Here is a 144,179-nt window from a genome sequence, read left to right on the forward strand (position 1 = left end):
AATGAGCCAATAAGAGCTCGGCGTTCTGACGTTATCGCAGCCCCTGTGTAAGAAGCAGACGAATTTGCGCTCCGCATAGCTATGAAAGCAGACCTATTTCAAACCACAAGTGACCAAATTGGTACGTGTTGTTCTTTCTTTACAGAGAACCAGACATTCCAGAGATGAAAGCCCGCTTCCAAGGTGGCAGTCTGTAGAGAACATCCACCGGCCTGGACATGTGGCTTGTTGTTCGGAGCATGCTTATGGTCCTCCCGCTCGTCGTGGCTCAAGATGACTGCGACAACGCGTTTACTAATGCCATCCCGCGCGAAAACCATCCCAGTCTAGCCCACCTCACGGACGACGTCTTCGAAGCCGTGATGCAATGTCCGTCCGACATCGAATGCTGTAGCGACGGATCATTCTCGTGCTTCGACTGGGCGTACCTGACGTGCTCCTGCAGCGACAACTGCGAGGACTATGGAGACTGCTGCTGGAACTGCACCAACAAGGTCATCGACTTGGGATCTGCTCCGGCCAAGTCCCCCTGGCAATGCATAAGTTTATCCCTAGCAGGGGGTGTGACCAAAAGCGTCCAACTCGTGTCCGGCTGCAGCGATACTTGGCCATCCGACGACGAGGTCCGCTCCAAGTGCGAGCGTGTTGACGCCAGCATGAGCACCATATACTTTGGCATCCCCGTGACGAGCAACAGCTCTCGAGTCACTTACCGTAACGGATTCTGCGCGCTCTGCAACTACGACGTCGGCAGCGTAACTTTCTGGGACGTCATCGAGATCGCCAATAACAGCAAGCTGCGGCTTCAGCCCCCGGACTATCTAACGGTGGATATTCAGAAGCATCTGCGCCGCTGCAGCAAGTTTGCTCCCTTGGACACCTGTCCCGTTGGTACGTCGGCGACGGTCTCTGAGATGTGCCGCATGTACTTCGCTCCCATCGTAGAGTGGAGAGGACTGAATGACGAAACGTACTATAAGAATGCCTACTGCGCGTACTGCAATGGCGCCAACTTTGACCTGTTGTCTTGCCTCCCACCCGAAAAGATTCAAAACTTCACGACAAAAGATCCCAAGATTTCGATTGACATAAACACGCTGGACCTCTCATCCATCTTCAGAACAGTCGGCAGCAACGAAACCTGCTTTTCCGGCTACAACGGAACGTGTTACATTCAAGATGTAACTTACCGCTACATAAATGGAACCGAGCTTGAGGCGACTACCAGCAGCCTCATCCGCGCTTATCTGACCATGGTCTGCATATCGGTGTCCCTAGTTTGCTTGATGCTCAAGCTCATCGTCTACATATTTCACAAGCAGTGTAGGACATTTTCGTCTCAATGCACTCTCTGCTTATCAATGACGCTTTTCTTCACTCAGCTGTGTTTCCTCATCTTCAACGTTCTTGACTTTGGCCAGGGTGTTTGTGTGGGGGCTGCTATCGCGCTTCACTACGGCTTCTTGTCAACGTCATTTTGGACAACCGTGCTTTCGTACAACATCTGGAAGACCCTCATACTCGTCCGCAGACCTTCCGGTAGCTGCAAGTCGTTCCCTCTCTACAGCGCTTGCGGCTGGGGCTCACCGCTGTTATTTATTGCCGTCGCCTCGGCCCTAAATTGGGCCGCAAGCAGTTCATACCTATCTCCTTCCTATGGCATTCCCCGGTGCTTCATAAACCGCAAGTGGGCGCACCTGGCTTTCTTTCTCCTACCGATGATATCCCTGCTTCTGGTCGACGTCGGCTTCTACCTTCACACCATCTTCACGATTAAGAAGACCGAATCGCAGTCGCATAAATTTGAGTTCAAAACCAGCGAGTCGCCGTCGCGGATTCTCTTGTTCGTGAAGCTCGCCTTCATAATGGGTGCCTCTTGGCTCCTGGGTCTTCTGAGTGCCGTAGCCGACTCGTTGCTCATCGACTGCGCCAGCATCCTGCTCGTGGGGCTGCAAGGTGTATATTTGTTCCTAGGGTTCAGGGACCACAAACATCTCTTCAGACTGCTGTCATCAAGCCCGACGATCAGCGGACTCTTCACGTCTTCGAGGTCAAGATCGTCCACGTTAGGGACCACAGACGGTGCCCATGCAAGCCAGAATCGCCTTGATGCGATCGGGAGCCATCTCAGGTCCGAAGGTTCCAGCGGTGCAGTGACCAAACATTAGACATGTCCTATTAAGGGAAATGTTGTCCTCTAGACTCGTCAAACACAAACTTGGAGCAAAACGTTTACTGAGCGCCCCAATTGGACTTAGGCGATAAAAGCGCGGCGTCATTGTCACTAGAGTTCAGTCGGCGTGCTCCGCAAACTTCAGCCCGTACTTTAAATTTGATGAGCCTAAGGCTCCTCGTGGAGATAACTTGTTTTTTTCAGTCATCCATCGAGGTGACCGCGATGTGCACAGGAGGGTGAGTAGTAAACATTCGTCCTTTTGGTGCTAGCCCCCTGCAGTCAGTTTTCTTTCGTGCTTCTCGTTATTTAATCAGATTCGCCAACTCCCTTTTGTGTTCCTATTGCAATAAAGATAATCAGTGAAAGTGTGAATAAAGTGCCATCAAATGCTATGCGTGCGTTGTCTTTTGTATGTTGAAATTTAAATTGGAAGTTTTCGAGTGAAACTACAAATAAGGAAAGTTTGAGGCAAAACTTTTATCTGCGCCGGAGTAAAAACATTTTGTGTGGCGACTACAACAAACACCTGCTTCTCATTAAATATTTATACAAACATATCTGATACGATGTATACAAACATATCTGATACTTGCGACCTTAGCCCTCGAACAGTACTGGGTTTTGCTTAACCTCTTGTAATCTATTTATTCAACATCAACGAGCAACTTGCTACGGATATCGGGGGAACTCGTGTATGAGGAGTGTGAACCATGTTAATTTACATTTTATGTATTTTTTACAGCGTGTACCAGTCAGCTAAAGGTCGGTAGCAATGTACCCTTTCTCCACATGCTCCCCCTAAGCCGAATGAACGTGCACCACTTGTGCGGCAGTCTTTCCGCGCTCTGCCGAAACCACTTTTTGGAAGCGCATCGCACTCACGCCTGGACGGGTACTTTGAGCGCAGAATATATGTCTTTTTCACGACCTCGAACAGGTAACAGCGGCCGATGAGCATAGCCAGCCGGCAATGGAGAGGCGGCGCCAGCAGGGTGAGAGCGCACCGTTATACCCTGTCTCGTTGTAACTTGGCAAAGGGTGAACTATAAGTAGGGTTCCGCGTTTTCGGTTTTTATTTTTTCAAAAGTCGGCATACTTTTTTCGGTGTTTATTTTAAAAGTCAATTTTCGGCTTTTTTCGGTGTATATTTATTCCCAAAAAAGTTTACCGTTTTTTTCGGTGAATATGAAAGAAACACCATCGAACACCGGATCAGATGATTCTTGTAGCTGTGATATTTGTGATCACTCAAAGAATAACGGCACACATCCATACATGGTCTTCGCTACAACTTCCGTCAGGACACAAATCAAAATCGCGGAAGTCGCGGGCATAATCTTCAGCGCGCTTCTTTTTCCTTCCCATTCTAACGACGTGACCGTCCGAAGTGATGACCGTACAAGCCCCCCCCCCCCCCCCCCCCAAAAAAAAAAAAAAAAGGAAACATTGTCTTTATGATTTCAGCCACAGGGAAGTTTAAGGGAGGGTGTTAAGAAAGGTATTAGCGGCTATCCTCGATGTCCTCTGAGGTGCATGAAGCGAAAAAACTTATACTAGCCCACATCCGAAATTTTTTTTAGGACCGGGAACTTGACACATTCAGCCCAGCCATAGAAAGGACACAGATGTCCCGCGAAGGCCAATACAAGACCTCTTTTGTTGTATGTTGAACCTTGGAAGAGGGCAATCCCGAAGACGTCACACAATGTCGAACCTTGCAACGCCCTCTCTCCCTTCCCCCTCCTCCCGCCCATCTCAACGCGACCCTAAAAAAGGGACCATTTTCGGTTAAAATCAAATTTTAGAAAACGGCTAAGGTGAAATTTTATCGGTTTTTATCGATTTTAAACCGAAAACACGGAACCTACAAACTGACCTTTTTCGGTTAAAATCGAATTTCCGAAAATGGATTCGGCGTACGTTTATCGGTTTTTATCGGTTTAAATCGAAAACTCCGAACCCTAACTATAAGCCCCACATTGCGTGGCAAAGGCATCGAAATGTGCGACGTATACGAGCGCAACACACAGATATCGGAGCATGACGCAGCGAAAAGCCTGATACTTCTTCGAAGTTGAGGCGCGCTCCGGTGATACGCGGGCACGTTCCGATTGGCCCGCCATTAGGGCGTAGCTTCCGCTCTACTGGCACGTTACGCGATCACGGCTTCCTGGCATACCCAGTATTTCTTGCTTCAGACACTAGGCTAAGCGGCGCCACCAGAATAGAAGCTCACGTTTGAACAATGCAGCCCCCACTCCCAGGGGTACCCAATATTTCTTGCTTCAGTCACTAGATGGCGCCAAACCAAACAGCATTGCAGGTTGCCTATAGTCCGTTGTAACTCAAGAATGTAGGGCGGGGGTAGGTCGGGCTGGGGAGGAAGAAGCAGACGGAACGCTAAAGAAAAGAGGGGGAAGCCTCCTTCTCTCTTTAGCGTTCCGTCTGCTTCTTCCTCCTCGGCCTTCCTTTCCCTCGTCCTACCTTCTTGAGTTGCAACGGACTATAGATCAGAACGCCCCGATACGTTGCCTCACGCGTCAGAATATGACGGAACCCGACAAGCTACCCAACGATCACGGCCTCACGTAAATCATAAATGCACGCGACGCCATTGTAGATCAGTCTCTGGTCTGCTTCTGCTCTGCACCTTCTTACCTGTCCTTCTTTGTTTGTGCATACATATTTCTTGAGCATCATGCACAGACCATACTCTGCGTCACTAGTTGCGTGCAGCACATGTGAAGGCAACGCCAGGCAAAGCGAGAAAGCACCAGGAAGGCTGGGGAGGAGGAGAGAAATCTTCTCTCCTCTCTAAAGTTCCTAGTACTCTCCCTTTGTCCCCTCACCCTCCAAAGCCCTCCTCTCCTGTCCCACCTTCCTAGTGCTCGCCCTTTCTTGTTTCGCCTGGAGTTGCCTTCGCCTGCACTGCACACAAGTAGTGACACGTAGTATAGACGAACGACACGTATGTTAAACTATATATATATATATATATATAACCTTCAGCCTGCTCCTTCCTCTTGCGAGGCATTGTGAAGACTGTGGCACCATACAGGCTTTGTTCCAAATCTTACTCGAAAGGGTCATGCCACGTAGCAACACAAATAGAGCAACGCTAGACGCGGGTAGGTTTTAGAACGCTAAGGTAAAGAAAGTTTACCCTAGTGCGAGAACGAGTAAATTTGGGAACACGGCCACGGTGTACCTCGCTCTTCTGCGCATGCGAATTCATTTCGATGTAACGACCGGAAAGTTTAAGGAAAAGGGAGGCTTAAAAATATAAAAACTAAAACAAAACAGGCTTGTATAAAAAAACAAAAACGCTTTCCTGCGGCTGTACGTACACCTCCGACCCCAACACAGCGCTACATGGCAGCGCCTGTCGGTCCATCACCCGCGACGTCATGGGAGTTACGCTGGGAACCTCTCCAGCCCCAAGATTGCTTTGGCCAGGTCAGAACACCCCTCTTTTAGCACACTCTACTTATTCTCCCGGCGCATGACAAACGAGATAACGAGATCTTGTGCTAACTCGAGACGACTGCATTGCACCCCCCTCCCCCTCCCCCTCCTAAATCGTGCACGCTCTAGATGCCAGTATATTTGGCAACAAGTCCGGAGATTCCACCTGCCGATGATGACTCATCGATTGGGATTGCGCCCGCGGACTTCCACGGCCAACGTAGCAATCATCGCTTCTCCCTGGCTACTCCCGGTCGCGGAGGGCTTTATGCTTCTCCTCCGATCCGTGAAATCAGATCATATCGGCCCGTTCCGGGTCACGGTAAGCGGCAGAGGGACCCAGCAAAGGGTCATTGGAATCCCTCGCACCGCTCCGACGGGCCGCTAGCCCCCTCCGCTTGATGGCGCTTGTGTGTCACGGAAGACATTTACGGATCGGTCGACTCGTCGGTCGGTTATCGTGAAGCAACGCGGCCGGGATGTTTTCGAGGAATGTGACCGCGCGCGAACGTGGACAATGCCCGCGGTGCCCTGACGGTGAACTGCTCTATAGAGGATGACTTGGTAGGGACGTGCAGAGTGCCACAACCTTTAAGCGTCAGCCCAAAGGATGACTTGTGTGGAGCCTGTTGAATGTGGCGTTTTGGTGAATGCAGCATTCCAGTGCTTATTACTATGGCGAAAAGTGACGAGTCACTGGGCTTTCTCCGCGCGTGGGGCACCAGGTATTCGGCAGAGGTGGGACAGATTTTTTGACGCCAGATATATTGTGTTGGTGAAAGGCTGAGCCGCACTTAATTTCATCGCAACTGGAAGAACAATTAAAGTCTGGGAGGATTCTGGCAGCGAAGGCGCTTCCGAAACATGGGATTCTGGCAGCGAAGGGAAGGCAGCGACTCGAAACATCATTTGTGTTTAATATCCGACGTCTAAATCGGGGTTTATCCAGGACTGTCAATCGGCGGGATGTAATAGGAAATTCTGAGGGCAGTCTGTTAGGGTAGTGTTGGGACAATGTGTACAAATCACTGGTCTGAACGCTTCGGCTTCTCCAGATGAGTCTGCGCAAGAGAAGCGCTAGACGGCCCATATTGAAAACAGCTTTTAAGCAACGCCACATGTTTCCGCTAATCACAGTGGCACCGCTCGACAACAATGGACGGCAAGTAATCATCGAGGTTGGCGCGCAAGGCTTCCACTGAACGTCAAAGCGAGATCTCTGATGGCAAAGGAACAGTCTGCTCGTGAGCATTTGCAAGTGTGAGAAACTTCCTCTTGGTTACCACCAGAGCCGTAAAATAATTAAGTTACTGTAATGAGTTGTATTTTAATTGCCTAAACACTGCCCGAGTCATTACATTAAAATTTCAGTAAATGTAACTAACGCATAGTATCTTTAGAGCAACCCGTAACTTGCATCAGCTACGCTTGGTTTCTAAAGTTATATCGACAAAAAATCCTTTTTGTTTAGCATCGACGTTAGTGCTACATGTGTCACCATCGCAAGATTTGTCTCAAGTTTAGGGGTTATTTAAAAAATAAAAAAAAAACTGATCGATATTAGCTTTTTCACGCTGAAATCTAAACAGTTCTAAACCCTCCAAGTCATGGAGTATTTGGGAAGTAAATGAAACATAATTATAGATGGTGGGAAGGTAAGAATTTAGTAGTTTTATTGAGATATGGGATAGCGTGACAGAAAGAGGAAACGTAAAGAGGGAGACAGGACAGAAGCTCGGTAGAAGCTTGGCCTCCAACACGCCCTTGGTGCCTTTCTCCGGGTTTTTTCCGGCCATGCGACGAAGTGTTATCAAATGCAGAAAGCTCGAGTTGGAGGAGCATTTCCTTAAGTCTTAAGTTGTCACAAATCATAAGTTACCTTTTGCGAGTGACTGTAGCTGGAACTATGCACATTTGAAAGAATGTAGCTATGTTTAAAACTTGATCTAATTTCGGCTCCGTAACTGGGTTGCTTTTTTTTTAGTCATGTGCACAGTTTTGGTCCCCATTTCCAAACATTTGGGGGGCCGTTCGGCACTCATTTTCTAATCTGTCAGTCTTTCCCACAATCTGGTTGAAGAAGGTCTCGTTGTGTGGAGTAATTTTTTTTTTTTTTCACTTTTTGTTGGCAATATGGTGCTGTGAGGAGAGAGTGGCACATGCTGCGTATAAACGACTCTCCAATACATTGCCTTCCGTGTCTGAGGACTTCTGTGTATCTGTTTGTGTGTGTATCTACTTACACTTTTCTCCTTCTTCTCCAGTCACAAAGACAGTTGAAGCTGACAGAAAGAAGCTAAAAGAAGAACCTCCTCGACTATAACAATACTTATAAAACAAGCTAGCTGGTGGTGATTCATGGTAATAAAATCCGAGACTTAGGAACCTTCTGTGTTCCTGAGTCTTGGGTTTTATTACCATGAACCTCCTGGAAGAAACCTTTAATAGTATTTTAGCTAAACAATGTCTGACACTCTGAGGCATTCGCGTGACCACTATTCATCCTGGTAACTCCGCGAATTATAAGAGATCACGGTGGAGTAACAAAAGGCATTCAGTTTTTTTATTCACGGCAACATCCCTACACTCAAATGGTTCGAAGACACAGCAACCAAAATTGTTACAACCGAGACCAGAGCACCGCGTTTCTCTAAAGGGCCACTGACATTCTCACGGTCTTAGAGTTTCAAATTTGTCTAGCAGAGGGACGTCTTAATAGGAGCATCAGGTGCGAGGACAGAAGAATGACGTCACTGCTTTTTGTGCCCACAATATGAGTGATCTGTTCGCTCCTCTTGCTGACTGACCCTTCTATTTTCTAAACCACAAGGCCTGCAGAACATATGCGAGGTTCTAGGGAAGTTAAACGCGTTGAATGTGATTTGTGTAAAAACGCTTTCATAAAAGAAAACAATGTCTAATACGTGATCAGATTCTGCGTTTCGTTTGTGACTTGTCTCAATAAAGTTGCAAACACCAAACAATGTTCGCAGATATGTAAAATACACATGGATTTGCTTCTTTAACGGTGACGCGCAACCATTGTTTTACAACAAGAATAGGTTTGCCAACATCTCTACCGCGGAAAATCACTCGGGTTATCAGAAGGCTCATCTTCCCTCCTTGTTGCGCTAGGATTTCGTGGCTCTTTAGGCCTAGTCTCACAAGCCCCACGAACACCGCTTTTTGTCGGCCGACAACACTAAATCAGCCTCTTAACGCTACGAGCAAAGTACCTCAGCCCGGCTTGTTCACGGATGTTTTCATTTAGTGATGCTTCAGCGTAAAACAAGGTCATCAACCAGGTGAACCAGACGTATCAGCGAACAGGGTTTGCCGTTTGTCGCTACAAGGGGACGGGACCCTTACCATGGCTAAAACTGGCCACAAGACTGCCGAATTGGCCATGTTAGAGGGAAGGGGAAAACTTTTTTCGATATTTTCGTTTGTTATTTTTTAAACAGTCAATTGATGGGCCTACACGATATATCTAAACTAGAGTCATTAACAGCGTGAGAAAGGCAGGAGGTCACAGACATCTTATTATCGCTCCCCAACCAATGAGATTGCTGCATTAGCCGAAAGAACGCCGAAGAACCAATGAGAAGGCAAGAAGCGTGAATGCGCTATGCCGCATCCTGCCTTTTTTAGGCAGTCAGTGACTATAGAGCAATAACAATCGTGGTACGGGACTTTTTAGGAATATTCAGTTACGCCACCGGGAAAGATTGCATAAAGTGGGAACATCTCGGGACAACCTACATTAAGCAAAGTCCCCCGACTTTCCCCAATGTGCAGCTTGTCTTTTACGAGGTGCGACGATCCACAAGCATGACGAAGTGCATCATTCAGAAAGAACACGGCATTTGCCAGTTAATCCTACCGCTGTACTCAATTTTAGCATGAGTACAGCGGTAGTTGCAACCCCGACGGCCCAATAAGATCGCAGCAGTCAAGCACGCCACAAAACACAGTTCGACACCCCTATAAAGTACAGTCACGTGACCGACTCCGGTGCTCTTATTGGCTGACAATGGCTGTAGCTTTCGTCGTTAGTCAATTCATTCCGAGACGGAGTTCAACACGCCGCAGACTTTTTTCTAAAAGATGCATCATAGCGCCAGTTGGGGACGCGAAGAATTTTATAGTTACTGAGAACTTAAGAAACACGGGTGTGGCGACCTCCGAACCTTTCATCATCTCTCCGCAGCCTTACATAATCTTAATAGACCTCAACCCCCTTTTCTTAAGTTGTCAAGGGCTACAGAAACTTGAATATTGTGAGGTGGCCGCAGATGTACTTTATGGGTTCCAGAGCTCACGACCACACGAAAGCGAAAAGAGGCAGAGTATAAGACGCAAAGGCAGAGTCAGTGTCCCTTTAGGAAAACGCCGGCAATCCAGAACGCCTTTTAACATGCTAATAACAACGTAGCACGGACAGAAAGGAAAACTAAAAAAAAGCAGTATCAATAAAACGGAGCCCGATAATATGTTCGTTAGAAAAATCAAAATCTGGAAGAATAGAAAGCGCAGTCAAAGAGATCCCCAGGTCAAGTAGGATTTTCGAAAAAAATAAAGGGACGATCACCGTAAAGGTTCTCATTTGCAAACACTATTCGCCGAAGATTAAAAATAAAAATAAAGGCAACCTCGGCTTTGCGCTTGCGCATCTGATGAGCGAAAATATATTACAAAGACTACATACGACTCTCCTAGTAGATATAAATAGGACTTTGAGTTTTATGCACATCGGACACATAAGTTTCATGTTACACATCTTATACCAAAAAAAAATATTTCGTTCTCTTAGATATATATTTATATATGTATATGTAAAAAAAATCATAGAATAAAGTTTGCTCACACCGGGAATTGACTCTTGGTCCCATGGAGGCGAAAAAAAGTCAAACGCTGTTCTCAGCGGGATCCGAGTGCGATAACAAATCGAGTCAAAAAGTTCCTCGCGCCTTTTTATCGGAGCTCACTTGGCACCGAAACCGGAAGCACCCTGTTAAGTTTCGAAAACGTTCGCCCGAGTTCGATTTAGGTGGCTATTGAGCGAGGCAGCACCACGAACTGTGCTTGTGTAGCACTTTGCCTTCTTAAGTTTAAGCTTACACAAACGGCTGTCGACCACGTCAAAGCGCACCCCCCACTAAACAACGAGCTTGAAGGCACACGTCATAAAACTCTACTCTAACATGCGAACGTTGCTGTAGCATATATATTAACTATTTTACAGATGGGACATCTCGCCATAAGGCGGAGTTGACCTGCGTCGTAATAAGAAACGGGTCTAAATCTCACGGCCCAAGGCAAGGACAGATCGTTTCGGCTAATTGTAGCTAGGATAACGGGAGCGCAGAGCCCCGTTAATAGAGGCAGCGAATTCGAGGTCCACTCAAAAAGAAATGGCGCCACTTGCAGAAGGCGACGAAGGCACAATCCAGAAAGATACTGCACGTGGCCACCTTCGGTGGTACTCACTGGGCGCCACAGCTGAGTTCGTTGTGCAGAAGAGTTTGTTCAGAGTCAGCTTCCCCTTGTCACCTGCCAGAAAACGAACAGTCATGGCGGTGCAACCTGTACGTTGCGGTTGCGTCGGAGAAGCGTGTCGTCTGTGTGTGCACAGCACCAACGAACCCAGCTGTGGAGGCTAGCAGAGCTTTTTTCAATAGTGTACTTCTGAGCGACCAAAATATTCGAAGGAGAATGAAACAGAAGAGTAAAGGGCGATTCAAATACTTGCGTTGAGTCTGACCAAGTGCGAGGGTTGCTATGACAACAGCTGTGTCGGCTCCAACAAAACGGGGTAAAAACCGGTTTTGTTGGAGCCGGCGCATCAACCCATAGCAACCCTCGCACTAGGTCGGACGCAACGGGAGTGTGTGAATCCCCCTTAACACCTCTGACGCAGTAAGCAACCACCAGAGAGAATTCTTCAGAAGGTATCGACTTTCGTCCGCCATTCACCCTGGGTTCTTATTCAACCTTCTCTAGCACTCGCGAACACTTTAATGACCTACCGTAGCGGTGACCGCAATAGCGGGTAGTTAACTGAACGCAACTATTTCCCTTCCTTGTTTCCCCGCACTCGTCAGCGCTCAACATTTCAGCTCAAAAGGGCCACGTTCGTAAGTACTCTATCGTCAGCAAATTGTTCAGTGAAGAAGGAAACGATCAAAATCTATCCTGTAGGGGTGTTCCTCGAAGACGGTTTGATTCCAAAGATCACCAACACTGAGCCCTAAGATAAATGCATCACCATGAGCTTCGGCAAAGCATCAATCCTACAGGCAGTCTAAAGATAAATGCAAGGTTTGCTCGTTTAAAGGGTATACATATTGGCAACTGCAGAAGTCCGTTTGACATAAAAAATAAGGCAATGGCTTAGGTTCAGTAAGTCTGTAAGTCACAACACCAGCTACCACTGAACTGGTCGAACGGCGAAGAGTGCTCGCCTCTGGGCTCACACACTCCTCGCCCAGGGCATTCTGGGGAGCAACTGATCAGGTATGGGAGAGAAGCGTTTGTACACGTGGACAAGAAGGCACATCTTGGATGCTTGGATGTCCCTAGGAAGCCCGTCCGCTGACGACCAGTGTGAGTGGACCGTCGGGCAGCTTCTTCAAGAAGTTCCAGGCTTCGGTTCTGGTCATCGAGGACACAACTTGGCTGTTGATGGAGATCAGCTCACTGCCCACCTGAAGACGTCCGTCCCTCTCGGCAGCTCCTCCTGCAAGGTGACGATGATCAGTGGTTAGTACATGAATTCATCTTCATCTGGGAGCAGAGGCGGTACCAGGAAAACAAGGGTCGATCTTGAACTCTTCCACTGTGGGAAGACAACTGCGGTGTATAAAGAACGTCATAGAACGTCACAGACCTCGAAGTAATAGGCAATTAGCAAGATCAAAACAAAACGCAAATACAGTCTCAGCTGGGTATGGTTGAGCGTGTTGGCGTCTAAATTACGAAAACGAGAGAGGGACATAGAAGTCCAGCCCTGTGTCGCCTGTATCGTCTTCCATGTCCCCGTTTTGTTTTCGTAATTTGGTAGATGCAGGTGGACACGAACTTGCCAACAGGAACCTCCTAGAAACCTCCAAGGGGCAGTCGACGTTCTGTTAAGAGGTGCAGCTTCTTCAAGCGCCACCCTGAAGTTTCTAACAAAGTCGTTATAATGTTTTCACTATGAGAGTTAATTTATGCTTTATCTTTGACTTTTGAAGGCGAAGGAAGAAAAACCGCAACAGATGACAGCGAACACCCGCATGTCTAGTAGCGGGAAACGTACACCCATGCTCACAGTTCAGAGCTTCTCTCCAGAAGTGACCTGCTCTCCTTTCAAAATATCAATCTCAATTCGACAAATTTCAAAACCTTAAAGGAGATGTCAATAAAAAAAGGCCCTCAATATACGCATGTGTCTCCAAATTTTTCAACGACGTAACTTAAACCAAAAATAAAGTCAGAAATAGCACAAGATACTTTGAGACTTGTGCAGTTAAGTCCTTATTGCATGACTGCATTTGACGTGCATATTTATCGCACACCTTATAGCAGACACAAATTTTCAACGTTTGTTGTCGTCTTTCAAAACAAGGAAAGCCATATCAGACAAACTTTAAACAAACTTTAGTTATATGAGCGGGATCGAATACCCCCGACAATTGGGAAGCCGCATTGGAATTGACACAATCAATCTTGCTGGCATAGATTGAATATAATAATCTAGATGGAAAGGTCCTATGTATTTTATTTTGGGCCGCTTCGGAACGGTCGGGTATAGACGCGGGCATCGGTGATCTCAGTTGGTCGTCCCAATGGGCCCATATCGCTGACGACGTCTTAAAGGGGCGGTGCAACGATATTCATTCAATTGGAATGTTTTCACACGAGCTTACTGGCGCTATACTTCGTCTCACCCTACGATGGACTAAAGGCAAAAGCTACGAACCGCCAGATCCAATCACGAGCCACTTAGAAATTGTGCGTTATTTCGTTTGGATGCACGTATCGGGGCCCGCGTCTCTGCTCACTGATGAGGGGATGGGTGGACAGTGGTTCGAATGGAAGTGCACTGAGTGACTCAACAATTTTACATCGGAAAGAAAGCTACGACATATAGGCTCTTTGCAGCGTCGAAGCTACAGAAATGGTGCGGCGTTTTTGAATTCGGAGCATCATTCGTCCACCCCTAATCAATGTTAAGCGTGTCATAGTATAGCGTGGAACGTGATTGGACCTGGCGGCCTGTGGCTTTGGCCTTTAGTCCATTGTAGGATGAGACAAGGTATAGTGGGACTCAAGGATACTTGCACGCAACGCCACTGGCCAAGGAACTCCTTTGTTACGGTGTAAATTCAAGGACAAAAGCGAGCGTTTTCATTCAATCCCTCCTTCGCGAAACTTGATGACGTAACTGGGGGATCACAGCAAAACCAGTGACGATGTTTGAATGCGGCTCATAGATTGGACCCGAGCACTGCGTGCCGACTCGATTTCGGCTCGGGATAATCGATAGCCCGAGAAGCATTCGGGTAGTGGCCCGTGTCCAATCGCTGCAATGGCGACCCTAGCCGAACCATAACAATGTCTGGAACTCAGTGCGTGTCCTGTGCTTTGCCATAGCCTCCTCTATACTCACAAAGCCTGGCAGTTCAATTACGGAGCCTTAGGGTTCCCGGTCGTAGATTTGAAGCGCGAGGATCAGGTAGCACACAGCATTTCTCGGGGAGCCTGTAGTCAGCGCACAGCTTTTGCAGCGGCGAGGACCCGAAACGTGGATTTCAAACCCGACGAGAAAAGAAGCGGTAGAGCGAGGAACGCGAGAAGCACGAACGGACATTCCATCGCTCGAGACAAGCGTGTTTCGGCGTCTCGCCGCAGCGGGGCGCCCGTTACATGCCTCTTGTCTGCCGCTCTACCTTTTCACTTAAGGCGGCCGCGTCTCGTGGCGATCTGCCAGGCTTTGTCAGTTTAGAGGAGGCTATGGCTTCGCCAACCCCAGCGCGAGGCTATGATCAACATTGGCGGCTCATAATCGGCTCTCCATCACTTGGCCGCTTGTTCTGGCTGCGAGTTGACAAAATGAACGCTGCTCGTTTTTCTTATATTTTTTCCTGCGACTTCTATTGCGTGGGGCGAAATACAAACGCGCGTTTCATAGGTCATTGACGCTAGGGATCCGTTCTAAGCGGTATTTGCGCAAAGTACAAAAATCGTTGCATCGCCCCTTCAATATACAGGATGAAACAAGGAGACGCCAGGCTCTTTAAATCGACCGGAAAATTCGATTTCTTAACCTATCGCGCTACGACTTTGTGCAGCGTTGCCCACAGATGGTGCATTTTTTTTTGTAAAATTTGCGAAGAGCGAGCTTACCTGAGGAAAAAGTAAAGAAAGAAAAAGGCTTAGCTTCTATGAAAACGCAGCGACGCCGCCGGTCTGCAAACAACACGGCGCCGTTTCGCACGGGAGACAAGAGATGGCGCAAGCGGTCGCGACGCCAACTGCCGCCAACGAACGAGCAGACGACGCAGAGAGCCGGCCCTTTTGCAGACAAGGAACTGCAGGTCCTTGCTGTTACCGGGCCTGTCTTTTTTGTTTCTGAAACTGTCGCTGCCTGCGGAACGCGCGCCGCTTTTGAGTCGAAAAGATCGTCTACTAAAAAGGCCTGCTCTCGGCGCCGTATGCTCGTTCGTTGGCGGCGTTTGTTGCGCCATCTCTTGTCTCCCGTGCGAAACGGCGCCGTGTTGTTTGCAGACCGGTGGCGTCGCTGCGTTTCCATAGGAGCTAAGTCTTTTTCTTTTTTTTACTTTTTCCTCAGGTAAGTTCGCCGTTCGCAAATTTTTCAAAAAACAATGCACCATCTGTGGGCAACGCTGCACAAAGTCGTAGCGTGATAGGTTAAGAAACCGAACTTTCCAGTCGATTTAAAGAGCCTGGCGTCTCCTTGTTTTACCCTTTACATAAAGAAGCAGCGTAACATAATGTGTTCTTTCTAGTTGTTTTCTTGCTTACTTCCAATGAAAACACTGTCCATCGCGCATTCTATAAAAATAAACAAAGTTGACAAGTAATCGATCAAATTCAGCCTCCTCGAGGCAAAACAAACACTCCTAACCTTTCGTCAGTCTCTTCTTTCTACTCTTTTATCGCTCTCCTTCTTCTAGTTTCTCTCGGGACCCCCGATGTCAGCGCCCAGGGTTTGCCGCACTCTGCTCCCGTCTTTACACCCGTGGCAGTTGGCAAGATTCTATCGATTGCACTGTGGCTTCTCTTATGTTGCCTTGGCTCGTGTTTATTTTATGGGTTTTGATAGTTTTTTTCTTCTCTACCACAGAAAACAAGCGTAATATCTTGTCGCGTGATCATATTATTAATCACGTGACTCCGTGTTTTTTTTCGTTTGTTGCTTCACCTGGGAGCAGAAGGTCAGCCTAATACCCTCCCAGTGCTGCCTACCAGTGGAATTATTTTCGGGGGGGTGGGGGGGGGGGAGGGGAGCTGAGGGTGATTGGGATGTACATGACTTAGGGTGCGGAGAGGGGGAGGGGGGGGGCTCGAAATGCATGTGTTTATTATAGGGTCGGCTGGATCTGGGGGGGGGGGGTGGCTGGAGCCCTCCCTCTGACTACACCCCTGTTGCCTGCTGTAAGCATAGTTGTCGGCAGTTAAGCGCCGTCGGCCTAACTACGGTTAAAACGGCACGTGTAACTATGTGCACAAGTATCATTACCCTCCACCCCCAGGCGCAGTGACATCTATTGACAATACTCGAGAAATATGAAGCGCCTACTTTCCCACAAAACGCTTGGGTGAACCAATCGCTGCAATCTATGGAGGGAGCTCGATGAATGACGAGGCTGAAATGATGCTTACACATGAGAAACCGTGGGGTGGACTGTGACACTAACTATGACGTTCTACCATGCTCAGAGCCACGGCGAAGAATCCTTAAGTCGTCTGCTTCTTGGTCAGGAGTCGTGGTGACGCCATAACGACGCTGAGCTCTTATTGGCTGATTGAAAAGATAGTGGGTAGACCTCAATGCTAGATGCCTTGAGGTCTACCGAGTATTTTATTTAATCAGCCAATAAGAGCTCGGCGTCGTTCTGACGTCACCACGTTTCCTGCACAAGAAGCAGACGACTTGCTGTCCGTATAGGTCTAAACTTAATTTCAGCCTCGTCACTCGTCGAGGTTCCTCCGTAGAAAATTCAGCAATTGGCTCAGCCAGCTGCTTTGCGGAAACGAGGATGTTCCAGATTTCTCAGAGTGTACATTTCAGACCGTCTCAAATTCTGCAGTTCATCCAAAGATACTTCATGAAGAGACTGAGTCCCGTTTTCTGGTTCGCTCTATAGTGGATGCTGGAAATCACATTGCCTAAATACTGAGTCAGGGTGATCTTTTTGGCAATCATCTTCTACCTCTTGAAGAATAAATTAAAGCCCTTCCTTAGAAAGAATGGTGCTAATGATTTTTGGGATTACCTGATGTCACGTGAAGGCGGCTCCGCTTGATGGGAAGTACGTCAAAGTCCATAATGACCGTTCGCGTTCATTTCTGGTGTCAATATTGAAAATACCCACTGGCTTCAAGTCACACATGTTTGGAAGTGCTAAAGGTTGCAGACATTCTTCCCGACCCCATACCGATCTACCCATCGTCTTTCTCTCTCTATCTTTATTCTCTAACGTTAGTCACGAAACGCTTCAGGAAGCGTTGCATTCACCTTAGCTCCTCTGTTGTTTCGTAAAGTTTCTGGAGGAAACTGAAAACAGAAATACTGTGGCGCCCTCTCCCTAACTCACAGAGAAAGACACACACACCTCCTCTTCCTACAAGCCGTATCAGAAAGGTTTACTTTCATGGCTGGTTCACACACTTCCCTTTGAGTGTGATCGATTGAGTATCAACCGCGTGTAACCGCATACATAAAAAAAAAAAATAAAACAAACAAACAGAGGCATTATTTCTTAGGGAGCCCTGAAATACTTCCGATCTGCTTATAGCTAAACAGAGCGTTTTGCTTTGTATGCGACATCAGATCTACGTGTGATATGTGAGAAATGGTCGCTTATAAGTCGTAAGAATTATTTCGAGCGCAAGGCGAAAAAATGATTCGAATCTAGTTGGGGAGCGTGGCATGGCTACCCTATGGTTTGAACCAGTGTGTTTGTGGCAAGTGGTCGCAATGCAGTCGATCACATTCGAACGGAAATAAGTGAGCCGGCCTTTATTATTTCCAAAGCTCAAAGAAGTCAGGCTCACCTCTGAAAATCCTTTTGATGACTAGCGGCTTGTCACCCAGTGGAGAATCCTTGCCACCTTCGAGCGTGAACCCTAAGCCGAGACCATCTTTCACCAGGACAATTTTCTCTGAAACGGGATAAATACCGCCTCGTTAGTCGAAGTGCACTTTGCGATTTGAGGGAAAGATTAAGCCTCACACATCCATCGTCCCTAGGTTTATTGTTCGTGAGCTGCCATTTGACGAGTCACGGTAGACAAGTAAGTCATAGTGCCACACGACAGATGCGTTTTTGTGATGTGAGAATACCACTCGAACGTAATGAGAAAAAAGGAGACAAGTGACAAGCGAAAGTGACAATTCAATGTTGCCAAACCCCCTTAAAAATGGTAAAATAACGAGTGATTTCTACGTAATAAACTCGTAGCATGTGGCATTTAAGCTTTTGACGTGGTTAATGGAACATGTCTCTATAAACAGACTACGCTGTAAGAAATCTGGAGTGTCCCGCAAAGCACTTGGTAGAGCACATCGCTCAGCGAATAACGAAGCTGACAATATGTCTAGATCTTTAAATAAAGAGCCTGCGCTGTCGTATTTAGTGCCACAGCGGATACGGTTATTTCGGGTGTAAAATGTTTAACCTGCGTTTCTACTGTCGGAGATTATACGGTGAGAAAGTTGGTCTGATCCTCGCTCACCTCGTGCATTTGATCACCCACAAATGCGCCCACTTGCTTTGGTCTCCCACCGACCAGACTCTGATTGGACTAAACAAGAAGCTGACGAAACGGTTCACGAAACGTGAACCGTTTCGGGTGGTATTTTGAGGGAAAAGTTATTGTAAGGGAAGAGCCAAACGCCCGTGCGATAAGGATTGCTTCTGAAGATGATATAAACAAGACAGCGTAAATGCCCTCTTGTCTTTGTTAACTCTTTTGTAACTAGCAACAACCATTTCTTATTACTTTTCGCATGAATCTTTTAATGACTCGTTGAAAAGAAACAATAATGGCTCTCGTCAAGTTTTTGCTTTTTATCACCTAAATGTCCAAAGCCTTAGAAATAAATGTGAAGAAATCAAGGTTGATCTCTAGCAGCTTTCACGTCGCTTTGATATTATAGTGTTTACAGAAACCTGGTACGCCAGTGGTACCGATGCCACACAGAGACATCTGAGTACGCAACTAAGTCTGTATTTCGAGAAAAGAAACGTGGAAGTGGAGTATCCTATACTTAAAAAAAAAATTTTTCTTCGGTATTTTGTGCGAATACACTGTTCTACGAAATGACCTTGAAGCAATTAGTATAGTCCATCATGATGCTGCTGTACTTCTACCGTACCGTCCTTGCCACAGTAATACGGACATGTTAAAAAAAAGCTGAGTCATTTCTAAATAAATGGCACAGTGTTGCAAAAAACTCCATCCGAATAAAGGTACTTGAACTAATGCTCTTATACGGATGTGAAAACGTTTTTGACCTACCGACACGATCGGTCAACGTTCAAAAACGTTAAATGATGTATGCTTTAAAAATTTGCCTAAGGAGAAGAGTATGCCGGGAGTCTCTCGTTTGCAGTAAGTGATCACTTGCTTTAATTTTCGTAATATAAAAAAGACAACTGGAAACGATTAGGTTTACGCGACGTATAACTAATTCTAACAGCATCTCTCAGTTTTGTACATTGATGGCCGAAGCAAACTGGGACGAAATATATAATGAGCCTTACCCGTCAACATCGTCCTAAAAAAAAAAAAAACACTTAAAAATAGAACATCGCATTTCCACGTGTTCTTGTTGAAAAGTACAGAAAGGGCAAAGAAAGAATGGATTACATCAGCATTATTTAAACGTATTAAACGGAAAAAGTGTCGGTTTTACCGATTCTTAGAAACAAGAGACCAGGCTCGGCTAGTCGAATGAAAAACTATCAAAGCAAATTAAACATGGTTCACAAAAAGGTAAAATCTGCATAGTATAAAAATAAATTTTCCCCAATTATTCATAACCCAAAACTTCTCTGGGCAGCTGTCAATAATATGATAAAAGACAAAAAAAAAAAAAAACGCGACTGTTTTTTGCATTGCACATAAGTGAACTGTTTTCTCTGGCGTGTCACTTATGAATTATGTTAACGAGCGTTTCTTGGAAGAGGTGCTACTTACTATGATTCTTTGCTTCTAACGCCTAGGACAGGACAAGAAAATACATCCATCGTAAAAGCATTAAAAATACGTGCTCGCCCGGCGACGACGATATCAGCGCTCGATTATGATTGCTATCGCTTTTATCACATCGCCACTTGTTTGCATTTGTAACCGAATGCTAATCTCCTGGCATCTTTCTCAAGAAAATTACATTTGCGCCTGTTTCGATAAATTATAAAGGTGGAAACAAGAATGACCTCGGCCACTATAGGCCAATCTTTGTGCTCTTGTTTTTTTACTAAAAATGCGGAGTGTATTATATACAAAAGAATGTACGATTTTTTAGAGGCTCAAAAAGAAAAGTAGTTAGTAAACAGCAATATGGATTTCAAACAGGTAAATCGACTGAAACCGTAATATTAGACCTTAAAGAACTTATACTTGATAACATTGAACAAAAACTCTTTACTGTCGGGACTTTTCTCGACTTCTGTAAAGCATTCGACTCTATTAAGCACGAAATTTTTATAAAAAATAGGCATGATGGCATTCGTGCAGCAGCAACTTGAAATTCAATCCGAGATAAGTGTAGTAAAATATTTCGTATCACAGGGGTCCATTCTGGGCCCCGTTACTTTTTATCCTGTACATAAATGATAGTGTTAACAGCCCCTCAACTCCTGATATAATTTTATACGCTGATGATACCAACATGTTTTTTTTTCTTTTCAGGTACAGATCTTGTTTTTCTCGAACGGTGTTGAAATGTATGGCTCAGTCAGCTACCAATTTGGCTTAGCATAAACAAAATTGACTTAAATGTATAAAAAACAAAATTAATAATTTTTCATCCAAACAATAAGCCTTTGCATTATGACAGCGTTGTTCATCGACACTTGTAAAATTACACAGAAAACGCCGGTAAATTTTTAGGGGTGTCCTTTAAAACTGATTTAAATTGGACTGATCCAATTAACAACGTACGAATAAAAACGGCCATATCTATTAGATTTGTATACCGGTTAAAATACCTGCTATCACTGAGCGTAAAAAAAACAATTATACTTCTCCTTAGTTCACTCGCACCTTGCGCATTGTCATCTTGTCTGGGGTGCGTGCGATAAGACTGATTCGTATCGACTTCTTTCGCTTCAAAAAAAAAAAAAAAGCCCTACAAACAAAGTTTATTCGTAAAACTCTTGAAAACAGATGAATATATAAGAAACTTGTCATATTACCATTTTCTGAGAAGCCCTAGAAACAATGTTTGTTCGTAAAACTGTTGATAACAGATGCATATATAAGACACTTGTCATATTATCATTTTCTGAGCTTTATAGTCTCTGCCTAGCTACTTTAATATATTACAAAGTTAAGCACAACTTCACTTATTTTGCCCAAAAAATATCTATCAAACAATATGGCATAGAACCTACGCATCATATCCTTGGTGGGGTCCAGGCTCTTACAAACTATGGTATCCAAACTGTTGATAATCAAAGTAGAGCCTAATGCAATATGCACCCTTCGCTAATTGAATGTGCTCGAGAAAGTAGAGCCATCTATCAATTAAAAAAAAACTATAGCATTCTTTCTTTTGTCTACTCTTAGTTATAACTAATAAAATCGATTTGAATATTTCAACAGTAACTCGACAATGACCATCTCTTTTCTGTGCGTAATGTCTTTATCGTGTGTGTTTTGATTTCCTTCTTATTGCTTATCAATTGAGCTGTTGGCGCCCCTCGCAATGCGCTTGTGCTAGGTAAACCTAGAAATGTACTGTATACTTTTTTTTATGAGCACGTTTTGCTGTCTGATGTGCAAACCCGAGGTGATGGCCTCGTCAGGAGACACTTTGGTCTCCTTTATCCGAAACTCAAGGACATTTGTACTTTAGATATATGTCCAAGTAAACATTGATTGATTTTTTTTTGTCATCGCGTGTTTTCTACGCGCTCTTTGTGTTGCTTTCGATTGGCGTGCCCTTTCTTTGCGTTCCGGCGCGCGGATTTTAAAACGCTTGCTCGCCGTATGAGGAGAGCAAATTGCCTGCTTCTCGCGCTTTTATAGTCGCTAAAGATGCGGGCGAGCGGAGATTCCGAAAACTAATTTTTTTAACGTCACGCTCCGGGAAGGAGGGCCTTCAGCGGTTTTAAGAAGGGCGAAAGAAAGACGTCACGACTGGTGCGAGTGCGGAGAACGAAGTGGCAGGTCCTCCCACCCCTTTCCACTTCAGCGTAGCGAACGGTGGAGAGGACGTCGCCTCCACTCCAGCGTTCGCTCCGCTGAAGTGAAAAGAGGTGGGAGGTGCTTCTACTTCGTTCTTGACCTGTCACCGACTATAGCAAGCTTGCAATTGCACCTCCGGTCCTCGAGCGACACGCGCCTGGCCGCCGAAAGATCCAATCATGACGTCACGACTGGTCGGAGGATTTTCGTGTTTTCCCGCGTTTAGTTACATCTTCGGGGAAAACGAACCTGATGTTCAGATTCACGGGGTAAAACTATGCCTCTACCTCATTTTTTTTTAATGAAGTGTTTCAGCTTCCCTATAAGAGAGCGTACCCAAGCAGCACAGGGTTGGCCAAGCATTGGCCAATGGCTGGCAATGGTCCTTTGGCCAGTGGTTAGAGAGTGGCCAGAGATTGGCCTTCCTCTGGCCAGTGGCCAATGGCCACTGGCCATTAGCCATTGGCCAAGCATTGGCCAATGAATAGCCACTCTTTGGCCACTGGCCACAGGACCATTACCAGCCGTTGGCCATTGCTTGGCCAAAATACGTGCTGCTTGGGTAGCTAGTTCCGGCCGTCTTAGCACCCTTCAGCCATTGAGACATATTCCAAGACGGATTTGAGCACAGGGCAGAGCTTTGTTGTTTCTTAAAGTAACTGGACCGTGGGAAAGTAGCGCCAAGCTCCCCATCTGGTTGCCATCTTGGTTCGTGAAATGAGCAATTTCTCCTTGACCTCTCCGTTCTTTGTGAGCCGATCTAAATTCCCTGTTGACGGGTAGCTTTATAGAGACGTTTCTTGTATACCAAGATTTCGCGCTATCCACATACCGGCGAAAAAAGCGTACATCTTCGTACCACCAGCACATGCTGTGTCGGTGCTTGGAGGCACTGGAAAATAATTTTGCTGTTTTGAAATACGCAAGAACAATATATACAATTGTAAGGTATCCGTGGAGGTGGGAACCATTGATAAGTAGATTGCATACACAGTGCCGAAGACGCTTATAGTGGCACGGAATTAACGTACGCTTCCAGTACGATGATGCTCCATGGTGATCTTGGCGCGGCTGGTTTAGAACGACCTTCTGGAAGCTTCCAAGATTTGAATGGAGCGAGATGGCGATTTTCATGGCGACGTAAACAGATTAGCCAATCGGCTCGCGAGGTTTTGGTCGTCTGTAGGTTTGTATCCGTTTGTGTCCGGCTAGCAGGTAGGGAAGGCGATGGCGCTACTTTCCCAGGACTTTACTGTTTCTGAGAATCTGCTATCGTTCATGGGTTGAAACAGCCGAAGTTTCTTAGTTTGTCAGAAACTGCATAATATCTGACAGTTCAGAAAACGCAGGCCGTCTCTTACTGGGCTCATACCTCTTCTTGATTTGTTCTTGACTAAGGAAGGATCATAAAGTCTTTGGGGCTCGCAACGGCGTGTGTCTCGTAAGCTGTCAGTGAGACGAGCAGCAACGAATTTGTTCCGAGTGTCGAATAGGCGTCCGGGTGACCCCAGGTTACACGCACCCTGCTTCGTCGGTGCCGGCGCTTGTTGAGCTTCAGCGGCGGTGGTGGGGGCCACCTCCGGCTCGTCGACGACGTCTAGGACCGAGGAGAGGCTGGAGGCCCTGCTGATGTTGGGCGTCGTTCGGACCGACTGTCGGCCCTCCCTGGACAGGACCAGCACCACCTCCTGCCTCGGAGATTTGAGGATGTCGATGGCATCCTTGTGGGTCACGTTCTTCATCGTCTTCCCGTTGATGGACAGGATCCGATCCGACTTTCGAATGCGACCGTCCCGGTCGGCGAGCCCGCCTGCGATCACCTTGTGCACCTGCGAGTGAAGGTACGTCAGCGAAAGAGCGAAATGTGCAAATTTAGAGTCAAAGGTACGGGTGTGTGAATAGCGGTTGGAATAGCAGAGTGTTTCTCGTGGCTTCCAGAGTACAAAAATATGTGTTAAACGCATGATTATTTACTCCGAATAATTCAAATATTATTTAATATAAATGAATAAAATATTCAGGCGTGCAAAATGTTACGCGCATTACTAGAAATATTGCTTCCCAGTGACCAACGTAGAGCCTAGAGGAAAATGAACAAAAAACAAAGAGGTTAACCTGGATATTGTCCCAGATGGCTACCTTGTGATGGAGGAGAAGGGTGAGAATATGAAAAGATACTTAAACACTTTCACTATGACTTTAGTGAGTACTACTTGAAAAGAGCGAAACAATGCTTCAGTTAGTTGTTTTTGTTGAAACTGCCTCAGGACGTTTGTTGATACGTAGTGCACAACAAGAAAAAGCTTAAGGAATTCTTTGGTACTCTTAAGATTTGTAAGAACTGGGTACACGCAGCACCTAAGTTCTTAGATTTGCTGATTGCTGATGAAGAGGCAGAGTGTCGAACCGAAATTTTTATAGGTTCGATTTGGGTTCAGATTCACGACTTTCGGTTCAGTTTCGGGAAGCAAAAATAACAGTTCGAACCGGTTTGAACCGCTAAATTGAGAATATATTTTCCGCGTTTTCTTGGCAATAGGCACTATTTGAACGGCTAAATGAGTAACTATATAGATTTTCATCATTCGTAAAATCCACGTTTATTTTCAGGTACCAAAAATAGAAAATCGCGCTATTTCATTTCGTCAAAGCTGAAAACGATCTAGATAATCATACAAAACGTTCTGTTTATGCGACTGAACCTCAGTCGCATATATGTTACCTGAATCGAAAGGTTATCCCTAGGTCTGGAAGCTCGCCTAAAATACCCGCGATTGGTGCGACTTTACGTCGCAGTATTAAAAGTTGAACCCTAGTTGTGTTCTTGAACTTGGGAATTAATTGCAATGCATAAAACCATAAGATGGGCACCTCTTCGCCATATATATCGTGAAATCTTGGTTGCGAAATATGTTTCACAATATATATGATGATGGCGCAGCTGAGCTAAAAGAATTATATTTAAAAAAAAAATGTAACGAAAGTTTTAGGGCAAGCCCTTTCGTCTACCATTTATAGAAACACTGAGCGGCAATCACAACTCTTGTTTTTCTGACCAACATTGTTTACATTCAGCACCGTGATCCAGACGAATAATCATGCAGTAAAGACTAAAAAGTAATCAAACATGTTCTTCATAATATTTTCGCATTTTCGTATTCAGATAAAATTTGTCCAAATACAGCGCGTACCCAAGTGAACATATTAGGCCTAGCTTGGCAGTTGGGGTTTATTCTTGACAAGATACCAGTCAATTCGATACTAAAATAAGCGTCACCTTTGCTAATTGGCGATTTTTTGTTCAATAGAAGAAAGTAGTATTTCATGCTCTACTCGACATAGCAAATACTTAATTGGTCGTTTTCTAGCGGTCTGTGCGTGCAATCGTCATAGTTCCTCCGTGCGCACCTGGGTTCTCTGTTTTTGTCCAGCCCACACACGTATAAGATTGTTGTCCATCCCCTAAATGAGGCAATAGCAGACGTCGGTATGTTTGAGAAGGTAAATATATACGTGACTATCGAGGATAAAAACGCCGGAAAAGATTTGCAGACTATATTTGAGATAATTTGGGGGTGCATTTACTTATGAAGTATATCTTTAAGGTGATCGGCCCTTTATTTACTTTCTCAAATCTTCGGTAAGTGATTGAATATATTTTTATTATCATCAATAGATTTGACCGTACGAAGTTCACATAACTGCTTGAGACCGACACGGGAGGACGATACTCGAAAATACGCCAGCTGTTGAGTTGTTTTATTGTTCGTCATTTGGCACTGTAAAACACCGAGTCGTGGGGTATGCCGAAAAGGACTGTGTGCTCACATAATACATCTGAAGGAAAATACACAAAATGTGCAGAAAGAGAGATAATAAATTGTATTCTTCTCAATAATCCCATACGCAACGTCTTACTGCAAAAAATATTACATAGAGATGAATGTAAAAAAATATTCCTAAATATACATAAATAGCGCGAAGGACAGGCAATATATTTCAAATATAAATCACAATTGGGCATTGGCTTGCACGAGCTCGAAACTTCGCAAAAAGCTGTCTCGGGAGGCTAATGTTATGTTACGTGCACTTGTTTTGGGCACTAACTTTGTAACTCTGCTTTATCAGTCATGCGCTCTTTAACATTTCAGTAGGCTGCCGCACACCATCGCAGGACTGCTATACACTCTAAAACATGTGTGTGCGTCTACTTTCATGCACAACACTCGGAGAGCCAATCACCGCAACTTACGGTGGCAGCTCAGCGAATGACGGTGCCGAAACATGTTTACACCAAAAAATGCAGTCTGAGTTGTGACATTAAGCAACGCAAAACGTCACGCTTGCATTGCTTAATGTCACAACTCAGTCTGCCCTTTTTGGTCTAAACATATGTTTCGGCATCATCATTCGCTGAGCTGCCTCCGTAAGTTCGTAAGTTGCGGTGATTGGCTCTCCGAGTGTTGAGCGTGAAAGTAGACGCACAGACTCTTTTAGAGTGTATTTACTGCGCAACTTTATTATTTGGACACCAACTTTTGCTAGCTGCTGAGAAAATCAAATCCTGTGCTGCAATATGCATGCTGCAGAAAGTTCGCGCTCAGTGCAAGCCATTTATTCGAGAAACAAAATTATTCTTGCTTAGTGCAGCGTCGTGAGGAACGGCGCGAGGCGTTTGGCACAACGATAACGCTTACGCTTTCTGGCAGTGCTTTCGCAAGCTTAGTTTCCGGGACCGAGCTTTCTGGTTTGTGCCGAAGATGCGGAGCAGAAGAAGTTTTACAACACAATAGAGAGTTTTCAAATAAGGGGCCCCAACATTTGGGTTCCCCTCAGAAATTCGGGGGGCACTAACGCTGCAAGGTTGGTGTCGACAGCTATAACACGTTTGAAAGTCCGGTCTCAGGGCGCCGCCATCTTGCCCAATGGGGTGCGCTTGGGCACGGCCATGATCCGATTATGACGCCTTAGCAAGGCTTCGTAATTGGATTAGGGCGTGTCCGAGAGCACCCCAGTCGAGCAAGATGGCAGCGCCCTGAAGTCTGACTTGCGAACGCGTATAGACCAACACGCGGCCCTGACGTCACTCATCTGCGGTGGCGCTGTCGACGGCAGTGCGCATGCGCAGACCCTTCAGTTCACGGGAATTCGGTTTCTGCGCACGCGCAGTGCCCACACCTGGTGTGGACAAACGCCGGCTTGTTTGTAAACAGCGTGTTGGTCTATAGACCTTTTTCGCTTACTCTCGTCCCCAGCCACCTGGTAGGCCGATCCGGCATATGACACCGCCAATGGCTATCTAGGACCCGTTTCGCTTAGCCAATGGGTGAGTGGGCATTTCTTTCGCATTCTTTTGCGATTGCAGACACTGCCGGCTCCACTCCATGAGACAGTTAATGCTTTCGAATAAAAAAAAACAATTTTTTATACATATGACAATGTGATCACTACATAATCATACATATGTCAATTTATATTTCTCAAACACTCATTTTGTAAAATAAAAAAAAAATTAAAAAAATTACCGCGAGCGTTTTGAAGCGCCTTACCGTTCTATTTTTTTCCGGTTAAATTCCGGCTCAGTTCCAAGATGGCGGCAAAGATTTCGGTTCGGTTCAGTTCCGGTTCGGCTAAAATAACGGGTCGGTTCGGTTCCGGTTCGACACTCTGGTTAGAGAGCAAGAGTAGGTGAATATCTGCCAATCAAGATCCGTTTAAATAAATCCCAAGTTTACAGTAACGTTAGCATCGTTACAAAATGCAAAGCTAGAAAACAAGATCTCGACGAGTGTCGTGCGTAATTTACCGTAATTTCCTTCGTCTCGTAGTCCGAGCCGCCAGCAAGAGTGACACCCAGCCCGCTCGTTGGAGAGTCCTTATGGAGGATGACCACGTGAATATCGTGCCCAGAGGCTCCAGCTTCGTCCAACGACTGGTTCGCCTCGTCGATGAGCTGCTGCAGCTCTTGCGGCGAAATCAGACTGCTCGTCGAGGCGAGAGACGTCATCGAGGAATACTGCTCCCTGGAGGCCGTGCTGTTACCGGAGTCGTTGGAGTCGATGGACGAGAACCGACGGTGCTCCGGAAGCGGCAACTGCTGCTCCGATCTCATGACCCTCAGCGAAGCGAGCGTACGAGGAGGGACTTTGGCGACCTCCGATTCGAATGCCTTCTTGATGTCGTTCACGCTGAGGTACGACGAGCAGTTCTTCGTGCTTCGGTAGGCTACGCTGACCGGTCGTTCCGCGGGTTTGCTTCGCAGGTACGAAGAGGATGGGGCTTCCGTCCATTCTGGGCTCAGCCTTGGCTTGTCTCTTTCTTCGTACATGGAGGATGGTCTCGAAATTGGGGACCTCGGGGAGCGCAGCTGCACAGAGGTGGCATCTGGAGAGTTTGAACCTGTCGCTCTTCCGTTGGTGGACGTATGGTGTCGCTGAGCCGTGGGCGAGACCGAAACTGGCGCTTTTCCGTTGACGACGGTCGTTGTGTCCTTCTTGATCGGGTGAATGTAATTTACCTGGGCATCTTGGGACCTTTGTTCCCACTTCTGGGCAAGGGCTTTGAAACTCTTTGCGCTGTCGGCGCTGTCAATTGTCTTCTTAAGTACCGTCTTCTGCTGGCCCAACTGACTGGCTCGGACGCTCTTCTGCCATGCTTCGCTGGGACTTTCTTTAGAGTCGAAGGACTTTGCCTTCTGATCGATGTTCAAGCTCGAACTGCTGCTCACCCTTACAGAGTAAGCAGGTTGCTCGTACGAGTGCCGCCTGAACTGAGAGTTCCAGCTACGGTCGTCCATAGAGCGGAACTTTTTCTTGGAATCCTTAAGAGACGTAACCTCCCACGTTTTTGAGGATTTCACGCTTTCGTCACATTTCGTCTCGGTGTTAGGGGACCGTGTTTGTTTCGGAGGGCTACTACAGCTGCTCACTGTAGTTGTCGCTTTTGTCAGAGATTCCGTTGATCCGACAGAGCTAAGGCGCTTCATTTCGGCAGAGTTTTTGCGTTGCCGACCGTATTTAGAACTTGGCACATCACCGTTTGTGAAAGATTTTTTTTCAGCTCGAGAATCAGAGGAAGAGGTGCTCTTCACGCTGCATTGCCTCGTAACTCTCGCATCCGCGGTTTTGTTATCATAGCTGGAGCTAGAGAGGTACCTTTCCAGAAGTGGCGACTGCGTGTAGGATGTGCCATTCGCCACAGACTCGACAGCCGTAATCACTGGTTGGTTCTGATCAACCTCCGTCACGCCGAAGGAATCCAGCCTGCTCTTCCTCGTTGTCTCCAGGGAACATCCGCTGCTTGACGGGTTTGAAAACGTCGATGAGCTGCTGTTGGACCTGGACCTGGTCCCGGAAGATGTGTAACTTAGGGGAGGTGGCGACATAACGGGAGTCTCAGGCAGGACAGGAGTCACCGGCTTGCTGTGCGTCAGCGAGAACTGGAACCCGTTTTGAGCACCAGTACGCAGCGACGGCCCCTCCAGAGACTTGGACACCTGGAGGGAACGCCGCTTGAAGGCGGGTGAGTATTTTGGCACGTCAGAGGTTTCCTTGGCCTTCCATGGAGGGTCCGCCAGGAGGGTGGTATGCTTCGGTGGCGGCGACAACTCTCTCCTGGGCTTGGCGTCTTCCAGAAGAACCACCGAAGACGGGATAGGATTGCTGACAATCACCGGCATCGTCTTGGTGACAGTGGATGAGGACTTCGGCTTATCCGGAATGACGAGCCCCTTCAGCTTGGTTCCGAACTTGGTCGTCTCGAGCATAGACGCCAACATCCCGGAGTACCTCTTCTGCGTGGCCTCGGCCGAAGCCCGTCGGTCCGGCATCAGCGGGGAACAGTACTGCGGCAGCGGCACAGGTAAAGGCATCGACGCGAACGTGGTCGGCTGTGTCCCGTCTTCTTTGGCCGGTTCGATACTCTCCCCGACGGGAGGCGTCCCAGCGGGAGACTCAGTCTCCCTGTCGTCGGAGCTCGTTCCGTCCGTCTGGCCCACGTCCGCGACGGCCCGCCCGTCGCCCTGCCGACTCTCCTTGTTCGACTTGGTCACCGCGACCTTCGTCTTTTCTTCTCCTTCTGAAGCGGAAAGCGAGGACAACGGGTCGTCCGAGAAGATGCCGGAGTCTTCGTAGACGTGCACCGGTTTCTTCAGCGGGACGTCATCAGACGGCGGGTCCTTGAGGACCAGGGATGGCTCGCTGTACGCATTCGGGAACTCGTGCCCGTCGGGGGGCAGCCGCCGCAGCAGCAGGGACGGGAAGCTGCCCTCGTCAGAGCTCATCAGGTCTTCGGAGTCCGGTGTCCGGGATTTCTCGCGCCGATCTTCCGAGGGACTGGCCGCTTCTGGGGAGAGAAAGAAAATAAAGAGACAACGATTAGTCGATTTACTTGGGATCGCACTTACGACATGCGCCGTTGCCGTGAGGAATGCGATGCGTGGTTACAAAATAGATATTTTGAAGCTGGCCCTGCCTGTCAAACCCCTTTGTTATAGGAAAACACATATAGTTTAGATTGGCGCTCGGTTCGGAGTATTGTAGCGTACCTCCAAAGATAAATAAAGCAAAAAAAAAAAAAAAGAAATAACAGGAGTGCGAGCACTGGACCGCGGAGCTCGGTCTACGCGCTTCTACGCGAGATCACAATAGAACCAGTAAATGATTTATTTTTTTATCTTGCCGGTTAATCACTCAGTTATTCTGTGTCCACGATTTGGTAACCCGGACCATAGCCTCCTCTATACTCAAAAAGCCTGACAGTTCGACGACGGAGCGATAGAGTGCCCGATCACACATTTGGAGCACGAGGATCTGGTAGCAGAGAGTATCAAAGAGCCATTCCTCGGGGAACCTGGATGTCAGCGCACAGCTTTTGCAGCGGCGAGGGCTCGAAACAAACTTGTTCGTTCGGGAGTAGTATGTTTCGGCGTCTCGCCACAGCAAGGCGCCAGTCACGTGGCTCTCCTCTCATCTGTTGTCTGCCGCTCCGCCTTTTCTATTTCGGCGGCCGCTTCTCGTGGCGATCTGCCAGGCTTTGTCAGTATTTAGGAGGCTATGCCCGGACGTGATAAACCTTTGTGGCTTGACTGGTAATCCGAGCGGTGATAAACTGTGATTCAAGTAGGGCGAACCATACTTGGCAGTGGAAGTGTCAGGGCTATTACTCTCGTTGTAGCGATGTAGTCCAAAGCCATGGTGATGAATCTTGCGAATGATTATTTCGGTTTACCAGTGGGATGACGTCTAGCTCAGTATCATTCGGCGTTAATTACTACGTCCTCCACAACTGAAGCTGTTTTCCAAGTCGCACAGTTGCACACTTAATCAAACAGCGACGACTAAGAAAACTATTTTCGTTCAGATAAAAAAAAAATAATAGCCATAAGAAGATGACTCCCACTCTCTGACACTTTCAAAACACATTCCCGCTTTTGTGATAAGAAATCCACTTGTCCTTACTATCACGAGTAGAATTCGTCTGGAGCCTGGATGTTGTAAGAGCGAAAGCAAATTTATGTATGCCGTTCTCTATCTTCCCGTATCTGTTTTTGTAGGAACCGTATACATTAGTCACGCGTTGTGACAGCTTATATCTTGCGCCTGTTGTCTTATTTGTTTGCGTTCAGAAAACCAACTTCTTCTTCCCCTCGTATCAGGTTTCTTGTTTCGGAAGAATATTCGCTCTTAATTAGAGCTACCAAAGAAACGGGTTTGGTATCCCTTATCCTTAAGATAATACACCATTTCTTCAAGAACTCGCATCACAACACTTAAAATGCGCCTTCAGTTACCCAGTAAAGCATACATATATCTTCAACACACATACTTATACTGCTTCACACAAAGGGAACCGTGTATTCCCTGCGAGACAATTCAGATGGACGTCCACAGCTGTCTATTATCACCATTTGCCCGACGAGCAAAGAAACACTCGTCGCACAATCCATCTCCTTTTTCTCGCGGTGACGCGCAAACTCCCGACGTGCCCGATGAAGTGCAGATGTCTTTAGGGTAGGAGACGATCTTTCGTGAGCGATCGAGCAGAAAAAGCCTGACAGCCGGACTGTGCGACGCGTTCGGGTCCTGTCTCCTCGGCTGGTTCCCATCGGCTCTCCACGATGGCGGAGACAAGCGCGCCAAACGTGATCCCCACCAGACCGTGGCTCGAAGGCCAAGCTGGGCCCCCCGCGATTCATCATGGGTGCCATTGACCCAGAGGCTGTCGCTGTGTGCCAGAAACGTTACCCTCGCACTTGGTCGCGTCACATGTGGAGGCAGCGCGCGCTCTGATCTTGGTCATTGTTTTCGTATCTGAGACAGTGTATAGGCCAAGACAGTTTACAAACAAGCTCACGTTCGCCCACACAAATTGGGGGGGGGGGGGGGGGGCACTGCGCGGAAACCAGATTAGCGTCAAGTGAAGCATTTGCGCGTGCCCGGTGCAAAGAGCAGGGCTGAAGCAATGGCATGACGGCAGAGGATGTCACCGGCATAGATGGTGAAACGACCATGCGTTTTTGTCAGTTTCTTAATGCGTTCCATTAAGTCGGAGTAAATGTTGGAATCTCAAGTTCAACCGGTTTTTGGATTAAGGGCCGCCGAGGCAGTATAGTGTTTTAATAGATCTGATCACTGCCGCCTAAACAGTATCACTTCGCGATGTCCTGCCGCTTCATAAGGAGATGCGCAAGCTGCTATTCGCCCGAGTTTCCTGAGCTCGTCGCTGGAGGCGCGGCATGATTTCGATATTGGCACGTCACGTGACTTACACGTGACGCACTTACGCTCACCGCATTGAAGCCAGCGATCCGCCGAACGGTAATTCATTGGAAGCTACACGGTCAACCGCCAACGAGCGTCCCGGTGTTGTAGAACTGGTGCAGCGGTAGCTAGGCTATCAAGCATCCAGACCACCGATATGCCGCGATTGCTGAAATCATTTCCTGGGTTATACAAGATACCCCCTAGTTTTCTCGATATCATAATTTCCGTTCTTTTAGGCTACTTTCGAATAAAGTTGAGCTAAACACAGTGGCACGGCCCTATCCCTTCGTGACCTACATACAGGTCACCACAGCTGCGGCCTTCAACTTCGGCTACGATAAATCTAATCAATTAAATGCGGCACGGTGTCTTCCCGGAATGTCATTGAAGGTGAGTATCCACTCTCCTGAATGATGCGAACATTTATCTACTCCCTTTGATAAATGAACAACCCAACTCTTGAATCTCGATAAATCGCTCTGAAGGTCCATTTTTGTCGGTGCTCCCTTTCAAAGGCTACGTCTGCAGATAGATGCAAATATATACATTAACAAAAACTTGATCCATCGGTATATAAGAAAACAAAAACATATAAAAAGATGAATTCATCGCTTGACTAATTGAGGCAGTGATTGATCAAGGAATTGATTTATTCAAGTATTAATACCGAGTGGACCAGTCTGGCGTAACGCTCGGGCCATTTCCTCCGTCTTACTTCTACCACGTTCAAAACCCCTTCTCGACACCGTACGGGTTCGATCGAGGTTTTTTCCACAATTTCGACACGTTCTTTATGTCATCGTTAGAAGATCGTGAGCAGAACGGCGTTGCGCGGATGTATATAGAGAAGCATTAATGTACCCGATCATCAAGACCCGCTAACGACGAAGTACAGGAACCGCATTGTCCGGCAGAAAATCTTCTTTCCACGCGGCAAAGCGCGTTGCGACAACTCATCCTTGCTGTCTGACTGTGTAACACCCAAACGGTATGACAAGGTCCACGGACCAACGGTCAATGTCACAACGGGGAATAACGAGCAGCAGAACAATCATTACGCCTCGTCACACCACCCCGATCGCAATTCGCACGAGCCAGCGCCGTTTAGCCAGCTCAACGTATAGGAAAGCTCACTAATCGCAAGTGCGTAACACTTGTCACGGTAATTCTCATGTTTGGAAAGAAGTATCATATATTTATTATAATATACTATGGTGTAATCTAATATATTTTAGTACACGGTATGTTTCAGCCCCTGACAGCTCTGGCACGATCGGGGCCTCTGGCTATCAATCCGCAGCCAATGGTAATACGGCACTAGAGCCTAAAAGAACGACGGAGAACTAATCACGAGGTAAGAAGCCCAATATCATAAGACACGCCTTACGTTTCTTAAGTTTTCTATGTGTTTGTAGTACAATATTACACTATAATTAATATACTATAAGAATGTAAAATTGTAATTTCTTGCCTCTGAATTGTAACGAAGTTCAGTAGCGTTTCCAAGGTGTGCAGTTGGGCGAGTTGGTGAATGACCGGAACAAATAATACAGCTTAAGAAGATTAAAAAAAAAAAAAAAGACACACGGACAAGTAGAGGAAAGCGGTGTCTGTTTTTCTTATTTTCTTTTTATGTCTTCTACTGGCCTTTCAATTCTTTTTTTTAGCTATTTTATTTTTGCTGTTTAGTAACAACACGTCGGCAAAAGTCGCAGACTTGCGTAGTAGTCTCGGCAGGTGGCGAAGCGAAAACATATATTGCAAGTTACATTTTCTTTATATAAAGTGTTTGCATGCAAAGTTGTGAAGTCGCAGCATGAAACTGCTAATGAATCACGAATAGATAAAAAAAAAAAAGTAGATTTAAGTACGCGGACGGATTAGAGCAAACGTTGATATCGCATCTTAGCAGAAGGTAAATTTTCTTACCGCTGGCTCAGTACGTTAATGCGATGCTTGTACATCGTGATCAGACTCCTTGTTTGTCTTTCTGTTTGTTCGTTTGTTGATCCACACCTAAAAAAAAATGCACGCCTTAATAATATTTGGGTGATTTGTTTTGAAAACGACAGTTCGGAGGACGTGGATGTTTTCCTCAAAAACAGGATCCTGTTTTTACTTCGGGAGTACATCAACCAACAAACAAACAGAAACACAACCAGGGAGTCTGATCACGATTTACCGTTCTACTTCCTACCCTACCGTCGGAGGCTTCGAACGCCTCCCACGGGAAACGGTCCACATCTGGTCGCGGCATGCCGCCACCACAACTGGAATATTATTTTCAGCGTGGGGCTCGCTACATATTCCACATACCAGCCTTATCACTCGTGGCCTGAATACCCAAGATCCCCGGCGCGAAGAAATTTTTTGAGCGCTCGGCCGGTGTATCAATGCTCTCCCACCTCACAAGGTCTTCGTGAAGCTGTATTTTACTTTATTACGTTTTTACTTTTAGCTTCCCGCTCCCTTCGGCATCATACAGTAAAGACACTTGGAATTCGAGATTAATATCTTCGAACACGACTTGGGTCATTATCTCCTCCTGATCTGTCTCGGAATGTATACCAACCCCTCAGTCGTCCTAAGGCGCTTTAATCGCCGCAAAAAAATGACGATCAAAAAGCAATAAACGTAGGAAAGGTCTAATAAAAAAATGAAAAGAAAAAACAAGTACGCGCGTTTAAATGTACCATGCCACATTTCCGGCGGCGGTTCTCGTACGGTTTTTTTTATCTTAAGCGGTGGTGTTCTACTTTCCTTCGCATCGAAAACGGACTTTTCATGTCATCGCAATCCGACTGAAGACTTGCGTAGCCTCGGGGGCAGCTTTTATTCCTTCGAAGAGTTCCCCTAACGGCTGCACCGTTTTTGTTTCTTTTCTTATTTTTCGAAATACTCTCGGAGCCAGACCTCAATTGGTAGATGTCCGCGGCGTGCATCGACGATTTCTGCCCTTCTCCCTCTCTCTTCATTCCGAGTTTTGCCGAACACGATCCGAACAACAAAGCGGCGCACGAGAACGGGGGCCACGGCAGACCGCCCGGAAAAAGATGAGCCACTGAGGCTCAAACTTCCGGTAGCACTGGCAAGGAAGCAATTTGACGGCCGTTGCGTCGTTCCACTGTCGGTTCGACGAACCCCCCCCCCCCCCCCATGTGTAGTACATCGTTCGAAAGACAAGACACCTGAAGCAGCATGATCGTGTTTTTCTTCATACACGCTACGTCTGAAGAGTTTTTTCATTCAACAATGTTTCTTCTGCGATGTACCGACAGTGTGAGAGCGGCTTAAGGCTGGTTCACACATTCGCGTTTGAGTGCGCTCTTTGGTTTTCTTCGTCAACGCCTCTCCGTTTGCACTTGGGATGAGAGCGACGACCCGATGTAGCGGATCAAGCAGCGCCAAAGGCTACGTGGCTAAGTATCACCGGCTAAAGCAGAATGACGTAGAGAGAAAGGAACGCAGTCACTATCCGTGCCTGGTTTAGTCGGTGAGCCCAGAAAGACAACGAGCGCCTTTTGGCGTATCTCGATCGGCTACATCGGACCGCCGCGGCCGCGCTCGGACTCGAAGTGGCACGGAGTAAAAACAATGCCTCACTGGAACAATATGTCAAGTAGCGCTGGAGAGAGAGAGAGATAGAGAGAAGTGTTGAAAAGAAGGGAAGCCTGTCAAGTAGCGCTGGAACTGACTAGATTGGAGTCTTTTTGGACTATTGGCGAGATCACGCTATGTTACGGCCAATGGTCGCTTTAAACATCGACAAATTTATTTGGAGTCGATCCTGAAAGAACGATGCGTATTAGAGTAGAAACATATCGTTATTGCGAAGAAGACGCAGATGCACCGATCGAAATGTTTAAACCTGATAACACGCGAGTGCGTTAAGCTAGGTCCGCTTGCCACTACCTTAAAAGCTGTTACGAGGGAACGCGAGGCACTCGAGCGATTTCTAAGGCAAATCTGCGACTGAGCCTTTCGTAGGAACATCGACATAAATATCGGGATCGCGGTCGATGACGCGTACGAATGAACGAGCGACTCCGACGTGCGGTGGCGCTGCAGCCGGCACATGCGCGGACGATTTATCTGGCGCGAATTCGGTTTGTGCGCACGTGCACTGCGCACAACCGGTGTGGACTGTAGCGTGGAGTGTCCTGTTACCGGCTACTCTGCGCCCGGGAGAATGTAGCGTCCCTGATAGCTTAGAATATCTCAGGGCGAGGCGCGGCTATCACATCGCAGCCAATCAGGTTACGGGATTACCCAATAAGAAAAGCCCAAGAACGAATTATAAAACAAGAAGCGTGAACAGAAGGCACGCCCTGCTTTTTTGAAGCTGTCAGTGACTGTAGTGAATGCGAGAAGAGAGAACCGTTAGAACGACTGCGTCCCGACCCATAGAAATGACATTGGCGGCGCGAATACGAAGGCGTTAACCGGTATGAAGTAATAAATGCGGCGTCTAATGTACCGTACGTTATAGAACGATCCGCACACAACGTAGTCTTAGCCGCCCGCGCCAGCCCAAGAAGCACGGCGGAAGGCAGTGCGAACCGAGGATCGTTTGATATCCAGTGGTATTGCTCCGCTCGGTCGGTAGCGAACACAATGGTTCCGTCCGTGAGAAAGTATAGTCGTGGGCGGTTCCCCCCCGCCGTGGGTTGCGTCGGTCTACCCCCGTTCGCAAAACGGGCCCATTGTCCTTCTGGGCCACGTCTGCCGCATGCATCGAGGGCCAAATGTTCTCCGAACGAGGAAGACACATCGGCCCGTTAGCTGTCGGCCGGCGCAGCATGGGAAAGTTTCGGGGGGCTGAGTGGACTTGGCCGGACCGCGAGCGAGACAGGAAGCGGTGTTTACTTGTGGTTAGACGGAGAGAGTGTTCGGTTGTAGATAAACGTGGCAATGTAAGAATACTTCGGTCTCTGAAACATTTTTTTAAGGGCTATTAAAATTAGGAAGTTTTAAGAAGAGACCTCTCAGAGGATTTAAAGTGAGAGCCGGCGCTAAGTTTGGCGTTGCGCGACAATGTCACTAAAGAATTGCAGAGTGCGGTAAGTCCGACGCCTTATTGCCCTGTAGCCACTGAGTCTGGCATTGTTCAATAGGAGCGCAAAGAAACGAATCATTAAGCAATGATTATAATGCAATTAATGCGAAGGTGCAAACGAGCTGGATAAGAAGGACAATAATAATCAGTGTAGAAGGGGAACAAGAGGGACAGAGGACAAACACAAATCTCTAAACCGAGCTAGGTGACTGGTGCTGGTGGTGCACGACCAAAAAAAAATTCGCCTGGTACCGGTATCGAACGGGGAACCTCTCCGTTTCCAGTGGAGCGCTCTACCAACTGAGCTAACCAGGGGTTAGACGTCAGTAGAGCAAACAGGTTTTATGAGCTGGCACCAGTCGACACTAACAAGGATGGACGGCCTGCATTTTAAACTTATGTCCCCTTTGTCCCCATTCTCCAGGGATTATTACTGTCGTAAAGCAACACGCCGAATGTATTAGGCCACGCGTTTTTTAAGACCTCGGTGAGCACAAAAACATCGTCTGCGCTTTTTTTGCGGGGCGATAATAAAATGGACGGGACTCTCCGCGCCCGGCATTTCTTAAACTGTCGGCAACTGTTTTGGTGGTACCTTCTGAACTGCGGCTTCGATACCGTTACTTTCATTAGGCAGTACTGGCGACCGGCAAGAGATGGCGGGGGTCGAGCTTCTTTTCGGCCGTCAACGTGATATTACGCGAATCAGCATCGACTGACCAATTACAAGGGAGCGGTTCGTTACCTGGCTCGATGGGACTCAAGACTTGAGGATCATGGCCGGCGGAAACGGCGTCCGCGCTCTTGCGGGTGGTCGGCTGGACGGCAGCGTCGGCCTTGCAGTCGTCCTCTGCAAGAATGAACCGAGGAACTTCTTTAAGCCGGTGCATCGTAGGGAACCGAACGAGCGTGAAATATGAACACGATTCAAAACCGCCAGTGCGGTATATAGGTGACGATCCTGTCAATCTGACCTAGACCTGCTAGTTTGCGAGGCCGTTGCGTCAGGTTTTTGACGTCACCTGACCAACTCGCCTTATTTACAACGTATTGTGGTTTTGGTCCTTAATACAGTCATTAAATTGTTTTTTTTTTTTTTAATATTCGTACGCATTTTTCACTTGCTACACCATAAAAATACAGAGTTTATGCTGTTGTGAAAAACCAGTGTGTCATTTATAGTTAGTAGTTTTCTGTGTAAGACTCAGTCGTCTGCAAAATATCACTAATATAATATGGTTTGACCAGTCTATGACGCGCAAGCTTAAGAAATAAAAGAATTCTACAAGATAAAAAACCTCGGTGACTTTTTGTAGCAGGTTCTGTAGCAGACACAATATTGAACTGGAGCACCACCATTCGGTTTTCGAGTAGATGCCGACATCTGTCAACACATCACTCGAAAATAATATATAAAGAAGGAAAGGCATCGCTAAATGAGTTCATCTTCGATAATGACTGAGAGTTTCTCTTTAATGCTGCAGATATTATTATTACTAATTGTTAGAAGAACAAATAGGGCGCAAAAGGGACACATAGCCCCCTCTTCACAAATACGGCTCTAGTCAGAATGGGTTGTATTTAAAATGGGTATTAAAAAAAGATATATGAAAAACGAATCATAGCACAACGCTTAAGTTGGAAGCGGAGTCATAACCGAAACCACGCCCACCGAACCCAGTTGTTTTGACCCTTTGACGATTTAATTTTCAAAGTCTGAGAGGTCGTCGGGCACCATAAAAAGAGAACTTTGTCCGATTCCCCGACTCGCCGATCATCCTCGGTGCTACACGCGTCGAGCGCCCCCATGTTTTCCGAGGGAGAATAAAAAAACCAGGAGCCGACATTACTCCAAACCGGCATTTCAAAAAGAAGGACCGTAGTGCGTTCGCAATCGCGTTAAAAATTACGAGTGCCGTTATTAAATATTATAGAAATGTCGCTTACAAAGATTCTAAATTAAGTTGGTCCGCTCATTTTGTGAATATTATAGCGAATGCTTCCCCTTAACTGCGGCCTTCACAAAGGAATATTTGTCATTGTACTGGAGAAACAGAGCTCATGGCTTACACTTCTTTGATTCGTTCACTACTAGAATATGCAGGTATATTATGGAACCAGCATTTTCAGAGATCCACTGACCGATTGGAAGATGTTGAGAAAAAGGCACTTCGCTTCATTTATAACGGTTACGTCAGGGAAACGCCCATGACATTCTTGTGTGCATCATCCGCATTGTCATGTCAAAGGAAAGTCAAGCGCTTGAAGTTTTTCTATCACCTAATACACAATGAGATTGGGTTGCACGTCACCGACTATCCGAAATACAACGACAGCCAAACACAAGGCGGAAGCACGGAATTTTGCTTCGTGAGCTTCCAAGTAAAAATGCATTTTTAAATATTTTTGTTTTCCCTCAAACTGTACGTGATTGGAATAACTAGCCTTACTTAAACGCGGGTCCTCGGCACAAAAAGTGTGACAAGTCTCCTTACATATGATTGTTTCCCTAGAGCTTTAGTCGATACTGTATATAAGTAAATATCCCGCGAAATAATCGTTATTTTTGTATAATTTAATATATTAAATTTTGTATGGCATATTTTTACAATGTCTGCCCCGCAACGGAACATACAAACATGCCTTGGCCCACAAGAGTGGGCCGGTAGTATTCCCGAAATAATAAATAGATAACCCAGGCACTCCCCCGTACAGCTGCTGCTCCTAGCGCTTCGGTGCAAAGCGGTGAAGCTCGCCGCAGGCGCGCTGGTGAGGGGCGGCAGGGAGACGTGCGGCAGATGCAAATATCGAGCAAACTCGTCGGGAGTATGAGGCCCTCCTTCGTCCTATCATAGTAGCCGCCATCCTATTTTGCGATGTTTTTAAGTGACTTTTTATCCCCTGACATCACCTGGAATTATAGATGATGTCGGCGATCGCGACCCGCCGGCGCATCAACGGTCCAGCGCGGTTGACGAGCAATCTGAATATCTTATCTTCGCCCTAGTTGAAAGCGCAGCCGAGACAATGGAACTAACAAAACGTCATCGAATTTCTACATCACGACCTTCGTCCGCCTTTCTGCTCGTGTTCTTTGATAAGAAATCAAGTGAATGGCGTATCTCCTGTGAGTCGCGCTTTTAATATGTGTGTTCGTGGTTTGCATGTGTTTCGAGTCTTCGACTGTGCTCTGCCTAAGATGAAACGGACGATACAGTGACTATAGAAACGTTTTGAAATAAATATTTGTATTATTTTTCTTTCCTCCTACTTCACCCGATTATTAAGATCGACAAATAATATAGCTTTTTTTTTTTTTTTTTTTTTTGCTTTGCTTATTTTGGCGCTTGTATGGCGCACTTCTAAGCAAAACTGGCACTTTGGCGCAAAATGTAACGGAGTTCCGTTCATGGCGCAATTTGGCGCAAACTGCGTGGAACTTTCATCACAGAAATTGAGAGTGCCTGCTTTCTCGCAAATCACTGTTTACCGTTGAATAATTTTAAGAAAATTATTTTGTAATGCAATTTAAATGCAACATAAAAGCAATTTGCTATATCTGCGGAGTAAACCTTACGTACCCTCGTCGGCTAATCAGGATCAAGAGCGGTCGTGTGTGTGTGTTTGTGTGTGCGCGTGTGTCGCTCAAGCGTTTCTTTTTTTTTATTTATTAATTTAAATACCTCTAAAGGTCCCGGAGGGGCATTACGTAGAGGGGGGCGTAATATGCCGTCAGTAGGATGAGCGTTACAAATAACAAAACAGGAGACAATAAAAAAAAAAAAAAAAAAACACGCACAGGGTCACGCGAAACAGAACAAACGATTATAAGATTGTCATATATGAAGTCACACGTGTACAGATGTTTCAGAACTCGAGGCATGCAAACAAAATATAACATGAACTGCTAAAAAAATATATGCACGACACAATTTGTGAATTATCACAGTAAGTCTCGTAATAGTGCTATGAAGGTGTCATGAATTGTCGTTAAAGCGATTTCGCCTGCCAAATCATTCCAATCGGCCATAGCCTGTACCAATTTGAATCAGTTAGTTTTAGCGAATGGAATTAGCACTTAGCAAACGTGATCTTGACGGGGCCAGACGCGAGCAGGTGGAAGGATGTTACACGAAACTCGGATGAACCGTGCAAGAATTTTGAGGAAATAGGATAGCCTAGCAAAATACCTTCTCTGCTGGAGCGTTAATCAAACAATTTAATATTTTAGAGGTGTGACGCTCACAAGTGTGTACGTTTTCAGTATAAACCGAATGGCCTTGTTTTGAAGGGATTCGAGACAGCCAATTAGGTACTTTCAATGAGGGTTCCAAATTATGGATGCATACCCGAAGTTTGGCCTGATCAGGGTAGGGAAGGCAAGTTGTTTTGTTTCTGTTGTGGGCATATGCAAATGCCTTCTCATGAATCCCAATGATTGATGCGCGGTCTTAAGAATGTAGTCTATATGAGTATTCGAGGAAACGTTAGAGTTTAGGTGGACTTCCATATAGTATTTGAGGAAAAGCTAGAAGTTAGGTCGATTTCTAAATATTTATGTGCTAACATTATCTAAATTAGAATGTAAAATTTCGTAGTCATATTGACGCGCGTTATTTCGGGCAGTCAATGTAATTGTTTTTATTTTTCTGCATTCATTCGCATTTGCCGAGTGTCACACCATAACATCAGGCTATCCGAGTCTCTTTTGCAGAGAAATAGTCGGTTGGATCTGAAATTTGACGGTATATCACATGGTCGTCAGCAAATAGGCGATTTTTTTTTTTAATTTTATATAAGGCAAGTGCATGGAAAGATAATTTATATAGACTTAAAACAAAAGTAGGCCCTAAACAGATCCTTTGGGTACTCGAGATTTGTTATTTATGGGGGGGCGACTTCGCATCACGTCTAATTACCGATTGCTTTCTGCTACTCAGAAAATCATGAACCCATGAAATTACATTTTCATTCACTTTGATGCATTTTAATTTTTGACGGGGGGCGACTGTGTGGTACATGATCACAGCTGATCGACATGGAGTGAGTTCGATACATTCATTTTCTTTCGGTGGCAATACAAAACAGTGAGCATGCACTATACAATTCAAAAGCAAGCGGGGAAAAAAGCAAACAAAAAAACGGCCCCAATACGGCCGCAGAAGTAATGCGCGCAACAAAAACTGAAGGGAGCCCACAAATGCAAATCAAGCACCACACACACTCACCGCCGACATATGCCTATGGTCTCCGAACTCATCAACTGAATCTGCAACTCAAATGAGATAGGGCTGACTCCCCTCCGATCGATGCAAACGCCGACACACACTTATCGTATGAGAGTGAAGACCTCCCCCCCCCCCCCCCCCCCCCACCCTTTCTTTTCCCCTTCCCCTGCATCTTTAAATTTCACATCCTGTAAAATTCAGCGGCCAGTAAATATTCAGCGCACGATGATTTTAGCTGAGATAAAAAGTCACACAGGCGACCATGCCACCATGGCTGCGGCGCACTTGCTTTAGGCACGCCGCCGAACGGCCTTGGAGACACCAGCGCGCCTGGCGACGGCGGTCGGGTAATAACGGGGGGGCTGTTTTTTAACGGCCCGATCAGGTCAATTCCCGGCGTGACACCTTTCAGCCGCAAATAAAAACGAAACAAAACAAAGTCAGGCCGTCGGACGTTACGAGAAAAGCGATGAAAAACGACCGACTTTATAGGACGGACATCGGCAGCGAGGTCGCGTCGGTGATAATAAAAAAAAAAAAAAATGTAGCTTCTCCCGTATGGCAAGCTGTTAAATGTATACCACTGGGCTAAGCGCTTCATTTTGTCCTTTTCCGGGGATTAGGTGGCGACGCTGGCTAATCCCCCGCTTAAAAGGGGGGGGGGGGCTATTACAAAGGGATTATGCGTTTTTAGGGTCCGTTTTGCGCGCTCGCTTCTTCTTTGCCAGCTTGCGTGATTTGAATGGCGCTAATTTGGGAGGCAGATGTGGAAGTTGGCTTCCTTACCGGCAGAACTAGCGGCAGATAGGAGAGTGGAAGGTCAGCTGGAGGTGGACTGGTCGATTACGACGGATAGCAAGTCGGTAATAGTGCAATGTCCTTGTGGTTTAGTCCTTCAAAGGCCGTATAAGAGTTAATATCCGTATCATCAAGCCGAGGACGCCGGAAAAATAAAAATAAATCATCCTCTCGATTTTTTCCCCCTATTAAGTCCTCCACTTGTCGCTTTTACGGATGATGCCAAGAACTTCGCCCATCTGCAAGTACAGACGCGTGTTTTTTTGTTTTACGTTTGTCTGCCAACGAAACAAAAGGAGCCTTCTGCCGCCCCGAACGATCTCCACAGTAACGCCTATTCACAAACAAACATGCATTTGTCGCGATCAGCTGGTAAGTTTGAGTTGTGGGCATGTTTAAGACAGAGGATCGACCTCAATGGACGATCTGCGAGCGGAATATGCGCGCTCCAAATGGAGCGCTTTTGGAGCGCTCGAGATCTGCGAGCGGAATTCACCATCAGCCAGTGCTGTACCTGGGGTTTTTGTTACGTGCATCACGCGCGTCAATGCGATGCTCATCCGAATCCATACGAGGTGAGGATTGAGCCCAGGATTCCTGGGTTCTGCAGTGAGAGCTTTCGCGTCACGTACTGTGAGCTACGCACCGCTAACACACCCAACCACCAATCTCTCTCTCCCCCCCCCCCCCCCCCCGTCGTAGTGACGTGCTCCAGCGTTCAAGAAGGACGCTTTCAAGGTGAATTTGTCGTGTTTGTATGCAGTTCTTGTCATTAGTTTGCCTGTAGTCTGTTGCAACTTAAGAAGTTTAGCAAAAACTCCTTCCTCGAACTCCAAGAAACCAAAACTATGGCGTCGCTAAGCTACCCAATAGAAACGCGCTATTTCTCTGACGTCACTGAAAGGAAGGAGTATCCGTTCGTGCTTTATCGCTAATATCTTTCTACCCAATAAAAAAAAGAAGTTCTACCCAAAGCCCAATGTGCCTCAGCGCTATAAATACTCCGCCGAAGTTTTTCTGTTTGTTTGCGGAGATTTGTTTGTAACTTTTACATTACATCCGACTATAGACGAACACGCTGTTAGCAAACCAGCCACCGTTTAATTACACCAAGTAAGTATACGGATGCTAAGAAATTAAACTCGCGTGAAGTATGCGCCGTGCCAACAGCAGCGCCACCATAGTCATGAAACGTCAAAGCCCCCGCGTTAGTCTATAACGGGACGGGGCTCTAAGGCCACTAGCATGCGTCTTGCGATTCACGCGACGTAGCAGACAAGTCTCGACGCGAAACAGCACCAATCGTAATTCCCCGGCGTGAAGCATGAGATCACGACTGCCAAGGTCAAATTGTGCGACTCTTTGCTTTATAAACACGCGCATTTGCCCACAGCAGGAGCCGTGGGCAGTGCCGCGCATGCGCAGGAACCCGTTTGTGGAAGAGCGCAGTATCCAAGCGTGGTCCGTACCGCACCGAGCGCCACCGCCAACGCCTCGACGTCGCAAACAGGTCTACGTCGGAATCGGAAGGGGGTAGTACTAAGCATTGTTCTACACACTGCCTATAGGTGGCGCAAGCTGCCGCCCGATTACGAGGGTTCAGCATTATGCACCCACCCACCCATCCCCCGGGCGTACACTCCCACCACACGGTAAAACGGTTACGAGGGCAGCGAGAGCTACAACTCGCAACGCGGGAAAGCAACTCGTTAAGACCGGCGGGCGGAAAGCGACATAAACCTACTTTCACGAATCGATCTTTACGGGCGCCCACGAAGTTCAAGAGATCGCTTAGGACAAGACACGCACGTAGGGTGTTCAAAGCAACACGGTACTGCTCCGTTAAGAAAAATAACCGAAAACGAAGTTACGACTTTGCTACGTTTGGCGCGTTACAATTGACGTCGTGCAATAAACCGTTACTTGCAACTCGTTCCATTTGTAAACAAAAAATTTTCTCGGTTATGAAGATAATGTAATTAACATTAATGTGCAAGGGAGCTGGACAAGAATAACGATAATAATCTCTGGAGAAGGGGGACAAAGGACAAACAAATTTGCAAACACAACTAGGTGACTGGTGCGCGACTGAAAAAATCCTCCTGGTCCTGGTATCGAACCAGGGACACCTCCATTTCCAGTGGAAAGGCCCCTGGGTCGCTCTACTAACTGAGCTAACCAGGAGTTACGCGTCAGTATACAGCAGACGGGTTTTAACAGCTGCCACCAGTCTAAGACTAACAAGGGTGAACGGCCCGCATTTTACGTTTATGATGATAATGCAATTAATGCCAATGTGAAACAAACTTAACTAAATTTCCCCTGGTTGGCCCTCCAGCCATTTCTGTTTTTATCTTTTTTCCTCGCCTGACTTTCTCCAACGTCCCGTCAACCACCAGTTACTCTACATAATACCGATGCGTTAGTTAGTATTAGGATTAAAGGGACTACGTTCAAACTACGACTATTTCGGCTACGCGGATTATCTTTCGCCAAGAGATAACATTGCCCGGTTCGATTGCCCGTGAAAAATGGGTGACAAAGAAAAATGATATGGACCTGATGAATGCACTGAAAAAAAAAAAGAATGAAAAAAAAGGAAGAACTATTTTTTGCAGAACAACAACAAACAAAAGAAACAGCTGCCTGAAACAAGTTTTATGAGCGTCTCATACTTAATCTGATAGCTATATAGTTAACCATCGCGGCGAAAGAACGGTTCTATGTTGGGTACCGCTTTTCTTTTTTGGGGAATCACTAGCAAAACAATTCAAAATGATTGCGAGTATTTTTACCGCAGGGAGCTCGCAGAGCCAATCACCGCGGTCCACGAAGAGAGTTCTGTGGCCAGCAATATCAAAAACATAGACACAAGCCTGAAGTCTGCAATGCGCCACTGGGCAGGAAGTTTTACGTGGTTACGCAACGCTCATTCTTACGTACAAATGTGACAAAGTTTGACTTTTGCAACAACAACAGAAGGACAACACAGAAAGTAGTGGACAGAACACGGCGTTTGCCCTCCCTTCTTTGTCCGCAGTAGCACGAACTCACATGAACCACTAACTAGCCGAACTTGTCATCCTGCTGCGGGACTGAGATATATCTAGAAAGCTTTTCGCGCAGAGTTATCATAATAATAATAATAATAACGCTATAATTACAGCTACCGCGTCACTGTATCGGTTAAGTACAGCGTAAAAAACCTCTTTGAAAACAGTCACCTTAGAGCGCCAATTTCCCTTCCAGCAGCGCTGTAGACACTGACGGTCGACGAACACTAATTATAATATGCTAACATTATAGTACAACGTTATATTGTTTAAAATGAAAATCTTCCTTCTTTTTTTTGGGGGGGGGGGGAGGGGGCGGGGAATGGGGGGGGGGTGGTGGTTACGGACGGAGCATACGTATATTTCCTGCTAAATTTAGCGGCGCAAGAATATTTCTGGAGTCTCATTCCATCCCAAAACGAAATTGAGACATCTTCCCCCTAGACGGTAGTTTGGAGGGAGCCAAAACACTCTTTTTGGTAACACGCTCACGTCCGCGTAGAAAGTGCAGGGACGCAGCTTGAGGCCGAGCGGCTAATTCGGCGCCTGACGCATCCTTATTACGAGCGCGAGGAGCGACTCGGTGGGACGATCGCGTTCCGTACACGAGCGAGGAAGCTGCCGCAAGCATATACATCCACCTACCTACTCCTCCGCCCGCGCCGACTTGGCCGTCGCTGGCCCCGCCGCCAGACACGTCATCTTGATGCGCTTCCGGCACTTGCATATCCAACGCGTACACACCTCGCTCGCGCGTCCGGCGCGTGATTCTCACAGCACTGCTTGTCTCACTTCCTGCCTCCTTTTGTCCGCCGCCGCCGACGGCATATCGTGCAGAAGAGACGACGGGATTCCTCCGAAGGTTCTCTTACGCCTCGCACGAAGGCTCGTGATGTCTTGAGGGAGTTCCGAGGCTTAGGAAGTTTCTTGTGGTTGTGGTCCTTGGGCTGTGAGAGTCAACCAAGGTTTTACGGCGTTCAGCCTGAACGGTACACTCCTCTTCCAGTCCATGCACTGTTTGAAGATTGCGAGTTTATCCAGTTGATGGAGGACCAAGAAGAAGAGGAAGAAAGAAAGCGGCAGTCTTAAGATTCTTGATGTCAAGGAGGCACTGTTGTGGAGATGGATGGCTTGAGCGCGCTAATATTGTTTCGCCGGCTCGCTCGGTGCCGACGACTTGGAACGCGTTTTGCAACAATGAAACGAAGCTCGGCTTAAGTGGTCGCAAGGCTCGGCAGAGTCTTGACGAACACAAAGTCCAGGTGTTGCCGGGAGTCTCGAGTTCCGTCGGAGAGTAAAATCCAGCTGCAGAACGCGCCGCGCGTGACCGAGAGTTGCGGTTGCCGCTGCTGCGTGGTGTAGCAGCGGACAGCGTTGCCGAAGTCCAGGAGCCGTACAACTGCGACGCGGAAGCTTTCCTCGGCGAACGGCGTACTGACAGAGATGTAGGCCAAGATTCGGAGCGAGGCAAGGCTGCCTCTCTTTCCACCCACCGGGTTTGTGGGGAAAGAGAAAGTGAACTCCTTTTGATCAGATGCTGCTTGCTGCCTGCGAAGCTCCGCAGGCTCCTCCAAAGCACAAAGTTTCTTCTTTGTGGGTTTTCTTTTTGTCCTAGGGGAGGATGGGTTTTCGGAAGAGAACGAAACCGACCTGGAGAACGCGTCGTTGTCTCCCCAGAGTATACGACACACAGCCCAAAATGGAAGACGTATGGAAAGGGGGGAGGGAAAGGGGAGGACCATCGGGACAGGCGGAAGCGCGGGGATTGGGTCGGAGGTGTAGGAACAACGAAGGAGGCTCCATGTGGCTTCCACCAGTTTATCGCTGTCATGTCCTTATTTTAGTTTTTTTTTATTGTTTTTTTTTCTCTTCTCGTTACTCACGCAGCCGGAACGACGGAAGTTTTATAACGGCGTGTCGCGTTCGTTTGGTTCTCCAGACACTGCGATCGGTTTCTTGTTTGTCCTCAATATCGGAAGTAGTGCCGTCATCCGGGGTGGGTGCGCTAGCGGCTGCATGCCGCACCTACGACGGAACACGATCTTTAGGGTGCGGGAGTTTGTTTATTATTTTTTTTTATTTGTTCGCTAGGAACTTGTAGACGCGTGCCCTTTTCGTAGACTGAGCTCCACAACGCTAAAGGGTGCAAAAAAAGAAAACAAATCCATGTATATATAGCGTATCTTCAACGTAGCATAAATGGGTGGTTATACGTAAATAATAAGAATAAAAAAAATATTTCATCATTTCTGGCGTTGTTCGACTGTAAAGCTATTGGCTCGTCAGAAAGCTAGACAAGACAGCATGATTTGATCGAACGTTAGCTCAGCCTATAAAACGGCGAGAAACAAGTATACGTAGCTTGGGAATCATCATCAGTATGAACTACAGATTCTAAAAAAATACGAACAGTGCAGCAAAATTAATAAGCAGGGGGAGAACTCTTAGGCACATGCCTATACATATATGCAATGACGGAACGACTTCAAAAATTTAATTCCGTATATATTAACCAATTTAATCCCACAAAATCAAAACGTACAAATCGCATGTTCCTATTAAAACAAAAGTATATGAAAGTGTTCAATGAACACAGGAGTGGGCAGATCACGCTACCCAGGGTAGCGTGATTGGCCCTCTCTTATTCTTTATATATATATATATATATATATATATATATATATATATATATATATATATATATATATATATATATATATATATATATATATATATATATATATATATATATATATATATATATATAAATGACCTGCCATCCACCTTAATATAACAGAAAGATAAGGTTGTTTGCGGATGGCTGCCTCTTATATTGGAAAAAATTACTAACCTCGATGATAGTCACTCCTTACAGACCGAAATCGAGAAAATTAGCACCTGGTGCTTAAAATGGCAGCTCAATATTCATATCAGTAAATGCCTTCAAACGAGAGGAAGTAAAATTCAGACGTGTTAACACCCTAATACAGCCTCTTTTCTCTCGATCTTGACATTGCCACGTCATATAAATACCCATAGGCATCCACAATACGCATAACTTGACTTGGAACGGGCACATCAATCACACCATACAAACGCTTCAAAGCAACTTTTTTTTTCCGGCGCCCCAGGGTACGCGTCTGCTGGCCTCTAAAACTCTCATTGATCCACAACTCGAATACGCAAATATAATCTGGAACCCACATGAAAATTATACCTGGTCAAAAGTCTCAAAGCAGTACAAAACAAAGCCGCTCGATTCATCTGTGGAGAACCATTCTTATAAAACAACTATCGCGTGTTGAAAACAAAATATGGGTTTTTCTTCTCTCAAGACACGAAGAAAGATATTGCGCATCTGTTGTTTTCATCGCATTTATTCCAGTGACTCGGCTTTGAGGCAATCACTCCCCAGATCCCTGCATGCAGTACATATTTCAGCAAGAATCGGTAACTCGCACAAAGTGGAACCATTTCCATCTCGTTCCAATCTATATTCTTCATCTCCGTCAGTGCTGTGTATTTCTGAGCGGGGGACGCTCTACCGGAATCTATGGCAACAGAACCGAATGAGCTGGCATTCCTAAAGAAGTGTGATGACATGTTTTTAAACTCACAGTTTGACTTAGAATTGTGACAATGCTTTGGTGTACTGTATTCAAGACCATGTACGCGTCCAGTTTAAATAAAATAACTTTTTTTAATGATGCTATTTATTTTCTAATGTAAGTTTTGGTCTTCCCCTGTACAAATTAAAAAAAAAAAGAATGAGTCCTACTGTATAGCTTTTGACCGAAGGTAAGGTGGAATTCAGCGCAATCTAGAATTTGGACCGTTCTTGTGAGTAGCTGGGATGTGCTATATACCTAAGTTGTAACTGGTCAATGTGAATTTTAGATACCGTATTTACTCGAGTAATAGCAGCACTATTTATGAGCAAGGCCCTTGCGTCTACTTTCCCGCAAAACACATATACAGCAAATCATCGCGTTGCGCATAAAAACATTGCGAATAACTAGACTCAGAACACGAGTTCTCCATACAAATGCGATCTCCACAGATGGTTTCTTCGCGCGAAAACGTTATCTCTGTCCTGTAAATTGCTGGAATCATGCTGTCGACCGCGGTGATTGGCAGACCGCGTTCTCCACGGAAAAGCGAACCCACAGGTTTTCATCATAAACAGTGCGGCAACAACTCGAGTAAAAACGGTATTGTAGCAGTCATTCTGCAATGTTCTTTTGCGTTCATTTTGAAAATCCTCGCTCATGTAATGCATCCGAAACGACGTCCTCGAGTCTCAATGATTGAAACAAAATAAAATAAGATCCTTTAAGAGAATATATACAAAATGTACATGTTTATTAGCCACGTCACGTATGAATCGTTATTTTCTAGGGTTATTGATCACTAATATATGAATCTAGCATATACGGCCACACGCCAGACACAACACCCACGACTCCTTCGTGCTAATGTGTCTTCAGGGATAAAATATAATGACAATAATAAAAATTTGCTAAACGCCCGACGGCCTGGTAGCGTTTAATCCAAACGCTCGGATAATGTCCGCTCGGAGAGCAGCGCATCATGACGCAATCGCCCAAGAGGCGAGCGAGAAGACGTTTTTACGACGCTGGTTGGCTACACGACTTGGCGAGGAATGTTTCCTGCTCGACCTGTGTCGATGCCGCGTGAGATCGGTGCTAATTTCACCCGACGCGATAAAAGACAACAAAATGAGGGCGTTTAGCGAGCCTCGCCAGACCGAGGTTCTCCCTGCAATCAAACGCGCTGTGACATAAAACACGACGAAAGTCTTCCTTTGCCCTGAAGGTAATGACAACAAAGCTGCCGGGTCGGCCCTGCTGCATGCATACCCGTGCGACAAACTTTCCGAGAGGGAAAATGCCTTCTTTGTTCTAGCTCGCCGTTCTTTCCTTTGTTCTCGCCTCCGGTCACAGCCACTCGGACTCTGATCTGCGAGATCTTCCGGAGTCCCGTTTTTTTTTTTTTTTTTTTTTTTTACTTTCCGCGAAAGGCTTTCGGCTCAGCGTCATAGTGTGTGGATTGTTATGAACTCCGTCACACCGCAGCGACAAGCGACAAACATGACTCTAACTTGTTCGGAGCGTCTGGAGCGAAAGCTTGGTCTGCAGAACACATCTCCACTGGATTCAACCGCAGTACTTTTTTTCTTTTTTTTTAATCTGAATAAGCATTGTGTTGATGCACGAGCTATCAACTGTGCAAACACTTGAAAAGTATAGACGCTTTCAGGCAGCTGTGCATGGGCGCCGCCATAACCGACCTTCAGTTTGTGTTTCCTCTTATTCCGTTCGCTTCACTTCATCATTGCCACAGGAGGACAGGTTATTGCCATTTTAAGCGTTACTGTGTCCTTCTCCCCAGCATAGGCCTTTGGGGAGACTCGTCAACGCCCGCTTCAGTGGCTCGGCATCTCGGTAAGACAAAAGAAGGTCGGCCATGGCGGCTCAATCTGGCGCGCGCTGAAAGCGTCTATTCCGTTACTTTTCAAATAACTTCGTAATTGCCACGCTGCTTTGTTACGGCAATAATTTGTAATGTAATTTCGTTGAAAATATTTGTAACAGATTACTTTAATTTCTAATTAAGTTTTTGTTTTATATTATAATACAGGAACTAGAGCAATATGAGCGGGCGATTCGGCATCATAAAGATAGCAAGTTCAACAAGCTAGAAAACATCGTAAAGAGGAGAATAACCAAAAAGAAAACACAATTTTTTTTTGTATGACCGATCACTAGACCCACTAGAAAAAAAGTTTAAAAAACCTGCAATGCGTATACAAATACGCGAAAAAGAAAGATCAAGACAAGGCCTACTCGGCGATGTCTTCTTGATCTCTTCGTGGCGGTAGACTCTTTTGCTGAGCATGCGCACCGCTAGCCTTGTCCGCTCAATTCCAGGGATCATATCTGGCCTTACTTCTTAGCGGCCCCCTCTCCTAAGCTGCGAGGGGAGCCAAGTTGGGGCAGAGTAGGAAGTGCAGAGGATGCAGGAAAGGAGGGGGAGGGCAAAAGTGGAAAGAGGGAAATGCACGTCGGCCTTTAAAGGCCGACGTACGCTTTGCGCTTTCCACTTTTGCCCGCCCCCTTCTTTCCTACATCCTCTCCGCTTTTTACCTTGCCCCAACTTGGCTCCCCTCGCAGCTTAGGAGAGGGGGGCACTAAGAGGATTATCTTCCTTGCAGAAAACCGATGTTGTACGTCGGCCATTAAGCTAGCGGGATGGCGGGTGTGGTTGCAGCTATCGCTGCCTCGTCAGCTTACAGCCGAATGGAGTGAACCAACATTCTTTCTCTTAAATACAATATTTAATTGTTACCATGGCTACCATAATTCGGGGGTACGAGAGATGGAAAGTAGTGTTGCCGTACATTTTCGAAAACATAGAAAAGGTTTCTATTGTTTTCTTGATAAGTTTAGTCGACACGTTAGGCAAAACTAATGGAGTCGTCATTGTGGGCAGTCTCGTGTGTACTTGAAATATAGTTATTAAGACATTCCGACAAGCACGTACCCGACATAACCTGACCATCTATAGTTAATTCAGCTATACCAGAAAAAAAAGAAAAACCTCATTGCGATTTAAAACTTCCGTAATATTTTTCTAAACAACATCTGGACGTTGTTTAGCGACATCTTTTAATATTTGTTTATAGAGAGATTCTGATGATGGATGAACGGATGGGTGAATAGCATCCACCCATCCATCCCATTTGCCGGAAGTGACGTCACTCTGAAGTGAAGCTTATTTAGTGGCCCTTTGACGGACGTTCAATGTTTACACCGCAACAAGAACCACTGGAATAGTCGTTGTTCACACTATCCAAGCGTTTGGGGGGTACAAGCAAGGCGTCTGCTTCGCCCGTGAAGGAGCAACGCATCGCGCGGCGAAGAACGGAATTTTTAAACCCCACCGCTATAAAATCCGCCGATTCCTTCTAGGCCGTAATCGAGGCTGAAAGGGTATGTCTCTCCAACGGCGAGGGCGCCGGCATTCGAAAGCAACGCCGCCGAGTATCAGCGTCGATAAGAAACTCGGATTGATAGTGCACCGCACGCGGTCTTGTTGCTCAAGCGAGCGGAGCGTTATGCGACTTAAGTCGGTCAATGCGGCTTACCTGATCGGAAGTCTGAAAACGAAAAAAAAAAAAAGCACCTTCTGTATGCGGAGATGTCGGGGGACGATCGCGCGCAAAAAAAATCTGGAGGCCGCTTTCTAGGACGCCTCGCAGCGTGACTCCCTTGACAAAATATCGTGTGGAATGGCGTGAAAGCTGCTGCCGAGAGACGATGTTAATCTTCGCACTCCCCCCCTCGCTCATCCTTCGTTTCGCCGAAGTCAGCAAACCGTAATCGAACGCACACTCCGACGCACGCGCACACGCACTCAGGACGATTTAAAACTGCCCAATCGAAAGGCGGAAAGAATGACAGACGCTGCGATAACGTATCCCACAATAAACGGTAAACGGAACGTGACGCGATCCAGGGTTCGGATTTTACGCACTGCATATCATAGTGGGACAAGAGAGATCTAGTGCACGGCGGTTAAGAAATCGGAAAATGAGATTCCCACTGTGAAATTTCTGTTTTTCGGAAAGCCTTTTTCATCTTATCGTGACCAGCCCGAATCCAAAGGCATAGCCTCCTCTATGCACACAAAGCCTGACAGTTCGACGACGGAACCATAGAGTGCCCGGTCGCAGATTTGGAGCGCGAGGATCTGGTAGCACAGAGCGTCAAAGAGCTATTTCTCGGGGAACCTGGACGTCAGCGCACTGCTTTTGCAGCGGCGAGGGCCCGAAACACACTTGTTCGCTCGGGAGAATTATATTTCGGCGTTGCACCGCAGCGGGGCGCCAGTCACGTGGCTTTCCTCTCATCCGTTGTCTGCCGCTCACTGCGTCGCCAGTCGGCTCGTGTACGGTAGCGATCCTAAAGATCAATTCTTAGGCGAATATTCGGGTTTGGGCTCGAGGACGATCGGTGTGTTCGCGAAAATTGCCGAAGTCTAACGACATTCAGTTTAACCCACATGCTACGAGCACAACCAACCTAGGCGTATGATTCTGCTAAACACTGGCTGCACGAACGGGCAAAAAACTTTCAACCTTGTAATATGGACTTCCAGTTGAGGAGGTTAACGACGGTCGACTTTATTTTTCTGGTTTGTTTCGCAGCAGTTACCTCGTGCTACTAAAAGAAAACGTATGCCATATATCTGAGATTAATACGAAATAGAGTGTACAAACAGTGTATGGCAAAACTGAGGAAAACGTGTTGTGCTCATTTTATTCTTTGATAGAAATTTTTCGCAATACAGAGGCAAAATCCGAAGATCATTAACGAAGAAGAAATGTTAAAATCTCAGGTTGCATGCGTGTAGATACGAGACCCGAGGTTCCTGATGGCAGGACACGTCTAATTGTGGCCCAATAAAAGCGTGGAACGCAGAAATATTGCAGAATAGTTACACACGCACAAAGAAACGCCGATTTAGGCTGAAAATGGTTTCAACCAGAAATGCTAGTTTAATATAATGTACTCAACACATTCTCAGAACAGTGCTTGGGCGGATGCTTTCCTATATAGCACTGGTAGAGCCAATCACTGCCATATGAGAATAGGTATCGGCCAATTAGGATGTCGAAACATTGTTGACCACTAATGCGATTTTCGGCCCTGGGACATAACGTAGATATGGCCCTTCCCATTGGCTGAACGGATTAAAGCAATATCTCCGGGTGCTCTGCGGGGAAGCAGACGTACAGTTGCTCAGAAAAGGAAAGACCCATTCGACGGGGCAGTTTATGCTGCGGTGCAAAACACGCTTCGACTAGGGGCGCTTTGTTTTAAGAGAGAGAATAGAACGAAAATTATTTCGTTTCCTCAAAGCCAGCAATGTGGGCCTGAAAAAAAAAAAAAAAAAAGCAAATACACAAAGGCCGTCTAAAAGTAATCTCGTCAAATATGACTTCCATGTTAATAAAAACTGTGCGGATTTTTTTGTTGTTGTTTTTGTAGGACGGAGTGTGGGTATTAGAAGACGACTGTGAACTGTAAGAGCCCATTCCAGGGACCTGGTCAAACTTTTATTATGCACCCACCGACTACTTAAGAGACGTTGGGTGTGCCCTTTTATGTTCCCACTTCTTCCCTCGTGATCGTTCGATCGGCTAATGCCGCAATGTTATTGGCTGCCGATTGATTATGATAAGGTCGGAACGTGCGTCGCCCCTTGTTTCTACAGCTGTCAGTGGCTATAAGTGTATTGCCACCGCGACGACGGCAGCGTCAACTGCCCCGATAATCATCAGCGAACCATAGCGAAGATTCCCGGTCTTCGTGGGGAAACAACGAGTGTTCACCGGAGCGAACTCACTTTCCGAAGACCGGCCACCCGTGGCCTTTCAAGGGCGTCTTGCCGCTTAGCTCATACCGATGACTTCCAGTTAAAATTCCAAAACAAACAAAGGGTAAGCTTGAAAACTAGAGAGAATATGACTATAGCCTCCTCTATACTCACAAAGCCTGGCTGTTCGACGACGGAGCCATAGAGTGCCCGGTCGCAGATTTGGAGCGCGAGGATCAGGTAGCACAGAGCATCAAAGAGCCATTTCACTCGGGGAACGTGGACGTCAGCGCACAGCTTTTGCAGCGGCGAGGACCCGGAACACACTTGTTCGCTCGGGAGAAGCGTGTTTCGGCGTCTCGCCGCAGCGGGGCGCCAGTCACGTGGCTCTCCTCTCATCCGTTGTCTGCCGCACCACCTTTTCCGTTTTGGCGGCCGCTTCTCGTGGCGATCTGCCAGGCTTTGTCAGTATATAGGAGACTATGATAAGACACCAACCCCGTTGGACAATTTCCAACAGACAGCAAAACAAAAACAAAAAAGAGTAAAAAAAAAAACCAGCTTGACAAACGTGTTTTTTTCGACACCGAAAAGAAAATAGAAAGACAAACAGTTCGTACTAATAAAAACGATGCTCGGTCGCGAATTGTGGACGCTCGTTGATGTCTGCATTCCTCTATCCTCGTCTGCACTGCGTTCTAACAGTCAGTTGCCGGATGGGCGTCACGTGCTCGCGTCGGGAGAACGTAAAGGCAAGAGGAACCCGCAATCACGCGATAACTTCGCCGTGCCTGATTTGTCGGGATGTCACCTAGCGTCCATTACGGCTCATTGTAAGGCAAGGTACGTAGTCAGCAGCGGCGTCCGACACCGCCAGCACGTACACTGTGGAGACGGGCCGCGGATTAGTGAATTCCTTTCTCTCGCTACGTCTGCTGCGTCTTGATGTGTGTTTTGGCTCTCGGAATGGAAAACCGACGGAGTCACGCTCACTGACCGTATACCCGCATTGCAAGAGTACGGCGCCAGCGCAAGTTGCTTCCCCCGGCAAACTCCAACGCGGGGCTCGTTTCCTTATGGTGTTTTTTTTTTCTTCTCTCCCTTTTCTTTCCGCTCTGGCAGAAGATTCTCGCGTGTTAGAAAAAATAGCCCGACATTACTGCGGCAGACGCTGTCGTTTTCCTGCCTTGCTTTCTTTCTTCGTTCTTTTCCGCGTCGTTTATTTCGTTTCTTTTTTTATCTCGACAAAGGTAGAGCGAAAAAGACAAACAAAAAACGAGTAAGGTTCCAGCCAAGGCCACATTCCGACAACGAGATGTGCTTAAGTGGCGCGCTGCAAGAATTCCGGTCGTTTCGAGTTGGGTTTCTGACCGAAGTACTTTTACAATATCGCGTAGGCACGTGAAAAAAACAAAAAAAAAACAAATTATTCCGCAAAATTATATTTGGTGCTTTCAGGAATCTTTCTTCGGTAATTATGACGGATACGGTTTTCGTTTTCATATTTAGGGACGTTCAACCGTTTCGCAGGTATGAAAACGAGCAAAAAGCTTTGATTTTACATAAAAGGTAACTTAAGTAAAGGTGGTTTAACATATTACGCGTAGGAGACGCTTAGAAATTATTTTATTTTAAACCGTTATTCGTTAAATTAAGTCGCCCCGATAACGCTTTTTTGTTTGGTAGGCCTCTTCGTGCATTTAATGGATGTTCTTCTTTGTTTACGGAGCTTTCTTTTAATAACAGAACAGTTGCCACGCCACCGGCGCTTCAACACGGCAACTCTTCAACCTGTTGCACGTTCACAGCAACACGGCCAGGTAACATGTTGCTCGCCACATGCTACCAACAACTTTAGCCGCCTGTTACTTGGCACACATGCTGCGAATGTTTCGAACTGTTCAGTAGAAACAACGCGCTTGCAAACTCCTAAGAGTAGGCCAGTAACATTATTCCAAAAAGCAGAAACAACTTTGTCGACAGCATCTTGCGACCAATTTGTTTTAGATTCTTTCGCAATAGCTGCTTCTAGCATGTCGCAACGACTCTACCGATAAGATGTTGCAACACGTTTGCTTAATAACATTTCGCGACATTTGTGTGGACATCGCGTTGCAACCACTTTGTCGGTATTACGCTGCAACAAGCTTATGGATAACATATCGAGACAATTATGCTCGTAGCGTGTTACATCAAGTTTATTGATAGCACGTTAAGACCGGTAAGCTACGCACAATTACTGACCGGGTGAGGACGGCCCGGAGGTTCTCCAGTACTCTTCACGGCGAGCTTCCTACCATAGCCTCCTTTATACTCACAAAACCTGGCAGTTTGACGATGGAGCCATACACTGCCCGGTCGCAGATTTGGAGCGTGAGGATCTGATAGCACGGAGCATCAAAGAGCCATTTCTCCGGGAACCTGAACGTCAGCGCACAGCTTTTGCAGCGGCGAGGACCCGAAACACTGTCGTTCGCTCGGGAGAAGTGTGCTTCAGCGTCTCGCCGCAGCGGGGCGCCAGTCACGTGGCTCTACGCTCATACCTCGTCTGCCGCTCCACCTTTTCTGCTTCGGCGGCCACTTCTCGTGGCGATTTGCCAGGCTTTGTCGGCGTATAAACCTTCTCTGCAAGTGCGCCGCCATCTTTGAATTGACGTCACTTCCAGTATGGGCGAAAACATTGTTTTGCCTTTGCCACGCCAATGGAAGGCATTAAGGATATAAGCGTAGCTGTCACACTTTCTCGTTTTGCCTCCCCATTTTTTTTTTACTATTTGCAGGTTGAAACGTCGGATTATTTTTTTGCCGCCCATACCGGATCCGCCTATTAGGTGGCTGAGGACGAGAGTACACAGAAAAGGTCTATAGGAGGCTATAGGGAGTATTCACTGGCGGCCATAGCTGTGTGCGCAAATGCTGAGCGCGTGCTGATGGCGAGCTTCCACAGTTCTTTTGCAACGTGCATTCCGCACCCTCAAGATTGCCGGTCTCAGCAGCCTATTAATGTGGGCTCTTTCTGAGCATGCGCTCTAGACAGCACCCACAAATATGGCGTCCAGTGAATATTCCCTATATGTTCCTACCTTCCACAAGGCGTCTCGCGCCTCTCCTGCAGCGTGAGCGCGCGCAGCCGAGCCGACGCTCGCCTGAGGGCAACGATCGAGAGCCTGCTGAAGGCCGAGCGTTCCAAAGAGACGCCCTGTCCTTCTCATCTTGTCAGTTACTCGAGAAAATTTGTCTTTGCATCGTACAGATCGCTCTCTGATCGCAGACCCAAAATTCGTACCCGAGGCGTATTGTACCCGAGGCATAATACGCCTCATGGTCGCGGCACTCGCGATCGCCCCGCGCCGCCACTTTGCCATTTCGTTTCTGCGGGGCATTTTTTTTTCTCCCTTTCGCACGTGACCGACTCTCTAAGTACCCTAATCCGCCGCATGCCCAGCAAGTCACCTTAATCCGTTGGCGGCTTCCAGCGCACGCGCGAGCGCAGGCGGCCTCTTTCCGAGGTTCCGCTGCGCCCGCGGCGGTGCCTCAAGCCGACCGTCGTAACAGTCTTTAAGAAGCAAAATATATAAACAAAATAAAACGACGGCACAAAGAAGCCGTTCCTTTCGATGTCGGGTAGCTTGAGGCGTAAAACGAGCGCACAAAGAAAACACAAAATAACAATACTTAAAGCCGCGGCTACACTGGTATGACATCACACGGTCTGCAGACACAGAGGCGTCTTTCTTTCTTGTATAACGATCAGATTGGTCATAGAAAACCTGTCTGCATGAAGCGTACATGAAGCGAACGTACGTGCCTCTCCCGTAGAGTGTCCCTTCTGCCATAGTGTCCGCGGTGAACATCGCGTCTTCCGTAGAGCGTTTACACCTTTTCTACAAGGGCGCAGACATCTTGAATGTCGTCACTTCCGGTATGCGGTAAAACATCGTTTTTATCTCTCCACCGCTGGAAGGTGTTTACGAAAACTTTCAGCCTTTCCACTCTGGTGAAGAAGGAAGACCAGCGGAGCTGTACAATATGGAAAGTAACGGCCGGACGCAAGTCGGCAAGCCAGAGTAGAAAGGCTGTCGCCATCTATGAGCGACGGAGGCAACCAGATACGTGGTTTGCCGCCATCGCTCATAGATGGCGGTGGGTGCTCAGAGTCCGGTGTCTTCATTTGTTTTGCGGGGGACACGATGCTGGGGAAACTAGCCCTTAACAGCTCCACTGTAAAAATGTATGATTGTCACACATTCTTGTTTTGCCTCATCTATAGTGTCTCGCATATTCCAGGTGGAAATGTTTTATTATTTTTTCGTCCCGTTAACCAGACACGGAACCCACGTGACTGAGAATGACAGGACACAGAAAACGTCTATATGAGCGGTGGAAATGCGGCTTTGGGTTCACCGCGAGCTCCAACTAGATTGTGGATGGGGGCAACAGAACTTAATCGAACCAACTAAAACAAAAGACGCGAAAAAAGAGAAAAGGCTGTCCAAAATGGTTTCGGATAAACTTCTTGAATATCTGGTGCTTCTCCGAACGCTGGTAACAGTGTCGGGGGACATCACGTCGAGTCGAAACCGGTGGAAACATTTGGGTCGTCTTTTGGACTAGAAGGAGCGAAAGAGAAGGCACTCATGGTGCCGGTAATACTTTCACACATAAAACGAATAGCGAGCGCGAGAGTCGTTCGCCAAGTCGAGCGTGAGGACTTTGTCGAGGCAGAGCGACCGACAACCTGGACATGCGGGTGGGCGTCTTAGCGTGACAATGTGACACAGACACAGAGAACCACCGGAAGTTTGATTTCATGCGTGAAGTTTCAAAAATGAAAGCGGATTATGTTTTCGTGTACCACACCAAGCTTTATGTTTCTCTTTTCTTTTATAAACTTATCTCGATGAATATGTGGTTCCTAAGGTAGCCCCACCTGGTCCCAAAGTTTGACGGCAGAACCAAGCTCACGCGGTTTGACACGAGCAGTGCGTTAACGCTCGTCTTGCGCTCGGATATACCTCGGCAGATATTCGGTTTCCCGATCCTAACTAACATTCGCTGCAAAAAAAAAAAAAAAAGTAAAAAGAAAACGGGATTTGGGAAAGGTGCGTAACACGTATTTAGGTCTCAGCGTCACCATCCCCCGGGCGTGGCCGAAACGAGCGAATACATAAATGGGAACTAGCCAATAATCTCCGTCAGATGAAACAAGACACCCACCCAAAACGTTGGCTTACCCGTCTATTTTGTTTTAGGCATTTAACGTTTTTCTTCGCGTATTCCTTGGTAGTGCAATCGGAGGTTACCTTCCGCTGTGACTCGGATGAACTCTGATATGAGGAACCGGGAAAAGAGCACGGCTTGTTCTGGCCCCGAGTTGCAGAGGTGAGGGCTGTTCGGTTCCCTGAAATGTTTTCTCAAGTACATCAGACAAAAGACAGGACGACTCAATTGTCTCACGCATCTTCGAAGCGATGTTTTGTTTTTTATACCCGCGGGCTTAGAACACGTCTGCAGGCAGAGCCACTCGACATGGTACGAGGAATGCCTCAGACAGCAGACACTCTTCATGCAGTGTGACCACGACACACCAGACGAAGACGTGTGCTCCAGGCACAGTCGAGGGGCTATTCACTGGACGCCATATTTCAGGGCGATGTTTTAGGGCGGATGCTCAAAACGAGCTCACATTAATAGCCTGCTAGGACCGACAATCTTGATGTTGCGGAACGCACGTTGAAAAAGAACTGCGGAAGCTCGCCGTCAGCACGCGCTCAGCAACCGCGGACACAGATATGGCCGCCAGTGAATACTCCCTAAACTCGCTACGGCTATATAAAAAAAAAAAAAAGAAAAGCATGTGCTGTTCGAGAAACGAGTTCACGCGCGTTAACAGTGCTTACAGCATTGCCGACACCACACTTAATTCGGCGACATTCTTTCACGTAAGCGAGACAACCGCAGCGCCTCACATTTCCTTTATTTCCTCATCGGTAAACAAAGAAAAATAGAAAACGACGATGCAGCAACAGCGGACGGAGATAAAAAGGCGAAAATAGGAGCTCGGTGCACCCAATTAGCCAGGAAGTTGATCGCGAAAACCAAACAAACGAGAGTTCCGTGTCGCCAGGTGACAGCGTGTAGACACCGCGCGGAACTTCTCTCTGTCCTGGACATGTTTCCGACTGGAAATAAATACGTTTCTCGCCTTCCTATATCTAGGCTACCGGGGGATCCGGAAAAAGACGCGGTTATCTCCGAACTGGCCGAGCCGACGCCACCGCTTCCAAAGACAGCGGAGCTTCGCCTCTTCGCCACCCGGTCGGCCGCCGTAGAGAGATTTCTAGAGCGTCGCAATTTGCGGACTAATTGAGGCGACGAACGGCACTTCCCGTGGCGCGGCTGCCTGCCCGCCGACTCGGCATTCCTGGCGCTCGGACGACGAGGACGACGAGCAATTAGACTAACAGCCCGGCCGGGTTATGTGCCTCGCATAATCGTTGTCGCCTTCGTGCGCGCGGTCGCGAGCAACGACCGCGCGTGGACGATTGAAACGCCGACATAGAGCCCACTCGCGGCCAGGACGGCACGCTGATCATGCGCGATGCGTGCTGACTAAGTGAGCGGTTACTATCGGGGAGGAGATCAAACCGTCACGCCTCTGGAGGTATATATATATACGCCTCGGCTTGGGGGGGGGGGGGGGGGGGGGGGGGGGGGGGGGGAGACAAGCTGTATTTTTTTGTTTGTTTTTGGTACGAGAAATCGAAGATGGCGCTTCGAAGGCTAAGGCTGCTCCTCGTGCGACCAAAGCACTGGTTAGAGCGAAGCACTCGTACCCAGACTGTGCTAGTCGAGGGACAATTTCTCTCTTATGCTACGTGTGTTGGTAAACACAGGGTTGCTATGTTGCGCTTTTTGCACTCCCAGGAGACTTGGAAGAGGGAAGTGACGTCAACGACTAGAGCAAACGCAGATTGGATGTTGACAGAAGAATACAAAATCAACATCCAATCTGCATTTGCTGCGTTGTTGACGTCACTTCCTTCTCCCTAGTCTCCCGGGAGTGCAAAAAGCGCAACATAGCCCCCCAGGGCTGTGGGGACAACAGGCTCGATAAACGCCCCCCCCCCCCCCCCCCCCCATATAGTTCAATCTCCTGCCCAATACAAACTGAGAGCTCTAAGAAACGCGACGCCTGGCCGGTTGCGATCGCCCCTTTGGCTTCATAATTCGTTCGTGGCAGCCATTCGAAGTGGTTCGCGCCTGACTTTCCCGGGGCCCTCTGATTGGGCACGTAACCTCCGTGCCACCCTTTTGCGTGACGTTTAGAATAGGAGCGTCGGTACACTCTAAAAAAACGCCTGCACGTCTCCTTGCTTGCAAAGCATTCAAAGAGCCAATCATTGCGATCTAGGAAATCAGCTCAGCGAATGATGAGGCGGAACATAGGTTTTGACCCGAAAATAAAGCCTGCGCTGTGGCACTGCGCAATGCAAAGCGTCATGCTTGCATCGTGTAATGCCACAGCGCAGGATTAATTCTGAGGTCTAAACGGATGTTCCGCCTCATCATTCGCTGAGCTGATTTCCTAGATCGCAATGATTGGCTCTTTGGGTGTTTTGCGGGTAAGTAAACGCGCGGGCGTTTCTTGGAGTGTGGAGGGAAGTCATTGAATTATTTTCGGAGGACAACACGGTGCCGCGGATCATTTACGATTATTATTTTTTTTTCAAAACTATAATAACTGAGTCAGCAAAACATTATAAAGAGCGGCGTTTGCAAACGAAACGTTGGTTCATAACCAAAACCGAGTGTCCTTCACGTCGCATAAAACAAGGTCATCTCATAAAAAAAAAAAAAAAAGTGGCTTTAAGCGTGACGTTTTAGAGAATCAGCCTCACAATAGACGGATACATCCGGGACCTCACAGACGTCTCTCGGGATGATTGATCAACGCCCAAGTTGCAAACGGGAACACTAATACCTCGTCTCGGGTCTGCGGTGTAGAGGGGTGAGGCCACGTCATCTGGGGACTTGCCGCAAGAAAGCCGAGAGTCCACCTCCACTCCCCCCACAATCTCGGTCGATGTAGGTCAGCGGCGTCGATACGCCACGCTATATATTCTCGACGGGGTAAGTGTATCTATCTGGCCGCTAAACGAACCCGCCTGCCAGAGATTTAATTGAGAAGCGTCGGAGGTTTTTATTCGACGGCACCCCACCCATGTCGCTCCGGGAATGGCGCCTTGTCTTGCGAGGGACTAAGGAGGCGTCCTGGATCGATCCGCTCCTCGTAAAGGTTCGGGAGCCGACGCCTATACTTACTAACAGAGTGAGAACGGCAGAAAGGTACTTCGGTTGACCCGCCCTCAGCGCGCGCCTTCTATAATGCTTGGGCATCTCGTGGGCATGGAGCGTGCTCGCGCTGGTAAAGCACGACGGAAGACAACAAGAGCCTGCTGTAGGCAGGGTATCTGAAGGACACGAACTGAATGCCGTTCGCAAACCCGTCAGTGACTTTACTAACCTTCTTTTTATTTCGCGACACGAAGCGCAGATGCTTCGCGTTTTCTCTCACTGTTACAAGAAACTACGAGACGAGTACACTGCCAAGTTTGGATTATGTGAAAACCAACAAAAATGATAAACGTCGAAAGCGCAGCCGTGTCCCCGTGGTGCCTGGCGCACTCATCTTGTCCTGTTGACTCAATCATCGGGTGGTGACATGACAACTGTGTAATTTTACGAATGGTGCAGCAGCGAAGGTGAACTTATAGCACATTGAAGACGAGCTCTAAGTCCTTTGTCCTCTGTCAGAAGAACGGCAGTCTGTCTTTGTCGAGTGCTTCCATGGCTCGCGCTCGTTGCTTTGCCGTGCCTTGCTTTCTTTGCGCGTGTATACTCTCGAGGCTTACGAGACTCTGGAGCGTTATCGAAGGTATTGAGCTCTGGCTGAAAACGGGACAATCGAAAGACCTTTCGATTGTTCTCCTTCTGTGAGTGACCGTCGTCACTATTGGAATCCCGCAGCCAAATCTAGATCGCATCCGTTTCGACGCGAACGAGTTCCTGGTACATCTGCGGCGTTGCACAACGAGTGCAATGCTATCACACGGCGACGCTAAGATACCCTAGTCTTCTATACTTTGTCACGTATCAGTGTTGGGTAAAGTACATCTTAAAAGTACCTCGAGTAAATTACAATGTAAATAAGAGGTTATGTACTTTAAGTAAAGTCGTAAGTACAACGGGTGCCATGTCCTCGAAGTAAAGTACTATAAATACAATGTACATACGAAGTAAAGTACAAGTACTTTTTAAAAACACACTCTTTCACGATGCTCTCTCATTTCCCCATAAACACTTTTTTTGTTTTGTTTGTGTGCCTTGCTTCTGGGGTTATCGGGGGTGCGTCAGTTATTTTCCGAAATGACGGCCAATATTGGATAAATTCGAGTGACTTCAAGGTTGACAAAGCACCATTTTGTGATACAAAGCTAACGAGACTAAATTTGGCGAAGGTGCTCCGAAATCGGGAGTTGTACTTTCCTCGGAAAATACTAAAAAGAAAGTACTTTAAGTAAAGCACAAGCACTCACTGAGAAATGTACTTCAAATAAAGTGCAAGTGTTCCAAACCTCCTCTAAGTAGTACTTTAAGTACAATGTACTTAAAGCACTTCCTACCATGTACCCTCGTCAAGCTTGAGCGTGTTGGCCGCTTGGGGGCGGGTCGGTGCTAACGGTGACGTAATGTGCAGACCTTTTCTTCTGCGTTGTGTTTGGTGGAAACTGCAGACGTCTGGTTGCAATTTTACTTTTCTTTGTTTCAGACAGCTGTCAGGTGGCAGTTTCGTAGCAGCCGCGAGGCGTTTCCAGATAACTCCGAGCGACACGGACACTTTGATCCGACGAGGTGAGATATACGGCGATCGGACTCGAGGTAACACCGCTTTTGAGTCGCACACTAACGAACCGCGCGTATAATCGAGTTTTTGAGAAATGGTTCCGATACGATCGCCCGCTTCTCGCGCGCGCCGCGAGGTGTCGCGCCTCCGCCCAATTAGCGTGGACAGGTCAGGCGTTCGTGGCTCTATACTGTTGAAACAAGTGGCCTCCACGGCCGCTCGTTTCGTTGTTCAAGCCGAATCTCGAAATGCGTCTGGTAATGAACGAGTAAGGGGCAAACCGTTGGCCAAAGTTGCGTACCCGCCGGCATGGTTGAGGACCTCCCGCGGTTTTTTCGCGCCGTTTCAAGATCGAAAGGTAATGAGCTTTTTTTTTTTCTTCGATTTTGTCGTTTGATTTGTAAGCTGAAACGCAAGCTGAAACATCCCTAAGCAGTTCCCAGACATCAGAGCTTCAAAGCTCCTCCGTTTTTATTTGGACTTTGATTGCAGCCGCAGCGACGATAGTATGAACCAAACAGCGCGAAAAGAAAAAGCATCGTCACGCGCTACTCGTCTTTGGGGATTTGCTGTCAAAACCAGGTCACGCAGATGAAGCGCAGGATCGCGCTGCATTTAGTGTGCCTGAGAAGTTATAACAATGAGCAAGATGCACTTGTGGCGCTGTTTTATTGGCTTTACTATGTCGTAGTGTCGGCCGGCTACGGTCGCACTAATGGTGAATCGGAGTAGAAAATATTTTTCTATTGAAAAAACAAACAAACAAAAAAAGAAGTGCAAAAGATTTTGCGCCATACAAACTGTAAATGGAGTTTCGCCCATAAGAAACAACGCTCCTCTTAATGCCAAATGCACTGAGGGACTGCATTAAACATAAAACGCAGTTGCTTTTTGGTGTTTTCTTTTGGTAAAAGGGGGGCGCAAACACTCAAAAAAAGAAAAAGGTGTTGAAGAAAGTTGTTTCATATCCGTTATGTAAAGAAAAAAAATTAGTGTGTTTCTACTAAGTGTTATAGTAACGCCATCTTTCTTCGCAAATTGAAGGATTGAGCTCTCATTACACTTCTGATGGGTCCATGTCACGCGAACGAATAACGTTGTAGCGGACAGCGGTCATTTGAGCGAACCGACGTTTTTGCGAATGACGCGTACAACTGGGGCGCGTGTTAACCCACCCGGCCCCCCGTACACGCCGCTTCGGGCGACAGTCTGCGGCGGCTCGTTACAAAAATGTTAACCCACCTGGCCCACCCGTTCACGCCACTTCGCGACGGCCGAACTTCACGGCCGTCCGCTAAAGCGTCTTGCGACGAAGCGTCGGGGGCCGAACTTCGTTCGCTAAAACGTCGTTCGACAAACGGAGTGCCACAAAGTTCTGACATGTCACGACATACTACATCTCGCGTGTAGGTAAGTTGCTTCGATATTTTTGTATAGTAGCACTATGAGGTGACGCTACGTGAAGTTTTAGGACCGCTTATCATTTCGGCATGCTCGAGACCTTTTAGCGGCTCCGCGAGATGTAACTCGCGCTCAAAGGAGACACTCATTTCGAAGCAATCGAAATCAGACGAGTTTCATAAGAAACAAGAATATGAACACCTCCTGGATCATAAATATTCAGCGCCGCCGAACAATAAGTGATAAGGACTACGCTCGCGAAGAATGGAAATAATTGCGACGGCAACAAGGGGATCCGTTCAGGATCTCTCTCCCTCGAAAAATGAAGGCGCGATAAATGGAAACAAAAAAGAAATACACTTTATAGATTATTATCGTTTTGGAAACAGTGACTTCCGCCAGCCGAGAAGCCTGACTCGTCCTGCTTTCTTTTTGTCGGCGTACGGTTATCATACCCGCTTACACGAAGTCCTCCTACTTCCTCAAAGGACCCCACCCCCACACCTCGACAACGATGAGAATCTCTCATCGGGATGCGAAACTCATTGCGGAGACCGTTATCCGCGTGGAGCTGCACGAACACCCTCAACGCGTTTCGGTGTTCTCCAACAGGTGGTCTGCCCAGCCTCCCGAGAGACAAGAGCGTGACGTCATTATTAGTGGACCCGCCCCGAGCGGCAAACGCGCCGAAGCTCGTCGAGAGAAAACGACAGGCGCGTCCGTCGCAACGCCCTCTATAGTGTCGCGCTCCTACTGAGATACTGCAAGACGCGCTAATGCATAGCATCCTCTACACTGACAAAGCATGGCAGATCGCCACGAGACGCGGCCGCCGAAATCGAAGAGGTAGTGCTGCAGACAACGGATGAGAGGAGAACCACGTGACTGGCGCCCCGCTGCGGCGAGACGCCGAAACCCACTTCTCCCGAGCGAACAAGCTTGTTCCGGGCTCTCGCCGCTGCAAAAGCTGTGCGCTGACGTCCAGGTTCCCCGAGAAATGGTTCTTTGATGCTCTGTGCTACCAGTTCCTCGCGCTTCAAATCTGCGACCGGACAGTCTATGGCTCCGTCGTCGAACTGCCAGGCTTTGTGAGTAGAGAGGAGGCTATGGCTAGCGGCGACGCTGACGCGAGCCAGGCGGCGCTGCCCGGACACACTAGCGATGACGTTTGGGGGGGCCTTGTCTTCTAGGTGGTCAGTTTAGCGGCACCCACCGCTCTTCTTGCTGGGTGGGCGCTGGCCCGTATATGCAAATGGTTCGCGGCCCACTTGGCTCGCCCCCTAATACGTTCTCTCGCCGCTTTAACCGCGCGCCTTAGGTCTGTCGGTCGTTGAAATGGCCAGCGTCGCTCAAAATTTCAGATTGATAAGTCAGCCGGAAAAATTCCCGGAGCAAACGAATGCTACTTGTAATTTTAAGCATGTTTTCAAGTTTGTCTGGGTGCAACTCACGCTGCAGCTATAGCATTGTCAGGAACCTAGTTAACTCATTGAAATGTACCCGTCTCACAAAACAAAGTTCGGTACAGGTTATCTGCGTTTACAGTAACAACTTCGCTGGTGTAGCGTGAGGCCCATGGGCTATAGCTTGTCGGCCACCGACCACCCACCTATCCCGAGTTCAGGTGAACGTCTTCTTGTCTCTTAGTTGGACGGTCACAGCGGACGCAGTCAAGGCACATTTATAAAGCCGTGTATAAAGCAAAAGTTGCGACAAAAGTACGTCTCCGCGTCTTTCTAAGTATTAGCCTAATAACTTTGCGGACGAAAAAACACTCTAGACTGTGCCTTCGACTGGTAAGTCGCGCACAATGTCGAGGGACTCTGCTAAATCCGCAGTTGCCCTACTCCGTACAACAAACAGCGGAAGAACACGCGAATATTCGAAGCCTCTTTGCTCCATGCTTCGAATAAGTCTGCAGACAGTTGTTTGCATGACCAATGTGATACGAGGGCGATTCGGACACTGTCTGCTGAATGTGTCTTGCACGAAGTGTTAGCCGGGTGACCGCCGCTTAACGGACACTTCAAACGTCGGCGAAGGAGCACGAATGATACGAGTGTGCGAGACGTTGATCATTTCTTTCTCTCGACATTCCTGATCACGCAACGCGAGCGCACTTCGATTCTCCCACAATTTCTCCGCGGCTTTCACGACGCGAGGGCCAATTGTCAATCTCGACGTTCTGATTCGTCGCCATCACGCGCGACCCAATCAAAAAATGCGCGAGCGATCCGCGTTCGAATATTAAGTTCCGCTTTTCCGAATACCGGAGCAGCGTGACAAAAAACGCGCGCGAAAAAAATTTAAAAGAAGACAACAACGACAAAGCATAATTGGAAACATTTGACGCCTATACGCCGCCCGTCCCGGGAGTATAAAGTCAAATTCAAAGGGGGCTGCGAATTGAATTTCGCTTTTCTTTTCTCATTTCTTCGTGCGCGCGTTCGGAGCAACAACAACGTCGTTTCGTATAGTATACCGCCGACGCAGGAGCGCGCACCGAAAGCGCAGTGTATACAATGGCGAGCAGCGAAACGACAAACACACACAAAAGACCCGTTCTAGGCGGTCTTCGAACGCTCGGTCCGTTATCTGCTTTTGAAGAAGGCCATGCTGACGCGTGTCAACTACGTGTTTATTATGCACTCCCTCAAGCGCGAATATCGAGTGGCGTTCCGTTCCCGCGTCGACGCGAAGAGGCAAGCAAACCCGACCGCTTGGACCGCTCTCCTGCGGCCTGGAAGATATAGGACATGGCGTTAGAGGATCCCCCGTCACGCCCTGAGCGGCGTCGAGCCACTGCTGATGACGTTGGAGGGAAGAGGCCTTGTCTTTGAGGTGCTTCTCCACGTGTTCCTTCTCTCTTTCTTTTTCGTCTTCGCCGTCGCAGTTCGAGTTATCTTTTGAAATATGCAAATCGGCGTTCGACCCATGCTTCCTACTGGAAAACTGGGTCTTGTAAACAGACCACCCACGGGCTCTCCCCCCTCCTCTGCAATAATTCCGCGGACATTGCTCTTAGTATGTTTCGCATAATTTCCAGTGGTGCCTCTTTGGGTTCGGAGGTTCTGCGGTCGCGACGGTGTGTTCTTTTTTTTTATTTTAATTCCTCATTCATCTCCCCGTTCCTCTGTTTCGCATTTTAGGCTGCTAGGCATGCGTTAGTTTTCACGGCACACTTTATAGCTTCGCCCGAGGTTTTGCAAGAAATCTAACCTTCCTCTTTCGAAACTTTGGCAAACGTTATGAAAATGCCAGGGGTTCCACACTTTAAGAAATACCTGCGTGTCTACTTATCCGCAAAACACTCAAAGAACCCATCTCTGTGAGCTACGAAATCAGCTCAGCGAATGATGTTGCGGAACAATCGTTTAGACCTCGAAATGAAGGCTGCGCTGTGGTATTACACAATGCAAACATGACGCTTTGCATTGCGTAATGCCACAGCGCAGACCTCATTTCAAGGTCTAAATGGATGTTCCGCCTCATCATTCGCTGAGCTGATTTCCCTAGATCACAGAGTTTGGCTCTTCGAGTGTTTTGCGGGTAAGTAGACGCGCAGGCATTTCTTAGAGCACAGGGTCGTAAAACACAAAGTTGGCGACGAAGTTTACGGAGGGCGCCGATTGGACTCTCGCGACAGTAGCGCCTCGCGCCTTTTTCGCCCAAGTCCTATTGATTGGAAAAAGCGCGCAGAGACAAACGCAGCAAGTATAGACCTTTTCCACAAGAGCGCCGCCATCTTGAATTGTCGTCACTTACAGTATGGGCGAAAACATTACTTTGCCGTCACCACGCCAATAGAAAACATTTAGCATATAAGCCTAACCGTCACGCATTCTCGTTTTGGCTCTCCTCTATTTTTTTACTAGTTACAGGTTGAAACATTTTACTGTTTTGTCGTCACCCATACCGGAAGTGACGACAATTCAAGATGGCGGCGCTCCTGTGGAAAATGTCTATACCCACTGTCTTTCCAGTCGTAGCCTCTAACGTCCTCCTGTCCTTCTCTCTCTATTACACTGCGCCACTCGTACGCGAACAGGACAGCTAGCAAGCATTTCAAATACTGTAGAAGAACTTGTAGTTGGGCTACTTGGTGAACGTTAGAAATCACGGTGTAAGGCGCAAATAACAACGGACACAAGAGAGAGGCATTCTTCAAAAAGTAAAAAGGCCATACCACTACGGCAAGGGCGAAAACGGCGCGGTGCAAAATGAGACCTCAGGTGGTACCGTACGTGTACAGAATGTCGCACAACCTCAAAAAGGCGGCGAACCGCTTTGGAGTGCCGCTCGTGTTCTCAGCACCGAGCAAACTCGGCCAACTTTGCTCTCGTATTACCGGCGGCAGCGGTAAGAGGCGAGGCTGCACCACAAAACATGCCAGACCATATTTTGATTGCAGTGGCGTACCAACTTGTTCTTGAGGGGGGGGGGGGGGGGGGGCAAACCAGACCCAGCCCCCCCCCCCCCCCCCCCCCTCAGGGCCGGGGGCAGTGCCCTTGGTATCCATTGGGCACCGCCGGCCAGTGTTTGCTCTGCCCAGTAACGGTTGTTTCAGGGAGGGGGGGGGGGGGGGGGGGGCAAAACACATGCGTTGCCTTCCACTCTGAAAACTGGGGGAAGGGGGGGGGGGCGAGCACCCCCCTTGCCCTTCCAGTTGGTGCGCCCATGGTTGATTGTGTCATGGGGGTGGTTTATGAAGTCCCCCTTACGTGGGGTGAGTCCTACGACTAAGGGAGCACGCGCTAAGTTTAAAGGGGAATGATGGGGCCCATTTGCCTGAGCACTGTAGCAAATGTGGGTGTGAGCCACACCATTCTAAGACAGCGATTCTCGGCGAAGGCAAGTGCCAAAAAAGCGCGCGAGTTATTGGAAGCGTATTTTATCAGAAAAAGGGGTACACAATGCGTAAGGGAAACATCTTTCGCGCTCTACATTGCCGAGATTAGATTATTTGATAAGTTTCTGCGAATGGGAGATGAAGCGCAGATCACATGGCCAAGCGCATGCGTGGACGTGACGAAGATGACGACATAGTTAATTATTTATGGTATGTCTGTTTTCTCTCTTGAGTCCGTTGTTATTTGCGCCTTACACGATGATTTCAAATACTGCTTGCTAGCAGTATGCTTCATGTTCAATTTAAAAAAAAAATTTTTAGGTATTTTACATTTTGTACCGCATCATATTTCGTTCAAGCCGTCCTCCCAGGAGAGACCCAAAGTTCTCTTTCACATAAACAGGAGTAGAGGAGAAACAATGCGAGAAAACTGAAAGTGGGGTGGGAAAGAAAGACAACAATACTGCATCTTGATAAGTACGACTTTCTATTCCCGTAGTTTTGTCAGAAAGAAAGAGAGAGGGAGGAAAAAAAAAGAAGAGAAGCGATGGTCTTGCGAGCGGAACGCGATTAAGTCCTAACAAGGCGAGGCAACGAAAAAAAAAAAAAAACTCCACGAAACAAAACAAAAAACAAAAACAAAAACATCGGCGAAAGAAGTAAACAAACAAAAACCCGGACGAATCTTCCATAGTCGTGAGTCGGTAGGGTCCACTCACTCGGGGGCTCGTCGGCGGATGAGGCGGCAAAGCGTTAATGCTCGCCGATCTGAAGCTGCTGCAAACGTTGTTGCAGCAGGATGAGGAAGTAACCTACATTCGCGGACAACTCACCGGACTAACACTGCGCGGACGCTCTCGGCGTGCGAATGGAAACACTGAGCCGTCGCCGCTGCCACTTGGAGAATACGCGATGCAACACAATTGTGCGGTGAACGTCTAGCTACGCGTAATTTACTGAAGAGGGAGCGCGTTGGACGTTTTTTTCCGCAGAAAGGCGCGGATCCTAAGAGGCAAATTGCAGCAACGACTTCATTTCCCCGCGGCGAAATGCGCGCCAAGTGTTCCTGGCCACTTAGTCGGTTTACCCAGTCGAGAGTGAAATTTCTGTTCGTTTTTTATGTCTAGTACCGCGACGATGGCAAGAAAATGCGGGAAGGTAGACTTCCCTGTCCGTCACCTCTGGATTCCAATGAACATATACGTCTCGTTCGAGGAACCTCATCTGAAAGCGGTGGCTGACGTTTGAATCGGAGATTTCTAGTCACCGAAAGCTTCAGAAACGCGGGGCGTGTCCTAGTTTGTTTACACTTCTTCGTGAATGGTCCTTTGGTGTTCTTATTGGCGAGCAATCTTATATTCTGTCGAACCATAGCCTTCTCCATTCCCACGAAGTCCGGCAGTTCGACGACGGAGCCATCAGTGCCCGGTCGCAGATTTGGAGCGCGAGGATCTGGTAGCACAGAGCATCAAAGAGCCATTTCTCGGGGAACCTGGACGTCAGCGCACAGCTTTTGCAGCGGCGAGGACCCGAAACACACTTGTTTGCTCCGCAGAAGTGTGTTTCGGCGTATCGCCGCAGCGGGGCGCCAGTCACGTGGCTCTCCACTCATCCGTTGTCTGCCGCTCCACCTTTTCACTTTCGGCGGCCGCTTCTCGTGGCGATCTGCCAGGATTTGTCAGTATATGGGAGGCTATGGTGGAATGATAATAGATAATGCGAAACTCGCCCATCCCATAGCTTCTTGAGCTCTCAGTTATTATAAGTGACACATCTAGTGCCACTCCGAGCCTTTGAGCAGGCGAGTTTCTTTCGAGCATTTCTACCAGCTTCGATCGACGTTGTGCTTTGTTGGGGTGATGCTTCCGAGTCAAATAAAGCTAGCTTTTCTCGAACAAGATCCCCGGCCAAAAATATTATATTAATCTGTCCAACAAAAATATCACAACCTATCAGATTATAAAGAGATCATATATGCGTTATATATAATGCATGATATATACCTTTAGGACCAGTTATATATAATCTTTCATCATTTTTTTCTGTCGCGAATAAGCTCGTATAGATCACTTTGTTGTATCGCGGCAAAAAAAAAAAAAAGATTAATACAAAGTAGCTCGAACCATTTGTCGTCTTTTCATTAGGGAAAGTTGGCGAATTGATGCGAATAAGGGCACAATGAGACGAAAATTAATTTCTGTAATGTGTATTTTTGAGAAAAGTATGCACGATGAATTAGACCTCTCGTATAATCAGTTGAACATCTGGATAGATTGTAAATCAGACAATCTTTTCTGAGAAAACGCAAGTGAAACCGGCGACGGAATTATGAGTATGAACGGGTGTCTTGAATGCGCCTTACTAATTCACGCGCCACTATATAATTACGATAACCAATCATCCAAAGTCGACACCAATTAAGGAAGTGAGCGAATGAGTCAATCGAGGTAAACATATGGGGCTCGAATGAAGGCACACCGAACCTATTAATCATTCACCGAACACCAATCAGTGATCTTTCGAACAACTTATCTAGCCAGGATGGAAAGCAGTATCACGTTCTAATGGTCCTATGACAAAACGAGTTTCGATGCCTTCGGTTCGATCATTAAAGACCCTTCCGATACACAATTAAAAAAAGAACGGGGAAAGGGAGCGCATCTGATGAACGATTTTGATTGATTTGAAGTACGTAACATAGAATAAAACTCACTATCAGCAAAAGGGATCTCTATGCTAATTTTCTCATTAACGAGCGTGATGCTTGGCTGATGCAACCGAATACTATAAATGTAATAAACAGTGCATGTCCTATACATCGCATTAACAATAAAATCCTGAAGTCTGTTTCAGCTTAGAAATACATCGTCCGAATATTTAATATCTAATTTCTTCACGAACACACACGTATAAATTATACTGCAGGAAGTGCAAACCGCATGCGTTGCTCGATAAAACGCAACTTATTTCCAGCTTCTTCCTCACTAAACCTATTTTTGAATAAATGCTTAAATCGTTTAAAATTAGAATACGCACCATCAGTATGAGATCCCGGCCATCAAGACATGATTAAAATGGAGGTAGTTCAAAACCGAGAAACCTTCCGGAATCAAGTTATAGCCGCATTCATATTGATGTCTCTGACATTGTAGGGTAAAGTCCCACGAGCCATTAAAGGCTTCAACTGGCCCGTTTCTTCAACGTACAAACTTCAAAGTGGCAATGAACGATTATTATTATATTGATCGGGCTAATTATCATCGTGAGGCGAATGTAACTAACACAAAACAAAAAACCTTAGCATTATCTGGTTTGTCTTTCCGCCGTACAAATGCTCGCCCGTGTTTATTCCACAAGCCTTAGCATCATAGGCCATTTCTCCGCCAGAAACTCATCCTTGAACCATCTTATAACTAAGCTCGTTTCGACCAGATGATAAGTTTACGTATACCAAGTGTTAACACTTACAGGTGAGACATCTCATTCATGCCTCGAACATCGTGTGACTGGAACCACCTTCCCGCTTCAATTTCAACAAGTAGCAATGTTGTTCTTTTGAAACAACTCTTAATAACAGCGTACTTAGTTGATTTAACTGTCTCGTTTTTTTCGTGCGTTCATTTCCGATGTAATTCATCTTCTACCTCGATGATGAATACATTATTGTTAAATGTAAAAATAAACAAATCAATGCCTCAATGGAAAAAATTTAGCGCGTGTCGTTTCCCGCAGGGCGTTCGGGAGATTTAATCGCTGCAAGCTACGGAGAGAACTGGGAAAATTACGATATGGAAAATATGTTTAGACGCTAAAAATGTACTCCGAGTTGAACTCTAAAAAAAGGCTGTGCGTCTACTTTCCCGCAGAACACATGGAGAGCCATTCACCGCAACTTACGGAGGCAGCTCAGCGAATGACGATGCCGAAACATATGTTTAGACCGAAAAACGCAGTCTGAGTTGTAACATTAAGCAATGCAAGCGTGAGGTTTTGCATTGCTTAATGTCACAGATCAGACTGCGTTTCTCGGTCTAAACATATGTTTCGGCATCGTCATTCGCTGAGCTGCCTCCGTAAGTTGCGGTGATCGGCTCTCCGAGTGGTGTGCGTGAAAGTAGACATGCAGAGATTTTTAGAGTGTGTGACGCTGGGCATAACGTGAACAGTTTTTTCGGGGTCTAAACATATTTTAGCCTCATCATAAACCAAGCTCCATCCCCGGATTGCTGCAATTGGCTCTACCAAATGCTTTGCGAGAATGTAGACGCCCCAGTTTGAACAAGTGCTAAATAAATCCGAAAAATATTAGAAGTTTTTATAATTTAAACTTTGAGACAAGGAGAAATAAAATATTTAGAATATGATGTTTACTAACTAGCTCGGCCCGCATACTTTCCCTCATTACAATTCGGAATGGCAACTATGTTGTCGAGCATGCAGCTTTCGACCGCAAGGACTTTGCGGCAAAGACAGTCGAGTTTCGCCACAGCGACGATAAATGAATCAGATGGAAATGTCGCCCACATTATACCGGACGCGGTCGTTCCGGCGCGGTACCGCGAGTGACAAACGAGCGTAAATTTCACGCGATAAAAAAATAGTAATAAAAAAAAGCAGAAACGTCCCTCGGTCGCATTAAACTATTACGAGGACGGGCCCCCCAAGCGAGACGGCGTTTTTTCCAGCCAAGCGTGAAGCTCTTCAATTCAGATCGCAAGGCCGGTGATAGAGCGGCTATAAGCCGGCTTCGATCCGGCTATGCAGCTTGATTAACTCAATCCAGTTACGTACGGCTCGATAGGCGCTCTTATACGGCCTCGGAGAGACGACGTTGTATGCGCCGTTTCCCCGTATACGATGGACCTCAGGGAACGCTACGAAACCCAGTCGAGCGCCGTGATCACACCACGCGACTATGAGCGCCCCACGAGTGGCTGCACCCCTGTCACGTGACACTGACACTGCACCGGATTGGCTGCGATGGCTAATAGCGTCCGCTGCAGTCCGTCGTTAAAATGATACGAAGTATAGCGGATCGGCCGCGCCTGAAACCGTTTTTACCGCCCCCCCGTTAAAAAAGAAAAACACTCACAAAAAAAAAAAACAGTCTACTAACTGACGCGGACTATATAACCTATATTGCTGTCGAGGCTAATGCGACGAAGCCATCTATCATCTCGTCTCGATAAGGTGTCCGCCGGTCTGAGCGATCGTCCAGGCGTTTGCGCGCGGTACCGGCGACGAGAGCGTTAGCGATCAGTCTCGAGTATAATTGCAATTCTTGCCTCGCAACGTGTCATTATGTCCGAGGTTTCGCCAGTATTCCGAGTTTAATTCGATCGAAGCGTTCGACGTCCGAGGGGCGGACTCAAAGAATTCAGGAGCGCCTACTTTCCCGCAAAAGCTCTCGGGGAGACCGCTGCATGTAGTCTACGGCTCGGCCAATGACGGGCCCGAAAATATGTTTAGGTATATATCCTCCTATATACTGACAAAGCCTGGCAGATCGCCACGAGAAGCGGCCGCCGAAATGGAAAAGGTGAAGCGGCAGACAACGGATAAGAGGAGAGCCACGTGACTGGCGCCCCGCTGCGGCGAGACGCCGAAACACACTTCTCCCGAGCGAAACGAGTGTGCTTCGGGTTCTCGCCGCTGCAAAAGCTGTGCGCTGACGTTCGTGTTCCCCGAGGGGGATGGCATCTTCGATGCTCTGTGCTACCAGATCCTCGGGCTCCAAATCTGCGACCGGGTCCTCTATGACTCCGTCGTCGAACTGCCAGGCTTTGTCAGTATAGGGGAGGCTATGCTTTATGCCTAAAAAGACGGTCTGCACCGTAGCACGACCACGACGCTTCACCACGCTAGGAGTGCAGACTTGTCTCTAGGTGTTGACCTCGCTTGGCGGACGCTTCGTGCGTTGAGCGAGGATAGGTTCCGCTGGTCAAAGGCGCCGAGTGACAATAATTTTATTCATGCAAGAAGTCCGCGATCCGCCTGTTCGTGGAAGCCCAAAGCTAGATATTCCATCGCGTGGGCACTGCTGCGTTCACCCCTAAACCGACAATGTGGTCGGAGCTACGCGTTCGTCGGACCCAGGAACAGCCTCTCTTTCAACGGCCCGACCATGCTCTCAGCAGCGTGTGGGTAGCTTTGAAATCGCGATCACGTGACGAGAAATAGGCGTATGACTCGTCCAGCGAGCACGTAGCATCCACCACACTATCGGCTTGCGTGTGAACGGCGTATAGGCATTCGCGAAGACTTCTTTTTTTTTTTTTTTCTTTCTCCGAGTGTTTCGGGTCATCCACTGGAAACTACGCGCGAGGAAAACGCTTCTGATGGAAATTCCTCGAGATAAATCGATTACGCGGGAGAGAGAGGCGAAGGAATATCAAACGGCGGAAACCCCGGCAGAATTCATTGGACTCCGAACTCCTCGTCGGCGTATCCGCGAAAAAAAAAAAAGAACGCAACTGCAAGAGTAGTGCGGTGGCGGCGATGCAGAACCGGAAAAGTACATCTGCTGTTGCGTCGTCGCGGAATCCTGTTTTGTCTCTTCGTCTTTATGCGGGGGTGCAGGGCCGACAAAAGCGCTACCATGGCTTACCGATTCTTGCCCGCACGAAGTCATAGAGCGTGCGAGAGAGAGAGAGAGAGAGAGAGAGAGAAAGAGAAAGGGAGGGAGAAAACAGGTACCAGCTGCAGTTGAGCGTGGGTTGAGAACCGTGGCTGGAATGTGCGTGCGTTCTCTATTTTCTCCTTCCGGCGGATGACGTGACGACATGGCGGATAAGGCAGATGCGACTTGCCAGCGGAAACTCCAGCAACCCATACGTTCTCTAAGCAATAAACTCAGAGTGGATTATAGCCACAAAATAAAAGGCACCGCGTAGCTTGTCTCCAGCATCAATTCTTATCGCTCTGCAGGCAATCCGCCATCGCTCGATAAACGAAGCAGGAATAAGCGCGATTCCAATATCCTCGCGTTTTTTAAGCGGTCAGAGACTATACAAGTAAACTATTTTTAAAGTCTCACGAAACAAAAAGAGAAGAACGTTCGACGTACATTTCTCGGATAGTTTCGATATCCCAGCCATACTTTCGACGTAGTAGAAGTGCGCTTAGTACTTGAGCGACGCGGTTCGTGCGTCGACCCATGGAATGTTGCAAGTAAGGTGTACATACCATTTGAATTTAACGAAAGTACAAGATTATTCTACTTGTAGCGTAGTAATGTTTACCAAAGAACGAAACTCTCAAAGAACAAAGCCGGAGCGCTTGGTTCTGTGAGGTCAGCTACAGCACCTAGGCCGAGCATCGAGAACCATCGTTACCGAACACCTGCGATGATGCTAGCTAAACTGCACGGGTACGCAACTTTCTTTTTTCCCCGTTGTGGTTCCTTCGAAGCGGCGAGGACTGAATAACGTTGTAGGTTGTAACGAGAATACATTGTTTAGCCTTAGGTCCCAGCGTGGCCGATCTTACCAGACGGAGGCCTGAAAAAGATGCACCGTCATGGCGTGCTCTCCGCAGTTGATAGGACCGGCGGTGTTCGCCGTCTTTCAGTGCGTGCCTGATCCTCCGCCGGCTCGTCCCTATCGAGAGCGGAGAACCCCATGACGTTGCGCTTTTTACGCTCTTTGATTGGACCTTCGCGCGCTCATAGCTACGGCCACGCTCGGACCTAAGTTGAAACCGAGTATAAAAAAAGAAGATCGTGCAATGCGATGTGACGGTGCAACTTTATTAGACGGCTCGCACGCCAAGAAGAGCAAAGATGGCGGATTTATGACGTACTTCGTCGCTCGTCGAGAAGTGCGTTTACAGAAAATGTGAGGGTCAGTAACTAATATCTGTTGTGTGCCGGGCTGTTGGGGAATTTGTGCGGGGAAACCTAAGGTTCACATTTTGTTCCCAACGAAGGAGCAACGGTGCAACAAATGGATGAAGAGAAAAGCCCAGAAAAGTCTTTCGAGTTCCAAGCTCTTCGAAGGTATGTCAAGCGGTTTTGCAGCATTATTTTATATCTGCCCTTTCATATCGATGCTGGGTCCCGCGAGATTAAGTAGTTCTAAACCATTCCGCTTTTTCCTGTAGTTTCTAGGAGGCGTGGTAGGTGTTTGTAGGACGGGAGGCGGAGGAAAGCTCACCGGAGATAAGCTTGCCGGAGAAAAGCTCACCGCAAAACTGTCCGATGAGGAGAAAAGCTCACCGACCTTTTGACGGACGCGGAGAAAAGCTCTCCTACGAATCCAAAAATCGAGCGTTCACTCAGGTGAAATGCGTTCACTCAACTGGAGTTTGTGGGGACGTCTTATGCGCATGCGCGGCCATTCTGCACTTCACTAGCGGAATTTATTTTTAAAATATAAAAACGTCCTGTAACACCGACAAGCGTTGCCAGAGGAAAATAAAATAAATGATTTCAATGGAACGCTAATTAAAATAATAGCAGGAGGAATACACTCTAAAAAAAGCACGTGTGTCTTCTTTCCCGCATAACGCTCGGAGAGCCAATCACCACAAATTACAGAGGCAGCTCAGCGAATGACGATGCCGAAACATATGTTGAGACCAAAAGAACGCAGTCTGGGTTGTGACATTAAGCAATGCAAGCGTGACGTTTCGCATTGCTTAATGTTAACCCGGACTGCGGTTTTTGTTCTAAACCCATGTTTCGGTGGCATCATTCGCTGAGCTGCCTCCGTAAGTTGCGGTGATTGGCTCTCCGAGTGTTGTGCGGGAAAGTAGCGCATGGGCTTTTTTTAGACTGTATAACCCGTGTAGAGGGCTGCAGAAGGAGTAGTTTCTGGATATTTATCTACGAAATGACATTTTACGCAGTATATCGACACCTCATTACCAAATCTCCACATTACACCGTTTGTTTAAGAAGCGGTGGTTCGAACGAAAAAAAGAAACAAAAAGGTCGCATTTCCTATTTAAAAAAAAAAAAAAAAAATATTTTTTTTTTTCTTTTTCTTTTTAGTGTCGTTTTAAGGCACACGGCCGTAAGCAGTCGACAGTGTGTGAACCAGCTTTTAAGAACAGTCACACACACAAGTCGGAGACCGCACGCCCGAGTCGAGAACTTCCGCTTCGAATACATAGAGCTGGCGGAAGACGCGAAACATCCAACGCGGAATGATAGCACGAGCCGGCAAGGCTGGGTCTAACGGACGCACACACACGCCGGACGCCACAGGAGAACGGGAACAACTTCCTGCCTTCTTTTCAAATCCGCAACACATTCCGGCTGAAACGTCGAATTCGTTTTTGCTGTTTTGTTTTTTGTTTGTTTTTTTCTCCCCACCAGCTGTAGATGCGAAGCGTGTCGTTGTTCTCTGAAAACAAGGCGCCGTGACCTCTCCATTCCGACTGATAGAGTTTCGCATTCGCGGCGCCCTCTATGGGAGAGGCGGCCAACCGAGAGCTGCAGCGTGAAACGGCCCACCACAACTATAGCCGTTGTCACCTCGGGGAAAAAGTTTTGAGCGTAGTAGCACAGTTCATGCGTTGCGGAAAGCTATATAACTTGGCTGTAAGATAAAAGAAAAAATTCCGAAGAAACGGTGCTTTTTTATTTGAAACGTGAACGTTTTGATGGATTAAGAAATCAATGTATGGATGTAAAACATATTCGTTTAGGTTGTCCTTTTTCTCAAGGGCGATGCATGATTAGAGTTCTCCACCAAATGGCAGTGTTACAACAGCGGATGGTGCACTACGTCAACTTTTTCGTCATTACTTATAAATGTACTTTTTTGCTCGTCTTTTTTTTTTTGCGGTTTGTGTTGCGCAAACGTCGTACCGGCGTGCGGTCGTGCATCACAACTGCGTGATGCATGTTAAAGATACCACGCTAGCAGTCGTACTGCACTGGCTAAATTTCTCATCCACAGTGGGTAACAACGTCGCCATGTTTCTGTAGACTGGACTCCCGCTGTATAAACAACTAACGACTAATTTTTTTTAGGTGCGAATGTCTATGCCAATACATCGTGCAGTGATATACTGTGCCCTATAAGATTGCTTTCTAAAATAAAAAAAATGCAATGCGGTTTAGCCTAAGCTGCCTTATGCCTATCCTGTTTTGAAGCACGCACTGCAATTTGTTATGGTGCTAATTGCTAGTTCTCATGACTCTTCCCGACCCTACAATATCTTCACCGGGAGAAGTAGTATCAATAAAAAAGAAAATAAATAGTCGATCTTAAATGAGCATGAGAAACGACGATCGAAAAGGGGCTGTATATTTTTTTCATTTTCTTACTGCGCTTCTTGAAAACCGTTGTAAAGCTTTCTAGAATAGGCAGAAAAAAAAGGGGGGGGGGGGGGGAGGGGTGTTGAAGAACACCAACATTTCGCTGAGGCTGTTTGCATGAGCGGATTTTAAAACAAAAAGACAGTTACGACATCTTTAATGTATGTATGCCAACACGCAAACAGGCTCGGTAATAGGGAGTTTTAGCGAGTCGTTCCCACACAAACGGTTTGTCATCGAACGCATCGGCGACGCCACTGCGCATGCGCGCGGGAGTCGTTGGAGGCTTCGGGAGTCTCTTCTCGATCGTTTCTCCTACTCCGGCCGCTGGAGTCGCCACTGAAAGGCAGCCAGCACCAGTCGCTACCCGGGTAAAAAAAGATGGCGGTCGGTTCATTCGCCGCCCCAGCCGAGCGTTAGGCTTAGTGGTAGCGGGAGGCGATTTGGGGGGAGGGGGGGGGGGGGGGCATCCTATTAGTCTGCTACATTTGAGAAGTTGAACCAAATGATTTTGAGGACGGCTCACGATGGTAAGCGATCGCAAATGGTGTAAACTACGCATGCTAGTCATTTTTTTGCGATCTGCGGTCTGACTAGCTGTCGTGACGACCGCGAGCAGACAGAATGATTTGGTTCGACGGCATGCACCGTGAACGAGCGCTCAAATTCGAGATCACGGAGACAGACCACGTATACGTTGGCGGTCCTTCAGACACTTTTTACTTTATGTAGCTTCGCAGGCCTCGAAATTCCGACCGGTAAAGGTCACGTCGGCCGTCTCGTTAACATCAATCGTACGCCGAAAACACGAGCCACCCCGGTTTTACACGCTGCAGAATGTTTCACATGTTTACCAGAAGATGGCGCTGCCGGTCGAACGTAATTATCATAATCATTTTACGATTTGCTAAAATACGTTACATATCACGTAAGGTTTCACGGAACGAACCAGTTGCACCGTTCAAGATTTCGGAACCGTGTGCTCCAAAATGGCACGCTGAAACTCCCTTACATAGAAACAGTATACGCAGGAAGAGTACGTTTTTATGAAGCCATTTCAATGGATTTACGGGTGCGTTCAGTATACAATAATTATATAGATATAAAACAAAAACAACGAAAAACGAGGGTATGACGTATGCGCTTGCAAACCGCAGATATTTGTTTCGTTAAAAGCGTATAGTTGGGATTTCTGTACGATGAATATCCACACGTGATTTCGTTTAAAAGCAAATACTGCGGAACTGCATTTTGTCGCGCTGCGTACGTAGGGCGATTTACAGCTCGTTTTTCGCGCATGTGTTCCAGCCTTTACGACTCATTATCTTTATACCCTGCATCCTCCGCTTATGCCACACGCTACGTCATGCAAATCGTAAAACTGGAACAAAAAACAAAGAAATGCGCGGCCGCTTTTTGTCCTCCAAGCCGTACGAGTCCGTCATATATATGCCTCTCTAGCAATCATCACGGCTGCTCGTAAAAAAGAGCGTCAACAGATAGGAATGCGTCGGACATCACACAAAGAAAAAAAAAAGACCAGGACAAATAAACCGTGATATATGGTCGCGCCCACCTTTCCACGCGGATGCCGCATCGCACGAATGTCTTCGCCCAAGCTCAGTTTCACCCTTAAGCTGACAGCGTGGCGGGAGCTACGACTTCGCCCGACCAATCGGTCACCTTCCTTTAATCACCTGACCCCCGCACCCTGCGCGTGGGTGGCGGGCGGAACCCCGGTCACGTGTCAAACGATAAACGTATCATTGGTCTAAACGAGCACGTATACATCCTCCACCTCCCTGTCGGCTTCTACGGATAAGTGGAGTACAGCGTAGCGAAAAGCGAAGGCGCAGTCGGAGCGGAAATCCAGAATGGAAATGTCAGCGGAGAGAAGTATGCGGCGATAGACGTCATAGCCGTAAGGGCATAGTGATCGGGAAACGTCAGCGTGTGTTGGAGAACGACGCATGCACGCCCACCATGCAGTCGAGACGGCGTGGCTGTGTACGTCTACTTCGGGTGATCCGCAGCTGTTATACCTACACGGGCGCTGACGGCAGGCGGCGAGGTGATGAGAGATTGAGAGACTCGCTTTCTGGTATCTTCCTGGTGCGTTTTTGACAGAAATGTTCTATGAGGAAAGACAAAGCAAACGAAATAATCTGGAAAGAGGGCGAGTTGCATTTTTCGCTCTAAAGATGCGTGTGGTATATCGACTTTCCCATAGAGCACTGGGGAGAGGAAATGGCAGGTGTAATCTGCGATGTGACATTGAGAATGATGTAAGTGATGGGTCACGCCTATTGTCGTGGCGTAGATTATCTGGACGTTCTAAGCGTATTTTGAGCCTCGAGATACGTCCAACACTCCGTAAATCGGAGTGTTTGGTTCTTCTTATACCTCCGCGTGAGTACGTACGATTATTATGAGGACGTGAAGTCTTAGGCCCCACGGCGGTCATTTTAGTGAGCTTGAATATGTGACCGTTTATTTTTTTTTTTATATATAAAGTACTTACGAATCTGTCGGTTGGTCACAATAATAGCTACCTCTCTGGAAGTCATCCCCAAAAGGCCTTCTATAATAATGACCGAGGAAATGCTTACGTAGGTTGCTACGTTTCAGCATAAATTGAACCTAACGATACAGCGTGAATATCCGGTACTTTACTGGGTTTCAAATGCAGGATTATAGCCTAGTAATTAACTAAAGAGTTTCAACCACACCGTGGAGAACTTCGAGATTACTACATAAACGCCCGTTCCTCGATTTTGTTGAGTCTGTTCGTCTTTCGTTCGTATATGTCCCCCTTTAAGTGGTAGTTCCCCCCCATGAACGCGACCGCAGAGCATATAATTGCTCAAAGTACGTTTTTCGTACGAGATGGAAAAGCCTACATTTAAACCTGCATCAGGGGCTGTAATACGTATACACCCGGCGAAAAAGACGGCCAGGTAGTGGCTGTAGGCGTTCTTAAGAAATGGGGGGAGGGGGGGAACGCTTTGAGCGCATTTGTCGCACAATTTGGCGGCTGCGAATGACCGGCGACGCGCTCGACCACGGCGCCGGCCAACGATGCCGTTCGAATCCCTCGCCGACTCACCACTGCCGAGACAACGCGCTATACGCAAGGCGTACGCAACAGGCACGATGAGAGAATTATTTGCGCTTCGGGCACGTTCGAAGCGCTTCATGCGCGTGTCTGTAGACCGATATAACCGATGTGAAACGCCTTGGGGCAGCGTCTGCGGACCGTGTGAGCGGAGTGTGGCCATCGTCGGGGCAGCGGCGTCGGAACGGCAGCCGCCATGCCTGAGAGGCGTCACCTGTTCGCAGAGTGGCCATCTGTCGCTAGGCGACCTTCCCGGTTTTGGCCGACGCTGAAGGCTTCATAATCTAGGCACGCCGCCGTACCAATCTATATATATATATTTTTTTTTTACCTGCTGCCTTTTATTGCTCGGAATGGGCATTTTGCGTGGAGTATGGCGAGGGGCGTCTAAGTGCGTTTCGCGTGCGACTAGATTTTTCCATCTCCAGCGATTTGCCCAAACGAAAAACAAGCAAAAGAAAAAGGGACAAAGAAAAAAACGGGGTGGTTCTATTGCGAAACATGGAATGCGCCTTCGACAGTTCCGTGATTTTTTCGAGTGTTCCTCGAAATGGCGACAATAAGCGTCGCATGATGATGAGTACTGCGGATCACCGCGATCCTGTTGACTGGTCACAGACGCTACGAAACGGCAGACGGACGTGCTAAGTGTTCGTGGTATGGAAGCGTTCGGTGTGCACTTCGTCCAAAAGTCAACGAGCCATGCGCTAAAAGCCATGGTCAAATAAAGAAACAAAAATGTCCTTTAATAGTTAAAAAAACTCTCTTTCTCTCTCTCTCTCTCTCTCTCTCTATATATATATATATATATCCCTTTAGGGCGAAAACGAGAGCATACGGATGAAAACCCTTGGCTGAAGTAACCAGAAACTTTCCAGGCACGTTAAAAAAATAGATTTGTAACATGAATTAGAACAGATTACTGGTTTCAAATGGTAACGATCACTTTAATGGCAAAATAAAATACCGCATAACCGCCAACAATGCATCGCGACCGGATCAACCGTTGCCACGCTGCCATCGTTGGAATCGACGGTAGTTCCTGACGTGCAGGAAGATGCATTTTCCCTATAATTTTCCTAGATTCTAAAGAAAGTTTTGTGCATGTACTTTCTAACACAACACTACGAAATCAAAGCACTGCACTCTACCATCAAAGTTCTGCCAATAAAAAGAAGGCAAAGAATCACCTTCACCACACTTGACGCTCCGCGTGGTGGCCCTGAGCATGATGCTTCACTCGTTCTCGTTGTGCTCAATGTCACGGCGCATTTTTCGGCCTCAGAGATGAACAATCTCGATCCGTAGCACACGGAGAGCGGCAAACAAATTGTACGGAAAGAACGTAGACGCCAGCAAAATATTATAGCGCACACAAATTCTCAGCACTCATTATCCGGGCGAAAAATGCCCGTTCACCGGGCTACAGACAGGGGAAAGAATGCAGTAAACATAAAGATTATTAAAATTATAATTTAAATCGGACCTGTTTTACTGGGATGATATAAATGGAACCTTTTCCGCCAAAAATGACCTCAGAATTTTTTTTAATTTACCGCATGTCTCTCTTTTGATAGACAAACGATGCTTATTATGCGCATTATTTGATGCTTCTTACGCGCATTTATTTTGTATTTAAATCGAGAAATCATCGAGCGAGAGATATTTATATCAGGAAGAACACGAGCACAACGGCGGTGGTCTCCTGAGCAAATCGGACCATCGAGTTTTCTTTCCACGATCTATTTCGTTCGTCATATACGTAACTTGTGGCCGAGTAAATAAAAACCTCGAATAAAAACTAAGGCCAGAAAAGTGATGTCCTCTTGCGAGCAAATAAGAACGTCAAAGGAAAAAAACTGATTAAATATTTTTCACTCACTAAAATATATCGAGCTCTTTTTGTACCGAATAAAAAGCTGCCAATTAAACTATAATTTAAATTTCCAGTAACTCTCCCCTTATAGTTTTCAGTAATTGGACGGATGGATCAATCAATTAATCAATATGTCATGTTTCAAAATACATTCAGGGATTAACAATCACTATGCTATAATTCACATAAAATTATTTTGATTTGAAGCAAATAAGTTTGATTCATGTATGATTTTTTTTTTTCATTCTTGACTTTTTCTTTACGTTGGCTATAGGAACATACGAGGCGCATGATATTTCGAAGAATAGAGCGTTCCACAACCCGGTAGACAAGAATGACAGAACGCCGCAGACGATTACTTCGGCTCTCCCGAATACTTTGGGGGAAAATCTCGAAATTTCTATCGGTGCAGTGAGGCGCGTACGTTTGCCTGCTGTCTCTTCACAAACGAAATGACTCGCATTGGTAAGCGTTTTCCTTTTCCCCTAACGAAGCAACCGCTGTATAAACTCGTTTTGAGAGCGGGAGACAAGAGAGCCCGTATCTATCACCTGAGCGAGCCGACACGAAGCCGTTAGCTCCTTCCAAGGTCCGCCGAAGATTGCCGTCGAGGGAACACACGTCCGACCCTCGACGTCCGCGACAGGACGCGCCTCGCATTCCGACAGATATGTTAAAGTTAGCCTTCAAAGTTAATTAAGCTCGCTTGGAGTCGCGCTTGAGCTCAAGTGTACCCGCGAGTTACAGATGCGTGTACTACATTCTTACAAGTGTGTCTGAGTACAATTACATGCACTCACGACAAGCAAATAACTTGCGTCCCAAATGCCTCGTTGTGCTGACACAGTTGGTCGACGGTTTAGTCGCCAGTGTAGAGAATATACTGGCAGGCTTTTCTTCTTGATTCTACGTTGCTCACGGAAGATTCAGAAAGGTTCGTTGAAACTAAATCAACTTATTTTTATATTTGTGAGCTTAATTCAGGAAAGTTGTGTCATCTTAGATTCTTCTAAGTAGTTACTCTACCGCTTTGCATTATGATAAAAATAGAAAGAATTACACCGATTAACACAGCCGGGATAAAATTCCATAAACGTTTGTACAGGCTCCTTGTTGCGTGAAGTAAAAAAAAAAAAAAAGCTCTTCATAATAACTACCTCTGGCTTTTCAAATAGTTTACCTCTCCGTGCAATCTCTCTGTTCAATCTTCACATTCCATGTCCACGTATCTGGACTGCCCCAAAGACGGGGATGCGGGTGTGTCATAAAATTAGGACAAACGTAAAGGAAAGAAAGAAAAAGGAAGTTGGCCGGAGGACGCAGCAGGAGCTAGTCTCGGAGGCTACTGCTTTGCATCCAAAGCGGTTTCGTCCGCGACCACCTTGGACTCGTTGGAAAGGCCCGCTATCTCGGGGGGAGCGGCGGGCGTCATATGGGCTGCAGCCCTGCCCGAGGCAATCATTAGAACACTCGCTCTTTCACACTTGCGCAGCGGGGAGTCTGTCGGTGAGCCCGAACTCAAGCGAGAAGGGACGCATCGTGTGTGCTCGGTGCAGGGGATGACCTATAGACCCTTCGGAGTTTCTGTGTACTCGTTCATGCATCAAAATTACCGAAAACATTAGCCAAACACCGCCGCAAAATTGATGCTCTTTTTCTTTATATTTTCTGAGTCCGATACATTTGAGGAGTGTCAAGTCCAGGACATCTGATTATCGTTGCGAATCCCAATGAAATCGAGGCATTAGCCAATAATCCCAACGAAGAACGAAGCAAGACACGTGAACATAAGCCACGCATGAAAATCCTCTGGCGGGCTTGTTGGCCATGCAGCTTGGTAAAATCGGCGCACATTTGAGGTAATTGTACCAAGACTTTCGGCGTTTCTAGAGCTGTCAGTCACTACAGCCGCCGTAATTGAACACAATTTTTTTGAAAGTCTGACTCGCTACTCCTGACACATTTTGCCTTTTTGAATAATCGACGACGTTGCTTGTGGTACTTGGACTGGTCCCCCGAAACCAGAAGCTGTATTTTGTCGGTTATTGGGTTGTGTGTATGTTTGTACAGCCTAGAATTTGGTCTGCCTCAACGGGCGACGCGTCTCCCAGCTGTAGATGAGCAATTTAGCCAGTGGAGTACAACCGCTAGCCTGGGGTCTTTAACGTGCATCGCGCAGTAGTGATACACGACCACACGCCGGTACGATGCTCATCCAGATCCTTGAACATTGTCTGTGTTGCTTCGCTTACTTTGCCTCAGGGTTTGGCTTTTGTGGAGTTCTACATTAATGTGTGCGGGGCTTTATGCCACATAACCCGAGAGGTATCCTTCACTATATATATTAAAAGCACCGTAGATTGTTCGATAGTCGTCCGTGTTTTTGTTCCTCTCCCAGCGCGTCTCCTGCCCAGATACTGTGGTGCAAGTTTTTTTTTTTTTTTTCCGCGAACAAATTTTTTTTTTGACTGCCTCCTTCGTACACGTATACTGTTTTTGGAGAGTAGAAAAATGCGTCACTTTTATAGTCTATTTTTTTTTATAATGTTCTCTATATATCCATTTTCGCTTTGGAGATTTGGTGCAAAAAGACATCCAAGCAGTAGCCAAAGTGCGTAGCATTAGCTGTTACCTCGATGCCAGTGTACCTCGCGGTTTATCATTCGCGTGTTTTTTGGCGCGCGCTCCTGGCATTAGATACGAGGGATGTTTCTCCATTCCAAAACAGGCAAACATTGTGGTACTCTGTCCTTTATCTTAGGGTTCCGATGTATCCAAGTCACGTGTATTTTCGATGGCATTATTCCATGCAGGTTAGTACATACGTTACATCAAGTATCGCTTTCCAGAAAAAAAATGCGCGTAGGAGTATCGGTATCGGAGATATATTTTTAAACTATCGCGGCGTTTTGAAACCTCATATTTCCCAAAAGTCGCCCTTATTTTCGTGATTGCATTTGATTTAAATCTTCTTCTGAAGAGGCCAGACAGTTTAACGTGTTAAGTAGTATTCTATGTTGATCTACCTATGCTGCTGCTGTGTTGTACTTTTTTATGCATATGCAGGGTAAGGTACCAGGGGGCTTCGTCAAACTGTTACAGCTTTTTCTTCTTGTTTCCGCCATCCGCGTCTTTCGAATGCCAAATAACGATGATTATTATTGAGTAATAAGCACTGGCTGCTTAAGAAGCGAAGGGCATGGAAAGTCCCAATCATCTTATTTTGCCCCATAGCCACTGAGGTTGCGACCTTAAGAACGAATAAGGACGAATCACAGAAGATTAGCATTATAAGCCACATCCTTCTGTTATTTAACTCTCCGTGACTATAGCATCTTTATCGGAAATAAATTATGAGCCTGCGCACGTGCGTCTAAAACACAGTGAACGAATATCGGTATCGAAGTAGCGTTTAACAAGTACTTTGTAAATTTTGTTAAAGAAAATACTGAGTCAAATGCTTACAAGTACATCAGTGTTCGAAATAATCAATCTTTGTTTCTTACGCCTGTTACTAATTCTGAAGTAATATCTGTCTCTGATGCTTTAAAAAATAGTAAAAGTTGAGACTTCGATAGATAACAGATCACGCCACTTAAATATGCAATTGATCTTATTTCTCCTGTTTGACACACTTCTTTAATGTATGTTTGCTAGACGGCGTGTTTCCTAAACAAATGCAGCTGTCTAAAGTGATCGTCCCTTATAAAAAAGATAATAAAAACGACTTGGGTAATTACCGACGTGTTTCAATACTTTCTGTGTTTTCTAAAGGCCTAGAAAAAAATTATACTTCAACGGTTAACAGCATTTGTTGATAACCATACCATTTTAAGTCCATCGCTATTTGGGTTTCGAAAACAACGATCTACAGAACTCACACTTTTTGCGCAACAATAAGAACCTATTCTTAAAATATTTGAAAAAAGAGAATTTGGTTTATTCATTAACCTTACCAAAGCATTCGACTATTCTAGATCATGATTTATTATTAAAAAATTAGACATGTATAAATTTCGCAGGCCAACTTTGGAACTTTAAAAATTAGACATGTATAAATTTCGTGGGCCAACTACCAACTTTTACAATCAAATTTATCCTCCCGTAAACAGTATGTTAATATAAATAAACATTTATTTGAAATCGAACCGGTTGAATCAGGCGTTCCTCAAAAAAGTATTCTCGGGCCTTTTTTGCTCAACATTTATACGAATGACATATTAAATAAACGCCATCAATATACTTTGCTATTTATGCTGATGACTCAAGCCTATTTTTTAACGGTGATAACGCCTCGGATCTTATAGATGATGCGAATGAAACACTGAAAAAGCTTCATATTTTTAGTGAAGATAATTCTTTAAGAATAAACGCGAATAAAACGAAGGCAGTTCTGTTCCGACCAAAAAAAATAGGCGTGTCCATATTACCAAGGTCATTTTTTTAATTCTTCTTAATTGAAATATTTCCAAGTTTAAAACCTTGCCGTTTTTCAAGAAAACATATCATGGGATGACCATAATAATTATAATATATATAAATTATCTAGTATAGTCGGTATTGTATATCGTCATAACACATCTTACCACTCAAAACAAAGTTAAATTTATATAAATCATTATTCTATTCATAGTTGAATCATGGTTATCTCATATGGGGAAGCGCTACATATACCAACCTCGAGCAAATATTTATGTTGTAAAAACACATACTTAGAAATATATGTAATGTTGACATTGCATATTCAATTAGTGATCTTTTCGGTCAACTTGGTGTCATAAATTATTGATTTATACAAATATCGTTTCCGCGCAAAATATTTTATATTAAAAAAAAAAAAAAATCTACCCGAGCGTCAGTTCGAAAACCTAACGAACCTAAAAAAAAAAAAAAAAAAACATATACATATTCAAATTGAACTAAAGCCCCGAGAAAAACACTTTTCAAGAACTAATCACGGCAATCAACGTATATACTTTACCAACTAGGCTTAATCAGCTGACTAGGCAAGATATAGATATCAGCAGTATATCGGTGAGCATTCTATGGAAATATTTTATTTCAAACCTTACTATCAACAATGAGCGCTGATTGTGTTGAGCTCAGTTAGAATGCACTGCATGCCTTAGGTGTGTGTCTGTGTGTGTTGATTCAACGTGTTATGGCTTTGTAAAACGCTGTTTCTTTTGTGCGATGATTTTCATTCATGTCATGAATTTGTAACATTTCATTGTATAAATCCTTTGGTGCGTGCTTTGCGACCACTTGTTTGGGGTGGCTAAGGGGCCAGTCGAGCTGTTTTTTCAACTTTTTTCCCTGGTCAACTTTCAACGTTTTGTTGAAAAAATAAAGGAATTATTATTATTATTACTATTATTATTATTATTATTAACTATCTGGTCCACAGCAGGGCGTCCCGAAGTAAACACAAACAAAATTTGGTCAGTAAAGTTGCATCGACGCACTATTCTCAGTCACGTGTCAAGAAAGTCCAGGCTATGCGAACGTGACCCAAAACAAGAACAATCGCAAGCTAACGTGGCCCAAAAATCATCGGTGTACAAGAGCGCGCGCTAATAAAGGCGAGGTAATTCGAGTAAATAAAAAGGCGCTCATCTGTTGCTACGCTAGTCCTACTCTATAGCAGACCAAACAGTCATCTATTTTCGTAACATGTCGCTAAAAAAGTATTACGCAATTATTCCAGCAATAACAGCTTTTGTGTTTCCGGCAATTCATGCTGCACGAGGCATGCCGTCCAGAAAAAAAAAAGATATATATATATATATATACAGATATCCTGCCATATCTAACGATACTGTGATTTGTTAATTCCCTCGCGTAAAACGCGTTTTTTTTTTGTTTTTTTTTTTGTTTTTGTTAACATTGAATAAATGGATAGATTCGGCTAACCCCCCCCCCCCCCCCCCCCCCCCAAAAGAAAACGCAGTGCCTTAAACTATTTTTTTTAAAAACATTGACAAAAGGCAAAAAAAAACTTCCCTCTTTTTTTTATTGCTGTCCCTATATATATATATATATATATTTAAATTAAAATATAAAAACCCACAAGCGGGGATTCCTTTCGAATAGCCTTCACAAAGTTTCGAATTAATCCACATAAAAAAAAAAGCTGACACCGAAGCCGATTATCTGCGTGCCGAGAGGATTACCCCCCAACCCAACTGCAACCTTTACATTTATAACACAGGCCGTAAAAACCCGAGTACTCGATGACAAAATATAACTAAAAGAAAGAACCCAGAAAATTCCGCAAAGTATTTTTTTCCTGCTGGATGTCCGCCTCTGCACGCATTAGAGGATGTGAGCGACCAGAGATAGCGTGTGCCTGGCCAGGCGTGCCTCTTTTCCTCCCCGAAATGGCTGCAAACAGCGGCAAAACACGGACATCTCCCGACGCCAAGTTGCTCCTGCCTATTGTCAAACTATAGCACAGCTGCAGGAAGCCTGAACCGGCGAGGAAATAACCTACGCAACGCAACCCCTTAAAAGAGAAAAGAAATATCTTGACCCATCAGAGACCTAAATCACTTCTCCGAGGTCTCTACACTGCAAGCAGCGCGTTATATACAGCACGAGCTAACGGCATGGAACAAATATTTATGGCTCTGAGAAATCACGAGTGCGGTGGAAGAGCGGAAAGGTAGTGCTTGACAGGTGACATTTTTTTTTTTTTTTAAACCGCCAGATTGGCAGCATTCCGGAACATTAGAGTTTGAACTTTCGGACCCCCCATGTCGACAAAATGGCGGCTCATCTTGTAACACAATTCGTAACGACGACAAGTTTTTGTATAGTCTGTTGCAACGCAAGGTTTGTGGAAGAAGCTCCGTCTCCAGAGCAGCCTTCCGTCGTGCTCTGACAGCGCGGGGTCATCAGACGCCGAAGTGCCATTGAAGGCAGAAAGCTCGCGCTGGAGGCATACCTTCAACTATAGATCTCCCATGTTGCGCAGGACTATAGATATTTTTTTTTTTTCGTATTATTTTGTTTGTGTTTGCAGATTCGTTTGTGTCTTGTGGAGTGCTTTATGCAGAACGCAAATTCATCTGCTTCTTGCATAGGGGTTGCAATGATGTCAGAATGCCGAGTTCTTATTGGCTGGTTGAAAAACAAATAGGGGGTAGACCTCAAGGCATCCAGCATTGAGGTCTACCCACTATCGTTCCAATAAAAGCTAATCAGAACTCGGTGTCGTTCTGACGTCACTGCAACCCCTGTGGAAGAAGCAGACGACTCGTCCTCCCAATAAACAAGCCTCACGGCGTGCAACTGTAATGCATCGTACAATAAACAAAAAACAAAAAAAGAAAGAAAAGTGAACGTTGTCGCTTATTAAACTAAATATGCATCTTAAAAAGGCTAAAATAGATGCCATTTGAGGTTTGTGTACTATTTTTTACAACCCGATGGTATGGGAGAGTGTGGATCAATAAGATGGCAACCATGTAAACACCGGTACTTGTCCTGGAACTAGTTCATCAAAAACTCGAAAGCGAAGGTGACGAACAAGTTCATGAATCAGTTATTTCCTTTCTCAGGACGGAAGCTGTTTTACTGAAATTTTTATAAGGTTCGAGCTTCACCTGACCGAATTATATTCTCTGATTAAAATCTGTCACACGAAAGGGTAGCTTATATCAGCTCGGGCACTTTGAACGGTACATTTCAAAGCTGCCCTACAGGAGATCGCGTCAACATTGTTATCCTCTTAAAAATTGACCGAAACTCGATTTTTCCTTTTTTTTTTTTTTCAAGATAGCCGCATCGTTTCGCAATGTTTTGGCTCTCTGGGAAATCGCCCTTTCTTGTGAAAGACTAGCGACTCCGATAACTTGCAAGCTATACTGTGCGAAAATGTTTTCCGTTAAATGTCCGTTTGATAAAACAAAATGTGATAGGTATGACTCATAGGAGAATTCGCAGTGCTGTGACAGAACGCTCAGCAGATACGCACACAGTACTTAAATCACAGGGAAAACGTACATCCTGTGAAACTCTCTTGAACTGATCTAAACGTATCATGCAGCTCCGACATTCACGCAGGGGGCGACAACGTTTCACATTTCGTGCAACACAACAGACAGGTGTCACAGAACTGAACGATGCCTCTCTGCGGCTCGCCATCTGGTTGTCTTGACGACCACATTCCTCGCGTGTGCAAGTTGCTACATGTGTCGGAACGAAGGGAGAGGAAACGCGGGCGACATGAAATGTCATGTCTATACAGATCTTCCCGGTCGTACGCTGCATCGACGTTATTTGAGACGTTATGGTTTAGGCTTCGTTAATTCCAAAACTTTCGCTGCCTATACTCTAAGTATGTCTACTGGCCTGCGAATGACTGGGCAGAACCAATCGCTTTAATCTACGGAAGAAGCTTAGCGCATAACGTAGGCTGAAACTCTCAGTAGACCTAAGCAAAACTAGTCCGATTTGACACTATAAACTTGATGCTTCACGTGCTCACGTGAACTCACGTCACAACTCACATCACAACTTAGACTACATTTTTAGGGTCTAAACTTGTTATAAGTCTCGTGATTTGCACAGCTCTTTCCGTAGATCTGCAGCGATTGGCTTTTCCACGAGACTTGTGGGAACGCAGAAACCCCAGACTCAGGTGCGAATGCAGACAAACGTTTTCTCAGACTCACGACGTGTTTTTACATGTCGTAAGTGTTGCTCTTGCATGTTTATATTAAAAAAAGACGGATTTTCTTGTTATATTATACGTATAGGAGCAAACACACAACACAGATTCCCGTAAACAGCGCCAACCAAGTTTGATCCACAGATTGAAAAAAAAAAAAAAAAAAAAAAAAACTCAAAAATAAAAAGATCGGCCATTGAACTGACGAAAAACACTTTTTTTTGGCGGAGAAACCATGTCCAGTAGACAAAACAAACCAAAAACAAGATGAAAAATCGAATGAAATTTCCTGAGAAGCCTATACACGTACACGCGGAGGCAATCAAGAATAATAATATTAAAAAAAGAAAAAGAAATGTAAAGGGAAGGCAGCACCAACCTGCGGATACGGTACGATCGAACCGACGACTCGGCGCGTATTTTTCTGCCCCGGCCGTGGCGACGTCGGCGGTGCGCCGATACGTGTTCGGAATTCCCGAGCGGTCAGCACAGGCGAAGAAGGTGCGTCGAGAGAGCAGCGGCGGACGGGCGCACGATAAAAAAAAAAGAAGGGTGGTTATCCGTACCGAAGCCGCACAGAGCGAGAGCTACGCCGTCTGAGCGGCAGGCAGCACACTGCTGTGCCTGCCGGCGGCGCGGACTTGGAGCTCCACAGCGCCGCCCGCCTGCTGCGGCGACGTGGGCGGACGCGGTCACGTGGTGGTCCCTTTCCCCACGCCTCCTCTCTCACGTAAAGTCCTCTCAGCCTGGCGGGTGCCGACAGCTCTTTAGAGAAAATATTTTGTGCTTTCCCCGCGGAGCACGTGGTGGCGGGAACGATACATGGGCTGGCCAAGCTAGTTCTTCTATTGGAATTCAATTGCATTGCGAATTACTGTGCTACGTACTCTTTAAAACTAATTGAATTACATTGTTTCTAGGAACTGAATGTAAGTAATTGCCTTTTAGCGTTTATTTGCTTTTTGTCTTCTGAAAAGTAAATAAATTACATAAATTCCTTTGCTGTATATTCTTGATGCGAACTAAATTTTTAAACAAATCACTTTTCTAGAAATATTTGAATGGTAATCCATTTTACATTAAAGGTTGCTTTCCTTGATATCGAAAGTAACTCATTTACATTAAAGTTACATTAGGTTCTTAAGCGCCTAATGAAAAAAAAACTAAATTACACAAACACTTTGCCATGTATTATTAAAAGAAATTAATTTACATTAAAAATTTATTTCTCAGGTAATTTTGAAGAGAAACTAAATTGCAAGTTAATTTTCTACGTATTCGTGAAAAAGAACTAAATTACATTGCAAAGTACTGTCCTAGTTATTATTGTGAAGTAACAACTTTGCATTAGAAATACTTTTTTAATGTATACTTAACACTTGAAAGCTAATCACTTTACACATGACTTTTTGGCATTCTTGAAAAGAACTAACTTATGTTAAAGGTCATTTTCCTAATTCACCGAAAAGCAACCAAATTTACTACAAATTACTTTCGTGTGTCTTCTTAAGAAGTGCCTAATTTACATTTCAAATTGCTATACTATGCTATCTTTAAAAGCAACTAAATGGCATTGCACATTACTTAGGTATTTGTGAGAAATAACTTAAGTACATTACAAACTACTGTCCTTTGCATTCTTGAAAAAAAAATACATAACATACTTTCTTACTTATGAGTGAAAAGAAACTATATTACTTTACACATACTTTCCTATGTACCTTAAGAAGCAAATTTACATGCAAATCATTTTGCTGTGTATTCTTGAAAAGTAACTAGATTGTCCATCAAAGTGCTTTCTGAAGTATTCTATAAAGATAACTAAATTGCATTACATATTTACTTTCGTAGGCATTCATGAATTTTAACTAAGTCATATCACAAATTATCTTCCTATGTATTTTAAAGAAAACAAGTGCATTACAAAATAATTTCATACGCATTCTTGAAAAATAACTATATTACACTATAAATTGCTTTCCTGTCTATTCATGAGAAGCAAATAGTTTTACATTACGAATCCTTTCCCGGGTATTTCTGGAAAGCAATTTAAATTATATTGCATATAACTTTTCTAAGCATCCTTGCAAAGCGATTTAACTGCATTTCAAATTATCACAAACCAAAAGTAATGCAACTACAGTTACATTTATTCTGGAAATTAAAAACTAAATTTAAACAATTAACTTGCTCTGACTTCGCACATCAGAATGCCAGGTCTATGGCTCGTTTATAACTATGTGAACAGTAGAAGACATAAGCTCATGATTCGAGGAAGCTAAGATGTTGATGCCATATCGAGGTTCCAGCGTGATTGTATCGTTCCCATGGTAGAAAATAAATATCAAGATGTTTTAAATCCGGTTGGCTCTACTATGATGATTTAAATCAAACTTTTTTCCGCAAAAATAACCCAAAAAATTTTTTTTGCTATTATTTACTGCTTCTCTATAACTTGATGCTTCGATGTTTTGATGATTTGTATATAAATAAAAAAAACATCATGGAAGGAAGATTTATATGAGGCTGAAGACGAGTACAATGAAGCCTTCTGAGCAAATTGGAACGAGGTTTCTTTCTACACTCCACATCGTTCATCAGTTCCGTCGTCCTCTTGCAAGTAAATCTGAACGCGAATAAAGAAAGTAATAAAGCCCGTTCACGATGTACAAAGAAATCACGCTGTATTTTTCTAATGACGTGGAGTTTAAACAATAAAGAGTTAGTAATTAAAATGTGCTTTAAATTTACAGATATTATTCCGTATTGTTTCAGTGATCCAACGGATAGATCAATCTATCTGCCGTGGAATCACTATCTTATAGCTACAGTGTTTTAAATAAAACTGATTCGATTTTAAACAAATGAGCCTGATTCAATAATGAAATAACAATCGTGATTTGTTTCCATCCCGATCTTTTCCCATCTGCATGAGTTCGGTAAAAGGCAATTTTCCCTACCTCTCCATATTTTTTCGAGGTGATCTGGAATAAGGATTCTCCAACTTATCAGCACCCTTTTAATGTCTCACTCCAAACTCAAACTTTTTCTTCTCTTCCCCCGAAAATTGTTCACAGTATTTAGTAATCAATGAATTCTCTGAATACTCCAAACTTTACTAGGTATTTCATGAATTACATTGGACTTATCATCGCGTGGGGTAATTATTTATATTTTTTTCTAAATTATCAACTCCGTAATATATGGCAAGCCTAGTTACCAGAAAATAAGTAATTTTACAACTGTGAAGTCATTACTGTAGTGTCACTACCAACCCCTGCGTCCCAATCACTGCTTTCTACAAAGTACACCCGTGAGCGATATGAAGGTGAACAGTCCTCTTCTTGTTTTTGGCGCTCCTGCAAGTTTTGGAACAAGCTCTGTTTCAGAAGAGGGCTAGAACGCAAAGTTTACACCCCAAGCCACGTAACACTTGAGACGTTGAGAGTTAATATAGCTTTAGGGAGCCGTAAAACAGGCAAGATACCATGTAAGGTGTTCACCTTCATATTGCCGGCGGGTGTACGTCCAGCGATTGCGAAGCCTTTTCTCGCCAAGCAACGGGGAAGTTTCTCCGCTAAATTTAGCGAGTAATACTCTCCACTAAACTTAGCGGAAATATTCTTCACGCTGTATCTAACCAAATGCATAGACCCTGCACGAAGAAACAAAAACACACTCGGGGAATTTTGCTGAAAAACTTCGCCAATAATGGCTGCCGTCATAAACAGTTACGAACCTAAAAATAGGACATACGCCATATGATACTCAAGATGACGAAATAACGTGGAACGTCAAGCTGCGGTGTCACCTCGTCGCTTTTCGGTGAAACCGCTTTTCCGGCATCGTCATTCGTTGAGAATTTGCAGGGAGTGGCACAATCCGAATGGGAGGAAAAGTTCACGGACGATCATAAATAAGGAAGGGTGCACGAAACGCAGCTTTGGGAAAAAAAAAAACATATAATAGAAATGGTCCCGAACCATTAGCCAGTGTTATCTGTGCCTTAATTTTTTTCAATAATTAATTTATTATCTTTTAAGGGCCAGGGCATTGCATGAGGAGGCGTGATGAAGTTTTTGCGAACGGATTTTTTAAAACCCACCTTTATTTTTATCGGAGAAAAAAAAAAGAGGTTGAGACGGTGCCTTTTGTCATTCTGCTTTTTTCTCTTCTCCTCTGGATTCTTCTTCATATTCACCCACTCTCAGCTCGTCTAAAAAATACATAGTACTGACTATACAACTTTGCAAGTTGTATTGTGTTGTTTATGTTCAACTCCAAGAACAATAGAGGTGGGTTTAAAAAATCAGTCCATAAAACTGCCACTAACTTCTAGCCAGTATGTTCTTTGCGCGTAAAATAAGGTGAATACAGACATATGCGCCATCATTTCATCACTTGCTATTCAGCATTAACCTTTATAGTTGTTCTAAATACCATGATTGCATTGTTAGATGCAATAAATACGAGGTTTGAGTTTAAATACGCTTAAAAAAATGACGTACAAAAAGAGGCATTGTTTTTTTTTACGTTGTTTCATTTCTCAGTATAAAGTTATTGATAGATTAAAAATCAGAGGGCGGGGCTTCCCATCTTCTCACTCGCTAATTCGCTCATCGGCATTTATGTGGGCTGGGGTTCTCATTGGCTGCGAAGGGATAAGAAGAGCCTCAATACTCGCCATGCCTGCTTTTCTTAAATTGTCAGCGACCGTAGTATGGATATCTGTAACCATAGTTAGCATCTTCATAATCCGTCGGTGGGCATAAAAAAAATTTCATCGTGGCATTATGCTTTTTTGTTGTTGTTAATGGAGAGCAGCGTATTTGTTAGAAACGTATTGCGAAAAATTGCGAGAGTGGCACGAGGACAAAGGAAAGACATGCATGGGAAAAGTACTGACTAGAAAGTGGAATCTTATTGGACCAGAAAACACGAAATTGACGCTGATGCTCGCGCAGGCGCTGGCACTACCGTAAAGGCTTCAGACACTTTTCTCTCTTCGCCTCAAATGCCAACTCATAAAAAAAAAAAAAAAATCATCTCGCTATCTGTTAGCGTTGGGATGGTTAAATTACTCACGTTGATTTTTTTTTCTCGTTATATGGTAGGTTTTTATTATCTCCCGCGACAATTGTTCCTTGTGTTGAAACAACACTGCAGTGTCGGTAAAACGTGGTTCCCACCCGCAATCCCGGCGATGCACATCGCTATAAGTGCGTGTACGCGAGTCGTTTCCACTCCTACCAATTCGCCTAAGTGTCCATTCTAACATGTTAGAAACTGTTTAACACCAAACAGGTCGCTACTGGCTGGGACATACCTGCAGCGTGCAACGTCGTGAGAAGCCATATTGAAAGTCATCTGCCTTTTATTTTTACGGGTTTCTCGTTTCACAGTTTTTTATGTTTTTTTTTCTCAAGTTTTATTAAAAAACCTTTAATTCAAAAGCAATATACGAATGATGCGCAAATTTTAGCCTGCTGTATCTTAAATTATTTCAATGCTGATCTCGACTTCTCTCTATTTCATCATTGCCTGTTTCTTTGTTCTTTCCTTTTAAGTGTTTATTTTCCGTGCTTTGATTTTTGTCGCTATGTGCTGAGTACGATTAGGTGATTTCTGCGTAGCTCACCCTTCCCAAAACGGGTTGCACGACCATAGGCTTCTGTAAGAGGTATTAAAAAAAAACTTTTCAATTAACATGTCGTTTATTTTTGTAATTTTTGTTTTAGTGTGTTTATTCTGCCAAACATCTTCGTCGAAAATAATTTCAATTTTCGTGCAACATTGCGACTAGACTACTTCTAGAACCCGCTGGCTTTTTATAGACCCACATTTGTAGTCATTGAAATGAAATACGTGTAAAAATAATCATATTAATAATAATAATTATTATTATTATTGAGGTGCTAGTTCTGGGCTAGTTTTATCTTTGTATTCTTTGGCATCTTGTGTCAATTTTACTCTAACTTTGTACCTAGACAGACACAGACACATATGTTTTTTTTTTATTAGGATGTCATCGCACAAGCCTTCATTGGCTTTGATGTGCCCGTATTCACCTGCTACTCCTGTAGTCTGGATGAGTAAATAATAATATTAATGTTTATATTATTATTTATTTATTAGCTATTCTTTATTATTATTAAAAAACATATATGTCGCCTCTCAGAATGGCGACGTTCTACTATTTCGCAGAAAACGAACAAGCTAGTTTCCTTGTCAGAAAGCGCTGCACCAAAGAAAAAAAAAAAACGACAAATATATATATATATATAAAGCCTTAACACAGAAAATGACTGTTACGGCGCTTTGTAGCAAACAAGGTTCCCTTTTCTTTTTTTTTTTTTTTTTGTTCTTCTCCGCAAGCCATAAACGACGGCCATTCTTCCTCGCATTGCCACATTTTGCACGGCAGTCAATCGTTTTGGCGCGCAGAAAAAAAAAAAAAATTATACGTGTAAATCAGCTATCATAAAAGAATGGCGAGCGCGTCTTACCATATTTCCGACACCGAGCAGTTGAACAAAAACGAAAGAGCAAAGAGCAAATCGAACGCCATCTTTTCAACAAGTCGTCGTCCAACGGGCGCACAAGAATTCATCGACGAATACACACGAACACAAAAACGGAACGGGGCTACAGCAGTTACACACAACCGAAGCAATAAAAGCCCCCCCCCCCCCCCCTTTCCAAACTACAACAAAACCAGATAAATAAAAGTAAATAAAAAGTCCACACAAGAGTGACAAGGACATGCAGGCGTGCGAGGTAACGTCGTCTGGTGTTCGGGTACCGTGCCAAAAAAGAAAGACAAAATACAAAATGGCTGTTCCGCAAGACACCGGCAAGACCGCTTAACACCGACGCGAACAGACCGAATCCCCGAGAGTCGTTATCGCAATGGTCTTCCTTAAAGTACCCCGCATCGAGAATAAACGACGTAAGGTTACATAACGACCATCAGCCCAACGGCGTCGTCAGCCGCAGCCACGCAGCAAAGAACAAAGCAGCGCTCAAGACACCCTCTGGACACAGAGCAAGTGACCCGCTGCAGACGTCCATGATGTAAGACCGACGCCATTTCAAGGGGTCCTTCTATTGTATTCACTCTAGGGACTTCTATAAGGCACTATGCAGATTTTCTGGCGCAGGTGTGTGCGTGTGATGTGACCTTCGCAGACAATGACGTGCCGAGAGGAGAGGATACTATAGCCGTGGCTTCGGTGCCTCCGGAAGCTTCAGGAAGCGCCGAGTTCGCGGTATGCTCTGAAGTGTCGCATTGTACGCTGGAAAACGCTTTCGAATGGAACACCGTATAGCTTTGGGACTCCCGCTCTGGATTTAGCTTGTGGTCTGGGTTGGAGCCGATTGTGAAGGGTTGGCTTTAATGTCCTCTCCCACCACGAGGAGTCTGGAGTGCATTCCGGCATCGAGGTCAGCCCTCCTCGAATTCTTCCGAGCGTGATCTTAACTGGTTATCTGTCCTTGGACGAGTGGGTAACATGTCGTCACGTTATAGCAGCATCGCGGACGCAGACATCGAAAGAGGCTTTCGTGAAGGAATGTTTATAGATTTGCATGCCATTTTGTATGGCGCTCTATTTTTAGATTATCATAAGAAAAGCCCTTACCCCAAAGTAGTAAAAAGAAACATTTGTTTAGGAAATTACGCCATTTTCTTTGTAGACCAGACACACATAAAACTAAAACAAAAAAGACTGCCATACTCATATATTTGCAACTTTCAGCTGATAGTAATACCGCAGTGTGAGAATCGCGCTCCCTAGCTCCTGGATGATAAACATCGCAATGAAGATGAACACGTACACCTTTTTGACGTGAAAGATACGAAGTAAGAACCTTATATCGCTCGTATAGTTAACAAAACTAGGATTACTTACGCGTCACAGATCCTACCTCCTCTTGCTTTGCTAAGACAATCCTCCAGACGACAGCCATTTTAATGCGCCTCCTATTAGCGGCGAGATGTTTCGGTGGCGCCCTCGTTTGGTTACTTTTCGTGACGTCATTACCTTGTGAACAGCAAGTTCAATGATGTTTGTAATGAGCAGGTGGAAGCCTGAGACGCCCTCAAAGCAACACTGCCAATGCCGTCAAAATTGAAGTTCTTCCATTCCTCTTATTTCCGTCGATGAGACATCCTTTGCTGACGTCATAGTCAGCATTCGGCCAATTGTGGTGGGCCGACCACAGCAACGCTTTCGATCGCTCACGTCGCCAATTGGTCGTGAAGGTAGCGAATATCATTAAGAATCTGAAGACGCAGCGGGACACAACAATATATTTTACCTTTGCCCATTTCATGACGCCATTAAGTGGCATTCTGAGGGTCACCTCAAAACATCAGCCACATTTAACATCTTGAAACAGTGCGACTACAAGCAGACTAAGAGTGAGAATGCTGTCGTCCAGTCTCTCTCTTTGTCCGTGTATAACAGCCCACGCTACGAGGTAATGAACCATCAAACAGCGTCAAAAGCGTTAGTTACCATTCCTTCTTTGTTTATAATTGGTTCTGCGATAATAAAACACGCACAGAAAGACGGCGAACACCATGATGTTCGTCTTTCTGAAGCCGTCTGATTGGTCCTATCAGCTCGTAGCGCAGACTGCGTTTGATCTTAAGATGAAACTAGGTATAGTCGCGCTTTTTCAAGATGTATACGTACTAACTCGCTCAGTTATTCGTTCTGTTAAGGTTTGGCAAACCGTTCGATTAGGCTGGACACTTGTATCAATATATGCGGTACATACTCGTTCCAGCTATATGTGGCTCATTTTTAAATGATTTATGAACTTCAATAAACGTACCTTTATTAATTTAAGCGCTTTCAAAACGTGAAGTGCTCGCTCCAATCAACGAGAAACGCCCGTCCGTCCACGCCGCAATTTTAAACACATTCCGAGAGCTACGACAAAACACCAGCAAAGATCTTCCGATTAGGATGGGCGCTCAAAATTTAATGGGTATCAAGATATACAGCAGTGCTCGTGCTATGCGCCGGATGGAGTTCAGTTGAAGCACGCCGCGGAGGAAGCCTGCACGCTCCAGCGATTGGCGGCTTGATGCCGCATTCTGCATACTCAATAGGACGGTCACCGGTTCGCCAAATCGCCAAACATAGCCAAGCACAACGCCCTCACGTTGGGGAGATCAACTCTCGCAGCGCGCCGGATATCTCCGAGATCGTAACCGGGCGCACGCGGCGGAAGACCACAAGGGACCATAGGCACGCAGAGTGCCATCAAGACACGCTGCTGGGAGTGAGAACGTTAACCCGGTCGTTACGAAAGTTCCACGGTAAAAGAAGAAAAAAAGATGGCCTCTTCCTCCGATGCCGCACTTCTGCATTCCTGCAGACGGACCGCGAGGCCAAGGCGACACGTCCGCTCTGATCCGTGAAGGCAGACCAAGTCGCCCAGAACCGCGACCAGGCGAACGGGGGAGGGCGTACAAAGAGACGGAGAGCAAAGACACTGGTCGTCGCACATCGACAAGACGGGGGAGGCTGCAGCAATCGTCTGTATATGTAAGGGTGCTCATTAACCCCTGAAGGAGGCAACATCCCAGGTAGCACGCCATAAGAAGCGTCTAACTTGGCACAAGTTTCGCAATCCTGAGGGCCTAACTTGCGCCTAATACGGTTTTGCTCCAAGACGTTAGTCAATGCCAGAGTGATTTTCTTTGGCGTTTGTATTGCTTTTTTTTTTTTTGTCTCACCAGATAATTGCTGCCAGGCTTGAGCCAAAGATGACACGTATGAGCCGAAGAACCAGCCTTAACTTGGCACTTGTTGGGCGATCATAGGCTCAAAGGTGCGAGATGACAGCCAAACTGACAGAAGCCCAAAATTGCCACTTGTTTTGGCGAATTAGGGTCGAGATACCCAGAAAGGTAGCAATTTGGGCCAGTTGGTTCATGATCACCTAAACAAGCGCCAAAAAAACACAAGGACGAGAAAGTAAAAAAACAAAAAACAAAAAAAATCACAAGGACGAGGAAGTGCTTTTGTCTGTCTACTTCCTCGTTCTTGTTTGTTTTGTTTTTTTGCGCTTGTTTAAGTGATTGAGATACCCAGACTCCGGTTACACAAGGTCGAGTTTGGCTCTACCTTGGCTCCTTCGGACTTTTTAAGGCCCTACATTTTCAGACGAAAAACAAATGTTGGCCCCAAGAATTGCGCTACCTGGATAGAACTTCGGAAAATGAGCTATTGGGGTCTCCCTGCCATATATATTTGCCTAAGGTCTTACATAAGAGAACAATTGCCCTCAAAGGTACCATGAAGTGTGCTTCATGCTACTTTTGATGTCGATGGCTATCTTTAGTCCTCAAAAGTACAATCAAAAGTACCATGAAGTATGCGTCATAACACCATTGATTGCAAAAAAAAAAAATTACAGAATTACTCAAATAGAAGGATCCATAAGATTGCCAGAAAGACCTGTGACGATAGAACCAGGATCGCTCTTTCACCTACAGAAACAATGTCCCAGGAAAACATACAAAATACGAAACAAAAAAAAAACAATTTGGAAGAAAATTATATTTTATAAATGACGCTTCACAAGGGAGTGTATTTCTTAGGGAGAAAAAAAAAACCTTCAAAATAATAATTCTGAAAACAAATTTCGCTGGGGATATGTGTTGACCGGAATGTACAAGAATAAACAGAACGTTCTTCGGCCGTTTTGAAGTCGAAGGTGTGAGACTTCCAAATAGCTACAAAAAGATGAAAACCGGTGTTGTATAGAGTAAATTGGGGGGGGGGGGGGGGGGCAGTTTAGACATGACCAAGACAGACCAAGGGAGAAGTCAAAACCCTCGCTAAGATAGAGGCCAATCATGTAGAGTACCAAGAAAGCATATAACCATAGAAACGAGCCGTAAGTAGAGCTAGGTGAACCAAAAGGGCCAAACTAAACCAGGCGCTCTTAAGGGCTAGCTCGTAAATTTTTTCCGGTTCTCCAATCCTTTTAAGTAGCCGATCTCAAATTCCCATCACGTCGAGATAGGGCTCGGCCACCCGAACCAGGCCGGCCAGTGTACACAAGCGGGTCTTTGACATGCGGCCGTGTGGGAGTCTCGAACGACAAGCCACGCGACTTGGTCTCCAAGCTTTTAAAAAAAGAAAAGGTGCCCCAGCATAAATAAGAGATTGGGCTGTGTCGCTCAACCCGTAACAAGTTTGCCGACCCGACCGACCCGGCTCCATGGAAAGACTGGAGTGGGACGGGGAGCATTTGCGACGCCTGGGACATGTTGGCTCTGACTCGCCGAGTATTCTGCGGGAAAGCTGCGGCATAGTCATTTTGTATAGACCAACGCGCTGTCTTGTCTATAAACAAGCCCGCACTTCCCCACATCAAGTGGGAACACTGCGCGTACGCAGAGACCAAATGATCTGTGGATATTCGCCGTGCCTATGGGAGCACCACCGCGTGGGGTGACGTGAGACCCGCGTCTATATTGCTCACGGACAAGCAGAACAGATCGTAAACTTGTTTTTATTCTTTAAGGTGAAACTAAATATACGAATCTTCGCTTTTCGAATGTCCTTGAGATTAGTCAAGCCCCAGCTCGAGTTCCTTTTGTGCTGAATCGAGAGAACAGCGAGGACAAAGGAAAAGCAGAGACGCTGACAGCACCGCGCTCACGACCGACACGCTCGCCCTTCAAATGCTTTGGCGGATTAACACTAATCCATAATGATCTCCTCGTTCACGTTTAACAGCAACCTGGACACAGTATCAAAAGCCCGTAGCTGCCTGGAAGCCTAACAACCTTGACACAAACACATTGTTTGCAAACAATATGCTCAGATCATGATATCCCTTGTCAAAAACTAATTCGCTAGACTGCGTTTTACCTTGCGATGGACCGCAGCAAACGCAAAGAGCCAACCAGAGCCAATCCACAGCTTGGAAGATGCCACAAGCACTTAGGAAAGGGTGGAGCGACGCGGGAAGAGCCAAGTAACGTGACGCACTCACTCGCGCACGTAGCTCGTAGAGTTTTCTCCGGGCCAGCGTATAAGGCACAGCGGTGTATATATATTACGCTCAATTTTTTACTTTATGAAAGAAAAGCTTTACCTCGGAAAGTACATGTAAAGCATATTTTGAGTTTACTCATCGTATAATAAAATGTGCTTTCCTTGAGTTTACTTTAGGGACAAACCACTCCATTAAAATTGGAAGGTGCTCTAGTAGTATATTAAAAGATCATATACTTCAGGCACTGAAAGTAAATTCCACTGTACTCGGAACACATTTCAAGTAACTGCCTGCCCCTTCTCCGTAAAAATGTACAATTAGTATCCCCTTAGTGTAATGTTTTTACCGAGAAACCCGCTCTCCCAAGAGTGAACCATCTGCTCATGCTCCATTTCACAGCCTTAATGCCGGCAACATTAGTATAGCCATGACGTCATGAACACGAGTTGATTCGTAGCCGTGACGCCAGCAGCATGAGTCGATACATAGCCGTGACGTCAGCAACACGAGTCGGTACATAACCATGGCCTCAGTAACATAGTTGGTTTATAGCCATGACATCAACATGGGATGATTAATAGCCACGAAATAAGCAACGTGAGTAGGTTCATAGTCGCGACGTCAGCAATATATGAGTTGGTTGGTACCCGTGACGTCCGCAACTTAAGTTGGTTTATAGACATGACGTCAATAACACGAGTTGGTTTGTAGCCGTGACTTCAGCGACATGTGTTGGGTCGTAGTCATGACGTCAGCAGCATGATTCGGTACATGGCCGTGACGTCAGCAACGTGAGTCGGTACATAGCCATGACATCATCAACATGAGCTGGTATGTAGCCATGACGTCAACATGAGTTGGTTAATAGTCATGAAACCAACAACACGAGTTGGTTTATATCCGCGACGTCAGCAACACAATTTGGTTAGTAGCCGTGACGCTACCAACATAAGCTAATTGGTAGCCGCAACGCCAGCAACACGCGTTGGTTCATAGGCGCGACAGCAGTAACGTGAGTTGACTCATAGCCATGACGTCAGCAAGATAAGTTGGTTTATAGCCGTGACGTCAGCTGCATTTGCTGGGTTATACGCCGTGGCAAAAGATCAACGCTCCCGGGGGATCTTTTGGTTCGTGTGTGTTTTCTTTGCCGCCGAAAGAGAAGGCCTCTCGAAAAGAGCCGAGGGCCCACAACGGGGACAACTAGATCAGGTCACGTGGAGTGACCTTCACATTTCCATAATAATAGACTCCGACGCAACGGCGAGTCCGCTCCGCCGTCCCAGCGTGGCGGCGACCGTACTGCCCCGCTGTGTGTTCGATTACCGGGTGCCACGTCCCTTAATGCGACCCCGGCCGTCCTTCCCGTCAAAGGTCGCCCGCTCTCTCGCTCGGCGTCGTATCGTAATGAGCGACCATTCGCTCGGGAAACTGGTCAGGAGGGACATCACGTTGCTTGGTCACTTCCTGGTGGTCGTCGCCGAGACGGCGTCACGATACGACCACGGTCCTTATAGATAGACTACTTACTGGTCTGGAAACTTCGGAGGGTTTCCGCCCTAATGCGAAGCGCAAGTTCGTCTGCTTCTTTTGCAGGGGTTTTGGTGACGTCAGAACGATGCCGAGCTCTGATTGGCTCTGATTGAAGGATAGTGGGTAGATCTCAAGGCAGCTTGCGTTGAGTTCTAAGGACCGTGCTACGACGAACCCCTCGCGGATTCCAGATGCGAGCCCTGTTTTGTGGGTAACCGTTTTGGTGTTAGACGCAGAGAAGCTCGAGTCAACGTATTAGTGTACTGCAATGTATTAAGGTGGCGATGCAAGCGAGTTGGTTCATGACTTCGGAAATTGGAAACAGCGCGCAAAAAGACGAAGACGACGAGAGAAGAGCACAGGACAAGCGCTGTCCTGTGCTCTTCTCTCGTCGTCTTCGTCTTTTTGCGCGCTGTTTCCAATTTCCGAACTGCAATGTAAGAGCAAAAAACAAAAAGTAGGAGTGAGCTAAAGTAGGCGTGATGGTAGGAGTAAGCTAAATTAATTTACCTGACGCTGCACGAAGCTCACCTTCATTTTCTGCACTAACCTGCATCAGCGGACATAAAAATAAATAAAAAAGCGTCGACGTTATGTTCGTGCAAACTGTTTTGCGCTGCGCTCTGCACGAGACGTACCGTAAATAGCTTTTTACATTATGAGAATCAGCTCAAAACAAAATTTACAGTGGCTGGAGAATGTCTTTTTCAGCAACTCTTGGCACGGCCGATTGCGCATACGTGCCTGCGACACGAACGCGCCGCACGGTATATATATTTAGAACGCCACTCCATCTAACCACCTCTCGCCCGCGCCGTTTCCGATAACAAGAAAAAACATATTGATGAATGATCGAGCGCGCAACTTTGGGCCAGAAATTCCGAAGCCCACACTGCCCCCTTCGAAAACCCAAAGCTCCCGCAGTATAAGCGAGTGTCTAACTCTAAGGATCCTTGAAACCACCGGTTTTTTTTTCTTCTTTCTTGGAACGAGTACATACATACACGCGCCCGCAGAGGAACTACGCCTATTCGGGTGCTAGATTGCTTTGAGATAGTATGTGCCGAGCGACCAAACTTCGGTAATATAGAGAGAAGGCTCGTAATACCGTGGGTAGTGCGGAGCGTAGACTTTCCGCTTCGAGTTCCCCCCAGCAAAACCAGACATTTAACGGTGCTTTTCTCTTTTCCTTCCCCAGTGAAGGCCTTATTGGGATGCCTTTCTTTATCTAGACCGCGCGGCAACGGCCCTCGAGCTGGTTTGTAGCAGAGGGGGCGAATGCCTAGGTAAATGCAAATAGTGTTTGTCTTCGACCTTCTGCGCTGGTTAAATATAGAATACCCTTCCTTCCCTGTGCTCAGATATGTCCACAGTAGCTGGCCCTTTTTTTATCAGTTCGAACGAAATCCGTCAGGATTTCCTGGCGCGCGATGTTGCGCTCGAGATGGCATATCGGAACCGGCTAATGACCCGCAGGTTTTCAGTCCTATATTCTCGGCCTTATCGCGGCTAAATATTCACATTAATTGTTGCATTTAAGTTAACGGAACCTCTTGTATATCTCATGTGCTTCCCGAATCACTGGAAAGGGGGGATCGGCGGCCAAGTATGTTGACGCAACACCACCCCGAACAAACAAAGTTTGTGCACTCCAATATCATTCCAGTGAGATGGAGCATATGAACAGAGATCAGACACAGATTGAGCAGGGCCAATCACCGCGTCGAAGGATGCTCGGCATCGGACTCGGGTACAAGTGCTGAGTCGGTGACATCCAAATGTGATGACGTTCCATGGAGGACCAGGAGGATGTACGCACGCCTACGCTGGGTGGTGTTGGTTCAGGACTCGCAACTCGTACAACGTGGATCAGAAGCTGGCTCTACAGAACGTAGGAATCTCCGGGTTTAATCCCCACCCTTGCCCGTTTCGATCTAGATGAGTGTCATACCGGTGTGCGGTTGTGTATCACTACTACGCGATGCACTTAAAGACACTTTCTCATCTACAGCGGAGACACCAAACGTCTTTGGGACTGACTAACTTTATGTCTAAAACAAACATCACACCTTAAAGCTAGAACCACAGATCGTTAGGTATTGTTTAATGAGTTCAGACAATGAAATGGACAAATGCTATCGTGATGTTTGTTATGGAGATTCAGTGGCACAAATGTCTCGACTCATTTTGCCTTTGAGGTTGCATGGTCAATGAATCATGGTTCTGCTGGCCTACCTAATTGGCTGAACGTACGTTTTAAATAATGGCCACTTATTGGTTCTCGGAGTGCATTGCGGTGCACTTCCATATGCCCACGTTGGAGAGGCATAAAGAGGCTCATATGTCAAAGTACTTATATAAGAGCCAAAGAAAGCGGAAATGTTACATACGCATAGTTGTTTATAAACCCAAAACTAAATTTTATGTCCGGGAGTAGATGGCAATGTTGTACGGGGATGCATTTTCAGGGGCTAAGCGAAAATCCGACGAAGTACCGCTGCATTTAAAGTGAGCAGCATTTGACGTCGGGAAAGAATACAAGCGTTAAGGAGAGGCCAAGAATAATTGCGAAGTTTGGTCAAGTTCATTGGTGCCAGTATAACACAGAACCAATCGACGATTCTTTCGGACCATGAGAGAAGCAAGGGAACATCACACCTATCAATGAGCCTTTGTGATGTAATGATAAGAAAGGAGTCTGAAGGGCTCCAAAGATCAGATACGGCTATTTTCGACAGCCTGTGAAGAAGATAAAAGTATACTGCTAGTTTTGTTTCAATGGTTTAGAACGGAGCCAATGAGCGTACAAACACTCACTATTTTACCTCCGAAAATCTTGACGTATGCAGACCTTATGCAAACCTTAAGCAATTTATCTACTCGGCTTTATAGTGCCGTTACGTACGTATTCTTTGGAAAAAGACGGATTTTGTTTTATTCATTTACACTGGAGTAAACCAGTACTGTACAGGTAATAAGGAAGTAAAATCTGCTTCACATTGGCTTGAAGAACACAACAGGCGCAGTCAGTCAAACGTTGGCGTTTTGTCACCTGGACGCAATTTGTAGATAACGTGACCTATTTATAATATTGTTTAAAGTGTATATTTCCAGCTCAGGCTCTTTTTGTTTATGAAGCTTGCGCAACCCTATTGCAAAACTGTCTATGGGGCCCATCAGGATTTCTAAAATGTTTCGACGTACCCTTGAAATTTTCTGAGGAATTTGAGATATTCGTCGAAGTGTTTTAAAGGGCCTGACGTACCATTCAAGATTTTTTAAAAGGTACAGCTTTTTTAGATGCTGATGGAGTCTGTCCTAATCTTTTCCGTGCAAGCACGACACCCATCAAAATCGTTTTAGCGGCCGGGTCTGTGGGAAAGATCACGTGACCCTTTAAGATATATGCGTCGGGGAGGCCGCTTGGATGGTCTGTATCGGGCGGCCGCAAAAAGCGGACGCTCCATGTGGGCTTCACGTTCAGTCCGTGGGAGCTTTCTAGAGCAGCTCGGTGTGCGGATCAAGGAAAAGGTCCATCAGTGCCCTGTTTCTTGCGCAGAGATGCTCATCCACCGAGCGAAAAAGACACTGGAGACGCCACCGCAACTGCACTAGGGGCAACATCGTGACCGTGCTCAGGATTTATCAGCGGCGGCGCACTTTGTTTTCGCAAAACATGCTCCGGGCAGTGTTTATTTGTGCGTGGCTGCACCTGCTCGATTGCGTTGGTTGAACTACCGTATATCTCGGGAATTTACCCAGCGGCATTTTGAGTACATCGAAGTACATTTTTCGCGACAAAGAACCGGATTGTTTCTATTTAACTTCATCTCTTTTGTCTACAGCCGCTCGCGCCCGGGTTTGAGTACACGTTGGTTCTTGTCGTCGTTTCGAGTAACAATATGCATGCAAACACTTAATGTTTAAAATAAACTTCCAATAACGTTTTGAACTGCATTTTTGTTGTATTGTTTACATTCATTCGGGTGTCTAAATGGTCGAAGGGCTGAGGTGGTCTGTAATCCTGAAGGGTCTGAAGGGGTCTGAAGGGCTGAAAGGTTTTGAAGCGCTGAAGGGGTTTGAAGGGCTAAAAGTGTCCCATTACACATAAGTGCTGAAGTGTTAGTTTCAATAGGGAAGGAGGGCTCTGGGTTCTTCAAACACTCCAACGAAACGCCACCTGGTGTTCTTAATTTCTTTGACTAAATATTCACAAGTGATTGCGGGTGGACTACCGGTACTGCGTTGCTCTACACTTGGAGCAGAGATCAGTGACCTTATTTTCTTCAGTTTGGTCAGTTGAAAACAATAAAAATCGCTCACAAATGGATTGCAATATTATACGTGAAAAATGTGGATGCTTTGTTAACACAAGGAGGGCATGGCAATATGAGTGCAGAACCATTTGAATACTTATTGGCCAGAGTAATTCAACAAAATACTGATTGGTGATCGAAGTACACAGAGACACAGTACGCATGTAGGCACTTTCGAGTGTACATGATCGTGGATTGTACGCTGAGTAGCGTCGCTCAACTTCACTCAGTTGGGTAAGGCTATGACAGAAATGTCGATATCTTTTCTAGCGCGTTTCGTACGTCAGTACCAGATTTTTCCTTGTTATTTCCATGATGCATGTCGCCAACATGCCGACGAAATCATACCTGAGACGTCGTCTCCAGCCTCCCGAGGCACCGGCGATTCTGAAGAAGACAGGTCACCTAGTTCGGACCTGTCGCTTTCAAGGTGACTGGTCTCGGTGGACAGTTCACTGGTGGCCGAGCTTGTCTCTTCCTCCGGGATGGTGTCCATGTCGTTGAGACCCAGAAGATCACATTCGTCTCGCGAGGCGTCGCAAAGGTCGACCCGTTTGCCGTTCCTGTCCAGAAAGGTCCCGGATGACACACCGGAAGGACCGTTCAGGAGGCCGGAAGGATCGTCCAGGAGACCGGGATGTTCTTCCAGAAGACCGGAAGGATCATCTGGAGCACTGAAAGGATCGTCCAGCAGACGGGCCTCCATGACGATATCTTCCGTAGCACTCGCTACGGAGCCGTCTGAAAAAAAAAGAAGGAAGAAAATTGCAAGCGGTTAGTACCCTTTCTTCACGCAAGATAAAGAAAAAAAAAACGAAAACACAGCACTGACATTCTGATCACCACACAAACTCAATTTGTATTGCGCTTTTCCTACGCGATTATTTTTCAAGAATCCATTAGTCAGTCAAACAATCTGTTCAACCAGGCATTCGGCTATAGCAGATTGTGCATAACGATCTGTGAATCATTTTGGAGATGAAAACCAGTTGCGCTTTTTATCCCTTCAGCTTATCATTGACAGAGAACGTAAGACCGCTTCATACTCTGCCCTTGAGATCAGCTGAAATGTATTCTGGATGTCTCTGGGTTAGAGGGCAGCGCTTTCTTTTGAGTCAAGGAGGCAGGACCTAAACGGTCACCGAAAATGTTCAAAAGTGGTAGTCCTGATTATCTCAGCAAGTATATGCTCCTCTTTGTTTGTCGATTATTCCTTGTGGTTCTCCTCGCAGTCCTTTCTTGCTGGTACAGCTGATGCTGGGGAGGCAGCCACACTACTCATACTGATAGACAAGGCCTGCTACTTCAAGCAAAAATGCGTAAACAGTGATGCAATATGCGCAAACTCAGAAGCGAAGTGCGCAAACAAAATAACATAGCACGCCAGAACACAGAGAGTTGAACTGTTTATATACTGTATAGCCATAGATTGGGGGAGGGGGGGGGGGAGGCGGAGGCAAATTAAGAATTTCTTAAACAAATGAACTATAGTAAACCATACGTTAATGTATCCGCGAGACTATTCCAAAATACGACTATGCACCGAAAAAAAAAGGTTGTAAATTTCTAAACGGTTAATTTAAAATAGTCGGAATACTTTTTTCCACTGATGCAGATGTCAGGTGCATGAGGTACCTGCGAAATATATTTAATGTGTTCTGCATCGCAGCCCCCGTTAACGACAAAATGTAAGACTGTTAGCCGGCCACTCGATAGTACTGTTGTACTCCTGAAAGAGAAAGATTCGATACCTAAAGTCGTGCAGGGGTCAATAAAAAAACAAAGCAATATTCACTCGTTCGATCGTACTTGTTCAAAAGAAATTGGATAGCTTTAGCTGAGTTAAGCTGATTACCATAACCCTTTATATTAGGATCTGAACAACAGATATATATTAGAAAATAGGCATAATCCGGTTTTAGAGGAAGTTTCACAAGATGGGGGGGGGGGGGGGGGGGGGGGCAAACCAGAACAATAACGCGGGTTGACGTCCTCGTATTTATTTTAATAAACTCCCTCACTAGAAGAGTTTATTTCACCTTTATGGTGTAACAGGTCAAGGCTCCATTGACGTACCCTAATGTATTTGAAGAGCGCCAGATACAATTTGGTTATTAGGCTCGCGCACTTTGAGGTTGGTGTACAAAAAAAAAAAAAAGCGAATATATATGAACCGGGCGCTATTTCTTTTTACAATTACCGCGTCAAAATCTCTCTATGATTTCTTTTCTATAAACTTGGCCAAAAAATCGTACTTCCCAACAGCTCAAAAAAGGTAGGGCGTAGCGGTTTCTGAGCATCTCATTATACCTTGAGAGCCAATGATACTGCCGTATTATTCGATATAGATGCCACAGAACGAATCACAAAGTGAGAAGCGGAAGCATAATAGGTACGCCATGCACTGCGTTCCTTAATAAGCTGCCAGTGGTTCTAAGCGAGCTTCTGAACGACTATTCAAATATACACGAAGGGAAAACAACGGGTCCTCTCTGTTTTCCATATGCGTACATCGTTCATTAATATATATCCACTAAAATCGCATATATTCTTGTTTTATATTTTACAAATTCCTCTCGGTGCTTAGTCGAAGAAACCTTTCACACTCTCTTCCTCCCTTTGCCTGCCTATTTCTTGCGCGCAGCTACAAGTTTGTAATCGTTAACCAAATCGCCTGCATCGCTACACAGCTATCGCTCTCGTTTTTTCGCGCATCGTGGGCGAAAAATACCTTTTTTTTTTTGTTTCAAGCCCTTGACCTTCTTTACATATTGACTCCACTCATCATTTCGGTACAGGCTCAATTTAACTCGAGGTTAAATTTATGTTTAACGAGTCTTTCTACCTTGTGTATAGGTACATATGTGCGAGCATGTGATTTGTCGTTTGCCAGAGATCACAAACTCACGGGCATGGACGTGCAGCCTTATGCCCGACCTCACTCTCCAAAGTTTAATAAAAATGCCCATACGTATCTGTAAAAAGCAATTGAACATTATAAAATACCCCTAATTAAATATATATTTGGCATGTAAATACTCGTAATTAAATAAGCTTTCTTCGAAGTATTTTGTATTTTGTGAGGTTCTTTGAAAGGGTGACTAAAGATTTCCGCGAAACAAAAACAGTCGATACGGCTACCCTGATTCCCTTGACAGCCTGCGGCGAGTGCTTTTCTCTTTGTATTGACGTCCGAAAACATAGGCGGATAAATAACCCTCTCAAAAGAGAGACTGAGGAAAAACCAAAACTGTGCCGCCTCAGAGAGTAGCATTCTTTCATTCTTTCCCCGAGCCTACGCAGGACGGGTTTTTCGCAACCGTAGCTCCATCTGTGGAACGCGGAGGGAAACGACAGCACTTTGAGCGGCGCGGCCGGCGCGAACCGAGGCAGACATCCCGTGCGTTTACTTGCCGTAATAGGCGAAACACTTTTTTTGTTTTTTCTTTTCATACAATACTATCATCTTGGAAGAGAGAGGGAGGGAGATCGGCAAAATACGGGCTGAAAATAGAAAATATGCATGAACCTAAAAGAAAGAATAGCCTGCCTTGTGACTCCAAGCATGACGTTTCAAGTGCTTTCGTCGTGCTCAATGTCACAGCGCGCACACTTTCTTTAAGTGAATGTGTTCAGCCTCGTCGAAAACATCATCAGGTAAGACAGTTTCAGTCTGGACGTCAGGATTTGTACTTCGAGTAAAAGATAAAAAAAAAAAAGAAAAAATAGAACAACAACAACATGGGCGTAAAATATTTGGAGGCAGTCAGTGAATACGAGGAGGTTGTTATCGTTGCTGGACCTCATTCAATTCCTACGTAAAAAGGTGAACTTTCTGTGTCTTACAGACGGCGACAATGAATCTTTTTCGTGGAAAGGCCGCACCAAGTGGATGAAGCTACAAGTTGGCGATTGGCGTCTGAAAGAGGTGTTGCGCTACCTCCCCTGCCTCCTCCGACGCTCATCTGAGTAGCGAAGGACGAGGGGTGGCGCAGCTCCCCTTACAGACGCCAACTGTAGTTCGAGGTTCCGTCTCTGTGTGGGGAGGGCCTTCCTCATGCACGTAACTCTTCCTGAAAAGGTCGATTGATACGGCGCTTACTCGCATGACAATGCATAGCTTAGAAACAACATGGAGTCGTAATTGAAAACATCAGGATGAAATTCGAGACACATGAATCTTCAAATGGGCCTTGTCGTGCATGTTGGTGTAAAAAGACGGTGTGAAGAATCTCTGTACCTTACGGTAGACGGCGGCTTCGCTTGTTTTCTGGCATGCCTCAGTAAGATCTGCAGTGATTTGATATTCACAATTGACTGACAAGTATCCAAAGTACCTGTGCGAACAAGTCTTTAAACAATACCGAGATTGGGCCGGTTACGTCGACAGGCCCGTCATTTTACTTTTGAAAACAGGATGCATGTGTTGCGCGATTAAAGAGGCAGAAAGGAAGATAGGCATGGGAAGTTTCATTTGGAAATATAAGGGCAAGCCGCAAGCCGTGATACACTGGGTGGCCTTGGGATTCTTAGAAAGCAGACGGGTGATCTTCAGTTATCTGCCTTACCTCTCTCTGAGCGGACTGCAATAGCCATGCGAGGGCCAGTTCCTGGTTTGCGGACATTTCTTATAGGAGTCGAGATAATTCGCAACCAAAGTCCACAAGACGCGATTGTTCATTGCCTTCCTCAACCAATGGTACTACTCCAGATAATCTTCAAGGAAAAAGTGAAATAGCCGCGCATGACTTGAGGCAAAGGGCTTGCAGCAAATCTTGTTTCAAGAAGGTTCTTCAAAGTAAGTAACAAATTTTGTTGCCTACATTGAAGGGCGGCCAGGGTGCTTGTGGTGATCGTAGCTTTCTATTGATTTTTTTTTTGTAAATGTACGTTTTTTAATTATGCGCCGATATTAGCTAGGTATATATGATAGTTTAGAAGAGTTTTGTATTATTGTTCAGCATCGCTGTCCCGTTTCTGAAGATAACCATCACGAGAGCAAAGACGCCAGTATTGTATATAAGGTCCTCATCTAATTGAAACCAATGATGCACATACGTCACGTGCGCCTCGTTAGAAATCTCGTTTACACCTTGAGCGTCCCGAACTGTCTACGAAACAACAATTGCGCGTTCAAGCTGCATGCTCACTGTTAGAAATCCGGAACGTGTACTTTCTCGCGAAGCACTTGGGAGAGCGCTCTAACCTGCGAAAGGGGCTCGGCCAATAAACAAAATAAAAATTCATCTAAAAAAAAGAAAAGAAAAAAAGGTGTGCACTGTGACATTGAGCACGACGTTTAAGTGTCACGCGTGCTCAGTCTCGGGGCGCGGAACATTTTTCAGGTGTAAACATATTTCCAATCTCCTAATTTTCCAAGTCCCCTTGATAGATTGTAGCTGTTGGTTTTTCCGAGTGCTCCGCAAAAGAATAGGCGCAACAGCTATCTTAAAGTATAGGACGATTGTCTAAAGGCTTCTTTATTCCACTGTCTTAGGTCATCCTATGGACGTGGGGGAGCATACAAGATGTTACCATAACTCGTTGCGCGCGTTACACGCGGCCTTTCGGGACTTTCGCAAGACGTATAAATACCAGACGAAGAAGCCGCGTTGCGACCGATTGATGCGAGACGAGCGAGTTATTTGACCGATTGTGTCGTAACTACTAAAACGGCCGACAGCGACGGTTAACTCATTTTCACTTCAAATTCGACGGGAGCCGACGCTACGACTCGGTGGAACCAAACAAACTGCGCCAAAGGCACTTCCCCATGGCGCGCGGTTGTCTTTGTGGGTCCGCCATCACCGGCTAGGCCTATCACGTATAGAGAGCAGAATTGCGGTGCATTGACTGTGCGTGGTTTTGTTGGTGATAGCAAAGGCACAAAGACAATGAGCGCCGTGCACTTTCGGCGCCGCATGGTCGGACTGTATAGTGTCGGCTGCCGTTGGGCGTCAAATGAAACAAGGTGGAGGGCGTTCTCACCTGCGTCGTTGCGGTAGGCACTGGGATGCGTGTCCGGTGTTGGGACCAAGTCGGGGCTGCCATCGCGATCCCAAGAGCTGCGAAGAAAAATTCAATCGGTCAGTGAACGGTCGGTTCCTTCGTTACTGCACCGACTTAAAGCATGGCGGTACAACTGCCTGATGGTATAATCGCCAACAGCTTAAGGAACGTCAGGAGTGGCTTATTGTTGTCGCAATTATTTATTCACTAATCGTTCTCTGCATTCTTATCGGTCAATGCCTCAATATCATTGGCCGCGTAGTGATAATCCGATACCCGGTCCGCCTCAGGCCCTGCGTCTCTTCAGCTGACAGTTGTAGATGGTGTTGTCGCCACTTGCCACTTTCGTGGCACTGAGTCTTGATAGTGCGGAATGCACGTTGTAAAAGAACAGTGGAAGCTCGCCGCCATCAGCACGCGCTCAGCAGTCGTGCACACAGCTATGGCCGCCACTGAATACTCCCTATAGACCAACGCACGGCCATGAAGTCGCGTCGCTGCGGTGGTGCTGCTGTCAGCACGGCTCATGTGCAGACGTTTCATCTCACGTCAATCTGGTTTCCGCACACACGCAGTGCCCATAACTAATGTGGGCGAACGCGGGCTTGTTTGTAAACTGCGTGCTGGCGTATACAAATGGTTTTTGCTATATCGAACTACGTGCTATATCGAACTGGCCGTAGCGTTTCCTGCTGTTCGTTATAAACGGGTTTGACTGTAGTTCATTCATTGAATGTTCCCGTAGAACCGTATTGCATGCCGTCCGCTTGATATACAGAATGGAGCCATCCGAACTTCCTAACTGCCTGGTGTGGGCCGTCTTGGAGTTAAAGCAAAGAAAAAACAAAACAAGGGGTTTATGTGGAAGCTATGAACGGCAGGTCAATTACCGATACAACTTGCGGGAAAGTGATGGGCTGTTTATTTTTGCTGGTACATTCTTAATCGAGTCTACAGCACGTGATTTATGCCAGGAAAGGAGCATGTCGGCTGATTTGCTCGCTGGCGAGCAGATTATGCCAGCTTCGCCCGGCTAAATTCGATCGCACAGTGCCGCCATTTTGTAGCCATCGAATGCAGCGCCGCGTCGCGGTTCCCAAATTAAGCTTGGGAATTCCGGTACAGCGGCATACGTCAATGGTACCAGCCTTGTTTTAATACGAGTGCCGCTCAAGGATGACCCAAACATTTATTCCCGAAAAAGAAAACTGAAAAATTGGGCAAGCATTAAACTATGTAAATTTTTTTAAGTCTTGCCCGTACGCATCGAGGCAGCCGTGCCATCGTTTTAACGGCTTCGTGTTTTTGTTTTTGTGTGTTTTTTTAATGAGCTGGATTGCGTTACTTCAGTTGAACGAATGTGTCCGCGTGGTTTATTCGTCACCGGTTGTCGTCCTTCGCCCAACTGTTCACACTGTTCGTACACCCTTGACCGTGACATCGTTTTGCTAACCATACTGTGCTTGCAATTTTTTCAACATTTCAGCTGGTTTAACTTTTTCCTTCATCTGAAATTTAATTATGCGCCGCTGGTCCGCAGATCCATACCCATTACTTGCCGCCGCGATAGCTGCAATTGCTGCGCATGCGTCAAATACCTCATTCCGGGCATGACATATTCACGAAGGATCACGTTAACGTCCTCCGCAAGTTTCGTCATGATGCACTTGCTCAGTGGTTTCTTACGAACAAAAGTCAAAGTCGAGTTTGAGCGACCCCGAGAGTTCACCCTCCATGGCACACATTAAAGAGATGCTGAACCGAAATCTGGATTCCCCAAAACAAGCGGCAAAAGCGTGCAACGGGATGCTAAAAACAGCAAAGCATCACTCATACAGCGATAGGTCGAACGGATGACCGTATTTTTTTAAAAAAAGAGACGCATTTGGCACGAATGTTGATGTCATGTTTCTCCGAGAAGGAGAGGGAACGGCCTCGCGTCTTCGCCTCGCGGCCTTGAGGGCGCAAAGCGAAGAGAGGAGGTAACTAGGTATCTTGACGGTCACGCGCCTCGTCGGCCTGGTTCAATCTCGACTTCTATTTTCCAAAAATACGGCCGTCCATTCGAGATATCGCCTTACTAGTAGTGTTGTAGGGATTGTAGCGTCCCGCCTACATCTCCAGCATTGTTTTTTTTTTTTAATCCAAATTTCGGTTCACCATCCCTTTAAGTCACGACGTGTAAAGTTCTAAGTATCACTGAGCTAACCAAAGAACAGAAGAGAAACGACTTTGGGTTTCCTTATCGGAGATGAACCTTACTGCGAAACGACCGAACACTCTTTACCTACCGGCGGCCTTGTCCTTTAACACAATATTAAAAAAAAAAAATGTAGGTCGCGACAACATATCTCGTGCCAAGACTTGTAACACATGGGCTGAAGGTACTCTCAATGATGCTCTTATCTCGCGGCCAAGATAAGATATTCTCACCAACGGAAGTCGAGTCAGCGTGTGCGTCGAAGGCGTCATTATACAAAAGGTTAGTGCTGCTATCACTCTATGCCACCGGGAGGAGGCTCAGAAACAACTGAATGAATTCTGCTAACTTTTTAATCTAAAACGTAAAGCTAAAAATACACTTGCCGGCACGGTCACTTTGTCTGATTCGTAAAGCGGAATAACTTTCCCATGATTTTGAAGTTTACTTGCGAAGCGCTAAAATACATAAAAACAACGAAGGTGACATCGCAAAATAAACCCTGGCTTGAGACAGTGAACACACTCGTGGGTGTACTAGATAATTTGTTTCAAATTCATGTATCCTTAAACAGATTTAATGAATAAACGCTCAAGTTAAATTGTGGAAGTCGTATTCTTAAATAATAGACCTTTGTGTGAAATTCAGTGTGGCAATATATTGATCCCTATCATCATCTCAGTGCATGGCGGCCTGCTTGAGGCTGATGAAGGAGGTTCAAAATAGTACCGCATAGAGGAGATATGAGCCCCCGCAAATTCGAGACGTCACTACAATACGACGCACGAATTAAGTACAAAGGCAGCTTAAGCGCTTATATAGGAGTGTTTTCTAATTAATTTATTGACATATGTTTGGCTCTAACGCCTTTTGGTGACGGAAATCTAATGAAAGGGCTTACGGGTTGCCGCTTTGTACTGGACAGTTCTTGTATTCACGCCATCGAAATTGAAATAGATCGAGAAAGAATTATGAGGGGACCGAAGAACCAATTATCAGCTGCCATTGATGTGTAAAGGTGACGGTGCATGATGAAATACAGTTTCACGGCCGTCTTTAGTTTGTCGAAAATGTAACTTCATTTTGAGCCACCAGATGGTACTGAATATTGAAGAGGGTTTTTGCACATAGTTCGTCAACTTGCAACAGAAATGATTTACTTCGCTTATTTTTTTCGCAGAGAAACCGCCGACATTTCTGACACTCCCCGAGATGGCGCGAAGCCATCGTTCTTGGTACTATGCAAGGTTCGGTTAAAGGTGCCGATACTTTAGCAATCTTGGTGCTTAAAACGATTTCTGCCACTTATCTCCAGCTTAAACTGAAATCAAAGGAAGCGGTTTTTTTTTTTCATCCTCCAAAAACGTGGGTCCGCGAAAGAGCACAACGATGTTGCCTGAGCTTCCTTGCACCGTATGCACAGCTCAGAAAATCGTATTTTCAAATCGCAACGATCACCATTTGCTCCCGTTCTGTACTTGATACCAAGGTGGCGGCACCCACAAGACAACCCGGGAACGGGGAGGGCAGTGCTCTAAGCGTGGCTTAACAAGTGTCTCTAGAAATATTGTACTTTCAAAGAAGCTAATTCATAGGACATTACCTTTAAGTACTACAAGAAGTAATATTTCTTATTTGGTAAACGTTAACAGGCACGTGGAACGGCATCTTTGTAGAAAAGGGCTCCCAACGTGCACAGCTCTGGCGAAGACACTGCGGGTTTATGTACCGCGACTGATACGATATCACTGGGCATATATTCTCCGAAGGCAACAATTCTCGGAATCGCTCTGCGTGTCGCATTGATTCCAAAGATTGCGAATATGCGTGGACACATAAGAACCAAAACAGGTGAACCCTCGAGAGGCGAGGCAAAGTTCAGCGAGATAACGTGAGAAGCAACCGCTGTTGCGCAAGGTCAAATTGCTACAAGATATGGAATGTTACGAAATCGACTGTGGACCGCACCCCGGTACGACACGAGACATCAAAAGTGATTTGCGCATCAATAGTCTCATTGCATCCCAAGACACGCCTCTCCACGCTTCCAGAACACAACGATGCTTCACCGACTGCTGGCATTCTTCGGGCGATTACACAAGCAAGAGTGCCATAGGGCAGGCAGTGCTGTTTTGTAATGGCCTCAGGAATAAATGACTGGCTCACTTCTGCTGCCCTCTAATACATACGTTCTGACAAAGCTCTCTATGCATGCTACAAAGGGTTGGCTAGAGCACGACCTACTGCAATCCTGACCTGCCCACAGAATGGCTCCCTATGAAAGACGCTGTCGCAGCTGAAGTGCGTCGTTTTGCCATTGGGGGCGCCGGGTAAAGGTTTTTCTGCGATCCAAACGCTGTTCACAGCCTGTCTGGAGCATGGTCCGCACGGCGCGCGGCTGGTGATTTCTCGGGAACATCTACCGTAGCGTGGCGCCAGCAGGCTGCAGTAGCAGTAGCACGTAGCAGGGTGCTCGCTCTCGTGTTTGCTTGGATCGAAAAAGCGCGTTCCTCAGGCACGGAAGCGCATGGGGCGTTTTTTTAGCCCCGGCTGCTCTTGTGCCATCGTCGAAATAAGGCGCTTTCTGGAATCACCCATGAATAGTCACTGCGCTGGTAGCTGGCGCCTCTGGTGACGAATCTGTAACGCGACCACCGACTGGCGACTCGAACTCGCGATGCCCGCGAGGCCCGCGAGTAGAGCAGGTCAGGACCAGATAAGGCCGCCGCGCCTTGCGCGCCTTTGATTGATATGCGGATACCCTTGGAAACAAAAAAAGAAGAAAAAAAAACTTTTATGCAGCGCCGCGAAGTCATAGCGTGACGACACGCGGCGGTCGCAGCCATGTACTACAAGGCGCGCACTTCCACATTCTTCAGGGGCAGGTCAGGATTACAGCAGGTCGTGGTCTAGGGTCACCGACATGTTGCTGCAGAGCACCGCATCCCGATGCACAAGCTCGAGCTGAAGAGTCATGGCGAACGACAAAACTAAAAATATATCTAAACTAAAAAAAAAAAAAAAAAAAAAGGTTCCTGCTGTTGCATTGAGCGTGAAGTCGCCGAGCTCAATGCGCAGGTTAGCGATAACCACTTTAAAGCAGTTTGGGAGAAAGAAGACGCTCCGAATTTTTATATATATATATATATATATATATATATATATATATATATATATATATATATATATATATATATATATATATATATATATATATATATATATATATATATATCTGTAGCGGGAGATGAGAAGCGGGTGAAGCAGGAGCGCTCGAGAGGTGACAAGGTTGCAGAAATGCGCAAAAGGAAACAGTGGCACAGTCTGTAAGAATAAATGCGTATTAATTGAAGTTTGATTCCTGTTGCGCTCGATACAACGATACATGTCTATATTATTTTTATGTATATGCATTTCTGCTTGGTGTCTGCCCTACACACAATTCTGCTTTCGCAGGCCAACAGAATTCGTATCTGCTATTTCACGTGAGTAAACTGTTTTATCAACAATCATGCAAAAGTAAAGTCATTGGGCTCGTTTATGCCGTACTGCAGGCGCAGCGTTTTAAAAGTGTTAATTGTACACAAAAAGCACGCTGATGAGCCTCAAGTTCTATTCGTCTATTGTTTTTTGTCATCTTCAAAACGGACGGTAGTCGACCCGTCAAGAAACGCATATGTAGTCCTAGAGTCATATACGCTCCGAATATCATCACTCTTTTCTCTATTGTATGATGCTTTCACGACGATCACTCGTCCGTTCGCGCCACGTGCCATTTGTTTGCGTGTCAGCGGCTCGTCGGCGCCTCCATCTTGGTGCTTATGGCCCACGGGCACCTCTCGCTTTAGTCGCGGTTCTGAAAGTGGGCTCTCTGAGCGTTAGATACGGTGTTAGGAGTTCATCGCGGTTTTGTACGTCTCTCTTGTGAACTGGTTTATCTACCAGGACGACAAAAAGCCCTTCTTGCACTTTCCGTTAGGTGCGTCGGCAAGCGCTCGTCACAACTGGCAAGAATAATTCTGCGCACCAACATGGCGGGGGCGTCTTCACTCTGAAGAGTGGTAATTCAATGGCTCCAGGAAGCACCCTTACGAAACCCAACCAAAGAAGGATTATCTCTTGGAGACGAACAACCTGGTTAGTCGGGTTCGCTTCAAGTGGAACGGAAGACGCGCTAAATGAGGCCACGGAGTAGCCCAGTGAAGTCAAATTGGGAACAAAAACTTTGTAACTTGACGCATACGATATGAACAACAAAATTACATCATAACGACGTTGCCCAATCAAGAAGTGAAGGATCATTCGTGTTTCCACTATCAGCTATCATTTCACGATGTTTTTTTTTTTTAAATAATGAACATTTAGCCCTCTTCCTTAGCTGTCGACGCTAAGGGAGAGGGGGGTCTGGCTCCTCCAGCTTGCCCTTTAAGTCATTCAGCAGAAGAAAACGTAAGAACGGCCCTAGCGACGAAGTACTACCAGGGAACCTTGATTCGATGCGGCCTAGAGGTTGTTCCAATGCATGTCAAGAAATGGAAACCCAGCTGACACGATAGAACTCGACGTTGGAATGGTACCTCATCAGTCTTCTTCCTGCGCTGCATCAGAATATGGAAGGGGGATTCCTGGTCTCGTTGTAGCTCCTCCAGCTACGACTAGACCTGACGCGAGATAATACCCAGTCGTGATTTGTATAATTTGAAGAACCAGTCTCGGGCCTGCAATCTTCCAGTAGGTGCTCTAATGAGGTCGCGTGGGGTCAGTCGCAAGCGCACTGCCCGACCTTATACATCTCGCGGCCCGCTTCGGACTAGGACAGCCTCTAATTAAATCTATACGTCCAGGCTCTTAGCTGTATAGCGGGTCGTAAATTATGAACAGTCACGTGGTAGAGGAATGGCGCCGGTTCGCCTTTGACAACTTGGCACGTACCCTTCTTGGGTCGCGGGTATTGATCGTGTCGGCTGCTTAGCCGGACAGTCCTGCTGCTTCAAGGCTGACTTGGATTTTATGCTTCCGATTATCTTATTCCCACTTTTTTTTTTTGTTGGTGGTACCAGGCTATAGAGTCCAACAGAGTGACTACTAAGTGTGTCCCAATTAGAACGGAAACCGGAAACATTTTGGAATCTTGAGAGTAGCCATTACTAATACTATAAGGTTTCCTGGAGGATTTTGAGAAGTTATTTCTGCCATCTTTACCTACACACGCACTTTGTTTGAATATGCCCCAAATTGCTTTTGTATGTGAGCATATCGAGCCCTGTAGTGTTTCCAATCACAAGCCATTTCTTACTTCTTACCCCCTCCCCATTCATTTCTTACTTTTGTAAGTGACCTTTGGTTGCTCCCCTTCGGCAGTCTTTTAACCGCTTGTTGATGAGGATGAAAAGACCTCGTTTCTATGTCGCGCTCTTTTTACCTTAATCTTGTTTATGCCACATACACCACGGTTTTGCATTGCCGTACAAGTAACGCAGCTGAGAATTAAGTAAAAGTATACGTCTCAAGGTTGGTGATCCTACTCTAGTTGCTAAATATCTCATCCACAACGTAAACTGGTGTCGCCGTATCAAGGACACAGACTGACTAATAGCATAAATAGCGTGAAGTACAAACAAGGATATGGACACGAAGACTGATAGCTATCATTCCTACGCCAAATGAGCATGTCTTCGCGTCCAATTTATGTTTATTACACTCAACCAACTACGTCATCTTAACATTCTAGGACAGACTAACCTCTCGCTGTATAAAAATGCAACGTATAATTTGATTTTTCCCCTTCTTTCGGCCGTGCTATTGGACCTCAAGGCGTACCCGTTTATAAATTGGGGATGCGCCAGCTTGAAGTACCGAAAAAGGACATATAAAGGACGGGACAATAGATAACAGCTGACTAACCGAAAACACCTATAAGGTTTAAATAACATTTATAGACGCTTTACAGCAGCTGTGCATGGGCGCCGCCATAACCGCCCTTCAGTTTTTGTTTTCGGTTATATTTTTCACTCTGCCCCTTCATTACCACAGGAGGACAGGTTACTGGCATATTAGATACGACGGTGTCTTTTCCCCCAGGATTTGCCTTTGTGGAGGCTCGCCAAAGCCCGCTTCAGTGGTTTGATATCTCGGTAAGACAATAGAAGGTCGGCAATGGCGTCTGTAATCTGGCGCGTGTGTAAAGCGTCTGTACAAGGAAATTGTAATATTTATCCTTACCCACTCTTCCTATGAGTTATCTGGGCATTGCACACCGCAAATGCTATTTTTCTTTGGTGTGGACAATGATGTACGAGGCGCTAACACATTATTCCCCGTTAAACACTTGACGAAAAACCTTGAGACTGGAACGAGAAGGGGCGGACAAACATAAAGTTGAGTCTTCGTGTTTGGCCGTCCCTTCTCATTCCAGTCTCAGGGTTTTTAGTCAAATGTTTAACCACCACCAGGTCGTTTGCGCCCTAACCTTTTGTTCACTTATTTCCGTGTTCTTCGATGTTCAGTGCCTCGAGAACCTCACGTGCAGAATCAGTCTTATTTGCTGCCATAATGATGAGGTTGCTGTATGCTGCATTGCATTTGCATCTCTTACAATGAGCTGGAAATTTGTCTCCTGCTGTGTCCTTCACAGATGCCGCATGTTCTCTAATTATGTCATTTATGTAACGGCCTGCTTTGCCAATGTAACATTTTCCGCACGAAAAGAGAATGTGATGAACAACCCCTGGTTGGCCCTTGTCATATCTTGTTCTGTGGGAACTGCCGTGTGTTTTCCTTGGTTTGTTGGCTGGTTACCTCAACTGCACATAGACTATGCTTTGTTTGGTGCTGAGCAAAGTACTTGAATGTTCTGTCTTCTGGCGATATTTTTTTTATCTTGTGGGTAATCCTGTCGATGTATGGTATAGTGATGTGAACACAAGAAAAAGAACATCGTTATACCATACATTCACGGGATTACCCACAAGATAAAAAAAGATCGCCAAAAGACAGAATATGAAAGTAGATTTCTTAGTACCAAACAAAGCATACTCTATGAGCTGAAGTGTTAACCAGCCAACAAACCAAAGGAAAACATGCGACACACCACACAGAACAAGATATGACCAGTGCCAAACAGGAGTTGTTCATCGCATTCCTCTTTCGTGGGTAAATGTCACATTGGTCGAACAGGCTGTTGCAGAAACGACAGAATTAGAGAGCATGCAGCATCTTTGAAAGGCACAGCAGCAGGCCATTCACCAGCTCATTGTAAGGCATGCAAATGCAGTGCAGCATTCAGCAACATCACAACATCACCATTCTGGCAACAAGCAAGAATACTTTTGCACGTGAGATGCTCGAGGCAGTGGCCATCGAAGAACACAAGGAAGAATGTGTTAGCAACTCGTCCATTACTATCCGCACCAAAGAAAAGCAGTAGTTGTGGTGTGCAACGCCCAGATAACTTATCCATTACAATCCACAGCAATATTTACGGTTTGCTGCGCCTTGGTAACTCGTAGAAAGAGCGGGTAACGGTAAATTTAATAACTTTCTTGTGCATATATTTTTTAAACTAATAGTTATTTTGTGTATATATGAACAGCTTGTAAAATATACGATTGCGCAAACAAAGAAGGAATGTACTAAAGCAAAGTTCTTATTCAGCTGTTGTCTATTATCCCGTCCTTTCTACGTCTGTATCTGTAAGTTCAAGCTGATGCATCACTAATATGTACTACTTAGCTAAACTTAAGCTTGTTATCAATTGGGAACCAGGAGAAAGCTCTCAATTAATATTTAATTAATGACTCGAGGAGCTGTATTGCGGGGATAGTTAGAGTCCTTATTTTTGAACCGGAATTTACTGGGAAGACAACGCAAGAGAAAATGTTTACCGAAAGTTTCCATCACGAATTACTTGTTTCTCCCGTGTTCGTAGCCGCGTTCTTTTTCCCGTCGACGGAACCAAATGAAATATGTTCAGTCCCGCCGAACCAAAACTTTGAGGAGCAGGGGCCTTGAAAAGTTGTCCTCCGACCTCGTTGAAAGATGCGGGGCAGATCTGAGCTCATAAATATAGCAGCTGCCCCTTTGGCACGGTTTGAAAGGTTCGCGTACAATTCGCAGGCTGTGTACACCATTGGAATGGCTACGACCTTATTACGAATGTCGGGCGTATTACCAGCGGCGCCGAGCCCTCTCATCGCACATTCTAGTGACGTCGCCAGTAAACCAAAATAATATAAAGTGCCTGAAAACAATGAGGAAATCGCCGCAAAGAATCGCCTCTTCTAAGAACTAGATCCTATTTGGCGCAACCTCGTGTCATTTCCCAATATACGTGTTCCTCTGAGAGAAGAGAGGCCCGTATTATTCTCCAAAGAATAGGAACTGTGAAATAGGCGAGCGACCGCACTATTTTCCCACCGAATTTATTGGAAGTTTAAAGCCCCCCCCCCCCCCCCCTCGAAATGGGATTACTTTCGTGGACATTAAGCTTGCGAAATTGTAAACCTAGAAAAGGTCTCGAATCCCGTAAGTTATAGGAGTCCCAACTGCACATTAAAATAATAACAAGTCAAGGTTGATATTGGCGTTCGTTATCGGACGTCTGTCCCCATTAGCCGAGGTCCGGGAGACGTCGGACTCTGCGCATTCAGGGTAGCCCATTAATTGAGATGTCGCCCGCCCTGGCTGCTTATTCTTTAGACAACGCTCAAGATCACAATGAGGACTTGGTAAACGCCCAGTCTTCGCTCGGAGAATCTAAGCTAACTGTCCACTTGGCGACCCCACCGCTTGACCCCGTAACGGCTGCTAGTGCCCAAGTGCGGTGCTCTTGTTTAGACTTACGCAAAGCCACCGAAAGATTAATGAGAGGAGGCCATGAAAGAAAGAGCTGAGAGGGAGGAGAGCGGCTTTCACAACTCACCCGGCGTGCGAGGCGCTACCTCCCTCAGTCGCCACGCTCGACCCCGTGATCCCGCGCTGCTCCGATTTGCTCCTTGGTGCCACGAAGACGCAGGCTGTGCTCTGGAAAGTCCGGTTGTCATTCTCGAAGATTTCGTGGTCTCTATCAAAGGGACTGACGTTGCGCATAGAGTCGTCTTGACTGTAGCCTTGATGGGGCGAAATCGCAACGAGGCGGTCGCCGCGAAAAGGACTTGCAGGTTCTGGTGAAGAGGGGCTTGCCGGGTGTTTCTGGTTACAGACAAAATCGCGGTTGTTTCGGCTGCTTATGTTCGGGTTTTCGTGACGATTGACAGAGACTACAGTCGAGCTGGAATACTGTTGAGTCGTTGTTACGCGGGCAAAGGAAATAAGTTCGCCGATTGTTTCTGCGGGTTGTAGAACGGCATTGTCATCAAATATGGGTTTATCGTCAAGTTCTTTCGTGCGCAAAAACGCCTCTTGAACGTCTAAGAGCGAAATTTCTTTTTCAATCGGCAGTCGCGAACTTATGCATCTTGGTGTCAGAGATGTAGGGGCAGATTCAAGCTGCAAAAGCTTATCCAATGCCATGGCCGCGGCTGCATGGAGGTCTCTGTTCCCGGGTTCTTCACGCTGAGGCTCCGCGCAGCCGTCCTGGTCGGAGCATTCCTCCTGCTCTTCGAGCGGAGACAAGGTTTCCGCTCTGGACTCTTGGTCTTCGTCTGAAGTTAAACGGCACTCTGTCTCGGGCTCGCTCGACAAGTCTCCATTGACGGGGTGCTGCGGCGACGAGGACAGGTCTTGAAACGATTCCGGTGGGGCTATTGCGGACGGCAGCCCTAAGACATCGCAGAGCGCGTCCTTTCCGTCGTTAAGGATGCCAGGATCGTCAACGAAATCGAGGTCCTGCTCGTCATCGTCGACGCAGGTCTCTTCCTGTCCATCCAACTCCCTCTCCAGCTGCTCAAACGGGCTCAGTACCTTCTCAAGGTCAAATGTGTGCAGGGGCCTATCGAGCGACTGCTGCCTGGTGTGTTCGGAGAAACTCGAGTTGGCCGTGCTCGCCCTGGAAAACTTCTCGATGACGGTGGACACAGAGCTACCGGTGTCATCCGATTCGCATTCGAGCAGCTTCTTTTCTTCCTCTGCGAGGAGGTCGACATAGAGGTCCGGTTGCACGGGCCGGTCCCCCTTGTCGCCCCCTCCACCCCTCTTTCTCATCAGCTCTTCCCATCCGGGCAGCCTCATGCTGACCGACATGCCGGGGAACGGTGTCGCCGGCTGCTCCTCCGAGCAACTCGACTTGGGCCGGCGCGGTGGAAGAGGCGGGGGGATGGACGGCCTCTTGAGCGACGGTGTCCTCTCCAAGCCACTGGCGTGCTTCTCAAACAGTTCGACGTGTTGTCGGACGCTCGTCGTCGGCGTCAGTGGGAGTTCGTTCACGACGGCGGCACCGATGGACGACTTCCTCGGCGGGATTGGCGGGGGCGGGTTCTTCCGGGGTCTCCCAGCAGCGTCAGCCTGGTGCCGCAGCAAGAGCTTGATGCATACCGGGGAGTCCCTCAGCAGGGTCACACAGTCCAGGCGGGTCATCGAGGTCACGGCACTGTCACTGATTTCGAGGATCTCGTCGCCTTCCTTGATGGGCGAAAGCTTCCACTGGGCCCGCGAAGCCGGGCTCTCCGGCGTGATGGACTGGATGAAGACGCGGGAGACATTGTCGCCCGCTGTGGTTCCGCCGACGAACTTGAGTGCCATGCCGAGTCGTTCTCCCGGAAGGCGGTATACCAGGACTTCCTCAACGCCGCTGGAAGCCTCGTTCACCTCGAGTACCGTCACGAAGTTGTCGGGTTCGGGCTGCGGCCCTCCGGGGTCCTCGACGGACACGACTGTCACGAAGTCTTTCGGGCCCGGCGACGAAGGCTTTAAAAGGGCCGGCGGTGGACTCTGGTCTCCGGGGTTGCATCCTTCCGCCAGCGGATCGCACAGGTCGGCGTCCTTATACACGTCCATGACGATCACCTTCTTGGATGCCATCAACGAACGGCCCGCGTCTGGACAATCTGTTTCTTGCTTACATTGTGCCGTGTCACGTACCCGGCATCGCCGCCTAGATTTGGTCCATGCTTGTCACCTGTAACAATAAGGTACAATACAGTTTTTCAAAACACAAACTTAGCAACAAAAGAAAAAAAAAAGAAAGCTCCAGGCTTGAATTTAAAAAAATGGCTATATGCAGTCGAATTCGCAATAGTGTTACCGATATCTAGTCGGCACCACTGAACAGGTCTGAATTACGAGAAAGCATATATCTCCATACGAGAGGTGCGTCGGAGCACCCTTGTAGCAGAGGAGAAAGCTGTTACGTTTGCGGAAACTGTAACCTGGTTGCGGTTATTAGTGGGAACGGTAATGACACGGCGACCGTAGCGTCAAAATGTTGCCAAAATATTAGGCAGCTAATGGCCGGTTGCCGAAAGATTCCAGAGATTACCGCTTCAAGCACAACCTAAGACACGTACCATACGGGCAACCCTTACTAAATTACTTAATTAGCGTTCAAAGGTTCGTTGAAATAAAGCGTGTTACTCATTGTAAAGTCCCAATAGGAACGCGTTACTTTATCAAAAAAAAAAAATAAAGCCTTACTTCATTTATTCGACCCTTAAAGGCCCAATGGGCATTACATAAGGGGGGGGGGGGGGGGGGGGCAAGGAATGTAAAATCGAAAATACAGCACACCGCACCGAAGCGAAAAACAAACAAAAAAACATCAATTATACATTTGTACACGCTATAAAAATAGCAGGGAAGTTGTTTGTTTTAACCAATCAGTGAAATGTCAACCGAACAGATCAATATAATTTTGTTTGGTCAACACTTAGGAACAGCTGAATGGAGTTAACATGACCAGAAATAGGTGAGGGTGTACTGTTCATTTGCGGATGCCAGTCCTGGCTTTACTTTTTGGTGATTTTGGATAGTGACTAAAACTTTCAGCGTGCGTCGCAGTGAAGGGACGGTGGCAGTTGTTCAAGTTCTCCTTAGGAAGTGACTAAACATCATTGCATGTTACTCAAAGAGGAACTGAAATTCCTTACTCGTTCGTGTCGGTAAAAAGGTAACGAAGTCGTGACTTCGTTACCCTCCCTAGAAAAAAATAAAAATATTGAGTAACAATCAACGCGTTACGAGTCTGGTACTACACGCCGCGATGCCACGATGCCATTTGGACGGCGTGACGTCTCCGATAGCCTCCAATGATCCTGGGGGGAGGACGAGAAGCCGTGCAGGGCCCCTTCCGCACGCGAACCAAGGCAATGATTCGGAACGCTTCGGACACCGACCTCTGGGCGCCTGCCAAATTGCTCCCGATGGGAGGCTTGCCCGAAATAACGATGACCTTGCGATGACCTTGCAGCAGGGCCCCAGCCGAAGAGAGAACGGACCACGCGACGAATTCTCCTTCTCCGCGGCGTCAGATGCCCTCGACTCTCTTTCCTGGGGCACGTCCCGACTCTACCAGGCCAACTCCGGCCGAGATGCATCAGGAGGATGAGTGAGGGAGGAGGAGGGAGGTCTGCGTTCTCACTAAATCCGGGCCCTGCCAGAACAAATTACCGATGAGGAAGCGGGGAAGGAGGAACAGGAGGATGATGGAGGAGAGTCGGGGGTGTTTCGGGTAGGGAGGATGTGAAGTTGACCAGGCCGGAGATTCGATACGAAGCGTCCGAGTTTTACTTTTCACCTGCTGTCTGTTGCGTCTGCGCGTCCTCGGAAGTTGGATTATGAGGACTTTACATAATTCTTAGAGGAACCTGGGGGCCGCTGATGCGATTGGGGATGTACTTCGGCAATTTTGTGCGAAGCTCCTTTGCGAGTGGGGACTTATTCTAATCGGCAACGATTGAGCAGATCGATGATGCTATAACCGAGTCTGCTGCTCTGCTGTTTGTACTCTGGTACAAATTAACTCAAAGATTTCACGACGTTCATTAAGATTCCCGTTCTTAGCAGGCGACAAATGAGATCCTGTTTTGAACATGTGCTATGATGAACGCGCTAGAATATGTCTAATGAATGCATCTTTATGTTTTCTACTTTGTTAATGAGATTGTTATTTTATAACCTAACTTCCCTATTGTTTGCAAACAAATGATCCCCAAATCTGTAAACTTGTTTCCAAACAACTATATAGTAGGATTCGATGCATGTTGAAAAGTACCTCAACGCGCAGTGAATAAGATTTTTTCTTAGGCACTAAACTGCATAAGTTAAATGACAAAAAGCGCGAATTTTAACAGTAATCATGTCACACTCTGTACTGTCTTTGTAGAATAATTTCGGCAGCAATTTTGTTCCACATATGCTGTGAATCACACAATTTTGCGACACTCAGCTCAATGCTTTACCGTCAAGGATTACTGGGTGCACTGTGCTACTATCATCGATCATTAACAGTCGGAACAACAAGAGCAGAAGTAAAGCTTGGAACAAATCAAATCAGGAATCGGGCCACATGGACCGCCCAGACCTCGGCATATCAAACAGGAATGGCCCCGCCCGTTAGAAAGAGACGATGCCAGTTGTGACAGCCACGGAATCTCTGGGCGAAGAGCTTTGGCTGCGTGACAGTACACCGTCCGCTATCGGGGCGGAGGTTGCCAGATCTTTTAATGTCAGGGCTTGGAATTGGGTCTTCCAGGGCGGCTTAGCGGCACGGAGCACGCGTATCGTTCGCTGATCTAGGAGGTTGTATTTAGAGTAAGCCGGTCATCATAAAGCAACCCACCCATTGTCAAAAAAAAAAAAAAAAAAAACAGGAGACGAGGCCGTGCTTGTCTGTCCAGGGATAAAGAATCAATGGCACGTACATCTGACAGCAATATGAGCTCAAACAGCCGGGTGCTAGCCGAAGAGGATGAAATACCGCATGGCCTGCCTCCATAATTCTGGGGCCATGAAACGTACTGCCACACTGCAACGACAGGAAACGTACCAGTCCACTTCGCTTATTTTAACAACTTAACCCAGCCGGAGCTCCCATTGTGCCATTTCTACCGCTCCGGCCTGAACGCCACTGTACCATCTCAGATTACCGCACTTGGTACCTTTATTGCAGGAAGACTTTACAAATACTTCACTATAGTCCCTTATAGCTTAAGAGACACAGGACGCGACGTGATGTTCATGCTTCTTGCTTCATGATTTTTTCGTCAATCTTATCTGCTGAAGCCGTACTATTATTGATTGCGGGGTGATAATAAGATGCTCGCGAATCCCCAACGCCCTCCTGTTGTCGGAGACAAGGGGGGTGATAATGTACACTTGCCTGGGTTTGTGAAAGACGGAACGATTCCCGATTTCAACGGCGTGCATCTGATCCTCGTTGCTCTCCCCGCTCCCCTGCTGCACATTGTTGCCGCTAGGCGGCGCCAGTTTTTGCTTCACGTGCGCTCTCCAAGGCGCGTGCAGAAGCAGCACCTCCTAGACAGCTTTAAAGCCTGTGCATAACGTCAGATGACGTCACGTCCGGGAGGCCGGCACGGGCGCTGATTGGATACGAGTGCCGCGTCAGCGTTCGCGAGGGACTTGTTTCCGATCATAGTCACACGCGAACGCTGAGGCGGCACTCGCATCGCATGCAATCAGCACCCATGCCGGCCTCCCGGACGTCACGTCATGTGACGTAACGTCCGGGAGGCCGGACGTTACCTCACATGACAAAGCTGTCCAGGAGGTCCGGGAGCACCTCCTAGACAGCTTTAAAGCTCTCTGGGAAGTGCTGGCAGAAGTGCTACGAACCCAGGAGTGCCATGGGCGCCACGACCACACAATAGTGTCTATCAGCAGCGTATCGAGTGTGTGTTGAAGCAGATGAAACGCTCGAACATGTACTGTTGTTTTCCGTCGGACTGCAACCGGCACCATGAGCGGAGTGCAAGCAGGCAGCCCGAAAGCGCTCTCTGGCGGGGGCGCTGGGCTCTGAGCCTGTTCTGGAGCCTGTGTCATCTGCACGCAAAAACAACGTCAACGGTGCTGACCCTATGCCGAAGGTTAACGGAGGGTGGAGGGAGGGTGTGGTGGAAGACACCAAGAGACGACTAGAAAATCGGTGACTAAGGATTTAAAAAAGGGGCCACGTAAGCCCCACAAGCTACGCCGCAGACACCGTGGGACCGCCCGATTTAAAGAGAAGTGCAAATAATCATTTTCATTATCATAATCATCATCGTCATCATCATCACCATCATCATCATTGTGTGGATACGTGGTAGATCCCGCCTTCTCCCCTTCACTTCATTTCCGATAGGTGGCGTCGCCCCGTCTGGAGTCGACAACTAGCTGGATTCTTGAAAGATAGATGACGCTAGCTTCCGCGTATGAGGCTAGAGAGCCCAGATTGAAGAGGGGGCCCATCTCAAACCATGGGGAGCGTTTGCAATGTAATGGCGGACGCCTCCTGCGAAGATTGGAGTCAAGTGCGCATGCGCTGCGTTTTGCCGTGGCGAAGAGGAAAGCAGGCGGGAAGGCGGGGGCTCTCGCAGACGACCAAGGCTTTCGGCACCTCATGGCGGCTCGCATTGCGAACGTGGCCCATAAAAACCACGAAACCCGTTCGTGCTGGTGGTCTGTCTCTGTAATAGGGGCTCTCCATATGAAGCCCTCTTGCTCAAGCAGTGCGTCATATTTGGCGTGAGTGGACATTAAGTATCTTGAATCCTCAGTAGTCTCCTCCGAATACAAAAGCTTTATTATATGCGTGTCTTTTCCGCAGAGCGCTCTGATCACGGCGTCCGCTAGTGCCATCTCTCGGCGGTGTAATCGGGGAGGAAAATGGTTGCCGCTTGAGCGTATCTTGTATTAGTGTAGGGTGACCAGTACTGACACTACGCCCTGCGTTTCTTAAGATCTCAGTGAACATTTTCAAGCAACCCGAGACTGGGGAATTACGAAACCAAGAGAAGATGACCAGTATACACCAGCTCCCTCGCGCCCTTACGTTGTAATAGTTAATTGTCAGTGACTATGTAGTATGTTTGAACTTAACAGCTGCAAAAGAAGCTCTGCCTCCAGCACGGGTCCTTCGCCCTCCATCCAGTTCTGGCTGCGCGAGAGCCTTAAGGCCCGTTCACACTCTTGCGACCGACTTCGACCGAGAGAGACCAGACCGTGTTTTAAGCCTTTTGCGACTTCTTAGGACCGGATGCGATGCAGCGGAGCTGGTCCTAAGAAGTCGCAAGAGGCTTAAAAACCGGTCTCGTCTCTCTCAGTCTAACTCGGTCGCAAGAGTGTGAACGGGCCTTAAGTGCTATGGAAAGTCGCGCCGGAGTAAGTTTCTACTGCAGACCTTATGTTGCAAGTGATTGTAAAAAAATCTGGAGCTTGTACTTTCTTGCAAAGTGTTTGACAGAGTGAATCGCTCCAATCAATAGAGTAGATCGGCGAATGGCGAGGATAGAAGTATATACGGTAAACGTGGTAAAACGGTATGTTCAGTGCAACCCCTCAAGTTAGTGATCTCACCGAACGGCAGTCGAAATCACCATCCATAACACCGAATTTTAATACGAGCCAACATTCATATTATGTACATGCATCACTGCCGTAAATGTGTTAAAACGTAAAGCAATAACTAAAGCAGTCCCAGCTGGCAGGAGGAGTCTGTAAATAATCGTTCGGGAGTGCAGCCGTAGTCTCGCTATGACATTCAGCGTCTTCTACGTAAGTGTTAGGCTCTTAACGAACGAGTTAGTTTATTATTTAACGTCCACTCGAGAGCACAAATACGCAAAGTGTTTTTCTTCCCTGTGATTCCACGTTGTTTCCGTGACTCCGGCGCGGCCAACTTTTTGTTTATTTCGCGGCTACGGAATGCCCGAGATACGCGTATAAGGCCAACCGTTTTCAGACCTAATGGATTACTCCTTTGACAGGTGAAATGCGTAGGAGTGCCGCTTTAGATTAACCGCATTTTGCCGGTTCAGCGGAGCCACTCAGCGAAGGCGCCAACCGTTGCTGCCGCCAACGACGACAGATGTAGCCATGCGGAACAACAAGAACGAAATCCATTTGGCTAGATGCATTTTTCGCGGCAAGCTGGCAGCTGCGATCGTATTAATGAGAGAGTCTGTACAAGGTCTCAATTCATTCCTCAAACGGTTTCTCACCGCTAGGCACGTGTTCTGATTTATTTTCCTAGTCTGCCAAAAAAAAAAAAGGAAAACCATCAACGAGGAAGCATGTACTGCGTGCGAGGTAGTGGAGATATTTTAGGGTTCCTGAGTACAAATCGTTGCAAACATTGGGGTTCCAGCTTAGGATGGACCTCATCCGACGCTCCTCTCTCTAAGCACTGCCAGCTTCAGGAGAGCAGACCGCGGCAAGCCCCGAGCAGGTTATTATCACGACGCAGCCAATGAGATTGAGCCATTAGCCAATAAGAATCTATGACCGCCCCCTCTTAAGCTCTCAGTGACTACAGTCAGTTCAGTGCGTGTCGCGTGACCTTAGCGACACGTTCCCAGCGCTGGCTGGGTTAGCGTCAGCTGCGGCTCAGCGTAGGATGAAGCAAAGACCTTTCCAAAATTCACAGGGTCTCTTGCGTTATCCCTAAGATGACTCGAAGGCGAAAGCCCAGGCGCCGATGCATTAAAGACAGACCCCCCTCTTCATATGCTGACTCATCCTTCTTAATGTGCTGAGTCATCTTTCTCAATGTGCTGAGTCATCCTTCTCGATGTGCTGAGTCATCATCTTAATTCGCCTTGATTCTTATAAATTCACTTTAATTATCTTAATTAGCTTTGATTACTCCTACTTCACTTTAATTCCTGTTAATTTACTTTAATTCCTCCTAATTCGCTTTATAGTCCTTCTTCATTCCCATTGGTTACGCTTACTTCTCTTTAATTGCCCTTAATTCACTTCAGTTCTCTTAATTCACTTTGATTCCTCTTAATTTGCTTTGTCATCCTTCTTAATTTTATTGTCCCTAATTCGCCTGAGTGGCCACGTAAAAGTTTTGGTACCTTTCATGTCGCCCACGTGTTTTCGCTCTAGGACTTCGAATGTCGACTGAACGATGAGACCATAAGGCTTTCGCCTTAATAATCGCCTCCTGTGGACTGCCGCCTTTGCCGCTCTGGAAGGGCGGTCTGCGCTTGCGCAATAGCTCTCTTTCTGCAAGTATGAGGCGCCGTTTCCACAGCCCAATGACTCGGCAGTTTTTTTTTTTTTTGCCCGGGTGATAAGCGTTTGTCTATAGAGCGTTCTCAAACCAGAAAGAACCCTGTCTGCGAGATATAGTGCTCTTACGATCCACTTTGCCGCAAAGCACTGAAGAGAGCCTCGAGTGCATGACGTAAGGACGTGAAACAGAATGCGTCGTAGCTCAGAGTTTTTGAAAGCATCAAACGCTAGCCCCAATCCCAAAATCTTGTCCATCCGTCCGTCGATTTTCCACTAGATTTAGCAGGAAAACTGGTTTCACGACATCTATACACAAATACAGTTTCTCGCCTAAATTTAGAGGGAACCTTGATGTGTTGAGGCATACAGACCAGTTCAGTTTCCCCGCTAAATTTAGCGGGAATATATGCGTCACGTGATACCATTTTCCTCGCCCATTCTCTGCCCTATTCCTTAAAATGCGTTTCCCGCATTATTGCCATAAGACTTGAAAGCAAAAGTAGTTGCCAATATTTTAGTTCTTAACATATGTTAGTGTCGTCGTTCGCCGAGCTGCTTCCGTAAAGTGCAACGATGGACACTCCCAAGTACTTTACTGGAAAGTGGGACCCACCAGATTTCTTAAGAGTGAAGGCGAAATTTCGACAGAAGATTAAATATTTCGTGCAGTTCACCATTTACGGAGCATAATGCAGCCTCAATGCCCGTATTTCAACTTTAATACATTCTTAAAGGGGGCGGTGCAACGATATTCAACTGGAATGTTTTTCGCTTTACACGAGCTTACTGGCACTAGTGGGGCTCAAGGATACTCGCACGCAAGGCCACTGGCCAAGAAACTCCTTTGTTGCGCTGTAATTTCGAGGACAAAACCGAGTGTTTTCATTCAATCTCTCCTTCGCAAAACCTGATGACGTAGCTGGGCGGTAGCAGTACCGCCCAATGACGATATTTGAATGTGGATCATAGATTGGACCCGAGCTTGGCGTGGACACTCGATTCGGGCTCGTGACAATCGATAGCTCGAGAAGCATTCGGGTAGTGTCCTGTGTCCAATCGCTGCAACGACGACAACAGCCGAACCATGACAATGTCTGGAACTCAGCGCGTGTCCTGTGCCTTGCAAACCCCAGCGCATGGCAATGATCAACATTGGCGGCATATAATCGGCTCCAGATCACGCGGCCGCTTGTTCTGGCTGCGAGTTGAGGGGGTGAACACTGCTCGTTTTTCTTTATTTTTTTTCTGCGACCTCGATTGCCTGTAGTGGAAAACGAACGGATATTTCACAGGTCATTAACGTCAGGGATCCGTTTTAAGCGGTATTTGCGCAAAATACAAAAAATCGTTGCATCGCCCCTTTAAACACGAAACAGAAGTCGCGAGAGACAGACGTGTTTTTAAGACTGACAATTATGTGTAATTTTGTCACTCTCAAGAAAAAAGAAGTGTGCGTACGTTTATTTTATTCCCAGACAACTCGAAGGACCAATCGATGATTGGTTTGATTCTGGGGTTTGATTCAGTCATTGCGATCGGCGAAGGCCGAAGTAAAAATATCATGGGATGATGTAAATATGTGAACAGAGGTATCGTTCAGTTTATTTACTGATGAGACCGCTTTTATCGCTTCTTTATTCGCCAATCTTCCTCCGTGGACTGCACTGATTGGCCTTCCGGGCGATCTGCGAACCGTATCTTTGTTCAAATCCTTTTATTGGAACGAGAGTTATTTTAATGCACCGCGCGTACAAGGTTGCCGGAAAATTTCGAATTAGCTGAGCCCAGTTTGGGGAGTCTATTTTTTCTACTGTTTGGCATTCTCGAACAGCGAAAGTCGCCGTATCAAAAATAAATGCGATAAAAAAAACGTTTAACGAAAAAGAGAAGTCGAAATAAACAAAGATAGGCAGCTGGGTATATCGGTGACGTTGGCTTCCACTCAAGTGCGGTGGAACGGAGCCCTTTTCTAGTTTGCCGTCCGCAGCTGCCAAGATCTGATAACCCTGGCTGGACAAATAATACGGTAACAAATACAAAAAAGTTATTCGCATTTCTTTAGCGACTCACTCGCCACCTCGCGTATTTGAAGCGAACTAATTCGAACAGCCGCTTGAAAAAGCGCCTCAATTATGTAAAATAATTGTCTGCTTTTTTTTGTGTTAGGCATGCACTCGGACGAAAAACAACAACAAAAAAAGCTTTCAGCCTTTCCACTCTGGTGAAGAAGGACGACCAGCGAAGCTGTACTATGATGGGAATGAAGTAATGGCCGGCCGCAAGCCGGCAGGCCAAAGTGGAAAGCCTCGAAAGGTTGTCGCCATCTATGAGCGACGGCGGTAGCTGTCCAGAGTTCTGTGTCATCAGGTCATTGGAGGACGGACACGATCCTAGGGAAACTAGCCCTTAACAGCTTTGCTGTAATAGAAAGTTGGACCAACATTAGGTGTGCCCCGGTGTTCGGTTATAAGATACTCTCTTTAATATTTATCTTACTATTAAAAAAGGCGTCTCTCCCCCCCCCCTCCCCCCTCCCCCTCCCCCCTCCCCCCTCCCCCCCCCCCCCCCCAGAAAGAGATTGGCGTTATTTTTATTGCATATAATAACCACGCATTATGGAACGCTCCGTTATCGCCCAAGTGTAGAACGTACCTTTTTTTCTCCTTACGACTGAGCGCAGCGGAATGCTACGAGCCATGGGGGCCAATCACAGGCCATGTTAGTGTCACGTGATTTTCGAGGGGAGCGCAGTGACGCTTGGAAAGCGTATAGTCACGTGCATCGTTCACAGAACTGGATTGGCCGGGATGACGTAGCGGACGCTGCTGTCGGGCGTAAGGAGAATATGGCGGTTCGGACCGCATGAGAAAGTTTCGGAGGTAACCGTTATTTTTTACAAACATTAGTAGAGATTTTCAGAATTTTTTAAAGGGGAAATGGTGACCGACCGATATTTGTGTAGATTATTGGGGCAAACCACAGGGAACGGTCTGAACCTTTCAGAATCTGCGCATAAGACAACGGTTAGCCCTGAAACTTTGAAATCTTGTTTCAACTGATAGCTTTACGTTAGGAAAGGGACTGGGGGTCTAAAGATGCGTAACTTCTTTCGCGGTGAAAAAATAAATAAATAAAGGACTAGATTGTTTTCGGGGACACGCTGTACTTACGTGAAAAATAACCTTATACTTGATTATTTTTCTCGCCTAAGCTAGGAAGAATTTGTTCTGAGACAAGAAACTTATGCAATGTCATTTGTGAAATGCTTTACCTTCAATTAATTTTTCCTACCTCAGTATGTTGATG

The 144,179-nt window shown here is 46.3% G+C and overlaps 3 protein-coding genes across 3 annotated transcripts; 1 reads left to right on the top strand and 2 right to left on the bottom strand.

Annotated features, from left to right (window-relative positions):
- Positions 1–218: 218 nt before the first annotated feature.
- On the top strand, positions 219–2,491 carry LOC8027304. Its single transcript, XM_040503184.2, has one exon. The coding sequence runs from the start codon at positions 219–221 to the stop codon at positions 2,166–2,168; it is 1,950 nt and encodes a 649-aa protein (XP_040359118.1). The 3' UTR covers positions 2,169–2,491.
- A 5,691-nt stretch (positions 2,492–8,182) lies between these two features.
- On the bottom strand, positions 8,183–115,259 carry LOC8027301 (pro-interleukin-16). Its single transcript, XM_040216581.3, has 7 exons — positions 114,888–115,259; positions 97,057–97,264; positions 38,853–38,957; positions 28,095–30,631; positions 23,811–24,117; positions 17,927–18,034; positions 8,183–12,380 (listed from the first exon to the last, which is right to left on the bottom strand). The coding sequence occupies exons 1-7, from the start codon at positions 115,257–115,259 to the stop codon at positions 12,220–12,222; spliced, it is 3,798 nt and encodes a 1,265-aa protein (XP_040072515.3). The 3' UTR covers positions 8,183–12,219.
- A 16,419-nt stretch (positions 115,260–131,678) lies between these two features.
- Positions 131,679–133,718, bottom strand: LOC121047720. Its single transcript, XM_040503186.2, has one exon. The coding sequence runs from the start codon at positions 133,716–133,718 to the stop codon at positions 131,679–131,681; it is 2,040 nt and encodes a 679-aa protein (XP_040359120.2).
- Positions 133,719–144,179: the final 10,461 nt, after the last annotated feature.

Source organism: Ixodes scapularis, unplaced genomic scaffold, assembly GCF_016920785.2.
Source record: "Ixodes scapularis isolate PalLabHiFi unplaced genomic scaffold, ASM1692078v2 PGA_scaffold11__112_contigs__length_91849675, whole genome shotgun sequence".
NCBI classification, from domain to species: Eukaryota; Metazoa; Arthropoda; class Arachnida; order Ixodida; family Ixodidae; genus Ixodes; species Ixodes scapularis.

Coding starts and splice junctions, on each gene's coding strand:
- LOC8027304 (XM_040503184.2), top strand. CDS start 219: ATGTGGCTTGTTGTTCGGAGCATGCTTATGGTCCTCCCGCTCGTCGTG.
- LOC8027301 (XM_040216581.3), bottom strand. CDS start 115,259: ATGGAGGCCCGTCTGCTGGACGATCCTTTCAGTGCTCCAGATGATCCT. Junction 38,958..97,056: donor CGATCGTACCGTATCCGCAG/GTTGGTGCTGCC, acceptor TCATTCTTGCAG/AGGACGACTGCAAGGCCGAC. Junction 30,632..38,852: donor CTTGAGTCCCATCGAGCCAG/GTAACGAACCGC, acceptor TTCTCTCCCCAG/AAGCGGCCAGTCCCTCGGAA.
- LOC121047720 (XM_040503186.2), bottom strand. CDS start 133,718: ATGGCATCCAAGAAGGTGATCGTCATGGACGTGTATAAGGACGCCGAC.